Below are 144179 nucleotides of genomic sequence, written 5' to 3'. Positions count from 1 at the left end.
ATTAATATGTAGTGACTTAAATGTAATCAGTCTGTGACTCAAAACTGCCCATAAGTGTTCTGTTGGAAGGAATATATAGGTAAATTGGCAACGGTTTCAGGAGATAGTTTTACATTAGGATTTTACATGTTGAGAATGGAGAGGGCCTGTGCCACTCATAGAGACAATCTAGCACACTTGTTGGTGGGCATATATAGATAAAAGCTTGTTCCAGTATTCAAGGTTTTAGTATCCCCTCTTTTAAGCTGCTTACATATTTATGGTGCCACATTAATAGTAAGAAAGAATAAATATAATCCTCTTTTTTCCCAAGAAAAACAGGGTAGATTTGTCATCTTGAATCTTTAGTTTTTTGCCCACTAAATTGTGCAGAATTTCTTTCTTGATGTGAATCATGATGGCTAGCTTTTATGCAGCGTATAATCTCACATGTTCCAATGTTAATTAAATTCCAAAGAAGTAGTTTTCTGATCTCTCCACGGGGAGCTTGTTTGCCTTAAAATGAAACTACTGGGCTGAGATAGTCTCCACTATACTGGCATTACGTTCACTACATTAACTCAGTAAAGACTTTAGCATAAGACATGTAGCTGAACCTCAGTAATCCCTTTTGCTTATCTGGAAACCCAGGGCTCCTGCACAGTGTCTCATTTGCAGTGAGGTCTTATGCTGGTGACTCATTGCGATATTAACCTTTCCACTTGTTATAGCACCCTGAAGTGTTATCACATCACTCAAACGAGTCACACAAATAAATGAGCAATGGACACATTACTGTGCTATAACGGTGACCAGGCTTTGTTTGCCAAGCCTTCCCTGCACTAGTTAAGAATTGTTGCACTGTATCTGTCAGTATTTGATTTTACTTCCCCATGGCCCTTTAGGAAGGGGTTGAAGTCTCAAAAGGGAAGTCTAAGGTTAAGGGAGTGTTGGTCCATCAAGAAACAACTTCCCTTCTCAGTCACAAACAGAGTGTGCTCTTAGCACATAGCCCCAATAGCAGGAGAGGAAAATGGATAGAGAAAAGCCTGCCACAGTGCTCTAGCTTGTGAGAAACTTGGCCTCTGCCTCCACCAAACCTTCCATCGTGCTTGTGTCGCTGGCTTCTGTGAGCGACAGCAGATGAAGTACTGGGAGAGAGATGACATTACAGCTGCAAGTTCACAAGGAGGCAGCGTAGAAGGAATAATATTTTACCAGTTTTAGGTGCCAGAGGGGATAGCTCTGCTCCTTCTAGACCTTCCCCTCTGTTGCCTTGTGCTAGGGAAAGGCATGGGAGAAGAGGGATAAATGGTGTCTTTCCACTGAACCTATGATTTGAGGGTAGGGGAGAGTGGAAGAAGATTGGTGAGTAGATGGCGGTTTGCCCTGCTCTTCAGTCACCAGGAGAAAAACACTGAAGTATTTCAGGCTATGTGACCTGCTAGAAAAAGAGGAAGAGTAGGGACCAATATCCGAATATGGCTGCTCCCAGGCCATGGAGTTGGTAGGAAGAGCACTTGTTTCTGAGGAATGAAAGGATGGGACCACTTGCTTGCCTTTCCTGTGAATGAAAAATAAAATTTGAAATGCTCTTATTCAGGGTGAGTCCTGGACATCTTTGAATCCACTTAGCACTATATGCAGTGTCCAGATGCTCATCCTGAGTGCTTTCAAATATTCCCAGAGGTTACCAGCTCAAGCACTTTACTCAAGAGAAAGCCAAGACTTTCACAGGTGGATACAAAGCAAGATAAACCCTGGGGTATCCAATAGACTCTACCCAGCCAATTAGTGCATTTGCCTCTCCATTCCCAGCAGTATAAGGTGCAAAGAGAAAGAAGAAATAGGAGAAGGAATAGGAGCTATCAGGGAAAACTGAGGTAAAGATGAAGAGTCATAGTCATATCCAGGAAAACACTGCTGGGGTACAGAGGAGAAAAATAATTGCAGGATGCATGAAGAGGACATGTCACTTTTCCTGGCACATATGCTATGCACAAGTGCCATGTGTCTGTGCAGGGTCTGGGCCTGGCCCAGAATTGTTTTTTTACCCCATGATGGTCTAAAATCATCTAGAGATATGTCTCAAAAACCTAGGGATTCTTGAGGCTGTGAGGGATAGGAGATGCACGGGATGTACAGGGGGTAGGAGTCCTTTGAAAATGCCTGAAACCTCACTGACCCCTCTCCAGCCCTCCTCCACAAATAGGGTGCACCACCATCTTAGGACTATGCCTGGCAACTAAATTCAAGGAAGTTTACACAACTTTGAGCTCCTTTCTTAACACAACTACTGCTGCTACTTGTTTTTGTTCTTGCTGCTTGGGGCTGGTACTACATCTATGCAGAAGCACCCTTGGTTGCATGAGAAGCTATGTACCCCTCAGTGCATTTTGGAAATGATTTCCAGGAACAGATCACATCCTCTGTGATCCTTGTTAGCACCCCATCTTGAACTGAACACTTTGAATTCACATTGTGGTGAGGTACTGCTAAGCTGGGGTCTTAGTCCTTTACCAAATAACCTCATCAGAATCCATGCTGGGTGCAAGTAAAAGCACTAAATTTAGTCTGTTGACATTTTTATAAGGCACTTGTTCTCTTTCAAGTCACCCAAGTTTGTTCAAAAAAGGTAAAGATGTTACAGTGTTGGAATATTTGAAAGCAGCCTAAATTCAACAGTTTGATAGAACACATATAAAGAACAGGTCTTTTGACAGCACGTTAGATGACAAGATGCAGAAAGAGCTTTACTGATGACTGAAGAACTTCTCACTACACAAACAAAGGCCTTCTTGGGTGAACCTTTGTAATCAATCAGGCAAAGTATGAATTCTAATGTGTGTATATTGTACTGGAATAATTAAAACTTACAGCTGTGGCCACAAACTTTCCTTTCAAACACCACCTCCAGAGCACTCACATTTGCCATAATCAGAGAAATGGAAGCAAGGAAAAGTGCAGGTTTGCAGTCCATTAACATGAATAGGAAATGCACGCTGCAAAAAACCTCTCTCAGTACAAGCACCAATAACTCAATTTGGAATAACTTGTGGTTAGTGTGATTTGCTTTTAAGCAACTGTGTTCAAATATGTAATACAGCAATAGTGGGAAATGTTTTAGATTAAGCAAATAAAATAAAAATCATTTCTGAATATATTTTTATTCAATTTTCTCATTGTCACAAGCTCAGAGTCTGAGGTTGCAAATAGCTAAGCAGCTCTTGGGAGCTGCTAAATACTTTCCAGTCCTACCACATATAGGAGGAGGCTGAGAAGTTTTCAGAGCATTTTGGAGGAAAGCAGTTTATATACGAGAAGCAGACAACAAAATTTATGGGACAATTGTGTCAGAATTGCCATACAGGGCAGTGAAAATCATTTTTAGAATATGAATATACTGCAGCAGACCTAAGATCTGCTTGGCCAAGTGCCATATTTCCAATGGGCACCCTACAGAAGGACGTTCAGTGGGACAGAACAAACATATATCAGACCTCCCCCAGCACCTCCTCAGCTGCCAACTATTTTCTCTTCAGGGAACTTAGTCATAAACTGTTTCAATCCGCCTTCACCCCCTCCAGACTTCCCATACCTTAAATCATACTGCCTCGTGTGAATGTGCAGAACAACTGAGCCCAGCCCTGAGAACTCCATCACGGGCTTCCCTCCATGATTTATGCCCCTTTCTGTTCCTCTCTATCAACCATTTATTTTTTTCAGGTAAAGGCCTTTGCTCTTATGCCACTGTTTAATTTCCTGAAAAACAACAACAGCAAAAAAAAAAACATCAAAAAAGAAACCTTTGAAATTAAAAATAGTTGACTTTGTCAAAACTTCTTTAGAAATCCAAGTAAATTCCATCAACTTTTATATCACACTTACTCACTCGCTATAAAACACTTCAAGAGAAGTAAGCATTGTGCTGCTGGCATGGAGTGGCATGCTCCCTACAGTAATTTTATTCTTTTAGCCGCCCTTTTGATTTGTCTCCCTTATTCCCAAAGCAAGGATACTGAGTTTAAGTACATTATCTCTACATTTAATGTCTTAGGAAGTTTTGTTGCTTTTGACTAATTGTGAAAATTAGCTTTTTTCCTCCCTGTGTTTCAGGATACTAAAAAAAAAAAAAAAAAGAGAGAGAGAGAGAGAGACTGACTGCTATAAGAGGGTTTATAAATTTGCTGTTAAAAAGCACTATTAAGTCAAATAGGCAATTAAGCAGAAAAGTAGCAAGCACATAGGCTTATTTTTTTCTTAGGCCATAGAAGTCTCTTTTCTATAGTATACAGGCTGCCATATTAACAAACATAAGATATCTTGAGAGCCAATTTGCTTAGGGTTTGAACCAGAAGATATCAATATGATCTTCGTGGAATGGGTTTTCTTCATGCAATGGACATTTTAGCCGCGTCCAACAGTTGAATGAGGCTGTTTCCATTTTCAATTAAAGACTTCCTGGAGAAGGAATATTTAATAACACCTTCGGTAAAGTCTGACTCCACTTACTACCGCTATTAATACGGTAAAGGGCAGTAATACTGCTCATTGCTGTAAGTGTTTTAGATGGATGAAAGGGAAGTTTTAACGTTTTAAAGCCAGATGTAGTTCTCCAAAGATCACTAACCCTCAAAGGACTCCTTAAGTCCAAGTCAGTTCTTACTTACTAAGGTCAGAAGCAGTTTTGATTAAAGGGAAGACTTTAATCATGTGAGAAATACACTAAACTTTCTTGACTCCTTTTGAAAAAAAATCCTTTAAAATTGAAAAGAAACAAATAATATGTGGCAGAGACAAAGCTCAGGAAGAGAGAAGAATTGTTCTGTGCTATGCTGTGCCCTGAGGGAACAACAACCAGTGCCATACTCTCTTTTCGGCTAGTTTTAATTTTCCCTGTTCATTTCTGGAAGAACGCTGTATAGAAATCCTGTGCATTTTGCCTCCCGAGAGTTAGACATTTGTTTCTACTGTGTCATCAAGAAACTGTAGTTTAGAACAAACATGAATTGGCTCCAGTAGAAACCCACAGAAACTGGTCATCTGTGTGCATTACAGCACTCTCAGATCAATAGTAATTCAGGGACACAGAGTGGCGTATCATCAACTGAGAAATATTTTAAGGCTTGATTAGTTGTGTTCTTTTTTTTTTCTTTTTTCCCACCGGGACTGCAGTGCAATCTACACTTATAAAGATGTGGAATCTGAAAGCCTGAGGCAGAACAATCCTTGTTTGCACGGGAGAAGCTTCTCTAGGATGCGAAAGCTTTTACATCTTTGGCCTTTCTTCTAAAAGCTCTCTCTCTCTCATTAAAAAAAATATTGAATTTAGAATGGCATTAACATCACAGCCTCTGCAAGGTAAAAAGAGATGCAAAAAAATATTTTGGGCAGTCTTTCCTCATGCCTGCTTCATCCTGTCTCTTGTGATCTATGCTTTTCTTGGGGCGCTCATGTTCTCCCATATTGAAGGTAACCGGAAAGTCAATTCAAGTGAAGGATATAGGAATTTTCTGCAGGGTCTGTGGTCCATCTCCAAAAATTTATCAGGTATGTACAGAGAGTTAGTCATTGCTTTTCTTTTTGAATGAGATATTTGTCTTTCAAACACATTCATCAAAATAGTGACAGTTGAGCATGAAAACAAGATTTTCTCTGTGCTTAGTTAATGACTGATATTGTTTGCTTATCTCCCTTCACTGTGATTTTGTCTTTGCAAACTTTGTTGGTCCCCGCCTTCCTGCATAAAGATATTTTTCCTGAGATATCTGTGCTCTTTTTTTTTTTTTTTCCAAGTTAACTAAGATTATGAAGGAGATATTGAGATTTCTGTGGAAATTTCCCTCTGATTTCTGGGGGGCTGCATTTCCCCAAATGCCCCAATGGGGCACTTAGGCTCCACAGTCCTAGTGCCCCATTTGGTCTTTGGGTCAGAGAAAGACTAAAATCCTGGGGAGTGCAAAATGAAACATGAGATGAATATCCAATCTTGCTTCTCTGTCTTCCTTCTTGTCTGGCTTCTTTGTGCTTATTTTTATGTCATATTTTGACTTTATTGCAACACTGCTTGTTTACGCCTTGCTTGTTTATCCACCAAAGCCACCAGACACAGCTGATGTTTTCCAATGGGAGAAGGGGGATGAGGGTAAATATTTATATCTTCCAAAAGAACAGGAATAAATCATTAGCTGGGATAAACTGTCATTCCTGAAATAACAGACTTAGGCTGGCTGCTCCTTGACTGGTGGTCCGCAAGCATCAGCGTATCTCCTGTTGTTATTGTAACAGATAACATGACAGAAAATGAGGAGGTATTTAAGGAAAAGATCTATAATCTACTTGGCACATTTGAACACGAATGGTTCGTTGACCCAAAAAAGATTTGGAATTTCTTCGGCTCTCTCTTCTTTTGCTGCACAGTGTTCACAACTGTGGGTAAGTTTGGAGGTAAAGTGCTCCCTGCAGAATCAAGTGTCAGAACTGTTTGCTCTAACATGTTCCTTCCAGGGAAAATAAAATAAAATAAAATAAAATAAAATAAAATAAAATAAAATAAAATAAAATAAAATAAAATAAAATAAAATAAAATAAAATAAAATAAAATAAAATAAACCCAGCCCTAGCCTCCCTGCCCTTGCATTTTTTTCCTCAGTATCTGCAATGAGTCCACTAGGGGTTCTGTAAACACAGATTTTGCAGCTTGGTCACAGAAACAGGTCCAAATCTAGGTAACAGCAATAGCAAGTGTTAATTAGCTCTGTCATTACATGCATACTATAAACTAGGTCTAAATATGACATACACATATACATACAACTGTTTTATGGAACTCCAGTTTTCAAACAATCCTTATAAGTCCCAGACTTGTGGTTTAGACAGAATAATGTTTTCTTCCTTGAAAGAAGTAATTCATCAGGCATATATTGTTTCCAAATTGCTTCATGGTTGCTTATGTCTAACCTAGCTTTGCAAGTCTATGGCTTTATAATTAACCATGTTCACACTGTGGTTGAACAGTGGTGTTTAAATCTCACCTCTGAAATCTTTCGTTCTGTCTGTATATTTCAAAGAAGGAGCAAGCAAAACCAAGCAAAAACAACTGCTCAGGGTTTGGCTCTCTCCACTTTGCTAAATGCATATCTTTAACCTCATTTCCAATACTGCTTTTATTCTTTGGGCAATCTTCCTCAAATGTTGACAATCACAGGCATTGGCCATTGAAATACTTGATCAGAATTAAGCTGGAAGGGGAAAGAGTCCCACAGCATTGTATCCAACTGCAAAGACATTTCTCCACAGCACTGGGATATATTCAAGATCCTGGCGGAACCTTTCGCAGAACAGAAAGTGCACTTTAGAAAGAGTCCATTCTATGCAAGGGCATTGAACAGTGTGAGCGTTAAGATTTTAACATGAAGCATGTATAGAGCCTTGCTAAGTCAGAGCAGAGACTTAAACCTCAGCCTCTTATAAAATTGACCATCTTTGAACTCATTTTCCTGCAGGCCTCTGAGTACTGCTGGCTGTTGTCCAAGCAGACCTCCCTCAGTACTACACGCCAGAGTACTTCTGCTTTGTACAGATAATGACATACTTTTTACTTTACAGGTGCATTTGAATAGCTTAAGAGTTATGACACATATGGAGAAGCAGACTTGAACTCTCAGTGCAGTGAATATTTATTAGTACAAGCAGAAGTGCACTAGGAACAGGTGAAAGAGCACATTTATCAGAAAGCTTTTACTTTAGCAAACTGATGAAAATTCACATTACAGAAAACTTCTTGCCTAGATACGCTTGTCCTGTCATTGGGACGTGGGGATTTGCCACACAAATAAATAAATAAATAAATAAATAAATGAACCAATAGATAAAACACATTTATTACTAAATTGCCACTATTTTTGGTCTTCGTGATACTGTCTATTATGAAGGCTCCTTAAGAAATGTCTGGAATTGAGCTGAGTTTTGGAAACAGTTGGAAGCCTGGAATATTTGCTAAAAGGTGGATGCTTCCATTTGCTGGGTTTATTATTTGCAATATTAGGATTCTTAAACCACTTTAGGTGAGAGTCAACTTAGCTACGTTTAACTACCTGGAAGGAACAAGGCATCTATTCAGGAGATGCCAGACACCAGTTTCATAGTGTCTGCAGAGGTTGCCACTGGCTAGATTTCTGTATGGCTAAATCTAAGCTCAAGATGTGTTTTAACCTTGGGAACTGCACTAATGTGTGCAAATCAAGAAGAAAAGAAAATCAATCTGCACAATAATTCTAATAATTAATCTTTACTGATTGCTTCATCAGTAAGTATTAACACTCCCAATTGATCAGTAGGGAACAGAATGACAGGGAATAAACAGCCTGTCAGTGCATCACAGCCAGTTCCAGGCTGGGATTGAATACAAAACAAAGGCTACAGCAGCCTGTAGTGAAAATTAAGATGAATAACCCAAAACTGGGAAGCAAGACACACCACAGCATACAAGCTAATAATGTTACAGACTCAGTACATGTCCTGGAAGACCATCTAGAAACAGACAATGCTTTCGAAGGGAGAGAAGACATACTTTATGTCTCCTTGGAGGAGGATAAAAAGAATGGTTACTACATTTCAATGCAATTAATATTTCCATTGTGCTGGAAAAACACGAATTCACAATTTAAGTTTCATATCCAAGATGTTAAAGGAACGAAACATAAATAGTCAAATTGAATTTAGAGGAAGGGCACATTTTTTGCTACCATTTTGTGTTTCATAAAGATCATATAGCTAGTAATTCTTTCCTATTTGTTTCAACTGATATTTTCAACCTTTAGAACTCTAGAATAACCATGTTCCCTCCTTTGATGCTTTGTTTTTCTGTGTGCATATGACCGATTCTGAGGTCAGTACAGTTATAAAGTCAATATATCTGTCATTACAGCTAGAGCTGATGAACTAGAACCGATTTCAAATTGAATGATTAGTTTATCATTCATCACAAGCAGTTTTGGCAAAGAAATGAAGCTTGAGGATACAGATCTCTGTTCCAATTTGATCCACAGCACTGCCACAATTTGAGAATTCACACCATCACCCAGGTCTGAGCTCAGAGCTGCCCCCACAGAAATCCTTTGGTTGTAGTGTAAGATCTTGAACTCAACCTGACTTCTCTGCTGAGGGGTCCTGGGCTCTGTGACCTCTCCTGCTGTCTTACCTTGACCCACAAGACCTGATCAGGAAAACCTTCCTAATAACGACCTCCAGCAGGCCATGGCCACCACACTGGTCTTTGACTAGTCCAAATTTGGCTTCTCATGCAAACAGCCTGGCTACTCTCATCCCTAAATGGCCTCTTGCTGCAAGGCAGCAAAGTAAAACAACCAGTGCAGATACTTCAGGAAGGGTGAATTCAACAGGACCGGCAACCTCCAAGCTCCTAATGCTTAAAGAGGCAGGGTACTCTGAAAGCATCAACATTTTAGACTCAAAAGATTTAACACCTTCAAATCAAAACTAAAAAGAACACTATGCTATGGACTAAAATACCTCTTTAAAACTGACAACTGTAAAAAGCTCAGCTTGGGTCGTTATGTAATAAATCACAATATTATCTCTCTCTCCCTCTTTCCCTTCTCTTCTCTATTTTGTTTCTGTTCAAGGCTATGGTAATACCTATCCCATCACACGGACTGGGAAATACCTCTGTATGTTGTATGCTTTATTTGGAATTCCCCTGATGTTCTTGGTCCTGACAGACATGGGAGACATCCTTGCAACTGTCTTATCCAAGTGTTACAATGAATTCAGAAAACTGCAGTCAAAAATTCTAGCCTCTAAACTCTGTTCTGTATTTATGTGTAAAAAAGAGAGTGAAACTCAATCCAGAAGATCACTTTTGATGAAGTCTAAAGTAATCTTAAATGAACCCTTGAGTATTGTGGAAGTGCTGAAAAGTCAGTCAGCTCTTAAAAGGAAGCCAGTCCAATATCGTAATGCTGAAATTTTTGAAATGTTAATTGCCAGAGAAAAGGAATACACAAAACTATCAAGAACTAAAAGCATTGAGAGATGGAGTTCATGCCCTGAACTAGAGAGGGGAAAGACAATGACGAGTGTAATTGAGAATTTTGACAAAATAGGAAAAGAGTTAGAAAAATTCGATGTGCCCATTTTATTAATGGTGCTAGTTATCTTTGTGTACATCTCCTGCGCAGCTGCTATTCTTCCAAAATGGGAAACCAATCTGGATTTTCAGGAAGCCTTCTACTTCTGCTTTATCACCTTGACAACTATTGGGTTTGGAGATACACAACTGCAACATCCCAGGTTTTTCTTGTTTCTTTCCCTTTATATCATAATTGGCATGGAAATTGTTTTCATTGCTTTTAAGCTTGGCCAAGACCGCTTAATTGTTTTTTATAAAAAGGTGATTTCATTCTGTGGGGAGAAAAAGATTACACCAAAGAAGATATATCCAAAATAAGATGAGTCATTTCTCCCTAAGCGTTGGCGCCACTGCAGACAGATGAAGCTGTTACTGTGCATTTCCTCTCCAAGCCTTGGGCTTGCAAGAGGCATATTTTCCTGTGATTTCCTGTGAGAATCTGCTGTAAACTAGCTGAATACCTCAGCAGACACTGAATGTAGAAATCTCTGTGCAGTACTTTCCAAGAAGAGTCCCATATCATAAATATTAACAAGGATGGGACATGATAAAAGAGGAGCTCCACCTGCCAGTGGTCCCTAACATCTTTTTGCATCTCTGATTTTCCATAACCTTTCTGCATCCTCTCCCCAACACAGCCAGGTTAGGTTTTTCTCTTTCAGCCTTTGCCCAAACAAGACCCATTTCTGTCCTGCCACCAGGGCTGCAGGGACAGCTTCATTGTGACTGTCAGTAGTGAAGTGTGACCTCATTCAATTGTTTTGTGATTCATTGTCCAAGAGACTTAGAGAGAAGCACAGACCCAGCTGGGTTTCATGGAGTCCGGCTATAAATGTGCTCGTGAGGAGTTCTGCTCTTGGGAAGAACATATGGGGCAAGGCACTTGGAAAACCTGGAGCTGCACTACCACCATTGAACAAAGGCAGCATCTTTGTGGTTAAAAAAACATAATGGTTTGGGGATGCTAATCACAGGAATCCCCACTTCTCATCACAGTTTTTCTCTGCTTCACTTCTGTGAGTTCCTTGACCCACTTGGAGAAAGAAGCACACAATCTACCTCTTTCATGAGGAAGTTGTGAAGACCCTAAGGAGCACACTTGCGTGACTAATGCTGTTCTTCAAGATTTTATTCATATTATTCATAAAGTGAATCATGCTAACAATGATAGGTATTTTTTCTGTTAAAAGTGTATAATACTCCATATAAGCAATCACCAATTTTAATTAAGCTTCTACGTTACAGGCGTATACTGAATGTAAATGACAATTCTGGATAATAATGCATGCTTGGTCGTGACAGAATGTACATTATTTTTATTCAGACATTTGCTGTTTTGAACTTGAGATTTTCAAATTATTTACATGGAATCTTATCTCTGTTAAAATTCAGGTACATGGCAATTTATATTCTCTCATTATGGATTAACTGTTGAAAGTAATTGGTGATTAGTGCTGATGATATACAAAATACATAATGTGCAAACTGTATGGAGTGATAATATATAGGAAAGTGTTTTATAGGTTAATAATAAAGAACACAGCAGCTGGAAGGAACTCTGGTGAGCTTTTTAATGTTTTAATGCTTTTAATGCTGTGATTTTGGCTTCACTTCCAAAGTCCTTCCATTCAGACTGCTCTTGTATTACCTCATTTTTCATCTGTGCATCAGAATTTATCAGTATAGAACATTGGACCCGACCCAATATTCTCAGAAATCAATGAAAAGACTCGTATGATTTAGTGGGCTTTGGATCAGAACACTGCACTTTCTCAGGCTTTTCCCTTACGATATGCCTTAATGCTTCCAATGTCCAAAAACTGGTCTTTAAGTCACGGGACAGGCTGCTCAGTGAGATCGCATTTATGCATAAGAAATAATCTGGAATTTGTCTCCCTTATAGATTTCTCACTCAGGTGGTAACTTGATCATTTCACATTTCCTTGTCTGTTCTTGGGGAATTTTGACTGCAGATTGTCTGCACATCGTTTGGTTCTCTGCCAAATCATTCTAATTATGGCCAAGAGAGGGCAGTAAGCAGCTTGTCTTCTTACAGAATACTTCAGGTGGGACCAAATTTATTGTAGCAGAGAGAGCAAATGCCACTCTCTAAAATCATGACGTATCTGCCTCTTGAATACAGCCTGCAACTCTGGTTCCCCATCTCCAAAAGGAGAAAGTGAAACTGTAAAAAAGTTCAGAGGCCAGGGAAAATGACGAACAAAAGCACGGAATGTTTTCCTTTTAAGAAACAAATTCTTAAGAGATTAATTCTCTTTAGTCAGGAAAGAGGGGAGGGAGTTTGTGAGAGAGGTCTCTAACATCACAAGTCGCATGAAGGAAGAAAATGGGATGGTGGAATCACTGTTCAACGTCTTTCACTGTAAGACCTAGGGGAGGCCAAATGAAACTAGCATGTGAGAGGTTTAAGAAAAATAAATGGCTTTTTTCACGCAACATATAAGTAAGTTGTAGATACTCTTTGTCATGGGAGACTGTGGAAATTAAAAGTTTATCCTAGGTCAGTGGGAAACAGGACAAATTCATAAAACAACTCAATATAAAGATAGGACTTCTGGCTCAATAATAACTGTGTTCCGAATTGGCAGAGTCTGAGGAAGCATCCTTACAGCCTTTCCCTATCTTTATGTTTTTCCTTTGGCAACTTGATTTCTTTCTGAGACAGAATACTGGGCTAGATGGTCCTGTAACCAATTTCTGTGATTGCAATGAGTTGAAACAGATTGTTACATTAATAACTAACAAAATTATTCCACTAAATCTAATTTCTGAAGAGATACTTGGTTTCAAATGTATGTGCAAGGTAGATCCACTCCCAAGATTTCCTGAACTAGCGCGCTCCATTTCTGCTAAATATATCACAAAAATAATATGACTTTGTCAACAAAATGCAGTGGAGCTGGAGACAACATGCCATTTGTTTGTGTTGGGGACCTAAAGAAGCATAAAGCGCTCAACACGCACACATGCTAAACACTGGTCTTATGCATTCTGGAATGCCTAGCCCTAATTTTCTCACTTTCAAAGTTGGAAAACATCTCCTAGACAAAAGAGAAGCAATCAGCAACAACGTACTGACATTGATAGAAATGATTTAGTCTGTATAACATGATTTGAATATAGCTAAGTAAACAAAGCAACAGAGCTAATGAAGATGAACCAAAAGGTAGTGAGTAGTGACTCATTTAATGAGATCCAGGCATAAATATTTATGAGTTGATTATTCTTATCATGGTCTAAAGCCTAGAAGAATTCACAGTCTCTGCCTGTAGGAATTTTATTCTAAAAAGAATTGACATGGAAATCAGCTTTGTTTCTATCAAAACAGCACAAAAGAGTACTTATAATAATAACTTGCATTATCTGCTGCAGGAGATGGTGGACTAGCAAGGAAGGCCTTCATAGAAGAACATTTCTATCAGGAAAGATATGACAGATGAGGAAAGAATTGCTTGATGTCTCACCCACAGAGGATATGAGTTACTGGAGACCCAGCTGGAGAGCTTTACAGATCAAATATACTTGGTGCTGAACAGTGGTGGATCATTCACTCCTGACTGGGAAAAGATGGCAGCTGTCATGAGAACTTAGGAGAGGAGCAGAAGGTATTCCTGGTGTGGAGATTATGAAGGGAGAGATGAATGAATGTAAGGAGAGGAAAATACAGTTTGGGCAGAAGAGTTGGAAGAAATGAAAGGAGCAGAAAAGGTAGAGGAAGGAATAATTTGCTATCTAGTCATAAATACATTTTAGAGGTATTGAGCATGCAGTGAGGGCTGATGCGGAAGGCCTGGAGAAGGTGATTGTCACTAGTCTGCAGGTCAGAGAGCTCTTCGATGATCAGTGCAGTGGTCAGAGCCCCTGGGCTCCAGTACATGTCTCAGCACAGCAGCCATGGAGAGGCCGGTGGAGTCTGTGCAGAGAGCTCTCCTGAGAGGAAAAAAGAGACAGAAAGAAGATACAGGGGCTAGACTGAAAAGCCATTAATGAAACCACAGAAAAATAAGCCTCTTCTTATTCTCTGCTTCTTCATTAAACAATGGCAACCCATTCAGAGGCATCTCTTACACAAACAATATGTGTAAGGGCTAAGGAAATTCTGAATGGGATGCAGGACTTGTCATCTGTGTGCCAGTAGTTCAGATGCAGTCCACATTTCAGTGGGCTAAATGTTAATAACATCTAATAGCACTTTGATGGCCTTCATGCTTTTTCAGCTCGTAGTGGGTGTGGGTGCTCCCACATCACAAAAATAATGAATGCTAACAGCATGGACGATGGCAGCCTCAGCAGAGGCAGAGGCTGAGACCCCATCTGAGAGAAGTCCCTGGAGTCCCCTTTGCTTCTAGGGTCCCAGGATACCCTGTGATCCTAATTTCCAGACCACAGGGTATATGAAATGTAGTAATGTGTGGCTGCTGCATGCAGTCTGTGGGTTTTGTGAACCCAAAATTTAGATCTTTTCCTTTCCCGTGGGTTTCACAAACCAAACTCTTCTTTTTTTTTTTCTTTTTCTTTTTAAAATAAAAACTACCATCACACGCTGTGCTCAGCTGTTCTGCCTGGACACATTCATATAGGCTAAAAGCAATTTAAACTGTTTAGTTAGGATAACTTTTAGTTAAGATAACTTTCCCTTTCTTCCTAACCCACTTCCTTCATATACGGTAGGAAGGCAAGGGAGATCAAGTTGCACAGAAAATTTTCAGTCATGTTTTCAAAGTACGTAGGCACAGATGGTGCCAGAAATATTAGGAATTTGCTCTGTCACTCATAGCAAATAATAGCTGCTTGAGGACAACAAATATCTCACATATCAGGCCAATATTTCCAGGTCTGAGGTCTATATGCAAAGCTTCATGGAATGTGAAGTCCATGAATGCATAGGCTGTGCATGTCAATAGCTACTTGTCAACACATGGTGTTCATTACTAAGTTTTAGGAAGTCTAGGACAAATTTTGGTTGGTGTGTGTTTTCCATGTGATTGTAAAATTTTGCTGGGAGTTTTAGTTTAAAATTCAGTATTTCAACTATCTCAGCCATTAGATATCATCTAATTTTCTGAGGTTATTTCAGACTGCTCTAAAATGATGAAATTAAGATTGTCTGAGCAGGGCCAGAGCACTTCTGAAAATGAACTTGTCCATAAAACTGTATTCATATGCATTTTCAGAATGTACCGAAGTCTAGAGGAAGAAAAAAGGCAAGAAAGAAAGGAAAATAAAATGTGAAGGAAAGAGTAGAGAGATTTGACAATGAAAAATGAATTGCTCTGTATTAATGATCTAATGATAAGACATCAGGGTAATGAAGTTGTCTAATAACACTGACTCATTACATTATCTGCTTCCACAAAGTCCTGTGTGAACAGGAAAACTGAGAGAAAAGATACCACAAATCAGCATATAAAATTGCCAATGTACTTAATGTTCTGCTGGAAGACAGATCTACTGTGCATTGCAGACTGTCATCATGCTCTCTCATCAGTGCCCCATAGGGGAAATCTACCCATTAGCTCTCTTTTGTCACATGTGACAAAAAGATTTGAGAAGCAGCACACGGAGATTTGGGGGTTGGTGCTCTGAGCACGGGTGTAGGACACTCATTCTGCAACTTCCCCACTTCACTTTTCTTGTAGCGAGCAATGAAAACGTGTATGCAGGTGGAAAGTTTCTGCCTAGCTAATTATATATATATTTTTAGGCCAACAGATTTTAGTCCCAAGAGAGAATAGTCAACCCCATTAAAGAAAGTATTGCCTGCCTGTATTTCGCTGGTGGTTAATGGGTAGTTTCCAAATACATGTGGTAGAAATAACTGACAACAGAAGTTAGGATCAGTGTTTTCTCAAAAGGGTCTTCTTTTTAGAAAGTAAGTTATCCATGAGAGGTAATGAGCAGTGAAGGGCATTACACAGCAGGCAATGCCTACTAATCTGTGGAGCAGAGCATGGTTGCACATATCCTGTCTTTGGTAGTAGGAGTCAGAGCGTATCTTGGCCACATCTGCTCTGCATTTAAGAGCATGGCTCACATATGCAGCTGTCCATGTTACACAGCTCTATTCCCATCCTGCTCGGGACTAGAGCCCCAAACCAAACCAGGTGGAGCAATGATGGGACACAGGCTGCAGGGACAAGTCCAGAGTGCTCTGAGTTAGTCAAGTCCCCAGATGAAAATCCAGGGCAGGTGTGCTGGGTCACAGAGCTGGCTGATGCCGGGATGAAAGCTTCTGATGACATTGAAATGAAGTTTGAGTCAAACAGATGTTTTGAATTTTGTTGGGAAAAGTATCATAGCAGCATTTGTGCAAATGTTTTCCAAGCAAATCTGAATTTGATGGGGATTTTTGATTGACTTAAGAGGTTGACGGTCAAAAACGGACTTTTAAAAATGTGTTTTAGTAGTTTTGTCTTTAACATCTCCCTGAAATAAATCACTCTGATGAACAGGAAAACCTGAAAGAATAAAGGTCTTGTGCTGTTGCACAGCTCCAACTTCTCACAGAAAGATGGTGAAGTGTCATATGTATTTTGTGAATGAAACAGAATTGGCCTTCTCCAGGTGTGATCCCAAGTTCTTCCATGTACCCCAGAAGTAGAACAAGCTCTGGTACAATTTACTTCAGAAAAAGCAATATATAATGTTATGGTTAATGTTCTGTTTCCAAACAGTTTAAATAGTCATATGTTAATAGAGCTTTATAGTTGCTGGAAAAAAATGAAAGCACATTAATGTTCATGGACTTTCTTTGGAGTCAAGAGCAGGACATGATTTGCTGTACTAAGAAGTTTGATTTACTGTCTGAGTCTATAAATAAAAATTGCATGCTTGTGCTAACATTTGACTGCCAATGGCACTACTTCAATCTGCCACAAAACAAAAGTTATACAGAATGGCAACATTTTTTAGAGAAATTTGTTTTGCCAACGAGTTACATAAACTTTATGCTCAGAAGGGATTAAGGATTGATATGTAGACCAGCTTTTACTTTATAGAAAAGCTACTTCTAAATGCTACCTAAGAAGCAAACATAGGGCAGAATTCCTGAAGACAATGGAAAAGCTTCCAGTGACTTTAGTGAAATCAGAGCTGAAAACAAGTCACGAATAGAATATGCATTGGCAATAAGCCCTTTGATCCTCACTTTATAAAGACAGATTTCATGCCAAAACTGCCCTCTCATACAGAGTTTTTTGTTTTTGTTCTTCCTGCACAAACGCTGTTTGTGGAGAATTCCTGTTAAATTCCCGTTCACTGTTGCTTGTTTTCCTTGTTTCCCTCATTACAGTGATGCCTATTCTTCACAGTCACTAGTGATCCACTCCCAGGGCATGATCACGCACTCTAGAGACAGGCAAACTTCTCACTGAAATAAATTCAAGCTTTTCCTGTTGAAAAATAAACAACCTTAAGATGTGTCATTTACCTACATCACTTATTTTTCCTGTGGCTGTGCTTTGTCATTGTTTTTTATACATCTTTGTTCCCCATCAATTGCTAAATATGCGCTGGGGTCCTTAAAAAGAACTGAAACGTGTAACCTGCATACTGGGACACCAGTGCTTACCCTGGAACAGGTCAGAAACTCACTTCTTCCTTGGAAAAAACACAGACATTCCCTTTCTGTTGGCCTTATGCTCCATTAAAACAGACTCGGGAAAGAGAAGCACAACTATTAATAATATGATAAAAACAGCAACCAAAGAGGACATTTAACTTAATATCTAGGCCATTTTAAAGTGGATTTAAGAGATAGATGTTTGAAAACAAGCTTTGCCTGACACTTGAGCTTAATCTAACCCAATAGCTTTAAGATTTTACAAGACAGTATTGAGGTTACAGGATTGTATTGATGGAAGAAGGAAAACAAATTAGATATGGTTCTCCATATTTCTAGTGTTTGGAAGAATGTGGTATCCAAAACACACTATGAAATTATCAACCTACTGCTTCACACATAAGGATTTGAAGTTAACACAAGTAAATTTTGGAAGCTTCTTTGAGCTGAAAATCTCACCTGCTTTTTAGTCTGTATTGCATCACTGAAGAGCTGTATAACTTTACTTGTAGATAAGGGGGCCAAAAAAATTGGGCCTGGATTCTGATTTCACTTTCAGCAATGTATGTCAGAAGCAGCTCTATTAAGTCACCAAATTCATTAAAGTATAAAGCCAGCATGGACACAGAATTGGCTTCCTTGAATTCTGTTAATAATTATTATTCCTATTTCTTTATTATTTTTACTAAGGTAGTTCCTTGCAGCATCACAGATAAGGCCCTTAAGCAACCATTTCCATTAGCCAAGAGTTTCTAGTGACGTGCCAGCTGCAGCGTGCAGCTCACTGCAACTGCAGCAGAGCCTATTGCTTCCTGTCTGTGTTGGCTAAGCAAGAAAGAAAAATCATCATGGCCAGCTTACAAGCATGTGTCACTGGGTGATGGAGGAGATCTGCGAAGCAGCTGCGGGGCGTTTCAAAAAGGAATAAACCTAGTGAAATAGGAGCCCTGAGTGCAGAAGCCTCATACAACATAGGGACGTTTCATGGCAAGGAAAACCCGTGTGTTGCCCCACTGATGTGCTTCAGCTGTGCCAAGTTACCCTGCAAACTGCAGTCTAGCTCCCAGGCTCTTGACCTCGCCGACTGTTTAGTCAATGCCTGCCTGACACATTAGCTTTCTCTGTTAGTATTTACAAATATCTATTGCGCTCTCTGCGTAAGTCTTTTGGATCACTTCTGTGAGTACTGAGAAAAGCATCAGCTGATGTTGTGGATTTACTGTTCAGTCATGATCTGGGTAACTCTTAATCAAGGTGGTTGCAGTGGAATGGGAAGCTGGAAGAGCCAGGTAATGAAGCAGAGGAAGAATTTGATGAGGACAGGAGAAATAGGGAAGGAGAAATTCAATGCACATGCAAAAATGTAAATTTACAAAAATGAACAAAAGGACATGTATGTATGTAGAAGGGGGTCTATATTTTCTATGCTGGGGCTATTTTTTCTGACTTCACCTTTTCGTTTTCCTTTGGAATCTGAAGTTTCAGGTGGAGGCAATCAGCTAATGTTGCCGGTGGGCTCTCTGGGCTACGGGGGATCCTGCCACACTGAGGATGCTTGTGTTTATGGGCAGCACTTCTAATTTGGTGGTTAGTTCTTTGAAATGGATCCCTATCTGTTCATCGTCAGGATACAAGTCTAATTTGTAATTGGCCTGTGGGGCCTAAAGTGGCTTCCTAATAGGCTAAATCTCCACTTTGCCTGTGTACCATCCTGTCTTGATAATGGAATCATTTACATCTGAGGTGGTCTATAGGCATGCATTAGATACTAGGGAGGGGTTGCAGCAAATGCTTCCATCGATGCTTCCTGTATATTTTATATCCTTTGTCAAGATTCAGTACGGTTTCTCTGGCAAGAAAATAGGTTCTACTTATGCAGCTCAGGTGAACTCCCAAACTTAGAGCGTTGACATGAATTCCAAAATTCTCATTTTGTGTAGATGAAAAACTGAAGACCTTAAATGTGACTTTCTCCCTAGATAATGAAACCAATGTCATTTTACTTGTATTACTGAAGTCCTGGCAGACGCCTCAGTTCACTTCTTCAAAGACCATACTATCAGGAAAATATTGATACAATAAGGTCATTGGAATCAAGGCCTTTAGTAGTCTCCTCTTTAATTGGGTATGCAGAATATTGGTGGTTCCCAGCTATGGACACTCCCTACATCTGGCTCAATGTCTATTGCAACACTAATATGGTAAATTAGCCACTGACAAATAATGCCCATCACTTCATATTTCATGACTCTCTTTCTAGTCTCCCTTCAAGAATGAGTAGTTAGGACTATTTTATGAAGTGAGAAGAAGTGGGATGTGGAGGAGTGAAGAGGCTTCCCACTCTTCGGTAGTGCTATGGTTAGTGCCAGTGCTGAGCAACCGGTCCTTGACCAGAAATGCAAAACCTCATGAAATTTGTGCTTTAATCATGCCTAAGGTTGGGGAAAGAAGGGAGGGGAATGAGAAGCCAACTCACAGCATAACTTGGGAACATGCGCAATCATAGAATCATTATGGTTGGAAAAGATCCTCAAGTCCAACCATAAACCCATCATCATCATGCCGCAGATCTGACCATTCCCTAGGGCTGGGGCACCCATCCAAGCTTTCCTTCCCTGCTTCAAAGGGGAAGGGAGCTTGACACAGCCCATGGAAGAGTTGGGTGTCACCAGTCCTTCCCATTGCCAGCAGAAGGGCTCTGCTGTCTCCTCTGGGACAGCCTTGCCTTGTGTGGGTAACGTGCAGGAACAGCAGGAGGGAGATCAACCCTGGCGATGCTCCTTAAATGAGAGCAGAAACTGGGGAGAAGCCTCCATAGCGAAGTTTGCTGCCTTGTTTTGGATCAGAGCCCCAACTGCTGCTGGAGACTCATCATAAACTCCCTCTCAGGTCTTGTGAGGCCTAATTGAACACACAGCTCCGTTGTTTCTCTTTTCCTTTCACTTTTCGTATTTCCTGCCCTGCTTTATACAATTTACCTGCAATCGAGGATGCCTCGTCTGTATTTTCACTCTTCGGGATTTGACGGACGGCCACTTGGGCTACTCTGAAGCCACTAGGTGGTGCCACCAGACCTCGTTGCTTTGAGGGGACAGCGTCCACCAGGTGGCAGGAAGATCGGGACCTGCTCCTGCGCTGCTACTTCCCGGCTACTCTGCTCCTCCGGGAATCACTTAGCGAATTTAATGCGAGGATATTTGTGTAGCAATAGTGATATTTGTAAGGGAACGGAGACTTTAGGAAAGCAGATGAATAATATTTGGAAGGAAAGAGTAGCAATAATACTTAGGCTTTACATAGAAAATCCATAATTTCAAAGCTAGAAGGGACCACACTGATCATCTAGTCTGATGTCCTACATATATGGATGTGTACGTAATATTTGTGGTTCACTGAAATGTCTCCCAGTTCCTAAACATGTTATCAAAGGCTATGTGAACAGGGAAACTGAGGTGCAGAACTCTAATGCCATGCATCAGATGAGCAGAAACAGAAGGCAGATCTACAAACCCCTGAAGTGGTGCTGTTCCCACTGCCCCCAAACTCTCTCTTTCTTCCTCAGAAGGTAAAATAAAGTGTCCCAAGACAAGGTGTGTGGATGCACACTTGGGAAATTAAGAGTTGCCAGTTTGACAGTGTATATTACTAGGAGGAAACACTGACAAATGGTTAGAGAATATGATTTACAAGTGGACACTCTGTTTTTGCACTTGCATCCCTTGGGCTGAATGGCCTAAACCAATTTTCCTTGACTTCATTTTCCCTCATCCATTGACCTGTGGCAATAATACCTTGAAGGACTGTGACAAGATGTAATATCCTATTTAGTTCTCTGTATGTTAAAAGATTTAATTAAGATTAGAGAAGGCGCAAAATTCTAACTTTTCTGAACTGGTCTCAGAACTGATCTCTGCAGTCCTTTTTGGTACTAAAAAATGAACATATAATGTGTCTCATACAGGAAAGTGGAAGTGAGTGCTCTGGCTGCCCCCATCTGCTGCACTTTGATTTGTATCCTGAAGTGGTTTGGGAGCAGGTGGCTCCCCTGTGGGCAGAGCTAGGGTGCAGTCCAGGAACCTGCCTCAGGCACTTTGTTTGCTAGTGGCTGCTTCATCCATGGGACCAAACCAGAACTAGTCCAAAGCAAAAGCCCTGAGGCACAAGCAGTATGGACAGGAGTCCCCAGCACCAGCTGTTCCTCCCTGCACGTCTGCTCCTACGTGCTGCACTACCACGCTAATGCAGATATGCACAGAGTGATGCTGGGTCCTGTCAGAGACAAGGTCCAGGAAGCTTTTCCCGAAAGGTATTTGCAAATATTGAGATTCATCCTACCAGCTTCATTTACGAGAGACAAAGTCATGCAGCCTAAGCTGTGTCCAGATTTCCTCTGCAGTCAGTGGGGAGAAACAGGTATTTCCATCCCACCCTCAGCATTGAGGAGGAATCCCCTTCTTAGCTGGTGAAACTGGGAGACAATCTGTACACTCTTCTAGTGACCAGTTGCACTGAGACCACGACTGGGTGTTGTGAAGTGCTGAGCATTATTCATACCATCCTAAGGCATGGCTTCTGCCTTGCCTTTTCCTCCCTTGTCCTTCCATCCCATGCCCCTTCCAGCTCCTCCCTGCTCCATACCAGTCCACGCACCACCTGTGGCACTTGTGCTTGTGCAGCTGTGCTGCGATCCGGAACAGGGAACAGATCCAGCTGAAAGATACCCTGAGCACAGAAGTTTTCAGTCAGCTCAGTTCCCTGATCTGGTCTGTGGCATCCCTGCACAAACAGCCAGTGGGGCAGGATGTTATCACAGTGACCCCTTAAGCGGATACTGCCATTCTAAATGGCAAATAACAGCCTGGGTTTGGGGGGGAAATCTATCATTTCCACTCAGATTTTACACTGAAATAGCATCCCTGAGATAGCTACCTCAATGCACATGATACATTTTCCTGCAGTGGAGTCTTGGTCTTTGCTGGAAACCTCCAAAACCTGCTTTTTCTTTAAGAGTTATCTCTGAGGCAAACTCAGCCATTTCCATCTTACTGAAAGCAGTGATTTTCCTGTTCTGTAGCTGGTCAATATTTGAATTGGCAGGAAGTTGGATGTTTCAAAGGACAGATAATCTTTTGTTTATTCTCTTCTAACCTTGTTCAAACTCAGTCCAGACTTCTACTTAAATGTTACCAGTTTCTCTTATTATTGCTATTTTTAGTAGGGTTGAAGCTGCAATGGTAGAGGCCATGAGGCCTGAATCATTCTAGCTTATAGTTTTGGTAAGAAGGCTGCATGAGATGTATCTGATGTAAATTCATGAAATGTTGAAGCCTAATTGCTGAATACCAATGCCTTTCCCACCCCTTTAAATACTGATCTGGCTGCTGAACTTGCCCTGTATGCAAAAACAGGAATGCAGGGCAATAGAGTGGATTGCTTGCAATGGCAATAAACCATCATGCAGGTGATTCCTAGGAAATCTGGGAGGGAAAAGGAAAAGTTCCAAGCACAGACAAGATGCTAAGCTTCATTCTTAGGCCATGGCTTGCAATCTCGTGGTACCCTGCTTTCCAGGAGGAGTGGGGAAGGAATAGGCACAGATCCATGTGGTGTGCCTGGTGCTTCCTCTTCCATCCTTCCCTTTCCCCGACAACGATGCACGTGTGAAACACTTTCTATTTGTCTGCATTTTAAAAAGGGGGATGTGGCAGGTGCTGAGCACACAGAGCAGAAGAGCAAACACAAGAGACATCTTCCCCTGCCCCAAGCTTCCTGCTGTCCTCCTGTCTCTCCCCTGTAATCCTCTTCTGCTGGGAAAATCTCACATATCTCCAGAGAGAAATTCAGGCAGAAATTGATATTGCTTAGAGCAGCAGGAACTTCCTACCGAAGGCTTCAGGGAGGAAAAGAGAATGGCAAAGATCAGGGCCAGCAGGACCCCTAAGCTGCATGAGCTGCTAAAACAGGTCAGCTCACCTGCCCTACACACCACAAGCTTTGCCAATTTAACACTCTCACTTATGGTTGTGCAAGCTGTACTTGTGCTGGCGTGGAGCTGCAACAGGTTAATTTTTCCCAAGCAGGGGTAATTGTCAAACAAAATTAAGGGAAAATGGACATCTGCTTCATGCACAATATGAAATGGTGATTGTGCATGTATGGAGAACGCGGAAGTCTGAATAGAGACTTATTATGAGATGTGCCTAAAGAACTACGCTTCTTTTATTATAAACAAGTAACTGGAAATCACTTACAAAATGCTTAAGATAAGTGCTGGACCACACAAATGATGATTCTGCTGAGCAATCTTGAACATTTCCTAAATAATTTATTTTGGCCACGCTACAAGTTCACAGACTTCAAAAATAGCAAGATCTGTTCACTAGAGGTATAATTTGAACACCTATCATCAAAAGCTTTCTGCTTCAGGTAGTAACATATATCCAAGCAAAATCCCCAGCAAGGCCAGGGGAAAGCACTAGTATTTCCAGAAAGGAAATGATTAAGATTTAAACATTTCTCTGTTTCTGGTTATTGAACTCCTCTATGCACCTCAGGCCCAACTCTGCTCTGCTCCTATGAGCTCTGTATGCAGATCTGTCAAATAGAAACACAAGCATGTTATCTGTGTAATCAAAGAGAACTGGAGCACAGAGATGGGAGTTTGTAATATCAGCTGTTCACACTGCAAGGCTTGTTATTTCATAAAGAAATTCAAATGATTTGATAAGTATAAAGAAAGTGTTCTGCTTATGCAACGTCCATGAGGAGTTCCAACTACAAAAATTACTTGACAGCAAAATATTCCTTCTGCTTTTATAAACATATTAAGTCCAGTGCTGCTAAATGGTTAAAAAAGGTACTGTTTGGACATAGCTTAGTCATCTTCAGTCCACAATAGAATAAACTGCTCAGCTCAGTGCTTTGTAATAGAAGAATGTTGTCAAGAGTAATGATAAATCCCTGTTGACATATTAATATATATAGCAGGCAGAAACTCCAGTCGTGGACTAGGGGCCCTTTATGCTATACACTATAAATAATATTGCATATATATTACATATAATGACTGCTCCAAGGAATAGACTGCTCCAGTGCATCCAGTGGAACAGGGACAGGGAGAGATTCATTTTCAAAACTGAAAAATGGCATTGTCTAATGACTGAATAGGCAGTAGCTTCTATGTGCCTACTCTCTGCTAGCCAAGATTTTTGTACTCATCATGGGCTGAAGGAGGACAACTCCTTTTCTTTAAGGAAGTTTTTGGAATATGCTTTGTGTGTGTTTGTCAAGAATAATATGAGAGAAAGCACAGAATATTTCTTGTAAATGTAATGAAGACTGAGCATCATTAGCAGAGTGAAAGCATCCTGGAAGTGCGGGAGCACTCAAGGATTCACCTTCACTAAGGTGCTGTGTCTGTCTGTGTCTATCTAATACCAATACTTTGGTATTCCTATACCCAACTACAGCACTTTCCAGCAGGTGCAGGAAAGTCAATTTGTTGCTATGGATATTGAACCTCTCTTTAGAGTCTAACTTTGAAGTTGTTTGGAGTTATCTAAAAAACAAAGATGTAGCATGATGCCTTGACTTAACTATGATTGCAAACTATTTCTTTTATCCATGATTTTTCCTTATTTTGCTTTATCTTTTTTATTTATGCTTGTGAAGAGACAGTCTGTGGACATATTGTGGTTTGAAAATATGGGTAATGGAGACAGCCTATTGAAGATTCCTTTCATGTAGATGCAAGCTTGAGCAGAGCTAAATTATAGGTCATTTTTGCAAAAAGTGGAAGTTTGAGTACCTGATATTTTGGTCAGAAAGAGAACACATAGGAATCAAACATATAGTCATTAGCTACAGGTGAAACTAAAGATACGTTCAAGTTACATTTGAATTCTGAGTGAGATTGGGAAAGGTCCAGAATTCAGAAGATGCTTGGCTCATTATAAAAATAGGGGCTACTTACAAATATTGAGATGTGAATTTTGAATTTCCAAAACTCCTAAGGCTTACAGGAGCTTGATTTGCAGATTTTTGGGTTGCCTCTTCTCTCTGAAAATATAAGAGATTTAATAAAGTATACTTACATGATAGACTAAAGAAAATAAAGATCCTAAAATAATGGAACTTTGATTGCCTGGTTACCAAAAGAGAAGATGCAGTTCTCTATAAGATAACTTTGCATCTGAAAAAGCAGTGAACTATTAGGCCTGCTTTTGTATGGCTGCAATCCCAGCAAAACCTTATTTTGCCATGGTTGGCTAGATAATCTAGGGTTGCTAAGTATGTATGACAAAATATTCCAGAAACATGTGAAGTGGTATCAAGCAGATAGAAAAGTGAATATGAAAACAAATGAGATATAAAGAAGATATAGGAGAAGAATGTAGGCTAACTAATGAAACCTTCATTTTCAAAATCAGTATTTAATTTTGCACATTTATCAGCTGAAGATATACAAACTTGAATAACTATGCCTTATTTAATATTTTGGTATCATTGGCTGTTTCTGTATTTTATCAGAAACAGTTTCTTAGGGTGATTGTTCAAAACATGCTATTTCAAACATTCTTCATTTTTTTAAAAAAAGGATTTTTAATGACACTGCCAGGAAAATCTGTTGGGGAAAATATCATTAAACAGAAGCCAATTAGTGCCTTTATCAATTCTTCACCTTCCTTACTGTAGGCAATCTACATAGTAACTGCACTGCTAAAACTGTACTGTTAAAACTAGTTGTAATATGACAGTTTTCAGTGGACATATCCAGGCTGGATTCCTCAGACCAAAAAAGACACAGAAAAAAGAATGAAGTTATCCAGTCATGTCAAAATTCAACCCCTATTTTTCTTCTGTCGAGTCAGGGACTTAAATAATGAACTAGCACAGACTGACAGGGAAAATACTCATCTTCAGAACAAGTCAGTGTGCTGCTCTATGTTGTTCCCTTTAAATCCGGAGTAGGCCCTCGAAGTGGACAAACGGGGATTTACACTTTAAATTTGCATATAATTCTTGTGTGAAGCCACTCTGGTGCCTGGATTTTATCCCACTAAATGTATTTTTTTTTCTGAAAATGCAATACTTAGTACTGTAGTAATTTTCTTTGATAAAAAGTCAACAAATGTAGCCTCTAAACCTGTTAGAAACTGTCTTCACTTGCTGAAGTTACCTTCAAGCAGATAGTAGACTCCCTCAAAGCTAAAAAACAAGCAATTGAATGCAAATATTTGCAGGCATGTAACCATAAAGCTCAGTAAAGGATCTGAATGTTGAATGGAAGAGGTTATGAAAATGGCTCTAGCATAATTTGTTTTAACTGAATGAAGCAAACAAACCTTTGAAAAGTGAAGATGAGGAAATCAGATAATGAATAACTATAAAGCCTCATTAGAACTTAGACGTGCTCCTCTCAAATATAATTATGGTTAATATGATTTCATCAAATGTCACTGAAGAGCTGGAAACTCGTAATGATGGAACACTTTTTGCTCCTCCTGCCCTTCAGTGAGAGGGTCTCATCAGACTTTATAAATATTGACAATGATTGACTCTTCCTGCAGGGAAAATGTGGTGGTTGGAAAATATGGGTTCTTAATCTAATAGAGAGACTTGTCCAGTGTCACATGGCGAGTGTGGAAAGGAGCCTTTTTGTCCTCACATCATAGCACTTGGCCACGGTGCCTGCAGCCCACGCGTCTGCAGGAGGCAGCTGCTGTTTCCCCTTCACACCAGGATCCTGCACACCAGGAATACGGGATCTGAAGATCATCCTGCTACGTCGGCCATGTGGGATGATGGAGAAGAACAGCACGCTGTCCCATGGTAGGTCATGGTAGGAGCATTTGCCGTCAGGACCCAGAGGGAAGAAGATAGGTGACTCATGGCAAATGTCATAAAAGTGAACATTCTTATGTGCACATCTCGTGCATCAGGATGCTAAATACTTATCAAATCTGAATTTATAGCTGCAGAACCTCCTTTCCCCCAAATATTTAAACTTTATAGTGCTTAGCTAAACTGTACTGGATCAAAATCTCAGTTTTGGCAAGCTGGCATGGAAGGCAGAGGAGGTATAGAGGAAGCATTTATGTCCTTTAGGAACTGGCCCCAAATATTTCATGTGGTTGACTTTGCTTACCCAGAAAAACTGAAGGTGAAATTATATAAGACTCTTTGCTCAGGCAGAAGTTATATAAAGCCAAGATTATATGACAAAGAAAATATTTCCTGTTGCAAAATCCTGATTTTACATAACTTCTCTCTTTTCTTTTGAGAAAAGTGGAAATGAGATATAATAAAAGTTTAATACTTTGGATGTTGTGCACAGAAGAATCCTTCTATTCCCTTTATAGAAACAGTGTCCCACTCTCAGCTAGACATTCTATAAAGAATATGGATGATCTGCAGGGTTTTAAATGCAGTTCTCAGCAAATCTCATTTTTCCATTTCACAGATTCTACGGTCTTATCCATCAGGTAGCATTCTCCTATATTAAAGAAAAAAAGTCTCTGGTTTCCAAAGTAAGCTGTTTTAAGGCTGTCAGGGAAAGCTCTTGGCTCAGCTCCATTTTTAGAGTTTGTGGGTCTTCAGCTCAGACAAATGCATCAATGACTATTGGTGCAGCATGGAAGGATGCTCCTGTTGGGATGAAGAGCAGTGTTAGTCAGGTGTATCTTCCAGCACTTGCTGAAAATTGTCCGCAAGTTCTAGTATAAAAACTCAAGAATGATGAGCACTCCAGGCTTCCTCCGCCACTCACATTGGTCTCCAATCCATGCAGATTCAAAGAGATGGACAAGGCCACCTATCTGGAAGGATGCTACAGCCTGAGGGCAAGAAGTAGATGTTATAGGGGATTCTCTGACTGCTCCAAGTTTACAAGGGCTCAAAATACAACTTGCCATATTTATCTACTGATGGCTAATAGAGATAAAGGCATCATTTTTTCTGAGGAAATCTCTAAAAATGAAAATATCTTGCAGGTGAAAGAGTACAGAGGAGGCATCGCTGTATGGTAGCTTTGTTTAATGTTTCTCTTGATGCATCAGTGTTTGGTCACGGCTAAACTACCCCTTGTTTTGGCCATTTCAGTTGTTTTTTTGGTAAGAAAATATGGCTATGTAAACTGAACATGGATTCAAACCCTAAACAGTTGTTTCTATAGTCTCACTACATATTGCTACTAGAAATTGTTACTAGTTTGCCCAAACTCACTCTTTCAATTAAGAGTCAGATAGTTAGCTTGTTTACCACTCTTCCATTGCCAGGCATGAATAGGATCCATAACAGTAGCTTGGTAAAGGTAACTGTGATAAAACCAGGTTACTTCCTGCTCCTGCCAAAGGAAAACAGTTTTGCTCTCAGAGCATCCTAAGCTTTGGAGTGCAGGTTTGCTTCTGCCCTCGCTCATGGCCTTCTGCACACCCTGTCAAGCATATGCATATCATATTAAGCCCACAAGACTTTTAAAAGCTTGAAATACTGTCAGAAAATAGAAGATATTGGGCCTAATATTGATGACTTCTAACATAAAATTGTAACCTTTGTTTTTTCAGTTATATCAACACAAGCCAGACATGGTGTGTGGGGGCAAACACTGCTCTAGATAAATGAAATGTGTCACTTAGCATCACCAAATTTTAGTTCGAGGTTTTCTTTTCTTTCTTTTTTTTTAAATTTATTTTTGGTTCTATAAGGCAAAATAAAAGAAGCAGCAAAGTAAACCTCCTGATTAATGCGAAAAGAAGTTTAATTTTGGATTTGAATGCATGGAGTGTATTTTGAGCACTGATCAGTGTTCAGGGCAAAGGGTTTTTTGGATCGCTAATTTGTAAAACAGTTTAGTGCAATCAAAGCCCTCTGAGTGACTGTTCCTTTAGGGTGCAGAGCTAATTAACCCCTCTAAAAATCGTGTGTGATGCCTTTTGGTTTTCTTTCTGAAAACCTAAGAGAGTCAGTATAAAAAATCCTGCTGATGCTTTAAGTCTGCAGTTTACTTTTTGTCTTTCATTGTGGGGCAAGGAAAAATATTACAGCCTTGAAGATTATTCATAGCTTGTTACACCTCTATTTAAGCACATACACTGTTCTAACCCTTCCTGCTCCTAATAAGAACAAGAATCAAAAGAAAATTCTTTGATTTTTTTATTGCTGTGCCAACTACGAGGAACACAGGATGTGTAAGAACTCCAGCATTTGCTGGAGTCTATGCTGTATATAATCTATATAACTCTATGCTGTAAGCACCATCAAGTACATGATCAATAATGATGAAAATAATGATAAAATCATGGATTTCAGTGGATCTTCAGGGAAATCAATAGTTCTACTTATGAAAGTGTTAATATTTGTATACCGGAGTCCTGTTTTCCACTCTTTCCTTCCCTTATCATCTCCTAGTTTCCCCTGCTCACCTTTTATCCTGCCCTGCAATATCCATCACTCACTCATGCTACATCAAAGGCCTTCTGTGAATAACCATTATAAAGACCTGCTCTGCCAACTGCAACCCATAAGGGCTGCCTCTGAAGCACGTCTTGTGCTTGTGTTATAAACTCAGTCTCTCACATGCTTGTCTTTACAGCCTGACATGTTTCCTCTTCACCTGAGTAGTACCATCACGCAGCTGGAAAAAATTACAGAATGTGAAATCTCACTATGTCATTCCTCATGCGATTGGTAAGGACATATTGAAGCTGAGCTCCCTTCAGAATCTGTGAACAGTGCTCCCCAGAAATTCTAGTTAACTCCAATTAAAACAGCTACTGTTGGGTTATTTCTAGGCATTAAAAAGGCTTTATTCAAACAAACACATTTAGGATTTTCTAATAGCAATTTAAACCTAATCTGAGAATGTCTGGAAGTGGAAAATGACTTCTACATGCTGAGGATAGTGTTCCATTACCAGTAATTTATTGTCTTTAAGAGCATCCCTGGAACATTTATTGACACAACAAAACACAGACATTTCTGGTTTATTGTAAAATCTCATTGCACACAGTCATTTGTGACTAAGCACAGCAGTGCCATTTATATGCCATTTATAGGGAAGAGCTCCTTATTTCTCAAAGTGTGTTTGGACTCATAGGAAGACTTTATAGTCCAAAGGGGAAAAAAATGCTGTTGAAAATGAATGCAAAAATACAAAGAGTCTTGGTGAAAGAAAATTTAATAAGACTTTTAAAAGTTAAGCATCTGGCTAAAGATAATGACAGCATTTCCCATAGTATTTGCAGGTAACTAAGAGATTATTATACATGTGATGAACAAGGTATTTCACAGGCATTCTAGGTTCCAAATCACATTCCTTTGTGCTTAAAATATAATTGAACCAACTCAAATCACATATACATTTGGTTTGTATTTATTTACTTGACTTTAGAACAAACATTCCATTTAATTACTATTAAAAGGATAAATATATAGAACACTGTTCAGAGCAATGATTATTTTAAATACTCAAGACCTTATCATTATTACTAGTATGTTTTTGGCAAACTTATGTATTGAAGTCAAAGGAATCATATATGCGAATAACTGTCTGGGCTGCCAAAGTATTGGAGCAGAAATCTTCCTTGAATTTCATCCATTAGCAAAGCCTGACGGAATGAGTGTATAGATGATGTATAGTCGCTTTGGACACCTCATAACAGCCAAGTTTCTGTTTCAGGCATCTAAGAAGATACTGAGTGAGGCACATGTGTACCTGGGAAGCAGAGGTTATCAGCACAGTTTCCACTGATCATTTGATGCTCTTCATGTCATCATCAACATCTTCATGTCGTCATTAACAGCTTTTTAGATGCCTAGGTGCCTCTTTTGCTCTGAAAGCCCAGGTTCTGCTGTGAGAGCAGCTTGCATCTCTCCAGGTAGCTGGCTGACTTAAAAAGAGAGCTACTCAGCTCTGCTTGTCTATTAATCTTGATTTTGTTTAATCAACGAAGCTAACCTTTGATTCACTGCTTTTCTGTACTCCCCTCTGTTTCTCATTTATTAATACCGTGCTCTTGAAAATTAAACAAAATTGAACAAATTAAACAGAAACCTTTGCATAGGATATAAATGAAATGGTCTGTGCGTAATGAAACTTGCAAAATTCTGTTCTGAATCCTCACATTGGATCCCTCCGAGACAATCCTGTGAAGTTACTTCTTGGAACCTTTTTCTCTTTGATCTATCCTTAAAATTGTTGTCTCTGATCTTGCAACAGGAAAACCCAACAGTTCTGTAGGTTTTCCTGGGAGAGCCACATGATCTAACATTCAGGACTGCAGCTTGTTATTTTTTTTCTGATGCTCATGAAAAACCTTTCTTTGGGCTCAAACCAAAGAGTTTTAAGAAAAACAATACAAGCTGGCTATTCAAAGACATTCTCTCCAGGCACAAATTTCAAACATAAATTATATAATTTAACTGAAAAGCCTTGCAAGGCTACTGGAGGTTAGATAAAGAGTGTTACACACATTTTACAGAGAAACATATTGAGGCAGCAAGTGATTATGTGGTTTGTCCACAGTCACACAAGTCACTGGAGAGAGAGGCAGCTGCAGAGACAGTTCAGCAAGGGCAAACACCCTCTGAAAATGCTTGTTGCTCTTCATGTGAGAAGAATAGGGTGACGTGAACCTCTCCTCTTCTGCTGCCGTTCTACCTTTCATATCTAATCAAGGTATTTTATTTAATCCCCTGGAGGACTGTATCAATGACATCCCCCTGACCTGGCACTTAACATTTCTTATTGCCTGCATTTGTATTTAACATACTGCATACAGGTCTGAAGAGATATTTTTATCCCATAATAAAAATAAGACCACGCAAAGGCTTTCATCTTCCAGCTAATCTAGTGCCTTTGTTCCTGCATTACAGCATTTGTTTTCTCTCAGGCTCCGAATGTTTCTTTGTGCTCTTATCCCATAATTATTTCATTTGGATCCATAAGGCTGTTGGAGAGTCCAGTATATTTGGTCTAGACACTGGTACAATTATAACCTATGGGAAGTAATCACAATGTTCAGCATCCTGTAAACCACACCTGCTTCATGTCGTTTTCTTGTTTTTAATTATGAATTTTATGCAGGCAGTTGGCTCAAGGAGTTTAGCATGGATTCACTTTCCACAATCAATGAGATCTGGGCAAAGATGAGGAATAGCTGCACAAAAAGTCCTGGGTATCACAGTACTTAGTGTGACAGCCCTGATGTGACCACTGCACCCTTGTAATGTTGAGTGCTTTAGATGCCAACAACACCCACATATCCTATGGGATGAGGAGATTCCTCAGCACGATGCATGACTGTAATTTAGGCAGCCAGCAGGACTTGTAACAGCCCGTGTTGGTCACACTGGAGGATGTTACTGCTGTTGGTCTGTCAAGGAAAAGGTGAGCATGTATGTGGAGAGGAAAAGCCCAACAAGCAGCTAACCAGATGTTTTACCAGAGCAGGACGCCGGTATAGCTGTGAGGGTCAAGGGGCTCTACCATGGTGTTCCCACAGCTGAACTGAATTGCAAGCCAGACAGAGATAGAGGTGCTTCTTTGCCATTTTATCCTTTCCACTTTGTTTGTATGCCTGTCCTTGTCCTAAAGGGTATTTATAGATCTCCTAAAGGGTATTTAGAAATCTTCAGAGAAAAAATAAATCAGGAGCTATCTCCTGATTCAAAGACAGGCAGAACGAAGAATACCCTCAAGTATTCATTCTCCCCTGCCAGAGGCAAATATTATATGCAGTTAAATGTCTGTGTCACTAACTCCTTAGTTGTCTTGAAGATTCCCTGAGGTTTGGTCGATGTCCTGTCTGGTTTCCCTGCTGTGCTAGGCCTGGTACTATATCTGATTTTTACAGGCAAACAGAGTTTAATCACCAAATACAACATATGTGGATTACAGACATACCTGCACTGAGTTTATGCACTCAGGACTGTTCCCTGCAATTGCATTCAAGACCTGGCAATGCTGTTTCTTTGCACAGGAGACTCACGAGCTTGACCCTTCCATTTACTCACTTGATCTCGGTCAGTTCTGCAAAATTAATCAATTCTAATACAGGCAATGTTTTTTATGCCAGCAGATAGAAGAGCACCAAATCCGCTTTCAGGGATAGGGTGGGAAATTCATCTATGTTGCGGGAAAAGAGTTGTTTAAGAAGCACCTGAGAGCAGGCTAATCTTGTTGATGAGAAGACAAATGTTAAAGGTGAAAAATTCTGAAACCAAGTTGACCTTAAAACTTTCTGTCCATTTGTAAGTTACTACGAAGGGTTTCACCCGGACTAAAAAAGCAAGAAGGCCTGAAGCCCAACCACTGAAGTCAAAATGATTGTTTCCTTTCCCTACAACCTGCTCACCATCTGTTTTGCTTTCGTGAAGTTTGTACCATAACCTGTGGAACTGATGCAGGGTGGCACCTCACACACATACACATGCACACTAGCACGCATTTGTGTGTGTGTATAAGCATATACACACCCAATATTATCCCTATCCATATTTCTTAACATGTGGAGCTCACAGTCTGTGACTGGAGAAGGCTGATTTTTTTGCAAAGACTTGTGAAAGGCAACAGATTCAACCGATGTGCAAATAGTCAATATAAACACAATTTACATGCAATGACTGGATTCCTCTAAGCTCCAGGGTTTAGAAAGATTATTTGTCAGGTGCCTTTTAGTTTCAGACAGATTTCTGAGGAAAATAATTAGGTTTGTAAAACTGAGGCCAGCATGTCTTCCCATTGATCTTGGAGCTAACAGTGGGTTGCCCTCAGGGTTGTGTCAACTGCAAATAGAATGCCAGCTTGGAGTGAACATATAAAACAAGGTGTTATTTAGACTAGTTATTTTGCAGTTTTTATTGTGCTTGGCAGACCCTCTTTTCCTGTCACAGCAGTAAAACATGTCAGGGCTCGACTTTGCTTTCACTGAGCTGTGGCCAGTAATATTAGAGTGGGAAGACAAAACCTGCCACTAAAAACGGTAAAAATAGCTCCCCTTGCCATCTTGCAATGACAGTGACTCTTCTGACAGACTCTGAAGAGAATCGTGTTAAATGCTCAACATAACGTGATTCTTGTCAGCTCTACTCTTGGAAAGAAAAAATATTCTGGTATTTGCTTTAATTTTGATGAGAGTCAGCAGCACAACACAAGTAAAATGGTGCTTATTCTGTCATTGCTTTAGCTACTGCTCCAACAGGTACGAAGATGTTGTTCCCTTGATATAGTGTGCTGACTTAAGTCACTTTCCTTCAGGAGTCAGTTTAGATAGGGAGCAAGGTAAGTGAGCTACTTTCCACAGCTCCAAAATATCTAAGTGTTTGTTTTTTTTCTAAGATGAACAGCAAAAGAGTTTACTATATCAAACTTAAATGGGTAGCACTATGTAGAACAAAACTTTCTAGCTTTAAAACACCCTAAAAATTTCAGACTCTCACTGGAATTAATACCACACCATGTTACTAACAATGTTAACTTTTGGGGGTATTTTTCCAGTGTGAACGGAATTGAGAAAATCCGAATGGATTATACTCACACTACTACTGCTACTTTGGGTTAAAGTTATGTGTGAGCAAGTGTGGTTTAAGATAAATTCTCTAAGAAGTTCAAATCCATTACTTTTCACCAGGTTAAATTACTTTGGAAGAGGGCATTTGTTCTGAAATAAGAATGTCAACCAGTCTTGAGCAGAAGCAAATGATGCTTTAAATGCTGATCAGTTTAATTATTTTGATTTTTCTTTTATGAACAGAGATAGCCTGTGCCATTATATATTGTGAAATAGGATTTTCTTCATGACACTTCTGTATGTCTCCTAAAATCTCTATTTTCTCATGAGCAAATCACTAAGGTAGTATTGCCTATTTATTACTTTTGCCTCTTTTTCTACTATTCTTCCACTATATTTTTCCAAGTCTCTAAAAGAGGCTGCATCTTCTGCCTTGATTTCTCAGTGCGTGGCAAATTACTGCCCTATAATCCTAAGTCCAGTTAACATTGAAAGGAATTCCTTTTCTTATTGTGGATAATTTGATATCTAATTCCACTTGATTTCTTCTCCCACTGGGAGACTGGGGCTGTTGAGGAGAGTTCCTAGCTTTAGCATCCCTAAATTTTGCTTGTGCACATTTATAGCCCATCTCTTGCCCTCACTGCTCGGGGAATATGGCACTGTATAGGCTTTTCCCAGGCCCTTTGTGTATTCTATGTATTTGGGCAAAAGAGGGTAAGGAATGCACTATTTCCTTTTATAGGAGTCACAAAAAAAATTCTGTTTTTTTTTCCTCTCTTTCCTCCAAACACCACATGCCACAGTGATCGTATATATGAATACATACATATTTAGGCATTCACAGATACACTCACTATGGATTAAATGCAGGAAGTTTATAAAATAATGCCTATCCTAAAGGCTTGGAGAAGATGAGATGCACTATTCAGTGGCTCTAACTACCCTGCAGTCTTACTACACAGTAATTAATAGCATGACTATAAGATACCAAGAAAAAAAAAGTCTTGAGAGAGTTACAAAGATTGAAAAAGATGGCTATGTATATTACTTGTTATTAGTAAAACATAAGCTGTCAGGTGTGTCTTTCAACTTAAATTGTAAGGAATATTTATAGCAAGGAGAATTTTCCCCCATAGCAATGCCTGCTAATGATTAATTCATATAGAAAACTGAGATAATTACAAATTATTGCAAATGAAACAGCAAGCTCTAGGTATAAATGTAAATCTTAAAAGAGAGACAGCTTTAAAAGGGATTAAACTCCCCACAAGAGCTGGCAAGTCAGTACATTCCTTGGCCTGGATGGTGAGAATTATATATATATGTGTGCATACATACTTTTTTGTTTTTCTTTTTTTTTTTAAAGTTCAGCATTTAAGGAACCTGCAGGCAACCCCAGCAAAATGACATTCTTCCCAGTGCTGCCATAACATTGTGTCATTTCCTTAGGCAGCATCCAGGTATGCTCACAAGATATCTTGCCTCAGAGAACATTTCAGCTGAGGTCAAAATCTTAGATACTAAGTGATGGTGTTCTGCAGCATCCTTTCCAGGTTGATGATCATTTACAGTGTCATCTGCAGTGGAATTAACACTGACTGGTTTTGGCATCACTGTTTCATTTGGCTACTCAGGAAAGTCTCCTGTTCTGGTCTGGCAAAGCCAAAGATGCAGGTACAATGTAAAATTATTTTCTTCATTATAGGCTCTATCATCAGCCCATGCCCTGATGAACTACAGGTATTTTATTTGGAGGGGAGCATTGGTATGACTGGATACTAGTTACCTAACTTAATGAAAAAGAGAGGTTCATGCAGGATCATTGAAAAGGGCTCCAATTAATAGACTCTAAATTGCTCTTTGAAGGAACCTTTTTTGTTGCTGGCTACGGGGGAAATCTGGGGAGAACATCGCGCTGCATGAAAGCAGTTTAGGTGAGGAAGATCTGCCCTGCTCTGTGCTGAGGTCTCTCATGGCTATACAGCAATGTCACAGTCTCCACCTTTACCACAGACGTTTTCTTCTGGGTAAAGGAAGACAAAATGATCTAAGCCATTTTGGAATCCAAGCCCCTTCAAATTACAAAGAATTTAATAATGTGTCAACAGTTCCTCAAGCAAGTCAGTGGAACTGAGCTGCTAAGTCTTCAAATCATTTCCGAGAATTTTGATTCCTAAATCAGTGCATGTTTTTAAAAGTTATTTCTCAGGATATAAATATTGACTTTGTCAAGTCAAATTATATAGTCAAATAGTCAAAAGTTCAATAGGAAAACCAGTTCATCACCAACTTCCCAAATGTAACTCTAAATTTGGCTATCATTCTATTCCTTTTTTGCCTGATCTTCCTTGACCAGAAGGATCACTTGGTAAAGATACATAAATGTTTGTGGAGGAGTAGTTATTTGCCTGAATATAACTACATGGCTTACTTTCCAGAAGTAACCACAATTTAATGGGCTAGATTAATAAAGCAATAATATCTGTGCACTATTAGACATCTTCACAGGCTCTTGTGCTCATGCATGCTAAAAATGCAGTCATACATTGACATGGGTATTTAAGCATTATGTGCCTAGCAAGCGACTGCAAGAGAAAGCAGGATAGTAGAAAAGAGGAGTGATTTAAACACTAGCAAATGACAGTGGCCAGATGCTGTCAGTGCGAATTGCAGCATCGCACGGGCAGACAGATGAAGTGGAGACTAGTCCTAGAAGGTCTTTTTTTATTGAGGACATTTTCAACTTGCCATGTAGGTGATCTACAGAGATGGGCAAAGTAGTTCTGCAGTCATCTCTCTCATCAGAGTTGGTTGGGAAAGAGTCTCACTTCTCTCCACATCTTTCTGCAGGTGACAGGAACAGCAGTGCTGCTATCGGTTCCCTTCCTCTGCGAATACGAAATCCCTGAACCTTTGCTTTTCTGACAGAATATTGCAATCACTGCTTTGCTGAAGGAACACAACATAAATGTGCCTGAGTCCTGAAGCTACCAGTTTTGAAAGTTAGGAAAATACAACAATTTCCGGCCCTCATGCCGGAATTCATAGATTATACATCGCCATAAGTAGTACTCATCATGTAACTGTGTAACAGGTTTTTTCTCTAGATGAAAAAAACACGTCGTGACAATGTGAAAGAAAATCCATTCTACTTACACAAGAACACAAAAAAGATATGCTATCAGTAAATCCTCTCTCCCTTGTCATTACTTTTTAGAAAGATCTGTGCAAAGTCAATAATTGCATCGTATTAAAAATGCACTCCCATTCCCAAGGCCTGTCAGATCCCATTCAGAGGTGGGTTAGAGCCTAGGAAATCACCATGAACTATGTGTGTATACATATATATATATATATATATAGGTTTTACTCCCACTGTCACCCACTTGAGCAAAACATGCCCAGAGCAAATGCCACTGATTAATTCTTGAAACTGTGTTTTTACAGCATGAAGTGAGCTGTAAAGAAGCACAGAAGCACAACTTTGAGAATCACTTTGGAAGGAACCTGTGTCTTTAATGAAAACTCGCCAGGCTGAAAGGGTGTACAACTAAAGGAGCTAAACTAATGGAGCTAAACTAAAGGAGGTAAATCAAGCTAGCTAAGCTAAACTAGCTAAGCTAAACTAGCTAAGCTAAACTATATGTTTTATGCACATAAGCAAACAATGGAAAAAAAAAGGCAAATTTAAAAAAAAATAAAAAAGCAAATAAAGATAAATCGCAAGGGCATGAAGTGAAGGAGAGGCGGGTGCTGCGCGGCGGCGGGACGGGCGCCGCTCGCGGCTCCCCGCGCGGGGCTGTCCCCGCGCCCGCTGCGCAGGTGCCGCCTCCGCGGGCCGGGGGCGGCGCCGGGCGGGCGGAGCGGCCGCCCCCGCGGAGCGCAGCGCAGCGCGGGGAGCAGCGCGGAGCGGCCGCTCGGCGAGCGCGGGGGCTGCGCGGGCGCGGCGGGAGCGCGGCCATGGCCCGCGGGGAGCTCGCCCTGCTCCGCTGGCTGCGGGACGGCCGCCAGTCCAGGAGGCTCATCCTGCTCATCGTGTTCATCGCGCTGCTCCTGGACAACATGCTGCTCACCGTGGTCGGTACGTGCCGCGCTTCCCCTCCTGCCGCTTCCCGCCGGGAATAGCCTCTAGCCACGGCCGTGCTCCCCGCATGCCTGATTATAATGCTTCAACTTACACGTTTTCGACTATTCATTTCCAAACGTGTGTCATTCTAGGTCTTGCCAACACTGTCGTGCGTGTCAAAGTTTAGTTTTATGCTCTATTTATTGCAGGATAAGCACTGAACAAAAAGCTCTTCATAATTCTTTTTCTTTCCCTACTGAAAGACACTAATACTTGAGAGAATGACAGATAACAGTATTTTTAGTTCATCACCAAATGGTTTCTCCTGTGGTCATGAAACTGAAAGAACAGGCTAGATAACATTTGGGCTGTGTTTCCTTGTGATAGACCCCCTTTCCTCCATGCTGCTCTTAAAATGAGAGATTAAAAAGAAAGCAATCTCAAGGGGTTTTAAGAAAAGCACTTCTGGGAGTTGCTTTAATAGAAAAACCCTTGTTTTGATCAAAGTTTAAGACACAGGCTTCTACTGCCTTCAGTTGCAGTGTCACGATTTAGGAATCTACTTGTAACTTATGGTTTTAGGGGGTCCTTGGTAATTTAAATTTGTATATTTATGCACATCTTACCTATGCACAGGTTTCTCAGCGAAGCAAATCAGGCTCCACAGAACTGAGGGGTGGTATCTTAATCAGACACAGGATTAAAGGCTGATTCTGCAACATAGACATTAACAAAAACATTTAGATACATATTCAGGCCAGTCATTTTTTGAATTTTTTACATGAGTATACTGTCTTATAAATTTATTAACATCTCATTGCTTAATATTTCTGTAAGAAGTCCTTCTGTTTCAGTTACTTACTGAAAGATTGGCTTCATTTGGAAAGAGAGAAAGTGAGACAACAAGTGTTGATTGAGTCACTAATACTCTCTAGTAGCATGAATCTTCATCTGTTTTTACTAGTTCTGAAATACTAATTTCTGAAATGCATATTAATGTATTTAACTTGCAGCTGTGATCCTAAGTCAGGTAAAAATATTCATGTTCAACAACTTCTTTGTGATCTTTTAAATGCATTTTTTTTTAAAAAAAGAATTAGAAATGTAATTATTAATACATCAGTTCCAATTAATGAATATTGGAGTGTTATAAAAAATTCTTTTTTTTTGGTTGTTATTTATGCAACATTTCTGTGGCATGTTTTATAAATCTGTTTTATTACTCTTAAAATACTTATTTTAAATAATAGTTTTAAGCTTTTCTTAGCCTCTGTGTTTTCACAGCTTGCCAAACGGATTTATGCAGTAACATGCAACAAAAAGACTGTATGAATGTAGTCTTTGGTACTTCTCAAATTTTGCTTAGTGAATGCTGGCTGCATAGAAAACTTTACATTGAAAATGGAAAAAAAAGAAGTTAAGAAAAGGTCTTTGTTCTAGCTGCATTTCCAAGTATTTTTTTTTTTTTTCCTGGGGGAAACTTTTCATTCTTTGTTTCAGGCCTTCAAAACTCTTAATGGGGCTCTTATTTAGGGATAAAGCAAATAAGAATATAATGATTCCATTTACAAATTCCCTGTTAATAAAATGCCGATACGTTCTATTTGCTTTTCCAGTGCCGATAATTCCCAGTTACCTTTACAGCCTCAAACATGAGAAAAATGCAACTGAAATCCAGACTGCTAAGCCTAACGTAGTTCCAACAACAGTGGACAATTTTCGGAGTATCTTTTCCTATTACGACAACTCATCGATGTTTACTGGAAATGAATCTGATAAGATCAGGCCAGCAGAGCATACCCAGACAGAGCAAATGATAGTGAACGTGACAACTTCACCGTCCGATTGTCCGAAGGAAGATAAGGACCTGCTGAATGAAAATGTGCAAGTTGGGCTGCTGTTTGCCTCAAAAGCAACAGTTCAGCTCATCACTAACCCTTTCATAGGGCCACTGACAAACAGGTATGTCATTTCTGTTATGTTATTCACTTAGCATTTTATACTGATGCATATTCCTTCTTTATTCTGAATTAGTATTTCAAATGGTGTAATTGATATTTCCATTGCAGAAATTTAAAATTTGTGAAAGCACTTAGTATCCTTCTCGCTTTATCCAGAGGAATATTTTGGTGAAATATATTTCAAGGGCACATCTTCCAAATGCTTCCTCTTTCCCAAATTAAAATGCCAGGTTACACACGAGCCATTTGATACCTTAAGTATCATACACTTTAACTCCTGAGGCCTAGGGTCCTTACAGGAACTTTTACTGCAAATATATTAAAATTTTTTTGACAGGCATAATGTAACTCCTCAAGTGTGGGAGGCCAAAAGACACTATAGCTCAGTGTTTGTGAGAGTGGAACTGTGAATTGATGGTAGCTCTGTTATACTTAAAGGACACAAATTTGATGCTGAACGTGTGGGCAGTGTCCAGACTTGCCCTCCATGCATGGTTTGGTAGCCCACGCTCCTGAATCAGGCACTGGGACACTGTGATAAGAACCACGTGGGAAATCTCATGGACTTTAATGAAAAATCTCTCGGATAGATTGCTGATGCCATACTCAGTTCAATGGATTGCGTGGGTTTACGTCAGCACCTGATCTAATCTTCAAATTGGTCTCTCCATATATTTGCATATATATGATGCCTTGTACATAGTAAGTCTGAATGCTGCGTCTTAGAAGATTGATTTAAACATTATCAGGGGTATAATCACCAATATGGATGACAGCAAAAGAGAAATAAACCTAGTGATATTGGCATGGAGATTAAAAAATATTCATAATGTCATTTTAAATTTTGGTGTTTGTAGAATTAATTTTATTGTTAGTATTTTGTACATCTATTCCCCACATAAGTTGCATTCTTTCTAAGCAGCAAAATACATGAGAATATGAGGTCAATCTCTGAACAAACTAAACTCCAAGTTGTATTTAGTCAGATCACTAATGTTTGTATTTCATATTTGAGCTATTTTTATGAAGTAGAAATTTGTTCTTGGAAAATAGCATAGAGTGGAAATCTGTCCACCTTCTGCCCTTGTGAAACGTGTTTTTTTGTTTGAGCAGTCAGTGCTGTGGCAATAACCAAAGCAAAAAACACACCTAAATATTAGATATTTCTGCTTTCGAAGTGAAAACTGCTCTCCTTAGATTTTACAGATTATGCTCTGCGATGGTTAAACTGAGTGTTTAATTTTAATCTGATGCAAGAATATCTTGAAGGATAAGCACTTGTTTGACTCAAAATGTTATAAATTCAAAAACTGTATTAAATCCATGGAACTGGTATAAACACAAAAGCTTTAAATTACTCTAGTTTCTCTCTCTTTCCATTGTGTCTCCTACTACATAACGCCTACACACATATATGTATGCCATTATCTGCAAGTTAAAGAGAGAACCAATTTTTTCTTACCCAGACTTCCTTTTTTTTTTTTCTTTTTTTCTTTTTTTGAGGACAGGATAGTTCACCCACAGGCAAGGTAACAGAAAGGGGTATCATCTCTTCATATTTCTTTAGGTATCCTTCTTGTTTTTATTAACAGCCTAAAAAAATTGCCATATGTATATATACACATTATAATAAATATATTATGATTATGTTTTTATATTATTAGAATTTCCAGCAACTGCCAAAGTAGGAAAAAAGCAAGAACGTGCTCCACATTTTCAGTGCTGTCTCAATGCTGTGGTTATGTCATATCCTAGATACCATCTCAGCTCCTTCCTTTTGAGGCATCCGCAGAGGTCTGGGGGTGCCTGTATCCCTGTCCGTGCCTATCCCTTTGCTGGGAGGAATTAGGCCTGGAGCCCAGGCTGAGGATGAGCAGCCGGACACTTGTTGTTGGTTTGGGATCAGGGATGTGCCTGACTCCTGAGAGAGAAGCACCTGAGACGCGTCCCGTGAGGTTTCAGTGGGGCATCTGTGATGGCCACATGCCCAAAGGCAGGGAAGAGAATAATCAAGGACAAGATGCTCCCTGGCTTCTCGTGCAACAAGCATATTCTTTCATGCTGAAGGAAAAGAGCCGTCTAATGGCACAGTGGCCCTAAATTAGATTTAAGGATTACTGTGCTTCTTTCATGCATTATTTATATCTTGGGACAAGTAGCTGCCTTTCTTCTGAGAAATACTTAGTGGGAATTATCAGTGATCAAGGTTATCAATTAACTACAAAAGTCGTTGGGGAAAAAAAACTAAAAATTCACATTTCTTAAGAACAAAATGTATGTTCTGTTAAAAAGAAGTGAAGAATGAAAACTGGAGATACTTGAGCTATCATTACAAAGACTCTATCACTGATAAACTGCTTAATGATAATTATCATTTTTATCTGTTTTGCAGAATTTCATCAGAATATCACAGCTTAGGGAAAACGGGTTGCTCTGTTAAAGTGCACAGCCTGTTTGTTAAGATGCCCAGCAATTTTCCTTACAATGTAGACATGGTATTAGTTTTTCAACAAAAGAATGGTGTTACTTAAGACTGACTTAGAGTTTTGAAGGATTATGGAGTTACTTGCTTAAGGTACAACACAGCTTTAATTAGTGGAGTCCGTGCAGGATGCAACAGGGTATTGTACATAATTACTTTTCTGAAAGTTTCCTGGGCTATTTTTTCACTTTTTCTAAAACTTTTGAAGGTGTGGTGGTTCTTTAATTTTGAAATTTATTTTTTTTTAAAAAAGTAAGCTGTGCTAAACAATAGTTCTTATTTAAACCTCGACCATATATTTTTTCACAGACCACAAGATGAAGGCACCTGCCTTGGTGAGCTGGTTTGTAATTCATGAAACCTGCTCTACCTTGCCTCTGAGTGCTGCTGAAAGTCATGGCAAATGAAAAGCTAAGGTCTTGACTTTGCCATAGGATATGAGCAACGTATTTCTCATAGTGGCTGTACTTCAGGGCAGACCTGATAAGATTTAATGTCTCAGATTCACAGTATACTTGCGACCGTGGTGAGATTGATAAGAAACTATACAAAATAGCACAACATTTAATCTGGGGCCCTTGCCCTTTGTGAGGAGGAGGTATTGGCAACAGCAGATTCAAGTCTCTGACTAATACTTGACTGTATAGAAAGTGGTTAATAAGCTGCTGTGCTTCTTGTGACTGACTGATTTGCTCCATTATTTTCATCAAGTTGTCACTGAGCTCTATGACTTAGACTTGATGCCCAGGTGCCTGGCCCGACCATCCACTAATATCACTAAGGGTCTTATCTGTCACGTATATCCCTCCCCCAGTCTGAAAAATAATATGGCTTTAGCCTTACCTTTATTCAAATATAACCTCTACGTTCATTTAAAAATAAATATCTTCATTATCATTTTTATAGCCAACCTGAGTAGAGATCTGAGTTGATCTTGCAAGTGAGATTGAGGGCTGAACCGTCGTGGATTTGTGACCAAGATATATACAAAGAGTGAAGGAGAGGAAGGCATACAATAGCATTTCTAACTGCCCGGTTACAGTTCAGCTTGGATGGAAACGTTCCGTAGGAGAGTGTTTGAAATGATTGATTACCATTAACACGTAGTGTGCTTAGGGCGTGCTCCTACCTGGCACTGCTGCCCCTGCGTGTTCTTCCTTAGCCTCACACACAATCAGCAGTTCATGGCTTTATTACCTTGATCAAAATATTCTTCTTGCCAGTCTTCCTCCACAGTTTTACTGGCAGTGAAGAAGGAAGGCAAGCAGAGACAGATGTAGCAAGCGCTGTTTGCACTGGTGCTTGAAAGCAATACAGAGACAACACCGAGAGTGGTGGATTCGCAGAACTGTAATGAACAGACTACTAGGCTCTGATCGACCATGGCTCTTAACCTGGTGGTCAGTGTAAGCTTTACTGCAGCACAGCACCCATCAACGGCTTATCTTATCCCAGGGTAATGTCATTAATGAACATCATCCACTACCATTTGGTAGTCTTGTGTCTGGCTCCAACTTGGCACTGCAACAAAGAGATTTAGTAATTTGGGCATTTCCACAGTGCAGACTTTCCTCTTCCTCCTGAACGATGGACCCTGATGTTTCTCTAAGTCAGGAATGATTCGTTTTGAGCTGCAGTAGCATTTCTGAAGTGTGCTGGATTCTGCAGCTGTTTTGGATTTACCAATGAACAAGCAAGTCTCTTGAAGTTGAGAGTGCTCAAAAAAATGAGTAGTTTGGCCATAAAAGAAAGAAAAGAGCATATACATACAGTATATAGGATAATGTTCTTATGTATTATATGCACAGAGAGGAACAAGTATGTAGAGATACCTGTGATGGAGCATTCCATTTCATGGGAGTGAAACAGAAATTGCATGCTCATGACATGTAGCAAGAAGAATGGTCCAGGAACAAGGACAAAATCATTGAAAAATTGACTGTTATAAGGAATATCTCCTTTTTTGTGTGTGTGATTATTTATGCTTTATAGGAGTGTAATTGTTCTAATCAAGAAAAACCTCGAGCTCTTTAGTGTCTATTGGACAGATCAAGGAATGCAGCTGTGGATTAGACATTTGTGCTGGAACAACTGCCATCTAATTAGTGTTGCTATTCTGGGAGGAAGCAGGGGTTGCTAAGATCATGCAGAAAAAGGTAATCTGCATATCTAACCATATGTCAGCTGTATGGGGGCAAGAATTTCCCTTACACAAGAACAACCATGACTTCTGGAGAATCAGTAATCTTACGTGTACAAAACTTATATGAAGAAAAATTAAAACTCAACAGCTGGTTACATATCTCAGGACTGTGGCATTTCTAAAAATAAGGAGTAATTATAAGACATTCCATTATTTGATTAACCTACATAGATTATAAATGAACTCTGCCAGTATAAACGCTTAATACTGCCAGATCACTGGAAGATGAAGTCAGTTGGTGTTTCTTTGTAAAGAATTGGCCATTGCTGAAAAATTAAGTCATTAAATAATCTCTTTGCAAATACATTTGAGATGTAGCATCTTTTCTAAAAAAAAAAAAAAAAAAGCCATTAATATATTTGCTGAATAGAATATAAAAATGTCTTTAAAACTAACTGGGGAGCATTTTTGATTCTAGGGTAGATTTGTAATGGGATGAAAAGTACCATATTGTACTTTTTTTCTCTTTTTGTTGTTGTTAAAATTTCAATTTTTAGCTTCCTAGAAATGTAGGTTTGCTTTTCCAACAGAAATGCTTTCTTTCATGGAAAATTGAAAATATTAATAACAACTGGGCATTTCTACAGGCTATTTTGAGTTCTGATGAAGAAGTGAGCTGATGAAGAAAGCTGTGATCAGCTCCACTGCTACCCCTCAAATGATGGAAAAGCAAAAATGACATTTTCAGACACTTTGGGACTCTTCCAGTGCTCCTAACAGGCAGAATGCCCAGCAAAGCCGATGACAAATTTTCCTAGAAAAAAGCCAGTGGTTTGACAGTGTCTCATTATAGCCATTGTCTCAGGAGGATGGAAACAGATGACTACTAGAATTTTTCAAAGTTCAACATGCTCAGATAAATATTCTGTTCACATATCCTTGGCAACGCTGTGGATGCCCAGAGGGGCTGCACTGGAAAAATCACAAGGAAAGAACCAGAGTCTAAAGTGAGAAGGGTTTCTTCCAGTGTTTTCTGATAAAAAAACATCTGCCTTACCAGGGGAGAAGGGCACTGATAACATAGGCAATATTGATCATATGGTCCAATATCAACAGTTCGACACTTACAAAGGACCTAGAGGTTGGGTTTTTTTTTTTTTTTTGTGTGTGTGTGTGTGTGCAATTCTAAAGAACTCCTCTGAGTAAATCTAGCTCCAAATGTCAGTGGGATGATCCTGAAATGGGGGTGTTCATTTTGTTTTCCAGAATAGGCTACCAGATTCCACTGTTTGCTGGCTTCTGCATCATGTTTGTGTCGACAATCAGTAAGTGTCCACATCATTGATTCAATTCAGATGCACTTTTAGAATAAATGACCTATGATAATTATCACTGAGCATTGTTGATTTAGAGGGAATTTATTTATTTCAAAGGAAAATATGTGACTGCTGAGTGGGTGGCGGTATGATTTGAGAAACATATCCTTACAGACAAGAGATTCTCCTCCACTTTCTAGCCCATGTGGGTTGGTCTCTTCCATACCTGATCCTCCTCTCAGGATCTTATCGTCTGAAGCTAGTGGTGTTCAGTTTTAAGCTGATAAAATGTTCGACCATGGGAGGGCTATTTTAAAACTAGTTATGGTACAAACAAGAAAAATATTGTAAGATTTTAGTGGATCACAAGCAGGATAAGAATCAATGGTGTCATAGCGTTGCTAAACATCACGTCTCAGTGTGCAAACAGGAGCATAGCCTGCAAGTCAGCAGAGATAATTTGTCCACTCTAGTGGCATTAAACACTAGGCATCAGCTGGTGTTTAATATTCAGTTTGGCATGGCACTTAAAGAGGTAGCACACATGGAAAGAGTAGAAAGGAGAACATCAGTGATCATCGGACACCTGTGAGGAAAGATTAAAAGAAGTGGATTCGGAAAGCAGATGTAGGACATACTAAAGTCTATGACAAAAAGGAAGGAAATAAACACTTTTCTTTGTCCACTGCATGCAAGAAATGATGAGCTTTAAAACTACATCAAAGAAAATTTAGGTGAAATATTAAAAAAAATATTTCTCACAGCAGGGGGAGTGTAGTGCTGGAAAAGATTACCTGGTTGTAGAGTCTCCAGCACTGCAGGGTTTTTTATTTCCTAAATAAGAGATAAGGCAGGGAGGGGAGTCCTGGGTAAAGTCTCTGTCGCGAGACTCCTCCTCAGATGCATTTCTGTGGTGCTCTGCTGCTGTACTTACTGCAGCAGTAAGTTGATGCAGCCCTTGTATGGGTGCCATTGGTTTCCATGCATGTTCAGCCAGCTGTGCTGCACGACCCGGAGCGTGGAGTTGGCAACACCATTCTAAGACCTCTTTTCATTGAGATGCTTCTTGGAGGAAGGGAAGGTTTTGGAAGGGGAGGGAATCTATGAATTGCCATGAGCTTCAAAGTGAGCACCCTTAAATGAAGCAGCATGGGGAGGTGGGCATGAAAGGAGAGGTCTTGTTACTCCATCTGTGTGCAGCAGAAGCAGAGCAGGACATAATCTAATCCTGAATAATTAGTTAAGCCCACTTGTGTGCTTGCATCCTGTTACCAGGAGGCTTTGATGCCTAACAACAATTCACCACTGACAATTCAAAATGCAATAAGAGAAAATAATGCAGTTAGCATTGAAGGTGGCACTAGTCGCTGTAAATGTTTGACTAAATTGCATGGGGGCTTTGTGATAGTTTAAAGAAATCTAACTTTTTAACCTAGTTAGAGTTAACCTGATTTTTAAAATCTATCTTTTCTGTAGTGTTTGCTTTCTCAGGCAGCTACACATTACTGTTTATTGCAAGGTCCCTTCAAGGAGTGGGTTCCTCTTGTTCTTCAGTGGCAGGTAAGAGAATAAATATGCCAAGTAAATATACAATAGAGTAAAATGCAAATCACTGCTTCTGCCATTGTTAGTGACAGTCATTTTCTTATTTGTATATAGTCTGCAGTTTCAATAATACTGAATTACTCAATTAAATCAATTTCACCTTTTTTTTTTCCTGCTTCTTTCATATAAAGAAGCCCAAAAGCAAATGTCATTTCAGAATTCCTTGGTATTTGGGTTGTTGCAGGGTAGAAGTGCACTTTCCCTGGGGTTCCTGCATGTGCGTCTTCAACATTCAAAATTCACTTTTAGCAGTTTTAAAGGTCAGCAGGAACTTAGGTCTGCACTTATTACAGTCGGGATAGTAGCTCTGCCTGTTACTGAAATTCCCCTTTTAAAATGTAGTTTTAATTAGCTTATAATTTTATCTGCCAGGTTGGACTCATGTTTCTTATACTAGGCATTTGCTACAAGATTCTTGCTGTTTTAAAGTAGATGAAGTGGAATATGTGATTTCACCCCAGATAGTTCAACCATTGTAAAGATTGAAGCTAGAGAAAATATGTTTTGTTTGCATCAGAACATTTCACAATCTTTTCTTGGAAAAAAATCCTACAACAGTAGAAGGAATATGAATTTGGCTTAGGAGGGAAGATCAGTAGACCTTTTTGTCAAGAGTGTCCTTTGACTTTCTCAGGAAAATTCCTTTTTCCAAATTAATCTGGTCTATAAACAGAGGTCAGCTGAATTTCATCCACATTCCCTCTGCTCCAACCCATTTCTGGGCAATGCTGCATGGGGAAGTTGAGAATATTCAACACATTTTCAACTGGGAGTGAGAAACACTTTCTGGTGAGGACGAATGTGAAGCTGTGCAGCAAACACTAGTTAAGCAGAGAGATTGAATGAGCGAATGAGTAGTTGGAGGAGTGGATAAGTGAGCTAGCGGTGATGGGATGAAGAATCAGGGATGGAGAAGACAAGCAGGACAGGTCAGGACAAGAAAATCCTGTTACAAGCAAGAGATTTCCCAGTCTCTCCACCTCTCTGCTGTCAGCAGTTGTCTGAGGAATCATTGCACAGGTGCTCTCTGTAGGACTGATCTGCATAAGATCAGTTAGAGTGTGTGTCCCCATCCCAGAGTTGTTTTGTTAAACGGCATGTGATGGATGTAAAGGAACCTGCTAGTGCAGAGTCCTGTGCAGGAGGCCTTTGTATGCTGTGTGATAGCATATGTTTGTTTTGTTTTCTTTTTCCAGTTTGCTCCTATAGAAAGGAACAAGAAAATTATATAATAGATTTAGACTGGAGAAGATTGAGAGGGGATCTTATCAATATGTACAAATACCTGAGGGGGGGAATGTAAAGACAATAGGTCTGAACCCTTCTCAGTGAACAAGGGATCAAACTGAAACACACGGGGATTCATCTCAATATGAAGAACAACTTATTTACTGTGAGGGTGACAGAGCCCTGGAACAGGCTGCCCAGAGAGGTTGTGGAGTCTCCTTCTCTGGAGATCTTCAAAACCCGCTTGGACGCAGTCCTGTGCCACGTGCTCTAGGTGACCCTGCGTGTGCAGGGGGGTTGGACTAGATGACATCTAGAGGTCCCTTCCAACCTTCAGCATTCTGTGTTTCTATGATTTTAGTGCACGTGATGGGCACTATTCACTTAATGATCCATCACACAATATTTTGTTTTCTCCTTCTGGTTCACAATTCAGCTGTGGATCTTATTTACTAAATTCTACTCAAGCCTTGATTTGAAAACAGAATTATTAATTTCTGTGAGGAGTCTTCTGTAGCTTTTACCACTAATGTTTCACAGAAATACACTATAGCTTTTACCACTACAGCGTTTGGGTATTTCACCATGTAAATTTAGTTCCTTATTTCCCTTTGTAAAATGAAGGCTTATCATCATCAGATCCAAAAGGGAGGTACAATGTCAAAACCATCTTTTAATTTTGCTTGCTGAACTTGAAATACTGATTTTTCAGAGTAATGAGCACTGCATAATACGTTATATTCAAAGCATAGCTTCCCTTGACCATGGTTATATTTGTGAATGTCAAGCACTGGAGTATAAGTAGCAGACAGTGAATACTTGTCAAAAGCTTTGTTTCACCTAGCTGAAAATTACCATCTAAAAATCTGTGTGAGAAAGACAGAATCTAGAAAATTGTGTTGTCATTAAATTACCTGAGTGATACAACATGATGGAACATGATCTTAGAGATCAATTGCACTTGCCAAGATCATTTTTGCTTTAAGGTGAATTCCTTTTATATCTGCTGTCTTCTCTGTCAAATATTCAGTAGAGGTGGCAAATGATGACAAAACACCCTAATAATCAGCTGCCTGCTTTTATTTATTCATTTTTATGTTAGGGATGGGAATGCTTGCCAGTGTTTATACCGACGATGAAGAGAGAGGCAACGCAATGGGAATTGCACTAGGAGGTCTCGCTATGGGAGTATTAGGTGAGTGAGATGGACACTCTGCCAGCAAAACAAACCTCTCAACATTCCCCAAAGCATGTATTGGAGACCTGTGAAAGCAGCTGAAGATCCTGATCAAGTGCAGTGTCATCATGCTGTCTCCAAATTATGCTAAGGATATATATATATATATATGTATTTACATAGAAATAGATTTCTTAGGTAGATGCATTTTCTTAAACTCTCAGATCAGACTCTTCTATGTATCAGACTCTTCTGATACACAGAAGGTTTTCAAATCTTGGTTACCAGTTACATCCTCATTCAGACTATCTCCTCCAGTGATTAGCAACTAATCAGAGCTATTGTGCTCGCTCAGTTCTATCACTGGGTTTTAGTGGTGTATATTCAGTGTTCATAGCTTCAACAGGCTTTACAGGGACTGTGGTCTGTGTTCCTACGCACGTAAGTCTCTAAATGGAGGAGATGAATACAGAACTTCTTATGGTTTAGGCCCCATTCTGATGTGTTTTCCGCTTGTTGGGGCTTCCAGGACCAGATTCTCACCCCCTCCCTATTTTGTCTCACAGAATTAATGTAATTGAAATTAATGGAGTGAAGCAAGTAAAGAAAATGAAGCAAGTTAGACTTGGCTGGTGCTTGGTGTTTTGTATTTGAACCATGTCAGACAAGAGTCTCTGAGATGTTTGGATTTTGTTTTCATAGAACGGGATTTTGTGGGTTAAAAATGTAGCTATTTATTGAGATCACAGAGCTGAAGGAGCTTTGGGGTTTTTTTTTCTTAAACCTGGGAGTTTGGTCACTAAGTGTTGACAGCAGCATGGCCAACCCCTTGAAAAGACTTTGTGTTTGGAAGACTGCTAGAAAAAGGCTGCAAAACTGCTTTTTTATTTCTCTCTCTCAGTGGGCCCACCTTTTGGGAGCATCATGTATGAGTTTGTGGGGAAGAGTTCTCCTTTCCTTGTGCTGGCTGCACTCGCGCTGTTAGATGGAGGTCAGTACCTGCGAATATTCAATTTTTCCATCTAGCACCTTCCTTCCATGCCTTGCCTACTGCCTAACCCCCTTCCTGAACAGAAGTTACAGCCCTGCTTTCTTCTTGCAGCTATTCAATTGCTTGTGCTGCAGCCAGCCCGAGCCCAAGCAGAAGTAAGTATAAACATAAAACACTTTGGGTGATGGATAATGCTTTGCCTTTCATAAACCCAGGATTTTATGTATTTCACAGAGCCAGAAAGGGACACCGTTACTGACGCTCTTGAAGGACCCGTACATTCTGATTGCAGCAGGTACTTGATTCTTTTTCTTTACCAACTGTTGGTGCTAAAACCAGCATCCGACAACACCTCAGGCTAACCACGTTTAACTGTAATGTCATTTGCAGTTTTCATTTACATAAAGCTCAAGGAACAAAAGCATTTGTTGGCAATGCAGGATTGCCACTGGAAACGCAGTAGGACGGAAGTTAGAAATCTTCGTGTCTGCTAACTTGGAGGAAGCTAATGAATTTTGGTGACTTACTAAGATAACGAGCTGTTGCTCATACTGAGACGTGACCCTAGAATTTCTATAAGGCAGATGGGTTAAGGCATTTGGATAGAGGAATTGCAGGCACATCCCAGGCAGGCATAAGGAATTGTTTTGATCTTTGTTTCCCTTTGAAGAGGGTGTGAGTTTAGTCTCTAGGGCATGGAATATATTTGACAGAAAGTCTGGGTCATATAGCAGAATGCACTTGGTATTGCCTTTATCATTTGTTTGATGATTCTGTCTGGAGAGAATTTGCCTTTTTGCATCACATTTCACTGAGCATTTGTTCTGAAGAAGTGTGTATTTAAGCCTGGCCTTTTTTATGTTCATCATATACCTGAAAACACATCATAATTTTATAATTGTGTTCCTCTACTGCAATTTAATTGTCCTACAAAGTAATCTTACAGACATTAATTTGGTTCTTTTGTTTTAGTGATCTTAGGGAATTATCATGATTTTAATTCTGTAGATAGACACTTGGTCAAGCTGTGACCAAAGTTTTACAAACAATTTGGCTTAAGAGATTCTTGGAGCATTAAAACAGCCTGTTGCAGAACTGAGTATTTCAGAGAAGAAAGCAAAGACAGCAGCTGTCATAAGAGATCAAATCTATCATTCATCTAGTTCAGGATCTAGTCTCTTACAGTGGTTAGCAGCAGGTACTGCAAAGTAAGATTCATCATATAAGGTTCACATTAAGTAGATGTCTGGAGTAGATATCTAGAGTAACATGATCCCTGTAGGGTCTATTCAGTAAAGTTCTGTTACTGATTTGACCTGTCAAGGTTTTAAACCCCCAAAACATGACAAGGGGATAAATTATAAGGGCTCCTTTGACTAACTAAGATTTGGCTAAAACTTACCTTCACATGAGCAGTTAAGTGCAGAGTTGTTTTAACCATCCTACATGCCTGTTAGGAACAGAAATGGAATTTGTTGCTATTTTCTAACACACTACCATGGGATTCAATTTGTGCAGCTCCTCTATAAGAAGCTGCTGCAGCTGATGTTCTGGGGGTGCAGTAAAGCAACCAGTGTGAGAGCTGCCCTGGTGAAAAGGACTCAGGACACTAGCCTGGAATCAGGCCTGCATGTGTCAAGGATGTGTTTGCTCTTCTGCCCTGCCTCCTTTTCACTCTTGCTTCCCTGCATTTGTCTCTAAGCTCTGCTGGAACTTCTCAATTCCCCTTCCCATCTTTGATCCAGCGCAGATGTGAATCTTTCTCCCTCCTATCCTTTCTCCCTACCTCTTTCTCTCTCTGTAATTCTCTCTAAGAGACTAGGAAATGCCTGGTCTGCACTGTGCCTATGGAATGTGGCATAGGAGAGACACCACATTGGAAATCGCTGCCTTCTCCTCCTGTAGTTTCAACATGCAGATGTTACAAGTTCATGTTAAACCTCTGCAGGAGATGGAATATGTGAGCAAATATAGATCTTGCCTCCTTATACGTTGTTTGTGCCAGATACGACACCTCTCTGTTGAGCCTTGCACTTAATTTTCAGAGTAGCATGTTGGGCTCTCATTGAGGTACGTCTTAAAGATCGGACATACATTTGGTATTGCTGTACTTGCCAAGTTTGGTGATGTCCTCTCCTAATGACCAAGGAACACAAGCCATATCCTCATGCACATCCACTTCTGGACTTTTGTAAAGTCTGTTAAGAGCAGAATAAGATGTTTGCTGTTTAACCATCTCTGTTAGAACCACACTGCTTTCTCTGGCTGCATTTTGTGTGTCCTAAAGTGGTTTTCTGGCATCAGAGATGTTACTTGGCTGATTGCCAAGAAGAAGATCAGAGAAGCTTGGCTGATTTTGGTTTGGAACAGGGAAACCCCTAGGTGGATAACTAGGATTGCCTCTAGACACTCTGCTAGCGGAGGCTTGCAACAAAATGGAAAGGTTAGCTCTAGACATAACATTACATCCTTAGCGTAAAGCAGTGCTGAACTGTTGCTGCTTGCCCCAGGAAGGCAGTGAGTGAGCCAGCCTGTATGTTTACTTTAAGAATCTTAGCTATACAGTCTGATGTATTCTGGCAGGTTTGAACAAAGAATGACATCAGTGCTCATTTTGTTTTGAACTGTGTGAGGAGGAACTTATTCCAAGAGAAATAATATTTCACTGACCTCAGACAAATTAAGCTTTTGTAAGAAAGTGATGTTTGGACAGCAAACTACTGTAAGAGTCTTGAATATGTTCCTAAATTTCAGAGATTGTAAATATTAAAAAGAAAAGTGGGAAAATATGCCTGAGGCTGTCAGTTCTAGAAGTGATCCCCAACCCCCCTTGAAAGGGTTTTTGTAAAGGATTATCAGAGGGAATGTGTCCTGTTGCCCTGCATTAGGCTTTAGCTGCTTCAGGTTCTTTTGAGGAAGTGGGAAAGCCATCCTGAATCAGAAGAAACACCACGAGATTCTGCACCGCAGCAGAAGTGCACCACTGTGGAGAGACCAGCTTGTCATTAAAGCGCTGGAATCTCGATCTGCAGGAGAAAAACTTTCTGCATTGACAAAACTGAGCCAGCAGGCAAGACTGAATCGCCAATTTCACTGATTTGCATTTGAACAACTAAATGTCCCAAAATTCAAAAGGGTTTGGGAAGCCTGTGAAGTTCACAGGGGTAGGCAAATTCCAGGCTTGTTGGCTGCTCAGTTGCACAAACTCACTGGCTGTTGCTTCTGGGAGCTCTTTACCATATTCCCTACTGTAGGGGATAGACATCCTTGTGGCTGTCTCATGGGTTTCAGATCAAGACTTCCATGTATCTTAGTCATTTTCAAATGACGAAAGAATGGGGTCGGAGCTGGTGCCTCTTGCACAACAGGGCTCAGTTTTTGCCCTGGGAGGCAAGAGGTAAAGACCGTAGGATTGTAGTTTTAGTTTATCATTTGTACAACAGTGAGACCTTGTGAACTTTCTAAATGTCATCGTGCTCACTGCAGATTCTGCTCCTCTCCCTTCCACATTATGAAAATAGCTTAACCTTTAATGCAGAATTTCTAGGAGAATTGAAACATGTAGGAGGTTAGTCCTAAGTTGTTTTGCACTCTCTGCTGTTTAACATTAATCATTTGACACATAACAAATAGGACTGTGGAGACCTCAGCGTTTTTGTAAACACATCCATTCTTTGTATAGCTTTTTGTTAATAGTCAAAAGAAATATTTTTTACTTTTTTTTTCTTTCTATTCTTTCTCTAAGGGTCAATCTGTTTTGCAAATATGGCTATTGCTATGCTTGAACCAGCATTACCCATCTGGATGATGGAGACCATGTGCTCAAGAAAGTGGCAACTTGGTACAGTACCCTATTTGCTTCTAGTATATTTTGTCCAATGTCTGTCTCTGATCTGGTCGCATTAGTAATTGTCTCCTTCTGTGCTTTAGGATGGTCATTTTTTGTGACAGTCTTTAAATTGTCAATATTATAGTGGCACAATGGCATATGTGCTTTTGTAAAAGAAATAGACGCAGTGCTGCTGTTACTGTAATATAGATTTAAATAAGGGGCATCACTTACATTGCAAGGAGAAGCAGATGCTGGTGGTGATGGTACATGCCTGCATGCCAGGAATTCATACGGTACAGCAGCATTGCCAGACTGGAGCCCTGTGGTCAAGTGGGACACAGTTAAATTTGATTTCTAGCCCCACATTTTATACATTAGAAAATATACACAAATTTCAGGTTGCATTTTTAAAAATACATTTTGTTTATAATCATTTGTGGCAACCAAGAAAATGACCAAGATTTGATTAAAGGACATTGTCAATTCTCAAAAACCCAGAAAACAATTTGTGTTGGAGGTTTGAGTTTTTTCCAGTGGGAATCATTTATCAATTCCTAGTACGAGTTGCCTGGAGCAGGCAATCCCAGAAGTCTGCATTGGATTCAGTAGGTTTGGCACCGAGCGTGCACAAACTAACCCATACTCATCCAGGACTGTTCACAGCAACACTACGTAGCTACCAGAGAGAAAAGGAGCCTTAGGAGGATTTTCTCATGAATCTGGAAGATTTTACACTCTTTTCAGTGGTTACTTAGTCATCCCATTCATAAGGGACTTCTCCACAGAGCTCATGATGCTTATAAGGAGTAAACCAGTTTTTATTGAAGGGAATGACATTTTCTAATTGAAACCAGCAAGCTGATGTTCTGACCACAAATTCTTTGCTTTTGGAATGGAGAACTGTGCCAGAAGGCAATTGCTTACGCATAAGAACTTTTTCCAGTTTAAACTTAAACTTACTAGTAAAATTCAATAAACGTGCATTTCTGTGGTTTGCTGTAATTCTTCTCTCTTACCTAGACCTCAAGAGGAGTCATACGCAATTAACTCTTGCAGAATCTATTTCAGGAGTTATAGATGTTCCATTCAAAATTAACAAAATTGTCTATTCATTGGGGGAGAGAAAGAGGCAGAGACTTATTCTTTCAAACTGTTGTTAATTTGCATCCATGGGAGGCCTGTGTTCCATTCATTGCCATATATGATATTTGAGTATTCTATATGAAATAAAGCAGTTTCTACACAAAGCAATGGGAGTGCTTTAACTTGAAGCAAGTTATAACAGGGCACCCTTCTGGAAAACTGTTGTCCACAGGCAACAGTTTAACAGTTCAGTGAGAATTTGTCCCTTTTATCAGATTAGGCTAGAGAGCAAAACTGGGGTAACACCATCTCTTTGAAGTGAATGGGGAAAAAGAAGAAATCCTAGATGGAAACAATGTTCAACTAGCATCAAACGAATATCCCTGCACTACCCTGAGTAGTTGATGTGAAATTTTGTGATTAGCCCCAACACCAGCAGGGTTAAAACCCAGCAGCACTGCAGAGCAAATGTAACCTCGGTTCTCTTAAATGCAGCCTCAGATCCAGGCTGGGCACAGATAGCAGTCCTTTTTGTCCCTTTGTAAGTGCAATGGTTGCTAGCCTGTAATATAGCAAAATTAATGCACAAGCCTAGAGATTTTAAACCTCCCTATGAAGAAGCCTGATTGCTTATCTTACTTCGCACACCAGAGTTTAATATTACTGGTGTAATGGAAATGAGATTCGTGAATCTCTTATTTGAATAGAGATTCCTAGAAGGAAAATATCCGTTTTAAATTAAGACTAATTTTACCCCATAATGACATAAGTAATTGATTCCATTATGCTTTGTCTGATTTGACAGCATTAATTAACGTTTTTAAGCCTCTTAAAGTATATCTTGAAATGCAAGATTTTAGGTAAATTTTTATCTTATACAATTTAGAAGTCCAGTTGTTTGAAACACGAAGGCACAAGGAATTCTGATTTCAATCAGTTAGTGATACAGTGCATAAAGCTTATTTAGCAAATTACAGTTCTGCTTCAGTATACTGCAGCTTATCTCTCCTAACACCTAATTATAAATCTTAGTTAGCAAGCTTTTGCAGTATTTTCTGCAGTTTTCAAGGTCTTCTATGTAACGAATTGGTATAAGCTGGCTCCAAGCAGTACCCAAAGCAGCTGTAGTTGCACAGGTGAAAATGTAAGCACAGGATATTGCAGTGCTAAAAATTACCTCTAGATTTTTCTTATGAATATCACAGAGATAGGAAGGAAGATGGATAGACAGGAAATGAGAAAATCTATGTTGCCTTGGTGAAAGATGAGGAGCATATACACTTGAAGGAAATTGTTTGATTGTGTACCATAATGTCATAGCAGCTTTCTCAACATCAATTATCCAATTCCCAATTTCAAAAATGAGCAAACAGAAAGCCTATCATGGCAAGCATTAAGTTATCAGACTTTCCTTTGGCAAATTTCCCTGTTTTGTTTTTCTTAGGAAGATGCAAAATTTATGAGGAACAGCATAAAAATACTGTGCGTCATTTCTTCCAAGTCCTCTGTTTCGTGTTTGATGCAATCTCACTCCATGTAGACAGCCCATGGTCCTGTATGTGCCTATGTAGCCATCCCTGCTGCACTCCAGGCAATGACTCTCTGCTCCAACTATTAGTATTTCTTCTACAAAGCAATTCCTCCTCTTATGTCTCCCTCCAGGCTTGGTTCTGCCCTATGATTTATGTGTAGGGATAGGAAGAGGACGAGCTCTCAAGCACAGGTTATAATTGGCTTTTAAACCAGAGAAATTTCTGGCCACTGTGGAGCCAGTTGCAGATGCTTCAGATAAAGCCCTTGCTCTGGAAACCTTAGGACTACAAAAATAGTTGTTCCAGGCAAACTTTCTTTTAGAAGGGATGTGAGGTCTGGTAGACCCCATGTAGTGGGGTCGGGTTGCCCCAGTATCAGGGTGCCCTCATCTGGTCGTTATCATAGACTATTTTTTTTTTTATTTGAAACTAATTGCCATTTCTTTGAAAAATAACTTTTACTGTGAGTATATCAGTGAAGTCATTTAAAAAATATGTTTTTAAGACTTGGTGACTGTAACTTGCAAAGCAGCGGTAGCATCCCACTGTTTCCTTTCTCCAGGGATCAGAGAAAGGATGTTCTCCTGTGCCTGTTGCATATGCTGAGCATATGCTTGATAAGCTCAGTGAAACAGAGAAGTATTTGTGAAGGGAAAAGTGAACTCTCTTGAACTATCCTAAAGTTTATTGTAATTAGAAATACTTTTTGGTCTTTTTTTTTTTTTGTCTCCTCTCCCATACCTTTTCAGCTGATGCTGAAAAACTCTTTTCAAAGGCATCACTTTGCTCCAGCGTTTCATAGATAATGTCATTAGATTTCTTGAAAGGGCTGCAACGTACCGGATATTTGATTCTTTGTGCCATGCACCAAGGCTCCATTAGATGGGTTCAAATCAAAATTGCAGTGTCTGGAATTTATTAGTTTCTTCTAACACTTCAATCACTGCTGATAAAATATCTCATTCATGTTTTTCAGGTGTGGCTTTTCTTCCAGCCAGTATCTCTTATCTTATTGGGACTAATATTTTTGGGATCCTTGCACACAAAATGGGAAGGTATGCTTGATTTAAGAATACTAATAACGTCCCAGTCTATTCCTGTCTTGTTTCAATGTTTGTCAGGGTAATTAACTGATAGTGGAATTTGTTAAAATTTGTTGTATAGCAGTAATGATCAACCTGGAAAAATGATTTTTGAACCTTTTTGTTGTGTAACTCTGCATTCAGACGTGAGACTGAAACATTCAAACTCGCTCTAACATCTTAATATCAGTAATGTAATGTCTAACTGATGTTTCTTCTTTGATAGATGGCTTTGTGCTTTACTTGGGATGATAATCGTGGGAATAAGTATTTTATGTGTAAGTAAAACAAACCATCTAAATGTTCATATGTTCCTCCTTGAGTATGTGTTTTACTCATGAGATTTTTACTGAAATTTCTGCCTTCCGATACATTATTAAACAATGTATAGTTAATATGTTCCAGAATGCAATTTTGAGTGCTTTCAGATTTCATTGCTTCAGAACTTTAGAAGGCGATACAGCTCTTGAAGGAGAAGGAAGGCCATTTTTTGGAGCTGTTGTTCAATTAGCAGTTTGTTCTTGTTCATAACTGTGTGCAACTAAACTGCAGCCACAACAGGAACCAAATTCTGATTTGCCCATCTGTACAATGTGCCAAAAATACCCAGGATTTATCCGAGAAGAGAGAACTATCCTTATTAGCATGTGCAGTAGGACAAAAATAATTTCCTGAAATTTCATTTTTAGGTACCATTTGCTAGAAATATTTATGGACTCATAGCACCCAATTTTGGAGTTGGATTCGCCATTGGTAAGAAAAATTGGCTTTTTACAGTCTATTCCTTTTGTAAAAGTGGTGCTATACATGGTTACATAGAAAACTGGTTTTGAGGCAATTCTGATTTTACAGTAGTGACGTCTGAGCTGTGATCCAAATTGGTAAGTAAGGCAAGAAGACTTAAAGGATAGTGCTCAAGGTAATTTGATCTAGGTTGTTATTAGACAAGCCAAGTTCTGAAGTCTGTCCAGAATTGCTCCATCTACCTAAATGGGTCTTTCAAATGGCTCACAAAATTATACCTTATTTACAGACTTAAAGCAATGAAATAAAACCCAGACTAGTCCCTTCTATAGAAGAGATTTATATAGACATTGTCATAGAGAGAAAATACACTCTTGAATTTTTGTTCATCTAAAAGGACTGCCTAAGTACACATGCACATACCTTTTTTTTTTTTAAGTAATATATGTAAAATTTGTTTATGTTGGACCCTACAGTTAGATCTGAGTGGGGGCCATGGCTTGGTCTTTGGCACTTGGCTTGTGAGCAGTGTTCTTGGGTATCTTCACACACAGGGGACTTCAGCTAGAAATGAAGTTGGAGGAACAATTATGAATCCCCAGCATGGCAGTGGGTTTCTCAGAGCTCTCTTGTATTGTTGCTGGCAGTGAGAGACTGACGGCTCAGAAAACACAAGTTAAAACTGCTCTGAGAATTCTGCTTCACTGGGAGCTAAAGAAATCTTTTGGGCTTACAGTAAATGTGAATTTGTACAAAGTAACTGTCCTCTCAGTGAAAGAGTTTTTGCATGGACAGTGTCTAAGTTAAGTTATGCAGTTAAGCATGTGGTTGGACTTTTCCTTTGTTTATTTAAGATTAGGTGTCTTTTTAGTTGTTCTTGCATTCCTTCTCAGCAGAGAGTTGGCAGACATATTAAAAGAAATAGCGAGTGTTTTCCTGAAATATATTTCCCTGACTTTCCATCAGGAATGGTGGACTCTTCCATGATGCCAATCATGGGCTACCTTGTAGATCTGCGACATGTGTCCGTCTACGGGAGCGTGTACGCGATAGCGGATGTTGCCTTTTGCATGGGGTTTGCGCTTGGTAAGTCCTGCCTTTTCCACTTCTAATTCAGAAAATGAAAAGGGGAACGAGGAGGCTGCTAGGGGTGAATCCCAGGGGCATTCGTGGGCTCTGTGAGCTAGAGTAGTTATTTTCTGCAAGAAGTATACAGGGAATTATGTGTGGTTATTCCTTACAAAGAGACCTTGCAACATTGGAAACCAACCCATGGCTCTTCTCCTAATTCTCTGCAAAGGAAATAGCTCCATCCTGACCCACCATACCCTTCAGTTTATGATACCCAGCCTTGTAGCAAGATGATGTGCTTAGGTGGTGATCTGCCAAACTGGAGACATCCACCAGGACACACTGGGGCTCCTAGAGAGGAGGGTCTTCAATTTCTGCAGTGATTGTGGAGCATGAAGAAAGGAAAGGTTTATGTTTGAATTACAAAGGTATATCTGCATTCCTCAACAATTTGCAAAGTGGAAATTTTGCACATAAAACTACTGCTGTCTAACGTGAGTGTTGCAAATTTTATGTCTGAGCGGTATTCAGAAAAAGATTCTTATTTTAAAAAGGTCCCTCTGCTGGTGGTGCCATTGCAAAAGCAATTGGATTTCCGTGGCTCATGACAATTATAGGAATCGTGGATATTCTTTTCGCTCCTCTGTGCTTTTTCCTTCGAAGCCCATCTGCCAAAGAAGAGAAAATGGTAAGCAGAAAAAGGGTGTTTTTTTTTTTTTGCATTTTTTTTTCAGTGACAATGAATGATAATTTATTTCTATACTTTGGCCTCTAACTTCTCCCAGACTGGACTGTTTCACCTTCAAGCATTACCTTTGGAATGAAAAACCTCTCTTTATATGTCCAAGATGTAAAAAGAAAAGCTTTTTTGCTATCTATGTAGTACATGCATGTACTCTCACTGTTGTACTGTTTTCAAAGAAGTCGGTTCTTTTTGGGCTTTTACAGTAAAATGAGTAACGATTATTATCGAACAAAAAGGGGTCAAGCAAACATCTATCTGCAACAGTATATGATGTGGTGGAACAGCAGGTGCTGTTGCTTCCCCCAAGAGCTAGAATTGTGTTAGCCAAGTACTAACTTAACATGATTTATTCCTTCCTGGCCCTCATCCTGTTTTCGTTATGGTCATGATGTATTTTGCTCCATTCCTTCCTCTTCCTTATTCCTTCATACAAATCAACTTTCCTTACAAATTAAAGACTTCTCTTACCCTAGCTATAGCATAGGTCTTTTTTCCCGATTTTTTTAAAATACAACGTTGCCTATGTCAGTGCTCTTTCCTCCCTGCCCACTGAATGGTGCATGGCCAAATCAGCAGTATTGCCAGTAACGCCTTGTCAACAGTGGCCAACAGTGAGTGCCAAAGGATGAGCATAAGACCAGACCCGTTGTGATCCATCTCCACAGTTGTCTCAACCTCCAACAACTGGGGGGAAGAAGGAGCTAAGAGATCTCCAAAGTCACTCGTAACACCATGATTAATAGACCTAAAAGGACTTTGTACTCCATTAAATTATCTGGTTGCTCTCTGGAGCAATGTGGAAGTCCAAGGTCTACAACAGCCTGGAGAGAGGAGCTTCCTTAGTCCACAAGTTCCGCCCCGGGATGTTGCACATGTGCTTGTGTATGCACAGTCCACTCTTTCTCCTGCTTTTGCACTGCTCGCCTAGCATGCACAGTTCCATTTGCCCTTTTAAAAAATGTCCTTTATCCAGGCCCCTCCATTCCGATTGTAAAACCTGCTGTTCCTTTAGATTTATATTGGATCAGGTTCAAAAGCCATCTTATGCTGGAGAAGATCCCTTGCTTTGTTTGGCAAGAAGACAGGAAGCTCCAGAAAGAATCATCATGCAGCTCTATTAATAGGTAGAATAATCTGTGCTCTGATTCCAGAGCTGGGAAACCCTGAAAAATGAGTACAAATCTTTGTTGCAACATCTGTCACCATTTGTAGGGTTAGTCCAGATGGTGCTCAGTCCTCGTTCAGGCTGAAGAAGGTGGCTTGGGGCCAGAATGTAGTGGTTGTTTATTGGTAGGAAAATAAAATGTAATTTTGCGCCACTGTTGTCTTACTATGTAATGCTACATCTCTGAAAGGTAAGGGCAGAAACTGCTTGGTAAGTTGCTCAGATTTTGGATTGGCATAAATAGCAAAATTAAAAAATGGAAAAAATGAATTTTGCTGAAGCTGTATGAGGATGGAGGCCTTCAGCTCTGCAAATGTTTGGATTGCAGAATCCCAAGTACAGCTAATCCTTTGCAGACTAGCTAAACCTTTGCAGACTGTGTCACTCCTTTTACACAGTGACTAAGGCTAAGAAACATAAAGGAAAAAAGAATAATGAGAAGATGCTCAATCCACTCTAAAGGACGTTTTGAAAGTGGGAAAGTAAAGTGAGTAGTAAGGGGTGTGGAGCCTGAGGTAGTGGGATTCTTTGGCCATTTATTCGGCTTTTACAGGTGGTGACCAACACACGGCAGGTAAGTGCTGTAACTGGAGAACGCCTGTAGGTACCTCAGCTTCCCTCCCTGGCCTGGAATACTGGTTCTACTGGAGTAATAGAAAGTTGCTGCTGATGCCTGTAGGGTAAAGATCCCACCTCATATAGGCCTAGGAGCTTGTTTTACGCTAATTGAAAATAGTAATTTGGTTTCTACTTTCTTGAAAGAGAGGTGAATCCTTAAATCTGGGACTGCAGCGGGATGGCTGGGAGCTCATGGGAACTCAGCGAAACCTTCTCCAGAAAAGCTAATGTCCGTGCTCTGCTTTCTGTTTATTTTTTTAGGCAATACTCATGGATCACAACTGTCCCGTTAAAACAAAAATGTATACTCAGAACAACACCCAGTCCTATCCCATAGGTGATGATGAAGAATACGAAAGTGATGAATACCATTAAGAGCCATATCAAGTATCTTGGTGTACAAAATGCAGTGTTTCATGTGAAACATCTCATCCAGAAACGTTTTGGTTGTACTGTACTTTTAATAGTGAAATAGTTTAAAAAAAAAAAAAAAAAAGAGAGAGAGAAAGAAAAAAACCAAAGGTAAATCATTTATTTCCCATGGTTATGAAGCAGACTACTAACCGCCTTATAAAGAGGGGAAAGAAAGGTTTTGTAGCAGATTTCTATAGTGTTAACCTTTATTTTGTGTATTTAATTTTATTAAATATTACACAGTATATTTTTGATTAAATGTGTAGTATAAATCTGTATAAATGTGAATTTAAACTTTTTTTTTTTAAACTCATACACAATATTTTGTATTTTAGACTCACAGGAAAGAACTGAGCTGTTGATAGTAAATTATGATCTAATTTAGTTATCCAATTAAAAAAAAATCAAAGCTCAAAGAAAACACACCTATCCCATTTCTACTCTTCTCAACTGTATCTTTGTAAGTACATTCACAGGAGGTAGAGACTGAAATTAAAAGTATAGACATCACTGAATTTTGTGATCCATTTTGGATCATAAAATACTAAAATAAAAGGCCTTAATTTCTTTGCTGATTTAAAAATGAGCTCCACATGACCAGTCATGAAACATCAAGGACAAGATATGGCAGATGGATGTATAACTCTTATTGTGTACTTTGATGAAGTCTTAAGTAACTGGATAGCTTGGTCTCTCTCACACACAGGGTAAAGGCATGTATGAATGTAAACGGTTCCTTTCCTTTAAAGGGAATTAAGAACTGCATAAAAGATATGGCAAGTATTTATATTCTTATGTCCTGGTTCTTATTTTTAACACGTGAATTTTATTTTAGACACATTTTAAATGACTAGTTATAAAAGCTGCAGTATGGCAGCTCTTAGATCTACGGAGTATTGCAACTAAGGTGATGTCTGTAGTAAGTTGAACAGGAAAATATTTTACACGCATTTGTATGCGGCCCTAGAAACTGCAGATTTATATATATTTATTTTTCAAAAATGAAGTAAAAAATATCATTTTGCTAAAAAAATAGTAAGAATCAGTAGCTTGTGCCAATATCAATCTTTGGGGACAAATGCAGATAATCTGCTGCATTAGGCTGTATCTGCACTGAGGAAAACAATTATTCTGAAAGAAAGCATTTTAAAAAATCACAATGTCCTTATCTATTGTGGTGTATGGTTTTTATTTATAAATTAAAATCTTTATGTGCCTTCTTTCATGTAACTGTGGTGTTTTATGTATTACAGCATAGATACTATGTTTACATATAGTTTTGTAAAGTGTATATAGTATGGTCAGAAAAAAATGGAAAAAAATATAGTGGATCAAACTTAAGTATAGCTTTGTCAATAATTATGCATTCAGAGTGCGGTAAAATAAAGTAATCTAAAATAAGTTCATGACCTATTGTAATGAAATATAGTAAAAAAACCCTCCTGTCATGGTGTACATTAAATATTGTGGCTTACTGTATACTGGGAAGGGGGAGCAGCAGCTGATAAACACTTGTGGGGAGCCCTCCTCGTGCTCATCCAGCCACTCTGTCCTTGGGGCCAAGCATTTTCTCTCCAGGTGACAGATGTGTAACGTGTTGAAGCAACTGGACGGCAAACAAGCTGCCCTGTGACTGCTGAGATGGAGCTGTTGCAGAACAGAGTGTTTAAGCAGAATATTCAGAGACCATCACAGGAGGCTGAAATGGTATAAATAATCAAGCAAGAAGTCCTACGGGAAATTTGAAAATTCACTTACCCTAGCAGCAGATTTTAAATTAGTTTATCTTCTATTGCATTCTTTTGAACACAAACCAATGAAAATTCTTCCTTCAAGTGTTTGAGACCAGTCTATCACGAAAACAGTACGCACCAGGATGTTGCAGTATGTTGAATACTTCACTGCCACTCAACAGGTAACAACTCTGCGATTGAAATAAATAGGCTTGCTGGAATCGGATGGTGAATGATTTGCATCATTTGGACACTTGCAATTCCCCCCAAAAGAAACCAAATTTAGTACAGAAGTTTTAGTCAGTAGCAAATTCAGTATCCTGACAAATTTGAGCCTAAAATGCTAATATTAGAATTTTAAGTTGCCATATAGTATGTCAAATTATTACTGTATTGCTTAAACTTATATATATATGCAGATATATTCAAAGTAATGAAAAACATAATTTATAACAAAAAGGTGTGGGCATAGAACAACATAATAAATTGTTTCTACAGTTTGAAGGGAAAAACAAAACACAGAACGAAGCCCAAAAAGCAAAGCAGAGGAGCCAGGCCGGGCCGAGGGACCCCGCTGCTCTTCGCACACGCAGGCGGTGCCAGCACCTTGGGGAGCCGCTGAGGGGACACGGGCCGTGCTCTGCCTAACCCGCTCTAGTCTAAAACTGATCCGAGGAAAATAAGCTGGTAACGGGGAAGGATGTGTTTGTTTAGATCCCTTCTTAACATTTTCTGAAGCAGCGAGTCCGAAGAATTTCTTCTGACAATTTATTCCCCCTCATGAGTCTACCTGTAGTCACTATCATTATTAACACGAGGGCAGTATTGCTTGTACAGTGCTTAGAGCTCTTAAAAGCAAATAAACCCTCGGCATTTTTAAACACATATCTAGCTCCACTGAGAATGAACTGGGGTGACCATTTTGAAATGAGCCTGCGTCTATTGAACTATGTAGAATAAAAATAAATGCATGTCTGTTACAAAAAAAAATGCATAAAACCCAATTATTTCAGCAGCCAGTAATTTTATTTAATGCAAAATGTGTTATTTTTCTCCCAAAGATACTTTTCTTTTAGTGACTTCAGATGATAAACTACCGCGATAAAAAAAAATTAAAAAATATTAACACAGTGCAAGAAGTTTATAATTTAGCAAAACTATTTTATTAAAGCTTATTCTCATGATAAAATAATAGCTAACAAAATCATATTAGGCAGAGTTTCTGTAAATGTGTGTAGCTGCCACCTATTCAGATATCACTAAGTCAAGATAGTTGGTTTCTGTGGTATTCTTTATTTTCAGCTATTTACAGTCAAGCATGAGCAAAGATTACATCAGAAATGTAATATTACAATTTTCCCCTCAAGATCCACCATTTATTGTAATTAATGCCAAATAGGAATTTTGTGTTTTCCTTATCACTAAAATACAACTATTTTGCACCCTTTCCCCATTCAGTATATTTAAAAATATTGCACTACATTTATCTCTTACAATCATCATTAGCAGTACTATATGAGGAAAACTATATCCAGCTTTTCATACCCGCTGTATTACACAAGTAAATTTAAAACATTGAATGCATTTTTTTTTGTGAAATCATTGTTTGCATTGTTTTCACAGCTCCTTCATGTGTACCAGGGCTTAAATGAAGTACTTGGATATATTTGAAAACTTCTATAGTAGTCCGTTAAGAGCAAACACTGATGGAGATTTAATGCAGATCACCACCAATGGTAAGCCACCGAGAAAATGAAGTGGGAAAGTCTTAATATGCACCTCAAGCAATTACAGGTTAAATATCATTTAGCCAATCAGGGAAGCGAGTTTCGTGTGGTTATTTGCTGAAGCAGAATTTCAGAAGTGTGACACGGCTATTTTAGCACGGGCAGTGTTTTCCATACATCAGCTAAGTAATTATCAACTGCCCTGAACTCACAAAAAAGTGCAAGTAGTTGCGTGAGTGGAAGTAATGTTTTCCTTAGAAGCATCTTTCTCCTTTTCAGAAAGGAATTGCTTTTTTTTTTTTTTTGCCTATCACAAAATAAATTGAGAAGCAAATTCCGTGGAAAAGCACATTACAGGCTGCCTCACAATTTAAAGAAACTAATTTACCATCTTAGCTTCATCTCCTCTCCCACAAAGGCATTTTTTTCTACAATCAGTGATACCAGTGATAATGATAACAGTATCTAACAGTACCTAAAAAGAAAGATGATATTGTATACCTCATTTCTATACACAGAAGATGAAAAAAGACATGGTTACAAGGAAATAAATAAGAATAAGGGCCGTAGCCACGTGATGCCAAGATCCACAATTCACACATAGCACAAGACCAGATGATTCTTTTCAGAAGCTGCTGGCTGAAATTCTTCTTTGTCTCTACTGGACTCCCTTTGACCCCCCAACATGTTATATACACTATAGGACACTGCTCTGGAAGGGCTGGTCTTGCTCTGACCATCTCTTCCATTCGAGAAGCTGAATGCAGTTTACTGGTATATGATCACCCCCAAACGCTGAGAAACACAATGTTCAGCTATTTTGTTAAGTGTTACGTAAGCATTCTGAAATGATAAAACTTGTGGTGAAACATTAAAATGTTGGAAATCTTAAGTCGTCATCACATGCTGTTTCATTGAGTGCAATAAAATCTCCAAATCCTGTGAAGTAAAGTTATCTTTTATCAGGTTATCAGATACTATAACAAGATTAAAAGACACAATTATGTTCTGGAAGGCAATCAGCCTCTTTTTTTCAAAAATATTCCAATTAAATTAAGAGATATTGGTACGTAATTTAATATTTTGTATTATTCAAGCATGATGTGATATCTCAGATTTCTAAGGTTTTTTTTTAAGCCACAGCATTACTATATTTCATGTTAATCACAAACTATGAAAAGTTTCTGTATTTAACAAAAATATGGAAAGAAAATGATATGCAATGATACCTTTACTAAATATTAATAATAGTAAAAATAATTACTTTATTTGCTTTCATGATATGTTTGGCAAGGGATAGAGAACTATCTAATGACCTACAATAACTGCGATCAAGGTTTTAAAGCCTGGTCCCTCAGTGATTTCTGTGTCTGTCACCAGCTTAGGCATGCAACAAGCTTGTAACTTTTTCCTCATATGATGGAAATTAAACATTTCAAAAATCCTGACCGTTTCCTTTGAAAGCGAAATTCAAAAGAGGGGGTAAGCATTACACTAAAGACACCACATATTAATATGAAATGGTAAGGTTACATACTTAAAAAATTAAAAATAAATTATTAAAAATAAACTTCCAATATAAATCCAAAAATGTTGTTTTAACACATTTTTAACCAGACAGTTTTAACAGAACGATGGTGCCATAGCCAGAGGAAAATCGTTATTATCTGTACTTTTACACAGGCAAATAACTGTGGAGAAGCAGGTCATGTACATTATACCAGTGTTTTAATTTAATTTTTGAGTGTTTATGATTAAGTGCAAAGTATTCTGTTTAGCCTGCCTTTTCAGAGGCGAAATATGCAGGTATCAGTCTAATGATTGAGGTGGATCGATAGGTTCTTCTGATATGTTAATTGTTGGGGCCTCTGTCAGACTGATGTCTTCGTTATCCATTTCTTCTGCTATATTGGCTTCCTCTGCATCCTTAGCGACCCTTCGTGCCTGCCGGTCTAGTGATGTATTTTCCAAAGATTCTATATCCTCAATGCCAGCTCTGTAGTGGATCATGAGCAGGGTGAGGGCCTGCAGTCTTTCACCTGATTTAGCCAGCGCAGTAGAAATTAATGCTTTTTTCCTTGCATCATTTGTCTCTTTTTCTTCCTTAATGAGTGAATTATTACTTTCCAGCTCCTGGTCTATTTCATTCTGCAACTTATCCAACATGAACTCCAATTTCTGAAATCGCTCCTCGGTGGGTAAACTTCTGTAGAGATCACGTCCAATTTCTTTAACGGCAATGAAGACGCTGTCATCTAGACCGCCTTCCTTCCTCACCAGCTTCACCCCTGTGCCCCCCGCGCGCTTCGACGGGCTATTTGGGCCGCTGATTTCAGTGTCGCTGCTTTCATTATCGGACGTGTTTGGCGTGTGCTTTGGCGATGGCTCTGCAACGTCCGTGCCTTGCTCAGAGAGGCGAGTTTTGGGGACTTGGCGAAGGTTTAACAGACGGGTGCTTGTATTGATGATATGCCTGGTCAGGCCTGTAGTTTTATTAACAGCCTTAGATTCGGAATCTATACGCGGGGGTGCAGCTTGTGCAGCTTCCTGTCCTTCTGCTCTACAGCTTCCCACAGTCCGATCGAGCCTCTTTTCGGCTCCTACACAAAAGGGTGTCTCGGTTAGACATTTTTCTTGACATTTTTTATGGCAAACATAAGCACAAAGCATGCACTGTGAAGCTGCTTTAGTCCAAACTTTCTTTTTACAATAATCACACCAAGTTGGATTCTGAAACTGAGTATCTTGAAAGTTATGCTTGTTCTCGGTAAAAATAATATTTCCCAAATAAGGATCCTCTTTCAGAACTGCACGAGCTTCTTCTTCCACCTGACATTCTTTTTCTTTTTCTAGCAGAAAGTTGGGATCTTCTAATTCTCCTTCTTTTAGATATTTAAAGTGTAAAGTTATATCACCGTAGCAAAATTTTTCATTGAATCCCTTATGTGTCGTTAAATTCCGCAACGCTGTTCTGGTGACTGCTGCTTTAGGTGTCGGCGCATCCAATTTAAATGTTCTAATATATTCCATAGACGATGTAGCTATACAATCTAAAGCAACTTCTTCAAGTTTTATACTTGCATATCCTAAGCAGATAAACCCACCTGCTTTGAAAGGGTCTCTGCACCACAGTGCTACATTAAGGTACTTATGGCATCCTTCTACTTCAAATATACAGGAGGATGCTCTTGTCCTTGGCCACCGACCTAGCCGGATTCTATAAGGAATTTCTGGCGATTCCCATGGTTGCTGATCATCTGCACAGTCTTTAGCACTACGTGCATTTTCTGAAATTCCATCTTTTAATGCATCTTGCTTTGGTACTGTTATTACTTTTGATACCAGGGGGTCTTCTATTTGATCATTATTCTTTACTGCCTTCTCTGTGCATTTATCGACGTTATTGGAAGGCGGAGGCGGCCGCTCTGGTTTCTCAGAGGATACACCCCCAGGTTCTAACAGATTTTGGGTTTCACTTGCAGGCAACGTAGGCTTAGTTTGTGGTCTAGGTGGTACTGGAGGCTTATTACTAGATCCTTGAGACTGTTTAGCTGATTGCTGCGATGCATCTGAACTCTCAGAAGTTTTGGGTGTTGCCACTTTAGCTCCATCTTTTGGTTGTGTTTTTGATGTTGTTTGATAGTTTCCCAAAAGTAATTTTCGATTCAGAATTGGCGATATAGTTCCAAGCGGTTTAGCAGAAAATATTGCTGCTGAACGTTTGGGACTCTGCGTCGTTGTCATATCTTCTTTTTGATCGGGTGACTCACATGCTAAATCTTCAAATTCTGAATCAAAATCTTTATTTTCAACATCAGTTGATATACCAGCTTGGTCGTCTTCTGGTTGCGTCAAAAAAGCAGAGTCTTCCAATTGCCCAAATCCATCCTGCAGTGCTGACCCATGCTGATTATACCCAACAGGCCTTTCATAAAATACTAGAACTCTGTCCCCAGCCTGTCTAATGAGCTTCAATACTTGCACAGTTGACGTGATTTTAACACCTGTGGGGGGGCAATGACAAGAAATGGTAAATTTGAAAATACGATAGCTATGAAAATGGCCAAATACACTCAACGAAACCTCAGAACTGGAATAGTGAACAACTGTATTACTAATAGCAACAGGAGAAATCAAATAATTATGATGGAAGATATGAACTGACAAGTAACAACTAGATTATTTCCACTTTATTCCTATAACACACTTCAGGAGCTGGAAGAGAAACCAATACACAGTCTGGATTGCAACTGGCTGCAGCCTTTAAGACGTTGTTTAACATGATATGAGGTTACCATGGGAAATTAGACAGTGCCTTATCACAATGACTCATTATGTTCGTTAACTTAAGTTCTGCTCTGTAAATCTTCTCTGGCCAGAAAAGATATACAACCCCTAAGAGATATATTAAATAACCCACGTTAAAAATGTATGGAGTTTTATTTTACTGTAAATTATGACACAAATTCTTCCTATAGTATCATAAAGATTCATAGAAACAAAACTAAAATAACTTGACCTCTTAACTTGTACAGTTAATGTTTGGTGAAGAAACGCCCAGGCTATTGTGTACAGAGATATCTGGGATACTGTAGCTCATAATTATGCATTTCCTGCTGCATTTCTTTCTCTGGCAAGAGAATAATGGAGATAATCCCTCTAGATCCAAATTCAAAATGCAACCTTTAAATTTTCTTTACCATTTTGAAATCAGTTTCATTTATATTGTTTTGTCAATGCTATCAACATTAATTTCTAAAGCATTATTAACATACATTATTATTCCCATGGCTTTTTCTTCATTCTATGATCCCTTGATGGAGTACAAGCCTCAATAACTTTAAGCTAAGCTGCTTACAATTCCTACTCTATAATGTTTTATGTATTCCCATAATATCCAGTAGAATAAAAACATTGCATTATTTCTTAATGACCACTATCAGATTCCTATCTAGCCCTTTATTAGCTGTTATTCCTATTAATAGTTTATCGGTCCTTTTGCCCATACTAATAATCAGCAGACTCTTTTCAAATGTCAAGCTTGAAATAGTAAGATTTCCAGTTTCAGTGACTGATTATAATTTATGATTATGACCTAATTCTTTGTTGGTCATATGGTCCATATAAAACATAAGTATTCAAGTTACATCTGGAGTTGGTCTAATTTTAAACTGTATAATACAAAACTGTATCAATCCACTTCATAATTCCCAGCGATTTTGACAGAAATAATAAAAAAAATCCACTCCCCCCAAAGTCATAGATTCATTTCTCGCTTCAATGCGGCATCTACCTTCCAGTTAAAATACGACCAAAATCTTTAAATATAAGAAGCTAAGATTAGATTTCTAAATATTACTAAATTTCTACTATAATAGATAAGTTATAATTAATTATGATTTCCAAATAAGACTAAAAGTTTCAGAAGGTTGCTCATTTTGTCAAAAATGTATTTATACTGCTTGTTCCATATTCAACTATTATTTCAACGTCAGTGCTGAGCATGCAAATCTAGGATGTGGATTCCTGTGTTTTGCCTTGTAAACTAAGTAGATTTTAGTGGAAAAATAAAATTGGAAAACATTGGAAGAAACCAAGAAGGGAACCTCACGGCATAAGTGTTAGAACAATGAAAATATACTTACATTAAAATATTTCTTTAGCTTTGTTTTTATTCTTTGCCTAGCAAAGAGTAAATAAAGATGCAAGAAAACTGATCAAACAAATGATAACCACAATACACAAAGGTGTGTGGTTCACTTAAAAATAAAAATATCTCTAAAAATATTTCTAATTGTTGAGAAAAGTAGTCAAGTCAAACCAGGTACAAAAATGTCCTTCCACTTTGCAAGATCCCCCTGTTATTTTAAAAGCTGACACATTACTCACTGCCAATTGCTAGAAGTCTGTCTCCCCGCTGTAGATCAGCGGCTGCCGCAGGAGAGTTTGGAGTAACTGTTTCAATTACAACGTGTCCTGCATCATCCTCCTTGGACTGCACGAGGCGCAGAGTTAGCCCAACGCTGTGCAGATTTCCTTTCACCAGTTCTGCCTAAAGAGAAGGAAGGTGTGAGTTAGGACATGTTGATTAACTTGCTATAAAGACTCATAGTTACTTACCATTTTGCTCAACTCAAAATACACAATTGCAAAGAACTACTTTAGGGCATATCCCCTGAATTCCATGAATACCTTATCAAATAATCACTATCTGCCAATGCAGTTAACAAATAAACGGATGCGAATGTCACAGGTTCTGAAGACACATATATGCTGAAGCTAGAAAGCAGTGCAATAATTTACCAGCAAAATATATAATTTCTTGTACATATATACAATCTATATACAAATGACAACAACACAAAGCTCCACTGTGCAAAACCAAATCTGCTGAAATAGCAACAAATGGTTCAGTTCTGCAAAAAGCCCCTGTCCTAACAAGCACCTGCCGTGCTATCAGGAAGAAGTTTTATTAAGGTTTAGGTTTATTACTGAACCACTAGAGCTTTAATGTGTACACTAAAGCTCTAGCTTTAATGTGTACACTAGCTATAAAGCCTGTTATTACTAATAGCTCTGCAGTAGTCTATACAAAAACTCATTTGGGGTGAGAAAACAATTGGGAATGTACATGTTTAATTAAGTATATTCAGAACAAAACTATGTAGTATTTATGCATATTTATTACAACAAAATACAACAGTCAAGATTTTAAGTAGTTTCTCCAAAGAATAAGAACCATTTTTATATTTATCTTGTCAAGCAGCCATATAAAAAAAAAATTAAGTGAGCAACTTCAAATATTCTATTCCTTAAAAATGATGCAATCTCTGTAGTAGAACTTCATCCACATACAAGCACAGACCTCCAAGATGCAAGAAAAGATCTCTCTTCAAGAAAATATCAAGAATATATTAACTGTTCATCATACATCAATGTCTGCTAATAAAGATGTCAGGGAAGATCTCAATGAATGCCTTATGAAATAAAAAAGGTGCATTTTTTTTCCCTAAGGAACATTCCCTTTGAACTGCTTCAAAAGACTGCCTGCTATCACTGCACCAAAGTATACTCTGCCCATTTGAAAGGCAACTGTCTCCGCTCCAAGAGGAGAAAATTAATTTGCTGCTTTGTTTCCCAGGAACTGAGTCACAGACATCGTTTGTAGAAATCCTCCATAGGAAACTTTCTCTTTATTTTCGGTTTACTGCAGACAATCAGACAGACAATCCTCTTCCCTCATCCTTTTGCATTCCCTGTGCTACTACTCAGTTGTCTACGTTTGACCTGGTGAGTTGATCCTCCTCTTTTTACGGCACATTGGTCTGCTTAGTTTTGCACAGGGGCTTTTCATGGAGGAAGCGGATCATTTAACTTCAGTATGTGACTCTCCTTAGCTGCAGAGTCTCAGGATTGCTTTGCTATACTGCAAACAATGGCATAGTCTCGGTTTTTTGTTAATTTTAGTTTTGTTCTTCCTAGCAGTTAAAATACTAATTGTTTTCTTAACACTACTGAGTATAAAGAAGCAGACTTGAATTAACTTTCTAAGCTTGGCTGTTAACTTTCTGCATTTCACACAGTCACTTAAGCAAGGATATTTGCTCTCAAGCTTTGTTAACCTGCCTATTGAGAAAGGCACGTTAAAATATTCAGGAAACTATCTATGCTCAGCAGCTCATGCAAAACAAGACATAGCAAGTTGAACTGCTGTTTTAGGATTTAAGGTTCTTCTGTAATGCAAATAAAACAAGTTGAATTGCCTGCAAAAACAGTGGTGCCTTTCTTTTTTCCTTTCCTTTTTTTTTTTTTTTTTAAAATAAACCTCATCCCTACTTACACTAGAGACACCCCTATAACACTGTTAAACAGTGTATTGCTACAAAGCTTTGAAGTGTTAAAAACTCAAATAAATTATTCTATAAATATTCACAGGAAAGAGAAACCTCCTTAAAAATAGTCTTTTGCTTTACTCTCTTTAAATTATATATAATAGGGCTTTATGCTAGCAATTCTCATGTAAGAACTACATGAACTGTATGGAGACAGCACGAACAACTACTATTATTTCAAACAATATTGGTTTAATATTTTACCTGTCAAAAACACAAGTGCCATCAAGTTGGTGTGGCAGTATATGAACCGGTAACAAGAATTTCCTTTAAGAAAACTCAGTTCTCTGTTATGCAGCTCTGTGGATTATCAGACAACGGGGAAATTTCTTTTTCTGGAATTTGCCACAGATTAAGTACTCAAATCTTACTTTCACTAAAAAGTCTTTGAAAATTTTGCCTTGAATTAAGGTTGGAAAAAAAAAAATCCTTGTCTGAATAGATAATTAAACTAACAAAGAAGAGAAGAGATTTCCACATAAGAAGTGCTGAGTTAAACATGAAGAATATTATACAGAGTGGAAAGCAAACTATAAGCATTTTTGTCCTACTTTTCATAAGCCTACAAGTATAAAGACTTTTAGTGAGGGACTTTTAGGAAAGAAACCGATCTTTAGTCCAAATGGTGAAAGGAAAAAAAAATCCCCAAAGGGGATAATAATCCCAGGATTATTTTCTCTTAGTGCTAAAATATTTTGGCAATTTAATTATGCTCCTTGAGGGAGACATCTACTTTCAAAATCTATGGCTTGTCTGAAAACCAATACAAGTCTTTGTATGTTTGATCTTAATCCCCATAATTGGAGCTTATTAAAATAACATGACATTTTAAAGTGATGGTTCATACAGGATGTATAGTCTGTTAATTTTGCACAACTGCATTAAGAATCCTGCTGTAAATTTATTAGCAATATGCAGTAACTATGTAACCGTTTTTTAAATGGAGCAGTTTATTTTCTGATAAGTGGATCATCATAACCTTTTTACAAGGGGTACCTGATGAAAACCAAACTTTGCTTCACAGTTGGATGGATATTTGCTCCTCTATCCAAACAGCAGTGCCCAAAAGGCATGACATTTGCAAAGACCCCTTCTTGAGGGAGAAAGAAGCCTTACTTCAAAATTAGAAGCTCGCACAAAAAACAAGGGTTAGTAATGTAACACCTAGCAATTTGGACAGAAGGCTGCCATGACCTCAGAACAGTTATTACTTACGAACCATGGCAGCTGTGATGAGCAAAATATGAGAACAGGGCATAATTAGATACTTTAAAAGTAAAAGTGTTACCAGAAGTTCTTACAGAATTTGTCCTCATCCTCTTGAGTTTCCTTCTAATCCAAGGACTTCTTTGAGCAGATCTCAATAGCAGTGTGACTTAACAAGGAAAATATTCTGTACTGTAAAAGCCTAGAAACCTCTGAGGTGATTTCCAGCGTTTCAGGCCTTCCGTCCTCCCCCAGGGCTAGACCACATAAAAGAAACTAGGGACAGCTGGGACCAAAGACACTTAGGTATCTCTGCACATTTGGCTTCCATGCAAGGACACTGACTGCTTTTGAGCCTGGATATGAATCACTGACGGCAGCGAGACTTGCAATATTCTAACAATATCTGATGGAAAGCTGTTTCTGAAAGGACAGATCCTTTGAACATAACAAGCAAAGTTCATCTCGGCATTTTATTAACTTTGGCACAGTCACAAGCTTTCTCACAAAGTAAACCGGTTTTATTTATCAACCCAAACCAGATGAATAGTTTTCTTTATTTTTCTGTCTGGGAACCCTGAGTTTCACCAAATGAAACTTCCACCAATATATCTCAGGCAATCCACTGGGCAGTTAAGCTGTTTCAAGCCTTCTGGAATACCCACCGCTCTACCAAATGAAAGCATCAGAAGGGCAAAATCTCCTAAATCACAGAGTAGAACAGAGTTGCTGATAATGAAAGGACATTTATTATCAAGGAAGCATAATGAGGGGTAGAAAAACTAGAAATAGTGCTCTGGAGAACAGGGAGTCATAGCCACGTAGCTACACAGCATTAAAGCAAGTTTATTTCAATCCATTTAATAGTTCTGCTCTATGACCACCTGCAATCCTCCCACTGGAGTTATTTGGGTAAGGTGCAAGCTAAAGCAGGTAATAGGAAATGCTTCTTAGTAAAAGGCATACATTCAGGGAACCATATTCAAGGAATCAGAGCTAAACAATTTCATAATATTTGGAAAACGAACCTTCTTTAAAAAATGAAGCCTATGCTGTGAATCATCTTCCAGACTATTTATAAAATACTTTGTGAAATTAAGGCATAATGGAACAGAAATGCATTTTTAACGGTGGGGGAAAAAAAAAGTAATTTCCGTAGTATTTTATTATTCAAGAAAAAAAAAGATACAAGATTTCCTTTCATTTTAAAATTAATAAGACATTTTGATGTGGTGCTGTGAACGCCTGGGTTTTAGAGAAACTAAGTATATAAGCATTGATTTCATGATAAAGGTTTTAGTTCATTTACATGCACTAGTGTAAGCGCCACTGCCAAGCACAAGCCCAGCACTGCTCTCAATCCAGAATGAGAAGCGTTTTCTGGAAATACGATGCACAAAGAAATTATGTTGTGTTCCCTGCCTCAGTCTTGCCATTTTGAAAGCCTGACAGATGTTGACTGCCAGGAAATCAGCTTCTTTAGCCTTTTTAAATTTGAATAAAGAGATACTGAATCTCACAGCTCATATTGATAATTCAGAAATGTGCAGTTTGCTAATACCATTAAAATGGCTAAATATTTTAATGAATGTCAACAGAAGATGCAGTTCTCATTCTGCAAGTGTTTCATAAAATAATCAGCCTGAAAACTTGCAGATACACCAGGATTTGCAAGCATAAAGGACGCTTAATCTGATTTCATATCTCATGCTCACACCTCATACTTGCTAAATTGTAAGCTTCAATATAATAAAGCTTTAATAAAAACAAGTTAAAAAAGTATTTCACATTATTTTAAGTAATCATCCAAGCACATGCAAGAGATCTTACTTCACTGACCTTAACATCAACTGAAGAATAGCATTTCAAAGGTTGCCTATTGACTATCAGTGACATTGTCATTGCCAACCATTGATACAGAACCAGCTGTGCATGCAGCCGTGCGTCTGCACATTTACTGCACTGTAGATAGGTCTTATTTTGTCCCCCAAACTCATAAGATCTACAGTAGATCTTCTGTATTCTTGGAAGACACTGCCTGCTGTAAGCTTGGAGGAAAAGAGCTAACACGTCTATGAATAGACTATGTCTATCATGTGCCTGTAAATTATTATATTCTCCTAGACAGCCTGCATGTTAAGAGAGGAAAGGAAGGAATATTTCATGTCAGGAAAACAGCATTTAAGTACAGAACTTGGAACTAGTTGCTTCTATTCTGAAGACTCAGAAATTTACTTTTGTAGAAAAAAGGTTTTGGCATATCTCATTAAAACACGGATTTTAACAGTATTCCTTTGACGCTGTTATTAAAGCAGTCGCCACGTATGACGTGCAGTGAATTGGTCACTAGTTTATTTTGCTAGGCTAGACGAGACAGCAAAAGGAAACAGCGATCACTAATCTCATGATGCAATCCTTAGTAATGTTAGACCCCCCCAAAAAAAAAAAAATACAAAAAGCAACATTTTTTGAATGTGCTGAGGATTTCAATGCTTTAGAAAGAGCAGCTGTTTTCTTTCCCTTGTGGCATGGTCCCAAAGTGCAAAACTATGAGGCTAGAGTAGCACGAGCCACTTCCATTGAATTCTGAAGCCATCCTGTCTGCACGCAGGAGGGACAACGGGAGGGACAGACGGCAGAATCGCTTTGACTTCCCATGAAAACTCCCAATAGCAGGGAAAGGAGAAAGTTTTGTGAGTGTCTGACTCGACCCTCACAGCCAACCTTTCACACTCAATACAGCATGCATTACTTATTCCAAAATTATAATAAATTGTATTCACTATTTTGTCTTATGTTGGTGTAGAAATAAATATGTACATATACATATATATATATATGCACATACACACAGAGTTCCATTCCAAGTGAGCTTCTGAGTAATATGCACTCTATGTTGGAAAAACAAATACAAAAATAACATCAAAAAAACAAAGCCAGGAACCGGCTACTTAAATCTTAATATATGTGGCTCAATATTTGCTTTAGGCCTAACATCTATCTGTGAAAACTTATAGAGAAATAATTATAAAATGAAATATTGTGAAATGCAACATTTTTATAATTTAGTTATTTTAAAGGAAGAAAATAGCCTTTGCATTAAAATTAAGTGTGTGTGTGCATATATATATATATCTATATATATCTATATATATATATCTATATATATATCTATCTCAGCTCTAGAAGCCATTTGCATTCTAAAAGAGCAGCACATACTGGAAACGCAAACTAACTTGAAAAGCAATTTACTGATTTGCAGATTTTTATAAATAAATTCATAAAGTATGTTTCCTAAGATGGTTTGAATAAAAATCAGAATTTTATTCTTTCCATGATTGAGCCTAAGTTCTTCAGTATGAAACTGATGCAGATTTAAAAACAGTAACCAGACTTGAGAGTAATTCACATGTTTTTTCTTGCAATGTGCTGCTTCCCCCACACCATAGGAACACATACATTTAATACTAGAAGTGGCTGAACATTTGCATTATGTTGAGCAGATAAATATATATTGTTCTAAACATACTGAAATTGTGTTATTCTTCCAAAATAGTTTAAAATATATTTAAACACTGAAAATTAAAATATATCTGAGAAAAAAAATCTAAGAAATAAAGAACTGAAAAGTCTGCTCCTCATGATAAAGTCGTTTGTCTGTTGAATGGCAATTTTGAGGATCCAATTACACAACTGAACAACTGTCTGAAATACGCATTCTACTCTGCTGTAAAAACAATCTTCTGCCCATTTCGCTTAGAAGTTAACAGAACCATTAAAAAAATAAACAAAGCATAATATGGAAGAGAGAAATATTTTGGAAAGGCTAATTGCTGCAGAGTAAGCTTTCATCACAAGTACATGCCCACAAAAATAAAAGCACATGTTTAAAAAAGAGCAGGTCTGAGCTGCAAAGAATATGAGGAAATATTAAAGTCTTACCAGAACAGAGTCTCCTGCACTCACATTATAAATAACCAAGCAGAACACAAACTGCTGACCAATTTGGTACTGATGGCAAAGTTATTTACCAGCTACACCGTTTGGGGTGTCGCTAAATGGACACTAAAACCACCAGCTTGTGGCTTCTTCATGTTTCCTTGAAGGAAATCTCTAATATCACCCAATTCCAACGGAGCAGACAGGCTGAGCTGCGACCAGGAGTCCCTCAGGCAGCTCCCTGTGACCGCGACCGATTTTCCAAAGGGAGCAGGTACCTAATATCATTTTAGCCCCTCACCCTATTTTTATTTCTTCCTGCCCATTTCAAATATCCTTAACCACATGGAATTTTCTCTAAACTTTCACACCATGCAGAGCACCAGTCCCAAAAGAGCTATCAGTTACCTTTCAGAATTACAACCGCTAACTTCCACTAAAAAGTCTGACTGACAACACAAATCACCTAAAACACAAAAAGGTCAAAAGTGATAGAAAATTCTATGAAATTAAAGCATTTTGTCTAACGTGAAACACTATCTGAAAAACTAAAAGTTCAAAGGGAAAAGTCATTCATGCTGGGAAGCATTTTTTTTAAGGGATAAAATTTCCTGTGGAATATATATGTCATATTTTAACCACCTCAATCAAATATGAGTATTATTTTCTTAGTGGGCACACACTTTCTGTTTAAACAATCAAATGGCATTAATAATGTGAAAGTTCATAGCGCAAGGGTGTCAGAAAGAAAACAGAGTTATAAGTACTGCAAAAACCGCTCTGCTTTCCTGGTGAAATCTAAAATAGCAGCCAGTTTATTTCTTGTGAAAAATTAGGGACAATTGAGAGATTTAGTAAGACAATAAAACTCAGGGAAAAAAAAAAAAGGCAAATGAGATGTTAGACCTTTTTTTCTGATAATTTTTCTGGCTGTGTGAAGACACCGTTATCTCAAATGAAGGTTGCAGTCTTTCTTCTTTGCTTTTAGGTAGTCACTACTTTATGGGTAAGTTATTTGAGAGATTTTTACTAGATCTGCTTTATAGCCAGCTAATGGGTCTCATTATTTTTTGTTCTATATAATATCTTATAAAACCCATAAAAATATACATTACAAAATATGATGGTAATTTCTCTCTGAAATGAGTTACATATTGGACCAAGATTATATTTAAAACAATAATTTATTAAAACCACCATTCTGCAAATGTTATGCACATGTCTAACTTCTACCATCACGAGCTATTGGTCTGAAACCAATGTGACAATTCATGGTAGGAGAGTTAAACATCTGCACGTCTACTCCCTGAGCACTAAAAACATTTGACATCAGCAAAATACAGAACAAGACAGTTACTGAGCAAAATAAGGAGCTACACATCATTTTTGCTTGGTATTTCTGACACAATGCTGGCACTGTTTTAGTAAATTAAGTACTAAAAAAAGTACTTTTTTGCAATTGTACAGGAAAACAGGTTATGTGGCATGCAAAAAGTAAGCTGCTCAGCAATTACCATGAATTGCTGAGGCATTCTCACTGAACAGTAATTACAGGAGCTGAACAGAGGCGTTGAAGACAAACAAGGCAGCAGAAAACCTGCATTTAACTTCAAAATGTCAGCAGCAGGTAAAAGGCAGACCTTCAGATTTATGTGTAGCTCTTCTTTGGAGAGCAATTTAGCACAAACACCGATGTGGCTCTTCCTTAAGTGCTCTTACTCAGTCACATCCTTTTAGTCTTTATTAAACCCAACTGTGATGATTTCCTTTGGCCCTGAAAAAACGGAAAAGATTGATTTTTTTTTTCCAATTCTTCTATCACCATTTATGTCTTTGATAGAAAAAAGGTTTCCTCTAATATTACTTGAGCATAACTCAGTTATAAAAATATTTTGCAAAAACCTCAAGTAGCCTATAAAAAAATACTGCAATTGGCTTACTGAAACCGGATCTAAAAAACAGAGGCTGATGGGACCATCCAGGATTAAAAATACTACATAGGAGACAAAACTCCTGGAAATTTTACCTAGCTGATGGTTGTCTTTGTATGAATTTGTTATTAATTGCTGCAATACAAATTAAAGATATTGGAGATAAGTAGAAATATAAGAGTGTAGATGTGTAAATATGAGTGAAATATCTAGGATTTTGATTGTTTCTTCAAAGTGGAAGAAAAAAATATATCCAAGTGCATACATTAAAAGCAAGCCTATTAAACAACCAAGAATTATGTTTGTATCATAAATATTACATCTAATATTAAACTACTAACTTATTAAACAATTAGTTATTTCTCATAGAAAACAGTTACTGTTAATCTTTACACAAGAAATTCAAAAGTTTGAGAACATCCATAATCCAAAGGAAACACAGAGTTTCCACAGTATTGGAAATAGTGACTGTAGAGAAAATGCTTCTCTACAAAGAGAAACTGCTTGACACTGCTTGACCACTGGCATCTATCAGCATTAACACTCTGCTTACTGACGTGCATTTTCTCATTAAACTGAATATATTAGAAGTTATTTCCAACTGTGGCTACAGTAACATGCATTGCAGATGCTGATTTCCAAAGAAAGAAAACATACGTCATTTTCAGAAGTACATGCAAATCACATCCCTAAGATCTCACTAAAAATTAAGTTTCTGGAAAAGAATGCAGATGGAAGTTATTTTAGAGGCTTATTTTATTCTGGAACACAAATATTTTCATTAAAAGAACAGTAATGCTAATTAAAAAAAAAACTTAAGAGGTAGAAATGAGCAGGAGCTTCACAAATGGGTCCGGAATGGAGCTTTTCACGAAAACAGCCTAATTTTGAAAAAGCAGCAACAAGAAAGAGCTGCTGAAACGCTGCTCTGAGCAAGAGCTCAGTGCTGCTGGAGGCAGGGACAAGGACCAAGAAGGAGACAGTCCCAGGACAGGCCAAAGCAGCAGGATCATTAGATTAAGCATCACACTGGAGCAGAAGAGCTTAAGCAATATCATTTGACTCAATCAAAAGGTGATGTTTTTAACAGTTACTTACACAACACTGCAAAAAGCATGCAAGAAAAAAGCATACTTCTCCAAATAAACCATTACAATTTCTGGTAATATAAATTACATCCTTAGTAATTACAATCTAGGCAAGAATGATCTCATCTGTACCAAAATCAACATAATTATGCAATTTATAATATTATAGGACATGAGTTAACATAGTTTGTAGTTAAGCTACATAAGCATATTATCTTCCTGACAACTCTTACATCTGCCATGAACATTAATGAATGATTAGATGGCTATTAAATAAAAACAGCAGGCCCTAATAGTACACCCCAGAGCACCACATCATTTTTGACTGTTGCATTCCAATTTACCAAATGCAAAGGAATTAGAGAACGTGTAATAAAATGCTTCAGCACTACATATACATAACATATATAATAACCTTCCTCTACAAAGGAAAGGAACCCAAACTACACTGCTTATGTTTAATTAAGCCAAACACTTCAGTTTAACCACATAACTATACAGCCAATAAAGATTTCCTCAATCACACGCCTACTTTGGGTTATTTTGTTGGGTACATCATGTCAAATCAATTTGCTGATGGTTATAGGGCACAAGGTGCTGCCAAGCAGGGAAACAGCAGCTCGTTGTCACAGCTTATTAGTGGCACCACGACAACAGCACACCTAAAAGCCAGATTTTCATACTGTTAGTGCTCATCACTTACGAAAATTGCCACAACTATAAACAGAAAAGGCCTCTATGTCAGTTAAGTCAAACCCTGACAATTCATTTTGCACAGGAAATCAATATGTAGCTATATTCACTTTGTGTGCAAGTATGTCAGAAATTTCTTTCCAGACACACACACAAAAATCACTTTCCAATAGAGCAGAAGAATGATTTAGAAAAGTGAACCAAACTGCACATGCTGTAAATCAGCACCAAAATGGGATCTATTTTCATCCCAACTCCTACAAATACATTCCTCATGAAGGTCTGAATATTCTGCTGTTGTTTGCAAATATGTGATAAAATAAATTATAGAGAAAGATGCAAAAGGCTTCATTTTAATAGATGTCCAAAAAAGTCAACTTGACTTTTTGACTGACAAAATGATTTCTTGTTAAACATCTGAGATTAGGATTGTACATTATGATGAGGCTCAATTAGGATTCTGGCAAAAATTCTTTCCACAATTTATCCCCCCAAAATATTTCTTGAAGCAGTAGCACATGTGAAATCTCTGGAGACTCCACCAGACCCTAAGCTGCTAACACTGAGGCACAGAAAAGCAGTAAGAGAAAAGAGAAACCAAAACAGAAACAATCTCAGAAATAACTTTGAGTCAGGGAAAAAGTTGCAGAAAAGGCACGACATCAACTACACATTCATTCATTTTTATCTGTTTCAAGGTGTTTTCTGGCTCAGATGAAATTATATACACCAATTCTATGTATATTTATAGTAAGGCAAATGAAATAATAAATAGGAAAGGTCAAGCTTGAAAGTGCCTTCTTTGACTTCAGCACTTCACTATAACTTCAGATGCTCTGGCTTTATAGCTATTATTTTTAAATTAGTACCAGATCTTACTGATAGCTAGTGAAATATATATGAAAAATACTCTGCAGACTTCACAATACAACATGTTTCTATTCGCAATCCCCACTTCTTTGCCACCAGAAACAGTGACAGGTTGAGAGTGACAAATTAACCACAAAAAAATCTACAACTCAGCCCTTATTTTAATGTGGATCAAGAATTATTATTCAATATCATGAAATGCCTGAGAAATTAATATATTTTAAAAATCATAATGGACTATTAAAAGAACCGCCAAATGCACATGCATTACAAAAGCTGTTTTTACATAGCTCTAACCCGTTACTTTAGGGTAAACATTTATTGTTCTACTTATTACAGGGTAGCCCTTGCAAGACAAATGTTGTAATTCTTCCAAATGATTCTGCTATGAGTTGACAAATTTTAAGTTGTTGATCATGAATAAAAATAGACAATGCATAGAAAATATGGCAACTCCTAAAAAAGCTTAGTTTGAACATGAAATTAAAAATATATACTTTATATTGAAACTTCTTTTGGGGAAAAGTGTGCATTTTTTAAGTCACCAAAATAGTCTAGAGTTAAAATTCTTGGTAATAACAACAACAACTAGGATTTTAAAACCCTCATGTTTATGAAACTAGATCCTTGCAGAAATATAAATGTGCAATGTGATAAATGCTTGAAATATCTTACAATATAATTTAAGCATACAAAATTAGAACTTCTGTCATTAACTTGTTCCCAATTAGTTATACGATCACTGAACTCCTACCAGAGATCAGGAGACAGGCTAATGAATTCAAGAAAATTTCTTTTTTGCCTTTGCCTCATTGAGCAACTTTTCTTCTCAGTGTAAGGTCTGAAACACCCTAGAAAGCCTAGAAAGGAAATAAGTATCTGAAAAGTTACATTCAGTAATAGGTAGGAGGGCAGTAAAAACAGTGATTATGTGGGGATAGGAAAGAGATAGAAGAATGGGGAGACAAACTAATTATCCTGGATTACGGAACAATTAATCACAAATAAAGTTAAAAAAAATAGTTGCCAAGTTTCAATATCATAATTTTATTTTCTTATTTGACACAGACAGAAGAACAGGAATAGGCCAGAACACGCTCTTCTATTCCTATTGACTTGCTGTAAGGGAGATGCAGGATACAATCAGTCCAGATCATTCTAACATCTTTTCCTATGCTGCCTCCCCCATAGCCACATTTCTTGTTGCTCCCCTACTGTAGCTCTATAATATTCACTTCAGCGTTTGCAGAGAGTTGTAAAGTGGGCTGGGGGCTTGACAATATCAAGAGACCTCTTTGTTCCACTAAATTATTTTTTGAATTTGGAGAGAGGTGCATTCTGCCCAGGACACATTTCTGCTTTTACAGAATAGCACTTCCAGCTGTCAAAACCAATCCAAAAAAGAAACGGATCTCTAACAGTGAATTGTATGATCTTAGCTGGAAACCAAAGGTTTACTTTCTGGTAAATCTGGTTGACTTTCATTCCAATGATGGGACATGGGCGAATAAGGCTTTAGTGACTCATTACAAAATTATTTCCTCCTAGCAGTTATTTTTAAAGCTCAAGAATTAATAGTCATTCTTAATTAGCCCAATCATATAACCAAGATTGCTATTCCTTAGGCATTTCTACACATCAGTTGGCAAGAATCTTAATATCTTTGCTCACAACAGCAGCCAACAGTCTGGTCCTAGTTACTACAGCCATATTTTAAGAAAATATGTATTTTCACATTCTCTTCCATTAGCTGAAGCTCCAAGAAAAAACAGAAATAGAAACACTTATCAACTCTGGCAAGACACTTTAAGGAAGTATTCTTCGTTTCTTAATTTGAAGACAATATTTGAATAAAGCATGACACAGGTTCCCATGCTTTGACTAGCATCCACTATAGCCAGCCTGCAGAAAAGCAACAAGTTATTACCATTATTTAAAATATATTTTCCCTCTCCAGTAGGACTGTAACCTGAGGCACAGCCTCGCGCCAGCTTTGTAACAGAGTCAGGGGATAACACGGCCTGCACCTGCACACGGTCCTGCACCTGGGGAGGAATAACCCCAGACACCAGTACAGGCTGGGAACCGACCTTCTGGAGAGCAGCTCTGCGGAGAAAGACCTGGGTGTCATGGTGGACAACAAGTTGACCATGAGGCAGCAGTGTGCCCTCGTGGCCAAGAAGGCCAATGGGATCCTGGGCTGCATTAAGAAGAGCGTCTCTAGCAGGTCGAGGGAGGTGATCCTGCCCCTCTACTCAGCCCTGGTGAGGCCGCATCTGGAGTATTGTGTCCAGTTCTGGGCTCCACAGTACAAGAGGGATGTGGAGCTGCTGGAGAGAGTCCAGCGGAGGGCTACAAGGATGATCAGGGGCCTGGAACATCTGCCCTATGAGGAGAGGCTGAGGGAGCTGGGCCTGTTCAGCCTGGAGAAGAGAAGGCTGAGAGGGGATCTAATCAGTGTATATAAATACCTCAAGGGAGGGAGTGCAGAGGACGGGGATGGTCTCTTTTCAGTGGTGGCCACTGATAGGACTAGAGGAAATGGCCGGAAACTGAAACATCAAAAATTCCATAGGAACTTAAGGAAAAATTTCTTAACAGTGAGGGTGACAGAGCACTGGAACAGGCTGCCCAGAGAGGTTGTGGAGTCTCCTTCTCTGGAGATCTTCCAAACCCGCTTGGATGCAGTCCTGTGCCACGTGCTCTAGGTGTCCCTGCGTATGCAGGGGGGTTGGACTAGATGATCTCTAGAGGTCCCTTCCAACCCTAAGCATTCTATGATTCTATGATTCTATGATTCTAACAGCCTGGAAAACAAAGTAATTTGGCCTGTCTGAATTCATTCATATAGAAAACCTCCGACGAGGGTCTCTGGACTCTTATGAAGGATTTTTTTTACTTAGTCTAAATGGGTTCAGATAGTTCTCTTGCCTCTCCTCCATCTATAACACAGCCTTTGCCAAGTACTATTTAACTACCAATAACAAAAATTTGAAGCCAAAGCTTGCTTGACCAATTGGCAGTGCTGCCTTCTGAATGAGACCATGAGGGATCATCCAATTTTAGCTCTAATCTGGGTGGGATTTGGACCACAGTGCTTCAGAAGTCTGTTCCACTATAAATTATTCTCACTCTAACCTAATAAACAAGCAGATACCTTGTTCAATTATCATTTACATCTTGTTTATAATTGTTTCTACTAATGATTGTCTGAAGTCACTTGCAGCCAGAATATCTGCTTTTGTTTGTTTGTTTTGATAATCACAGGTTTATTGGGAGTTTCTACAACCTATAAATAACATAACATAATCAGGTGCTTTAGGATTCTACACTACCTGAACGCTTACAGCTCCTCTCCTCTCGTGACCTTATTGCTTAGGACCATTTACAGTATTATCCTTGTTAGATGTCCCTTTCTCCCTGTTTATGCAGTTGAGCTGATGCAGTTATTCATTATCACACCTGGTCTCTAGCATTGAGTTAACAGCCATTATTTGCTTTTACTCACCACTGTTCCTGCTTTCCCCTTTAATAATTAACAGATATTAAACCCAAATGCTGCTTAGAGAATTCATCTGGGTAAGTAATACACTTTGAGCATCTAGAGCATTTTTCTTACTGGAAGCTTTCAAAGAAACTCTAACAAAAGTCTCATTCCTGGACTCTTACCTTCCTCTCATCAACAAGATTGCTTAACATAGCTCTTACCACAGCAGCTTTCCAAATTTTACTCCTATCACATATAGACTAAGAGCCCTCTTCGGGTCAAAACCATGTGTCTGAAATCTTGTCTTCCCTCCCAACACCCCACCCCATTTTTATCACTCCTAATGCAACAACAGCAAATTCTTAACTCTCCCTCATGTTCCTGTATACCTAACACCAAAGCACCAGAAATTCAAGAATTCAACTCTCATAATCAGAATTCTGCTCTCATAAATACATGGCACTAAACTTCACCCTGAAGTAAAGCAACAGATAAAAGATGCAAAAGATGCAACTTCCAAAATCAAAGCAAATATATTTATGTCACTCTAGATACCCCAAGAAATTAAAATGACCTAGAAGGAAGAATGCACACCTGTACAGCATTGCTACCTGTCTTCTTCCCTGTTGAGCTATTTCACAGGATTAGGGTTGCATATGTCCTCTCTTGCCCATGTTTTTGGTCTTCCAACACTTAACACATACATTAGACTGCTCCAGTGTTTTTTCTCCTCTGCTGATTTGTGAAATACTTTATTTCCCCATAATCTGTAGCCCCTTCATGAAATAACTCCTGTGTCAAACTCGCTGCATGATTTAAGTCCACCCAAGGGCAACTTACTTCATTGCCAACCCAGGGTGTTAAACACACACACGAGGGAATTTAGAAGTTAAGTTATCCCAAGCATATGCCTATAATTGCATTTTAGTTCAGAGCAGGTATGTGCTTTTGAAGCTGCTCTTTCTGCTGTTTCCACTTACTGTGCTGTGGTTTGCATTCTGCAGGGGGGCCAGGAAGGCACAAATTGCACCCTTTTCAGGCTAAGCCCAACCGGACGATCTCCTGCTCCACTAACAGGCAATGAGTCCATGGGAAGGGACTGGGGCCAGACCTGAGCGAAGCCTCCAGGCCGTGCACACTTGGAAGCTGTGCCCTCAGCACCGAGGCTTGCACTGGTAGATCTGCTGCTGTGCTATTCCACTTACTGATGTGCACAGAGCCCAAGCAGCCCTGTATCAATTTGGAGTTTGAGATACGCACATCAGTTTTCCAGCTTGGCTGATTTAATGTATACACTTCCTTAGAAAGGATAACTTCATCTGCAGTTAATACATAGGTCTCAAATCCAGAAATGATAGGGAAATACTTGCTGTACATAAATGCATGCAAAATTAACAGCTTTGTCATGTTTTATTTCTCATATTCCCAAAGAACAAGCTGTACAGCTCAAATGGATTTTGGCTCCATATTTCACATAAGGATCACCTGAAGAACAGTTTGTAATGTAAACAAGCAACTTCACACACAGTTAAATAGGTCACTGATATCATATGGAGTATGTACATATTTACTTGTACTTTTCACAAAGTGTAGCAGATTTGAGATTAGTTAAAATCACTTGGGGAAGGGGGAAGATATTTTTAATTTAGAGGCTGCTGTATAGTCTATGATATGTTCCTAAAAGAGATGCATTTTAAAAGCCTAGGATCTGGAAACAGAAGATTTCTGCAATTCTTGTGACAGTTATCATCTTTGTAATTCCTGGTGTTTTTGTACAGTATTAATACAATCACTGATGAACTCCAGATAAGCAAAAGCAACTTGCTCAAGCATAAGGAGTCATTTATCATATTTCTTAGGTTCTATGTCTTTAAATGCATGAACAATCTATTAGCCACAAGATTTTTGTTTAAATTTCACTGAAGAATTGAAGTTTTATATAGATAGAGTATTTTTGATGATGGGGAAGGGGAAAAAGTTTACAGGTTTCCAAAATAAGCTATTTAGATATGAGCAACTTCACAACTGTTTTTATACTGTAAAATCTAAGATATTCACTCTCAGATTTCTAGAGGGGTTTTAAGGTTTTGTTTTCTTCCTTCAAAAAAAAAAATATATATATATAGCTTCAATTAACAGCAAATGAATCTGATACTGGTTTGAAACTGAGCACCTAAAAATGGAAACAGATGACATTAGCAGAGATCTGAAGATACTTACTTTTGGTTAAAAGATTTCTAAAGACATTCGAAACTCAGAAGCTATTTATCTTTTCTGAATTGTAATGAAGGTAGACTTTTAGCAAGCTGCATTCAGGAAAATGCCCCATTTTTCAAATGGTGATTCACTACTGATTACTTACTACACACAGGTGTCCTTTGCAGAGTACCAGTCTGCTGTATCTAATCTTAATACTCTGGACTGACCTTTCAGTCACTTCATTTGTATGACAAATCAGCAATTTCACTTTTGATCCCCAAGGCTTTTCCACAGCAATTGCTATCCTGCCTGCCTATATTACGTGCTCTAACTGCCATCATCAAAGGTATATGGAGAGCACGCATCACTTGCGGCATAAACTGGTTGCTTCTACGTGCTGAAGCTTCTTTTATTATTGCTGCAGGTATTTTTGGAATGCTTGGTAGTCCTTTTAAGAGAACAGAAAAACCACTTATCTTGCAGCAATATTATGTGTTTGGTGGGCACTGTTGCTGAATATGACAAGATTTCTCTCCTGGTGTTCTAGCCACAGTATTCTAGACAGTGAAACTGAAAATGACCACAGAAATATTCCAAACTCGATTCTCATTCACTCGGTCTCCTCCAGATGTTCAGTTCCACCCTGCAAGACCAATGTTACCACAGAGTAACATTTAATTGTGTTTAAAGAGGGAGAAAGGGAGAGAGAGAAAGGAAGAAAAAAGTTATTTTGAGGTAACGTTCCATTGAATAAATACGACAAACGTAAGGCACAACTCATGTACCAACACTATTATCTTGATTCCAAGAATGCAAACTAGTTAACTCGCTTGAGTTCATAAAAACAACAACCTAAAAGACACCTGGAGGAGGTGGGGGTGAAGGTAGGCATAAAAAGGAACTGTTACACCCCTTCTTACAATAACCTCTTGTTAGGTGCTTATATTCATCCTCTTCTTAAGAGGAGATCTTTGTGGATCTTAAGACAAAAGTCTTGATTTTTGAAAGAAAAAAAAATCCACATCAGACTTCTGAAAACGTGAAGTTAGATTTCTAAAGAGTTTTGCACCTGCATATGCAAAACTCTACCACCACCACATCCCAAACCCAAATATATGCTTTCAGAAAGCATGTTTTCCAGAAAGCAAACTTCCATAATTCATTTTTGTATCAACATTTTTAAAAAGAGGAAAGGCCTGAACTTGCCACCCTTCCCATCATCTTCCCTCTACCCTCACCACATGCAATCATCCCCAGTCTGAGCTGCTGGCTGGCTTTGCTGGAGGACTTTGGAGAAGAGGACACAACAGGAGAGTTTAGAAAGTCATTCCAGAAATACACTGAATTACCCAGAGTCCGGTTTGTTGACTCTGGTCAATAAAACCCTGTTATCTCTCATACAATAGGCCATACTGTTTATGCAAACAAAGTTAGCTTGCAGGCATCGCCCATCTATTTATTTAGCTAGATCAGCTATCACTGTAAATCAAGTTCTTTACAAATGAGACACACAGCTGCTGCAAAATCTACTTAAAACTCTTTCCTGCATTCAATATTTGGTCATGCAATAGAACAGATAACAAGAATACAAAAAGAAAAAAAAAAGTGTATCTAATGATACTAAAACAGTGTCGCTCATCTTCGCTCTTCCTTAGAAATGGTTGCAAATTCCCTGTACTGTCTACTTAAAAATTTTATTTTTAATGTGAACTTGTATTTAAACTAAGACAAGAAATATGGTATACCCACTGGGTACTGTCAGTACTGTCTTCAAAGGTGAATTCACCCAACATCTTCCAAAGGGCTTACACTTTTTCATTATTTTTTTTTTAATAATCACAGAGAGGCAGTGTTATGATTAGAGTGCAATATCCTGCAAAATATGAAGTTGGGAGCCCCTTTGAACAGAGATCACTGATAGTAGCTGCGGCTACAGCTCAGTTACGAGCTCCTGTTTAAATCGCCATTACACACCTTAAAAACAACAGATTTATTTTACTATATAAGAAAAATACGTATCTGAAGAACTTTTTTCCCCCCCTCAGAACCTGTCTAACACAGATGAGTTTTGTTTATAAACTCAGATTTAGTGCAGCCTGCTGGTAAATGCAGTAAGGTGTGGGGGGGCTCTGCTTTCCACCACTGCAGAAAAATCACAGGAAAAGCTTTCTGAAGCCTGCTGTCCAAATGTTCAAATGTTTAGCAGGAGATAAAAAAAAATCCTGATGGCCTTCAAGTTTATTTGAAAGACGGATTACAGAATATTACGTAAGACACAAATCTCAGAACTATTCCCCATTGTATTTACAAATATTATCAAATTTTACAAGACCATGAATTTTCATAAAAAGTGACATTTTCAAAAAGCTTCTCCTGCTTTAATCCTCCTCCTTTCTTTTGATAGGATTAAGTTCTGAAATCGCAGACTGTTAAATAAGCAGACTGAAATGCCAGCTGTGAGGCGTTTAACTACTTGTATTTACAAATTAATGTTTTACAGTTGCTTCAATTTTGACATTACAGTTCAATATCTTCAGGCCATTCATTTCAGGAGGTGCTGAATTTGACTTACATTTCTCATTTTACATTTGTATATTATTGCATTAGAATACCTTTAAGTTTCCCTTAAACTGTAATAAAGGAGATTTACTTTTATGAAAGACTGAGAAATATCCTTTTGCTTTTAAAGTGTCCCACCTAGTTTATCTACAGCAATATCAACATTACTGATAAATTTTCCTGCAAAAATACATGTGGTAGTGCAATCTCCCAGAAAGAATGAAGATCATGACCTATAAACGTATGTGCACACGTACATGAGCCCACACATTCAGAATGCAGTATTTAGAGATGGACGTCACTGGTCTTCCCTGTCAATTACTCCAGTGTTCAGCACTCAATGTGCAGAATAAAGAGGGAAATTTGCAAGTTGAGTTCTTGAAGTGATGGGAACTTATCTTAATTGGGAAATTATTTCTGTTACATTATTTCATAATATACCTGTGGGCTTCCAAGACAACTAAAGCAAACAGAAATCTGTATGTGCTACTGCATGTAGTGTTTTAGAGGAAAATACTTACTCTGGAAAACATGAAATGCAAACTCTGTATTTAAGTTTATATTTATAGAAGACAGAACTGCATACATAAAAACTATGAACACAAAACTGTAGCTGTTCCTACAGCACCAGCTCAAATACAGTATTAGTTAAAATGAATATAAAGATGTACCATAACTCCAGTTCAATCCAGATTATTTAAAGTTCACTACTTCAAGATTAATAGCAACTTTCTCTTGTGGTTTTCAACTTCTATATAGAAGACAGACCAAAGAAAATTTGGCATAGATATGTTTTATTTTCCACCACTAAGCAATCTGTGTAAAAGTTAGAAATAAGGACTGCTTTGAGTTATCGGCATTTTGTATTTGTTGACATGTCTAATTTCTACAACTAGCAATATCTAGATATCTGATGAGGCACATCATTTGATGTTCTACAAAGCAGAGGAGTGAAAAACAAATAGTTTGAAAGTTTGGAAGAAACTGGAACCCAGGAGACTGCCTCACGATTATTTTCCATAACTGTAGCATTACTTAAGAATTGTGATCCCATTCAGCAGTCCAAGACAACAACGGGAAGAGACACAGATGCCCACAGAGAATGTTCAAGAGTGTGCACATGCATAGGTGATCTCCTAATACTCTGCATTCACACCACCAACAAAAAGCACAGACTATCTGCAGTATATACACACCTCCTGGCTATAAGAGCAAGCAGAACACAGCAGTCTACTGACAACAGCTTCTATGGGTCACGGAAGACTAATTTACCCATCAGAAGAATCGGTACCTACAGAAAGTGAGCAGGTTCTGCTTAACCTGCTGGTCATGTTCAGGAGTTGGTAGGAAACAAGATTTCTTATTTCTGGACAACTACATTCTTCATGCACTGCTTTCAGCACTGCTGCAGTCACAGACAAAAGTGTCACCCCTCTCCATACTGTGAAAAGCAGCATATCTGGAGAGCAGTCAAGGCCCTGCAAGTTTAACACAGCCAAGAGTCCCCTCTAAAAAATGCAACCCAAGGAAAACCCAACAATTCTTTCATGTTGTGGAGATCAAACCAGGGTTTATAACTTTCGTCTCAATGGACACAATCATGAAAAGTCATGATGCCACTTACTTAGATTTAACACCTATACATCTAACTACCTGCAGTGTACCAAAATTCCTGCCCAGCAATCTGGTGCTGTCTAGCAGTCTAATTACTACATCTTATTCACACATAATTTAAGTTTTGCATAGCGCTGTAGTGATTAATGTTAATTCCAGCAGCATGTACTACTAATTAAGTTATTTAACAATGTTTACATATTTCACACAGGAATGTGCCAAATCATCTCTCTGAAGTCTTACTGCTGTTTCGAATTGATTTGATAAACACTTACAGGCATAAAACACCTTTGTATTATAACAGACACTTCAATAATGCTTTGGATATGTTCAAATACACAATCTGTTTTTCAAACTCAATTGTATCATCTACAAATATTCCATAAATAATAGAATCAGATCAAAGTCTCACCAACATTCATTACAAAGTATTAAACCTGTCTAATCTCTTATCACTGCTGCTAACATAATAGAAGAATGAAAATGCCACAGTATTAAGCACAGAAAGTTCTCAGAATTTTCCTCAGGGACACTGTGGAACGTAGGCCAAATCAGATTATGTATTTTAATGCTAATATGACGCTTTTACAAATTAGATAGTTTTAAGCCAAAACATATTTACTGTCCACTTCCATTGTCTATCATTCCCCTTTAGAATAAAAAACAAATTTGGAAACTAACAACTTAATCTCAATCATTGCACACAACAGCATTAAGTGAAGGATTTAATATTATGAAGATATTAAGTAATGTGATCAGCTGCCTTATGATTAATATTGCATTATAGCTATAAGTCACAGAAAACATTAATAAGTACATTTTTGTTTGGAAGACACTATTTTTTCTTTATAGTAATAGTGACCTATTTAACATTCATGCAGTTACAGTTTCTCAGAAAAATAAGTTCCATCATTAAGTGTGCTATCAACACTTCCTATTTTGCTGAGGGAGTTTGTAAGGCTCTTGCCACCCAGCAAGATCTCCTGATGTTTTATGAATTAACTTGCATATTTAACCTTTTTTTCCTGGGGAGAGAAACTTCCGTCATTTCGCTATGTCTGTTGAATATAAATGGAGAAGCAAGGTAGTTCTGCAAATTGCTGGTTCTCCCATTTCCTTATTCTACTGTGTTAGGATTCTGAGATGCAGATTCTTAAGGCGCAGATGCTCAGGCCACCTGTTTAGTCACCCGGAAGCCAAGGTTGAGCACAACAAAATCGTGACACTGATAGCAGGTCCCTGGTCTACAGATTCAGCAATTCAGATCAAGGAGTGATCTGAAGAATGCTCTCTGGCAGTGTTTGGACAATTCTTAGTGAGGGACTAGACGTAAGATAGATAAAACTTCTGTGCATTGAGGCCTGGATTTACAAAAGCTTCAGACATTTTAAAAACTTGTCATTAGGGTTTAGGAATTCAAAGAGAAGATGGATTATTGAGAGTCTCACCCTAAGTGCTTTGGTATAGTTTTACACAGGAGTAATTCCTTTCCAATCGTCATTAGTCTAGTCCTGCTGCCATCTGCTGTCACAATCACAGTGTCACCACACACTACGGAATGCTCACAACCACATGAGCATCAGCAGTAGCGTCAGGAATGGGTAAACAGGAGGTTGAGACAGACCCAACTGACTGGTCCTGAACTGTCATAGGCTTCTGAGATGAAGTTTTGCTGCGGAAGCAAGTTTTAAGCAAGCTCTTCTCAGAAGCTTCTCACTGCACAGAGATTCCTTGCTGATTCCCTTCCTGCCTCTCCCATACTTCTCTCAAAAACCTAATTGCAACCAAGTATTTGTTCTTGCTAAGAGAGGAAGGATGAATCTATACTGCCCCTTCAAGTATTTCAACTGACTAAGAGCACAGCACCTAGGACAACAAGAATAGGCCACTGTTTTTGTTGCTCATTCACAAAGTCTTTTAGGCAAAGGTAAGTTGAAAACAAGCATCACAGCATCCGTCAAAGTTTTCAAAACAATGCAAAATGCATTCTTTTTAATTTCATAAACTGGATAGGATGCTGAAATTCTACATTGTTGTCACTCCACTGGGAAAATGACCCTCATTTCCCAACAGAGCTTCAGTCTGTGTTCCACGGCGCAGTAAAGACAACAGAAGGTACGGGGCTTAAAGCTAGGGGCCCTCAAAGCAGACAGTAAAATTTAGAATGTACAATAATTTTATTCCACTAATTTCTTTGCATACAAGGGCTTTTTAAAAAGGTTTATAAGACTTCACTGTTCTGTTACAATGGGCTTATTACTTTTTGCTCAGGGTAAGCTCAGTGCAGTCTGATGACTAGCACAGTATTGCTACTGTGAAATTTAAAGGCTGCTCTAGTAGGGAGAAGAAAAAAGTCTCTCATTTCCACACAAAAGGCAGAAATGCAATTTGTAGGCTGTATGCTGCTAAATTGCATGTTGTCAAGTAGGATAATTAGTAACAGATTAACTTACAATACCACTAACACTCCTACTTTCTATATTTGCAGACACGTATAAAAGTATTTTTTCTTCAGCAGACAGGGTAAGTTTTATATGCTCCAAAAATTGAGCGGTCTATGGAAATTCCCTCTGCATTTCCTCAGAATACAGAGGAGGGAGATAAATAAATGGGTTACTCTGATCACACATGTCTTCAACACTCATATCAGCCTGGAATGCATTGCCCAGTGAGAGAATCCTATTCCCTATATCTAAACATTCCTTTTTCTCCTCCAATAACTGGGCTATTAAATGTATATTTCACACTATTAATTTTAATGCAGACAGACAGTTGATAATTTAAATATTCAGGCTAGGTATATTTTCAAGCACGGTTGTGATAATTGAACATGCAGCTATATACACATCCAGGTCAATTTGACAGTTAAACTTTGTATTAAAGAGTAAACAAAAAAGCATAAGGGACTTTTGCTAAACTATCCACTGACAGTCCAAAAAATACCTAGAAAATTGCTTTCTAGGCAATGTATTAAGAACAACAGATGTACTGCAAAACGCCAAGACTTTACCGTTTTAATAGAACTCCTTGATTTTTCTTCCCAAACATTGCTGCTCAGCTCCATTGTGCAGTGAACATTTGTTTCTCTTTCATAGGATCCAAATATAAGTAACCTGAAATAGGAAAAAAAAGATATCTACTATCCATCTAATATATTCCACATATCCTAAATATTTTAAACTCATCCTTCTCCATACCTAGTCTCTATTGCTATATTCAAGGTATACAAACACATAAGGAAGTGCATGTGAGAACAGACAAAAAAGGAAAGGCACTGCCACCCTCTAGTGGGAGAACTCTATAATGGCCATTCCAAATTTTTAGCTGGTTAAAGCATTTAACAGGCAGTTCAGTGTTTTCCCACCAAAGAAAGAACTTGCCTTTTCCTTTTTTTTTTTTTAAAGCAGAAAAACCTTACGCAGTTCCACTCTCAGAAGACTCGACAGAGATCAGAGTCAAAATTCTACAGGTGTTTAAGAGTCCATTTCACTGAGATCCTCCTAAATATGATTTTTTTTTCATTATATTCAGAGAAAACAAAAGTGTGTCTTCGTGAATGTCTCCGTACTGCAAAAAGCTCTTCAGGTAAATATCAGTACTACGAAAGCAAAAAAACTAGCAACTCTAGGATATAGCACTAAAGTTATACACAGCAGATCTTATAGTAGCTAAACTCTCAGACAACCCTCTTACCCTTTCTAGAAGGGTCATCAAGGGGCTTTTTTGTCTCTTAAAAGTTTTTTTCTATATACTTCTGACATAGATCCCTTCTAAGCTTTCATCCAAAGGATCTTATTTTGAAAGTTACACAATCCTTGAATTGATACAGGAACAAAAGTTGGTAAAGAAAAAACACATCAACTTTCTCTGTTCATCCTGATGCTCTTAAATATTTAACTAAGAAACATTATTGATGACCAAAAAGTGCCCAGCTTTCCAGACATGGAGATATGCACTGAAAATATACTTAAAAAAACAAGTTCTATATACTTCCACTATGACAATGCTATCTTCAGCTTGGAACCTGAACACAGAAGAAACAGCATGCTGTTACAAGGCTGTTACAAGAGGAGATGGAATACAAAGTCAGCATCAAAATTCCTGCTCTGAATTGTACATAGAAATCACATAATCGGATCCCATATTGAGATGGGATATAAAAACCTCCCAGGATCCTGAGCAAAGATGAAAAAACTCAAAGTGATCTTTTATTTTATGAAATTGGAAAGATATCCAAAAGAAAAACCACTTTCAGGTAATCCGTATAGTTTAGTGGTGTACATTAGGAAGTTACAAACATGCCACTATGAATTCTCTCAAATGTAAATGTAAACTACACTATATGCTCCTTCTGGTGTATGCCCAAAGACAGGTGAGCTCCTGAGGATTTTGTGACCTTGCAGCATCATTAGATAAAGAATTATCTTGAAAGGAAAAAAAAAAAAAAAAAAAAAAAGAAAAAAAGAGCTCCCAGCCATACAGAACTATTCTCATTTTTAAGATTCAAGGATGAGTCTGAGGAACAGAGAGTTCTGGATGGAGAAAGCACGGTGATAGAGCAGAGGTCTCTATGCAAGAGATGGGAGGGAGGAAAAAAAGCTCTGTTTCAGCACACAGTGCTTTGTTGCAAATGAACACCTGAGGATGACCCCAATAACCTTCACACCAGCTCACACATGACAGGGATGAAAATGGAAGAAGTTCTGAAATTGTAACCTTCGTGTACACTGCGTATTTTGTCTACTCTTATGAAATTCTCTGTGTGTCTTTCAGCTTTGAGGTCACAAACACCCTCAGGTGCAACCCCAGGAAAAATATTCACCTATATGAGGATTCTACAGACAGCAATTGCTTAAGTCCCAAAAAAGTGTCCCAACATGTGCAGGATCTTAGGAATTACTATAGTACTAAGGGACAAACCTTAAACGTGCATGAATGCCCATATCCAATTTTAATGCACACATCCAGAGACTGCAACATGTATAAAATGGCTGGATGAAGTCACACATGAAGTTTAAAGGTCCGAGAAACCAGTAACTGCATCCTCTGAGCCACCTGACAAGCACCTGCGTTTGCTCTAGTACGTGCACACAAGGCTAAAGCAAACATCACACAAGTGGCTCCTCCAGCAACATGAGCAGGCAGGATAACTCGTTCAAAACTCACTGCAAACTCGAGCTTGCTTGATAAAGATCAGGATGATCTGAGAGGATCAAAGACTGCAGGCACAGCTGGGATAAACCAAAATAAACCAAGGATTCAAAGAGCCCTGACAAAGAACATGCCAAAACCCCACACGCCTTTTCTTCAGCTTTAAAGAGGATCACTAGCTTTCAAACGCACTCTTAAAGTCTCTTATTTTGTTAATTAACTAAATACTTTCCCTGGCTTACAGCATGTCACAATTGCATCACTAGGTACCGTGTCATGGGCAGATTTTCATAATTTGATGTGCTGAAAAAAAATATAGATTAGACTGAATCCCTCCCAGAAAACAAAAGAATGGCAAAACATGCCAACAGAGAGTCTCAGAAACTTACTGCAACTTTTGTTTGTTCAACTGAGCAGAGCATTTTTACTTAAAACTATACATTTCTTGATTACAGCTTACTCACAACACCAAAGTCACTGTTATCTTCTTGTATGACAACAGGCTTACAACTATAATTATTAATTTAAGAAAATATATGTGACTAAATGAGGAGAAGACCACAAAACATACCTTGTACATTCAATTAATGTGACTTTTAGTCGACCTTCTGCCAATGGAAAATCCTGTATACAGAGGTCTCGATCTTCATAGTCATCAGGTGATAGTACTTGAAATGGAAAAAATGGCTTAAACCTGAAAAAAATAGAATAGACTTACAATAATGCAAATATATAAACAGAATAGATGCACAGAATTTCAAAAACATTAATAAGATCAACTATTACTTAAAAAATAAAGACAAAAAAAGTGCTATTTCTGAACACTTACTTGTCAAAGGACACAGCCAGAAGCTAAATCTGCTCCTTGAAGACAGGAGACTGGGGAATATGTAAACACAATGACTATTTCATTGGTATGAATTATCCAAGTATTGTATTTACTAGTGAAGATAATTTTAGGGAGAGAAAACAAAAACAAAAAAAAAAAAAAGGAAAGCTGAAGTCCTTTCACAGCCAACATCTTAACAAGTCTTAACATACTAACATTACTGGCTTATTTGATTTAGAATATGCCAACTTAAAAAAACACAGTTTTCATTTTTAAGACATTATTTCAGCATTGAACACAGCTATGATCTAAAGGAAGGAAGGAGCAGGGGAGGCTGCACAGCTGCAACCACATGACATGATAAAGACACACACAGTGCTAATAGTGAGGGGTACAGCTAATTAGAATTAGCTGTAATTAGAAAAATATTATAGAATCTGCATTAATATTTATATGAAGAAATTGGAAAAACACTTCTGGACTACATCATCTTCCCATTTTTATTTAGTGTTCATTTCCATCACTTGTCTGTGCCTTGTTTTCCATTCTCTGGCACTAATAGTCTTCCAGTGATTATTTCTGCTTAGGAGACCTACTAAGCACAGCAAATGAACAGCACTGCCTGCAGGATGTACTTGCCATTTCATAAGAAAGAAGTCTTTCACAAACCCTGCTTGCTTAACCATCATAAGCATCTGCTTGTCGCATTCAGAGATCACAGTGTGTTCAGGAAAGTCACATGGATCTGAACCGAAGGTTTCAGAGATTCAAATGAATAATCACCAAATAAATAATCAAAGGCCCTTTAACTGTCGACACAGAGCCTTTCGGGAGGGTGCCTGGTGCTCTGCTTCGAGGCACCTGGTTTTTGCACCAGCACAGGACACCAGCCCTCTCAACTTGGCACAAAGCCATGAGAAAGACACTTCTTTCTGTTCTGCTTCTCAATAGATACATCTTAGTCTTCTTTTTTTACTGAAATACAACTCAATTTCTAACTTCAATTTTGTTCTAAGTTTCTCATTAACTCTTCAAGGAGAAAATTGTTGGGAAATTGGTCAAATGAAAATATTCACTTTTATATATTTTACTCAATATTAGATTTTAAAGTCTGTACATGAAATGATTAAATGACACAATATTTTACTTTTAGGAAGATTTTTCCCCCCTCTTTGAAACATTAATTTTAGCCTACCAAACCCTGAGCTGAATCAATCATGTATTCCATAATCACATAACTATTACAACATGATTTTAGGCATGGAGAGAGGAAGGGAGGGAGAGAGAAAGAGAAGAAAGAGGATGTAATAGGTTATTATTACCTATATGAATTGCTATAAATACAGGGCTTAAAGATTTTGGTACTCATATGGTGGCTGCCTACCATAAACTGACTGCAAGGAATTTAACAAAACAAACAAACAAAAAAAGCACACACACACACACACCCCACCAGGACAACTTTTTTCACTATTAAAAACAAGACAAAAAAAAAAAAAAACAGTTGCTAAAATATTCCACTAAAAATGAAGATATGCAAAAACTATGTATGCAAACCACGGAGGTTTTATAAGCAATTCAAGAATGCTTTAAGTATAGCACACACTGCAATCTTTTGCTACAGAAATGACTGATAAAATAATGCTCAAGCACAAGCAACTTTATGTATAACTACTGCTTTGTGGCATTTTAGTTTTTTTTGTTTGTTTTTTAAATTTAAGGCAATTTACTGAGTTTGTACATTTCCAAAATTAGACATCAAGCAAGCTCTGAGAGATCTTAATTACATATTAGCACAGTGAAGTGTTGAGACTGCTTAAATACAAGATAACCCAAATTTATGATGAGAAAGAGACTGAAAAGCCTATTTCCCGCTAGGAACTAATGAATGAATACAGAGAAAGATTGTTATGCTTTGTAATATAGTAATGTTTAGTTACCTGGGGGGTGCATTGCAAAAATGCAGCAGGAGTCAGGAGTCAGTTTTCCTGTCAGTCTTCATGGGAGAGAAAACCTAAGAGCTACTTCACCTTCCCCAAACTGTCACCCCTAACTAACAGCACTCACTCTGGAGAGCACTTTCTTGCAGAGCTTTGGGTCTTTTCAGCCTAAGAACTATCCTATCAGAAGACAAAGTTTATTATTAAGTTGGTATTATATAAAGTACTACAAATTATAAAGTTAGATTCAGAAAACATTTCAGCAAGAATATCAAGGCATATTTGATATAAAAGGGGAACTAATTTTTTCCACATTTTTAATATTAAAAGTAGACTTTTGGCTAAGATTCCCAGTGACATAATTTAATGAAATAGAGATGAATTCTACTTCCATACCCTACATGTGACCTTTAGTGATTCACTCTTCGTGTCCCAAGTCTTCCTATATAAAGGGATAATACTTTCCTATCTCAAGTTCATTATTATAAGGTAAAACTTATTTTATTAATTACCTTCTGTAACTAACCCTGAACTTAGGCAATCACTTTCAGAGAGTAACAAGGTATACCACTGCATTTAGACCATCTTTACTGAACAAAAATCTATGGAGAAATGCCTAGAATTCACCTCATTGACAAAAAGAGAGAGAAAAAGAAAAAAAGAAAGCGTACCCTGCAAGTGAGCTGCTACTCAGGAAATTCTAAAAGAAACCTTGATAGGAGACTAAATAACTCCATTAATCTCAAATAGTATCTATCCTCACATCAACTGGGTCCTCATCACAGTAGCTGGCCAAGGAGATCTCGGATAGTTTTGGTAAATTACTCTCAGGAATTCAAGACTCTCAGTTGCAAACTCCAAACAAGAAAACGCGTAGTCTCTATTTGGCTGTCCGTACCTTTAAGTACTGATCCAGTATTTTTTGCTTCCTTCTTAACTTTAACCAGCAACCAAAGTTGCATGAGTTGGTGGACCTTAATCAGCAGAACAGAGCATAATAAATGCTCTGCAGTTGGTCCATTAGCTACATAAAACGCTTTTTATTTCTCAGGTTGTTCTTAAGAAATAATCATTTGGAGAAATTCTGGAATAACTGTTGACAATGTAACAGTCGAGAAATATTACCAAAATCTGCTTACAAGAAATATACCCTCTTACAAAGCATTCCCCAGTTGTTACCCTTGTCTCCAAGGCAAGTTTCCACTGCATTTTGATTAAACCACTTTTAAAGCAGAGCCTAATGCTGATAAAACCTTACTCAGCAAGGTCAAAAGGCAACATTCACATGCAGGTCCCAGATACTTGAGGAACCAAGTAGGATTATGCTAACTCAATCCGTATAACCAAAACGTCTCCTCCTTGCTTACAAACCTGTTATGCGATACTAAGCAAATAGCAGAAGATAAATTTTGCAAAGATAGATTTTTTTAGAAGGACTACACCATTTTTAAACCTCATTTGCCAAACGTTTGTAAACTCTTTTCCAAAGAGGCAAACCAGACATGTCATAGTTACTGGAAAACAAACACTGCACCTGTCCACCCCAAAAATCCTGTTGGGATATCACATGCTATCCAAAAAACAAAATAAAACAAAAATAACAGCCTTAAAAAGCACCTTGTACTAGAAGCATATAGTGTCTTTCTGGTTTGCTTTGAGGTTACTACTGTCATTTTACAGCAGGAAATATGTCAGATTATGTCAGATTACTAAAAAGTAATTAAGAAAATTATTCAATTATTATACAAGATTAAAAATGTTATGTTAAAATAAAGTAATACTTAGATCTTTAACTACAAAGCACAACAAAAATCTCGTCAGACACCGCCTACAGTCAGTAAGTTGTTTTCATGCTAAAGATTTCTACACATCCTTGATGCCCTATTTCCCAGGGTTACTACAGTGGCAGTAGCACCAAACTCAGAGTATCTGAGTTTATTATCAGCATTTCGCTCAAAGCTGCATTTGAAGAGAAGAAAAATACCCTCATTCAGGTGTTTTCGGATCCCGGAATAACCATATTCCTTACTGTTCACGTTCTATGAAAAGACACTCACCCTGCTCTCTTCCAAACTCCTTCCACCAAAATAAATAAAAAACCCACAAACTTTCCAGCTGCTTGCACCAAGACTATAATTCAATGTTCTACCCTAAAAAATATCTGGCCTACATTAATACCAATTGGTATTCACAACTGCAGGATTACTGTTTTGTGGGCTACTTTTTGACTCATCTCCATCAGAGCAGAAGAGACTTTTATACCTTGGGTTAGCTTAAGCCACTTGGCTAAATTAACTGTTCCCACCAGCACCTTTTTAACTGCAATGCTTTTGGTTGCTTGAGAAAATCCACCAAGAAGAAAAACATCAAGCTATCTGGACAAAGATATCCAAGAGCATACATGTCTCTGTTCAATTCATCCATTGAGAATTATCCAAAAAATCACAGTGCATAACGGGTAAATAAAGAATAAACTTAAAAATAGGAAATGGCCTACTGAAAGTTTTGATCACCATAAACAGAAAAAAAATCATACTTTTTTAATGAAGGAGGCTAGAATTTTGCATACAGCATTAGTTAAAAAGTGAAAACATGTTCCTATTAGAACTTCTGGAAAATTTTTAAAGTTATTCTCCATTTTTGCAAAGAAAGTTTGATGTAAATGTGGCATGTACAGAAAAAAGAAAGAAAAAACCTGATAATCTGTTTCAGATCACATTAATCACTTGTATTATAAAATTTCCAGAGCAATTCTTCTGCCATAAAGATAAAATAGTCACATATATGAATGTTCGATCAAATTATAGATTTGTATTATGTAACACTAGCTGAACAGTTATAATAAATAAGGTAAAAAAGACCCTAAATCTCAGAAAAGCTCACTAGTTGAAAACATCAATATCTTTAGCATGAAGTTATTCTGTGTGCTAAAGTCCTCAAACATCATTTACCAGAGCAAAGATGAATGAATCAACTAGTCCTAGCTTTACCCACACCAGTAAAAGTAATTCAGTTTACAAATAGCCTAACCACATTACAATGAGAGAGTGGGTGTATTTTCTAGGAAGTTTAATGGTAACATCCTAATCAATTTTAGCACTCCCTGTGTTATGCGATTTTCTCCTACAGACATGCGGCATGCTCATACGCTTAAGGTCTCAGTCTACTATCAGTTCCTTTTTAATCAAGACAGCTAAAAAAAAAAAAAGGCAGAGATTCTTTTTTTAGGCATTCAAAAACATTATGTGGAAAAAATCATCTATCTTCAGACAGTTAGATAAGTTTTATACACGTTGCTAGCAAAATGCAGCAGTATATTTAAAACAATTTATTCATACAGTAAACATACGTAAAAAAAGGTATCCTTCCATACTGGCAGCAGGATACATTCAGTGTATTACTCTTCAGAAAAATAGCAAAACCACAAACAGCTGTCTGTTCCTGTGAAAGAGCTGCATTTGTCTACTTCAATAATATTTTCCTCCATAAGAAGGTTTCAATCTCTGTGAGAATTGTATCACAAAGTAATCCTGGTGAGAGAGATGTACTAAGTTTAGTTCATGACTCCTCCACAGAGGTGGAAAGGTTTTATCCTCTGCTCTAAACACTGGACTACATCTACGGGGAAATTAATAGTAACTTCTCATGCAGCTTTTGCAGAATCTAGAAAAACAATATCTGTCACTCCTGCACAAAGTCTCTCAGGCAGTGCTAAACCAAAAGGGAAAAACATTTTTTAATCTGATCTGAACTCCAGATGTTATAGATTTCACAGGTTTACACCTCACACCACCTAGTTTTAAAAAAATGTACACACTACAGAAGTCTCTCTCCAATTTATATTTATCTGGTCACTTTTGCAGACACAGAAGAAGATGCAATTCACACTCCTGAAGCTTTCCAAAATGTTTGAGCCTACCCTCCAGACTGGGTCTAGCATTTTTCAAAGCTATGTGATGGATCACCTTAAAATATCACATTGCAAATAGCAGCAATGGAAGATCTGCCTCACAGGTACCCCAGCCACCCAGGCTGCAATGGTGGGGAGAGTTAAGAAGGGGGAACACACAAAGCTTTCCTGCCAACTGTCCCCAAGCAAAGCTGTCACCATTTGTGAAGCAAGGCATTTTAAGGAGCCTGTGCTGTAAGTATACAGGACTAAATAATGCAGAAACTCAGTGTGAGCTGGGTGCAGGGCACCCCTGCTGACAACCAAACACAGGGAAGGAGTGAAAAATTCATTAACAGGAAGAACTTCCTGCACTTCCCAAGTGCTGCAAGGTCACTGGGGGCAAGTTGCACAGTTGTGACTTGTGATTACATTTAAAAGCAGCAGCTGCTCAAGTTACCATGATAATCAACCATAATCTTAATGATAAACACAACGAATTTAGGTATTTTTTCTAATTTTTGTTCCTTTCAGAAAGACAGGGAAGTATGAGTTTCTATAGCATTGTTTTAAAATCAATACTGCTGACTAACAGTGCTGTTCTCATGCCACCTCCGCTTGTACTCTGCCAGGCTGCACTTGGCAGCATTATATGCTTTCATTTTTTGTTTATTCTATAATATTGCCATAACATTTATTTTTAAGCAAGTATGCAGATTTACTCTGAAAAACACACTCTTATGACGTTTCCAGAGCTATACTCCACTTCCACTGTTCAGCTACTTCAGAATCATTAGCCAAGCCAGATCAATTATTGCAGTGATTTCTGCAATTCTCTGAAGTCTTCCGCAATGTTGCCACAAGATCATGGTCTTCAGTTCCTACTTTTCCTATTTTAGGACAGGCAAACAGGAATAATGCTTTAAGCCATTTACTATCCAAGTGACACTTACGTTAAAAGCTCTTTTAGTTCTTCCTACACAATGCCTTGCATGCCTTGCATTTAAAATACCTCAGTATTTTTGACAATATAACTGAAGTTTTATCATCTTTTAAAACATGTTATATATGTGATATTAGATACTTATAGTATCTAATTAGTTTCCTCATTTCAGTGACACTGGTAAACAAAACATAATCCTGTGACATTATAAAAGCAGATCCCAGTATTAGTATAAAAGCTGATAATATTTCTATATATTTCCTCCAAAATTGGTGTTTTCATGAGAATGCTCATAACAAAAACATGAAGGAATGCTGTGTTAACAGTGTTCTCTCTGTATAATTTTTTTATATTTGTATGAAGCTTGCACAATAAGGTAATTGCTCCCATCTATCAATTATAGTACCGGATCATTGTTTTCTTCTTGACAAAGGCACAGTTGGAAGTCATCTTGCAAAGGTTTTTGTACCATACAGGTAGCTAATATTTTCTCTCCATAGTTTTAAATCAAGCAAGTGTGAATGTCAGCTGTAAACACAGACTTATATCAGGCAAATTCATAAGATTTCTGCAGGAACGTAGAATAAGTAGCTCACCACAGTAACCCAGCAGCAAGGAAGGACTAACTACAAGACTCAAACTGGCAGTCTGAGACCAAGATTCCCATTGATTTGATCTCCACACTGGTGTCTCACCAACTACTCAAACCCTTCTCCTCACCCAGGCTGCTTCAACACCAGAAGTCATTACCAAAGGAGCTGAAATATGTATTTTATATATACACATATAAAAACATAAGATTATCTTATGTGTTACTACGTGTTAAAAAAAAAAAAAAAACCTGCAGTATAAGAGCTACCCACTAAAAACAAACAAACAAAACTGTGCCTCTACTCTGAAACTCTCAAGGCTTTCATCAGAAAACTAATGTTCAGTTTTATGCGACAGGCAGGGAATATTAGAGTCCCACCACCTTCTCACAGAGACTAAAGATCATTAAGCAGCTTAGACAGGCAATTCAGAACAGTCAAACTTCAGTGCTTGAAAGTATCTATTTATCTCCAGCTGTAAAGGTGGGCTCGGATCCCAACCCAGATATTTGTTAGATACCTGCAGTTACGCAAAGAAAGTAAATCCCGAGTCCTGTATTTACTTTGAATTAAGTCACCTTTCCAAAACATAGAAATGCAAAATAGTAGTAATTTTTATTAAACAGTAGCGAAAGACATGCAAATTATACAGAGAAGCCATTTTTCTGACCTCTGCAAAGTATTTGCTCTCACCAAACTGTAAGCATTTGAGATCAGAGCTAAGGAAAACAAAAAACCAAGGTCTCTGCCAGCACATGCAGAACGTTAGGAAGCAGGAAATAAATTTTATGATATTTTTTCAGAGCCCTCACTCACAGCCCACATTGTCACCGTAGGACTAAAAGTAAGTATTTTTAAATCAAAAATGGGAAAGGATTTAAACTAAAGAGGTAATTTTCTTCTCATTGTAACTGCACAAAGAATCCTTTATACCCGGTTTCAAGTAAAAGATGTTTGAGGTTTTATTTTCCCGTCAGGCCAATTAACATTAAACCTTATTGGATCACCAGCTGCATCAAACAGAATAATCACCAAAATTAGGCTTTTATTTTAAGATGTTTTGTTCTCAATTATACCTCTGGTCACCTAGCTTTGTCACTATCTTTACTTAAATGAGTCCTATATTACTTCCTCAACCTTGAAAGTAAAATAAAATAAAATAAATAAATAAAAACACATTTTTTTGACCTAGTCATAGGAAAAGACTTTCTCTTTTACCCTAAAGAGCACAAGTGTCTACTAGGAAGTGTCCAACAAGTAGTCAGTATTTAAGAAATGCGACTTAATAGTAAAAAAATGTTTCAACTCGGCTTCCTTATGGAAACAGACCCTTCCAGCACAAAAGACCATAATATTTTGGAGGTGGGGAAAAAAGGGATACAAGGTTTCAAAACCTTCCAGAACCAATAGTTTTAGGAACTAATATCTACATAAAACAGACCTGCATTTAATCTGAAGACGTCTATATTTAGTGACCCCCTAGACACAATGAAGAGCAGTATCTGAGGCAGAAAGATCCCAAAATAGAGTAAAAATGTTCCCTTCTGTGCAAGCAGAATCCTCAAAAAAAGTTTCTGGGTTTGGTTTTATTTTCTGTATGTCAAGTTTTTTACAGATCCATTTAGCAAAATCCTTTATGAATATAATGCACAGACAAGTTAGTTATGAAGATAATCTTCCAACAGACAGATCTAGTGATTCTAGTTATCACTGCTTTGCCAGTAACAGAAATCTCTGTACCAATACCACTCAGGACATTAACTCTGGAACAATTTGAAGTACCATGCAAGTATCAATGTTTCTTTACCATCGGTTTTCTCAGAGCAGAAAAAGACTCAAATTCCATTTCTCTTTCCACATACCACAAGTTTTACACCTACAGTAGGTAAAGACATGAGAAAATGTGGCCTTTTTAAAATTTTAATACCTTCTAACAGCAACAAGTAAATATTCAAATAGGTATGTCTTACAGATTAACTAGCAAGAAGCTGATGTTGAATCCAGAAACAATCCAATCTATATATATATATATATATATATATATATATATATATATATATATAATCTCCATACCCACTTCCTTTGCAGAAGCTGTAGCAACATTAGGTTTCCCAGACCTGATTTTTGAAGTCACAAACGCCCATAATCTTAGCTTCTTATGAATAATATATATTTTTACAAAATTGATACTCTTTACAAGACCTTCTACCTTATGAAGTCATTATTATTATAGGAAACACTTCAAATCAATAGCTACTTATGTTATTTCTTGGCTTAGGTTCTGCCATAAGGAAGAAATTGCTATGCAACTCTCAGAATGCATTCTATAGCAGTAATTTAAAATAGGCTTGCCTAATAGCTTTGCTCACATCGTCATTTTCCCAGTAAACTTCATTACAGCCTTAGCTTCAAAATTAAGCATTAAGCTGGTTAACATAACTAACAACACTGCAAATGATCCGTTCGTGTGATGATGCATGTCAGAAAGGGCCTCAAGAGGTCATCCAGTAATCCCTAGTGAGATGGGGTCTATAGAAAATTAAGAAAAGTATTCCTGTCTGTAATAAAATGCATTAAAGTAAAAATATGCTCTCTCAAAGATGCTAATACACATCCAGATCTATTGCTTATTTATTGTAACATACTGAGAAACTAAGTACCCCTAAAAAGCGGAAGTCACTGCTTAGGCAATACCTAATCTGCTTAGAATCTAAATGGATGAACTTGTGAGATAGCAAAATCAAAAAAAAAAAAAAAAAAAAAAAAAACCACCCCACAGCTGCCTTCAGATTTTTAACATAATTGCTGGAGAAATAACAGAGTAATGACATTTTGGAGGAAGATCAGCCTGCAAATACTCCTCCCACCTCCATTTACATGCACAGGAAGGGCTTTGTGTCTTCATTATGGCAAAGCATATTCTGATTGTTTAGAAAGCACAAGAAAACAAAGCTGACTCTCTGAAACCTACACAAAGAAAAATGAGAACCAACTCAAAACAACAGAACTGCAGCTGTTAGGAATATACACCACATCAGTACTAGAAAACCTCGCTTAATCATTATATTCACATACTTGAAGTGATAGGAAAAAAAAAAGACAGAAAAAAAAAAAAGGTTGTCACCAGTAAGTTGCTAAGTATTAGGTCAGTGAACAAGGTTCGTTCACTAGAGAGCACGGGTGAATCTTGACACCTGTGACAACACAGACAAGTAGGGTACACACCTAAAATAGTCCTTGTTTGGTTCCCTTAAACACCAAGCACCTGACAATGCCAGTAACTGTTAACTATTTTATCCTGCCATTACAAGGCCAAGATACAGAAAGTTATAGCCAATATGAAAAAGTCTGTGATAGTAATTTTGAAAAACTGTTTTGAGATCATACAAGGAAAAAAAACTTAGGTTGGATTCAAACAACTAAACAAACTCTGCTGCCTGCTGCTAAGTAGTATCTACCACCACGATCTAGTAAAAGAAACCTACGTGAAAAATCCAGGATCAGACCAGTTTGCATGAATGCGCAAGGCTCATCCAGGCTGGTTCCAAAGAGCGCCAGTTCCCGGGACACACAGACACAGTAGCAGAAGTAACGAGAAGCATTAACTAGTTACTAAAAAGTGATGACACAGCCAATTTTAAAACACAGGTGAAGACAAATTAATCCTGAATCAATAATAACTAATATTTAACTTAGATTCATTCTATTTCAGCAACAACTTCTCTTCCATGTACTTAGCAATTCCTACTATAAAAAATAGTTGCTCTTCCACTGACTGGCAATTGCATCTAAATAGATGTTTTGTCAGATATAAGTGCTTTTCTTCAAGAGCTTTAAAAAGTTATTACTTTTAATTAAAAGTTTTAAAATTAAATTTACTTTTAAAAGTTATTACATAATAAATATGTTGTTATACTAAAACACAAACTACTAATTTATTTAGACAGTAACAAAGCACACCCTTTCTTTCCATTATTAGATGACTGTTTGCATGGAGAAACCTGGGCATAATACACTAGACTAATTTTAAAATGCACTTTTCTACATTGCCTCCCCTCAGACACTTGCAGTACATCAAGAATACAGGGTGTCTTCTTCCACTTTCAAGCTACAGTTCTGCAAGTTGCACAAAGTCACTCTTAGCAATGAATTACAAAAAGATGATGATATATGGTCTTGCTAATTACAGCTTTGTTGCATATAATTTTGTTCATGTCTGGGAAAAACGCAAGAGCATGTGTGTAATTACTTGTTTGCAGAGACAGACAGTACCTGCATGAAGACACAACACATGGCTGATTTTTTATGCAGTATTTTACAAATAAAAAAGGGGGAGAGAAATGTCCTGTTTTACAAAAACTTAGTTATAGAATGATGAGGATTACTCACTACTACTAACTGTTCTCTTTTGCCATTCATTATCAAGCAGTAACCCTCTAAGTTACCTAAATACAAAAGAAAGAAAATTGCATATTTTTAATTATACTTGGCAACTTGAAACAAGATAAAACTTTTTTTGTGGACTTCAATCTGGAAACTAGCAGGATAAAAAAGACCTCTTTTGAGCAAGGTCAAAGGGGAACTCTTTGTATTGCAAATGCTTTTGTTTCCAAGATAGTAATTACTGCTATTCAGAGGGTTATTTACAAAGTTACTTGAACAAGTGCAGGGAGACCTCAGAAGAGTCTTGAACTACACAAGGAAGCAAACACTTATATACTTAAACAAACACAGGACATAATAAAATGGGGAGAAGATAAGCTCATTCACTGTGCATAGGAAACTTAAATTTCATGTAAGGTACAAAGGTTACCAGGAGATTGTGAAACTTGCCCAACTTCTTCCTGTACGTTCCTTGCTAAAGAATGTACAAGTATGGCCTTAGAATATCAAAATCCCAAGCCAATGCACTCTTAAAATAAGTTGTGCTCCTTAAGCGGGAGTTGAATTTTCCAAATCAGTTCTCCACACTGTGTAAATCACTCTGCCTCAATTCCCAACTCTGCTCTAACACATGTGTGTGTTATTATTACCTGTCTGTAATGATGCTTCACTGTGCAATAATTTATAAAAATTCATTTGAGGCAGACCGGTCTAGAACATTTATTTTCAGTCTGTGCTCCACAAATTCTTGGGCAGCTCTGGAGAGCTAGAAGATTCAGGGGTGATAAAAATTTAGACTTATGTTTCTCATTTATGTAAGGCTCTATTTCCTATACTATATATATATATATACGAAGTGTTAAAGGCAGAGTTCGGAACAGTTAGGCCACTCATGACCCAACCCTCCTTCCTCAGAATAATTTCACTAATGTGTATTAAGCTTAGCCTCCTGCCTCCTCTGTACCAATACAGTGAGGTCAAAATTACATTCTCAGAAAGTAGTATAAAACTTAAGGTTTAAAAAGTAACATATACAAGGTTGGACAACTTCAGACACCTGCCATGCTGAACAATAAGCCTACTATCTAGCATAAAAAACAGCTAAGATGCTACAATTTCTTCCAAGCATTCCCAAATTCTCAACTCCTCAAAGCTTAGAGAACTTACTAAAAATAAAGTTAACTCCAGTTTATACTTCTTATGCTGTTCTTAATATCTCCTACTCATTTCTGCCCCAAACACTTCTTGCATTTTTAACTTCCTTCTGGCTTCTTGTCTCTAAATCTCTTTAATATGCTCATGGCTCACACCTGCCTAACTTGTTCTTTTTGGTGAAAAAGGTGGAGAAATATATGGAACATCCATTGTCTCTGTCCTACTGCCCAGGACCATCTCCCCAAGGAAAACTGATGACATCTTCCTCCTCTGCCTTAAGGGGAAGAGGATGTCAGCACTGCTAACACTGGCACGCTGAACTTGGGAGTGTAAACAATATTTGCCCTACTCGCTCCTTTTAGATGTACTAAAGACATTCATTCTGACATTATTATGGTGCTACACCAGCCCATCCTTTATGCTCTTTTACTCAGCTTCTAGTTTCATACTTTTTGGGAAAGAGTGAAAGAACAGAAGCAAATTCCCTTCTGACAGCGTCCCTGCCGTCCAGAGCCTTCTGGAGGGCAATTCAGAACCTCAAAATCTGCAGCAACCACCGCACTGCTACTAACTGCCCATTTCAGCCTTTCCAAATCTTGGATACTTTTCACATCCACTTTCAGGCAATCTCATACAAATTAGATTGCTGAAGAACAGGCTGAAAAGGCTTTAATAATCATGTTATTGCAAAGCAAATTACACTTCACAATCCAAATCAGCATCTTCAGTTACTCATCTCTGGGGAAGCTTAGGGAGAAGACTTATTGCAAAAAAATGTGGTAAACAAAAAAGAAATCCTTACTGAACTAATACAAACTACAAACAATGAACAAGAAAGAAAAGGAACAAGGTACCTTAAGAGTAGCAAAACACAAGAAAGAAAAACAAGGAAATACAGTGAGAGGAAATCAGGATAGAATCACATAAAGATGATACCATTTGCTACTTCAGATAGAGATTTATCACCGAGTTCTGCATTGAATGCAATACATACAGTGCAATTTATACTGAAGTCCATATGATTATAAAAGTTGTTTACTGAAGAGAAAAAAAAAAAAAAAAAAAAAAAGAGGGAGAGAGAGAGAGAGAGAGAGAGAAAAGAAGCTCCAGAAATTTACGACAATGGCAATACAGTTCTTGTCAACTTTTAGATTTTCCTGAAGTTATTGAAAAAAACTTATCAGACAGGAAAGGCAGAAGACAACATCTATCATGAGATTCAAAAATTCTTTCTAGAAAGAGTGTTCATTCCTTCCTCACACTAACTAACAGAAGCAAAGCTTTTGTAGATGAGCTACCTTAGACAAAACTTGTGGCTTATTCTTATCAGTGGCTGTGTTTCAGAGAATGATACCCCACACCCACGTGCTGCCCCACAGCACCACACTCCTTCCTTTTCTATGCTCCTACTGCTAGACACCTGACAGGCTCCTGAAATTTTTAATATCTACTATTTCCACCAGGTATACGGTATATGTAACTTAAGGCACTCAACTCCTCTGTGCATCAGTTTCTTCACCTAACATAAATGGAAAGCCACACTTACTTTCAGGGAAGTAATACCTGATATGAGAAGCAGATAGCAGATAAGTAATACACAAATACTTCCATTACATGCCTGTAAATATACCAGTAGAAATCTCTTTTTATCTACTAGGTACATGCCTTTTGTCTCTTAAGAATATGACAGAAAATTTCCTACATTCCTCCCAAAACAACACTGAGAGGGCAACGCCTCTTACCTGATTTTATAATTGGGTAAGGTGTGTTTGCGCTTAATGACTTTCTTGAACTGGTTCACAATGATGGAAGTGAGCTGGGGCATGGGCCTCCCTTCAAACTGGGACTTCACCTCAAAGACTATCACCGGGTCATCCATAAAAGAGAAGGACCAGTGCGTGAAGGGCAGGCGTGTGAAGACCAGCTTCAGCTTGCCCATCACCCGTGAGATCTTGACGAAGAGGTAGGCTGACTTGCCGAAGACCAGGTCAGCATCGATGGCCAAGTGGAAGCCCCCGTTGTACTCCAGGTCAACCTCGAAGCCCAGCTCCTCGGGGCAGCCTTCTTCATTGCAGACCACAGGCCGAATGAGCTTGACTGTTTTGAAGACGGGCAGGACATTGCCCAGAGAGACGTCCCGGAGGCTGAGCCCCTCCAGCATCTTCCCTGTCATCTTGGTCTGCAGCAGCTCCTCGAACTCCACCTTGATCTTCTTGGTGACCCAGTTCCTGACCAGGGCCGTGTCCCTGAGCTCCCTGAAGAGGAAGAGAAAGATGGCATTGAGGAAGTGGCAGGTCTCCTCCTGGGACGACGGAGCCGCAGGGGGCTCCTGCGGTTTGGCGCCGGGCTCCGCCGGGGTGGCCGCAGCCGGGGCCGGCTCCGAGGGCGCCGGGCCGCCCGCCGCCTCGGGCCCCTGCAAGTAGTTCCGGAGGCTGCAGTCGGAGGCGACGCGTGAGTAGACGAGGCCGCCGGCAGCTCGGGCCGCGCCGGGCGGCTCCGGCTTCTTCCTGTAGAGCAGCAGGAGCTGGAGCAGGAGCGTGAGGAAGGAGCCGGCGAGCGCCGAAAGCAGGATCACATAGACCAGCAGCATCCTTGCCACGCCGCCTCGCCGGGGGCCGCAGCTGAGGGCGAGCGCTGCCCCGCGGCGGCGGCGGTTTAACGGCTGCGCCCCCAACCGTTAACGGCCGCGGCCCCCCGCGCCGCTCCCAGCGCGCGCCGCCGCCGCCGCCTCATCCGGGTCCCCGCCCGCCCTCTCCGCGGCGGCGGCGGGGGCGGGGCGGTGGCGCGGCCCAACCAACCGCCGCGCTGCCTTCGCCTCCGCCCGCTCTCCATTGGCCGAGACGTGGAACCTCCGCCGCGAGCGTCACGGCGCCCAGCGTGAGCGTCATAGCGGGGCGGGGCGGCGCGGCGCCTGCGCGGAGGGGCGGGGCGGGCGCCCGGGCTCGTGGTTGGGGTCCCGCCGCGGTCCCGGTTACCGTCCCGGTCCCGGTTCTGTTTCCGGTCCTGCTCCCGGTCCCTGTCCCTGTCGGTGCCCGCGGGCGCCTCCCGCCGTGCCCGCTCCATGGCCCGTACGCACCTGTTCGGCCACTGCCAAATATAGATCTACATTTAATAAAAATACATGGACCTTAAGAGCGAGCTCAAGAGTGTCTTCTGTCGCAGTCGTGCAGGAGGTGGCCTGTGTCTCCACAGGGACTGCAACCCCGTGGAGGTTGATTTAGTTTCTTGGAAACTAAATTAGGTAGATTCTTTTTTTTTTTTCACTAAAATTGTCATGGAGCAGGTTCAAGGCAAGACTTGACAACTGTTGGAAGCTCCATGGTTTCATCAAAGCCTCTTTTCTGTTTCCTGTTGACTAGAGATGTTTTTAGCAGATTTTGAACATATTACATAGGTTAACATTTTAAGAAGCTGTGCTGTTACTCAAATACCTGCTACTGTTTAAAATACATCTTTTGAGTAAGTGAAGTATTAAAAAAAGTAAGGGAATATGAGCAAAAGAAACAAAAATGACTTCATTGGCTTCGTGATGGTGGGAGGGAGCTCACGGGCTCCTTCCAAGGAGGGCAGCAGATATATCCTGCACAGGAGACAGGCCAGCAGCATCCACTGAAGACTTGCTTTTACAGAAAGAATGGACATTTATAAAAATTGCTTTAAAAATCATTGAGCAAGAGGGACAGAAAGAAAAAAACATACATAGCATTTAGGGTAAGGCTCTTGGGAGTGGGAAAAACATGTGTTTGGGACTCTTCAGACTATTAGTTTTAAGCATTTTGAGAGACAGACGACCCAGTATATTCTATTTTGTTTTACAGAGGTGGCATATGAAATAATCATATTTTAACTTGAAAGGATAAACATACTTCAAGAAAGTGCGTTGGCCTGCTCCAGCAAACTCATTTAAAGGTCAAATCAAAGCTATAACTTGCTAGAGTTTCTGACACTACTGACATTTGCATGTTGTTTTTCCAGGTGCTTCCATGTGTGAAAGAAAGTGTTTTCTTTCAGTGTTGAAGCAGAAGTTCTATAATTTCTTTTAAGATAAAAGTAACTTAATGCTGTTTTTTAAACCTATTTTTTAGTTAATCATCTAGCTTAAACATGATACTACTATATAATATTATATTTTAACAGAATATTCAAGCTGCTCCCTACTTTTTTTTTTAAAAAAAAGCCAAAACTACTTAAAAAAAAAAAAAAAAAGAAGAAGAGAAGAAGAAAATCAAATGCCAGGAAAATAAACCCCATCTTCCCTATTCTCCTTCATTAAGTGTGTGGGACAGGACAATTGGAAGGTGTTAATGATGCAGAGCCACAGTTTGAAATTCGAGATTCAGAGTATGAATTTTTTATAGGTCTTGTGATCGAAAGTTGAAATGCCTGAGTGTTTAACAGAGCGTTTCTATAGAAATACCAGAGAGGCCATTAGCACAAAATTTGAAGTGCTCTGTTACGGGTCTTTACCATGTCTAGGACAGGCATAAGTGGTAAAAATGGAAAGGTTGTGGATTTGTATCTAAATAGCTTTTCATATATGGAATAATATATTCTGAAAGCCAATAACAGCCTTGGTGTTGGGTCAGGAAGAACTCCAGTTTAAAAAAAGAAAAAAAAAAAAAAGAAGTCATGTTGCAGATGTCAGAACATATTCTTCCGTTAAACCAGCAGAACAGGAAATGTAGAACATTTTGTGGACCTCATGACAGTTTAAAAGCCTCTGCAGTGTTCAGCTGAGTAATCATCTTTCCCCTGTCAGAGGAATGTTTTCATTATTCTTAATGGCAAATTATAAAGCAGAGGCAGGTGTGCTTGTGTATTTTCAGTGAGAATGAAAACAAAAAGGGAAATAGCAGCAAATATATTAACGTGGATACCGTGAGGATCCATGTCAAACATTTAAAACAGAATAAGGCTAAAATAGGTAAGGATGGAAAAGAATTATTAATTTGTCAGGTAGAGGAGAAAAAATGTGATTCTTCATGCCATTCAAAAAAAGGTCCTCTAAGAGCTAATTATGTTTCAACTTCAGTTTGCTAGGTGCTGTTTACAATTTATGAAAGTCTAAATAAATAGAAAATAATGTTCAGTCTGACAAATTTACACCTTGGTTACTTAAGCTTTGTAAAAATAATGTTAAATACATTCACCCATGTACTCGTTGCATAACTGTGAACTATTAAAAAGGATGCAGGATAGACAAAACTTAGGCCCAATGTGTAATTTGATTTTTCCAAACAATTTTACTAGGTAAGGATTTATTAAACAGACTATTTCAGCCATTTTTAAATAAGAAAGAACAGAAAGGATGAGGTGTGTGTATTTTTTTTTTCTATATCAGTTTTGGGAGATGACAGCAGCAGACCTGTGTGTATAGAACTTTAAAATACTTCTCATTTTTTTGCAAGAGATTGGAATAGTGATAATGTACAAAAGTTGCAATGTATGTGTGTGTGTGTGTGTGTATATCGAAAAAGATAGTAGATAATAACCAGTATAATAGGATAACCAGTAAACAGCATAAGCAGTTGAAAAGGCTGCATTTAAAGTCCGCATGCCATGGCACTGATGAGAGAACTATCCATATTGCAAGCCTAGAAAAACTATTATCGTGTTTTTTTTTTTTTTTTTTTTTTCAAAACTGTGAAGTAGTCTAAATGATAGATTTTGTTTCAAAGCAGGAAATACTGGGTTATTTTGTAATAAGTGGTTTTAGCAATTTTCTTCATCGTTGTACTCCAGTCATTGCCTGCCTTTTTAATATCTGTTGACAAAATGATTTCATTCTTTCCTGGGCCTCCTATTGTTTTCATATTACATGTCTTAGTGACCAAAATTAGATTATAGTTCTCATGGTACTGCATGAAACGGGATTTAAGAAGTGATTAGGTAAATTCATGAGGGAAAAATCCACTGAGGGCTGTTAAGTACCAGGCTTGCTGGAAGCCAAACTCTTGACATTCTGCTTGGGATGTCTTGTTCCTATGACTGTCCTCAGGCATCCACTGTTTTAGGCAGGATACTGAGCACCTGACCTGCTCCAGCTCTTACAACACATAAAAGAAGAAAAGCACAGCGCTAATTTGGAACTCTCTCAGGCACAATGTCATCTTATTCTCAGATGATTGTACATTTTACTGGAATGAACCTGGTAAAAAAGAACAAGGCTTCAATGCATATGCAGTTTCCTTTGAGGCCGTCTAAACCCTCCCCTTCCCCTGTCCCCCTTTATTTTTAATTCTGCATTCTGAAGAGCCAGGTTGTGGGATGAGTCTGCCCATGATGCAGACAGAGAGGCATGGCCCCGGTCCAAGTGGTCCCCTGGGAAGACCTCTGTTCAGCTCACCTGGAAAAACTCATCCGTCTCGTCCTTTCGGAGCCCAGCCGTGGCACAGATGACAGCCCATCTCCTCTGGCTCAGTAATGGGCTCCAAATCACTTGAGTGAGTTTCTCTGTCATGAGCTAAATCCTTCCACTCCTAAGTACACGAATATACGGTCTGGGTAGCTCAGTCATATTCAGACTGTAAATCTATAGCTAACCACCAGTGGATTGTCAGCTGAAATCAGTTGTTAGATCTATGGACATTGAGTTGAGTGCATCTACATACTCTACTGAAAAATATTAACATCCAAATTAATGTTCGCTTTTGAAAAAAAAGTGACTTTTAAACTCATCTCTTTGTTTATCTCTCTAATGTGATACATCTCACAGCATGGGTATTTTGACTGATTGCTTGTGGACAATTTTGCAATGCTACCTACAACAACTAAAGCATTGAGCTGGTTATTATTACTGACTTTAAGCCCAAACAGTTTGGATCAGGACATGTCAAAACAGAAAGATAGGGTTTTGATCTAAGGTTTAGTTTGACCCAAATAAAACAATTATTTTAGATGAAGTTCATCTTTAATTGTCATCAGAAGTATTTTAAAATCATTTAATCAAGAACTTAACATTTTAGATGAACAGGTACATTGGATATTTACTTCAAAAGGCTCACGTTAAAGCTGAAAGTATCCTGTCTTTCAATGAGAGATTCTGTTACTATCTCACTTGACCTTGGCTTTTGTTATAACATGAAACAAGATTCCCCACACTTAGCAACTTTAGCTCTGAGATATTTTTTCAAAGATTAAAAAAAAGACCTTTTTTAAATTTAAATCTAACAAATTCAGTCTTTCTATATTACCAGTATCCACTCAGAACTAAAGATGGGTTATTTCTTGTCTGTCTTTAATATCTTAAGTCCAGGATCAGTTCTTTAATTCAAAGACACAGCTGAGAATTGTCACTAATATTTTGCTTCTTACTGCACTCACTTCACTGACATCTAGTATTTATGTAAATGCTACCTTACTTAATCTTTAGAAAGTGTTATATTTGGGGTAGTTATTATCACATTTGTCATTCGTGTTCATTAAGTACCTTTTCTTCAAGTATTCTGAAGCAGATTCACCATAAGAATTATTCATCATAAGAATTCCAGTCAGCCTCTGTGGGGCTGGCCATCCTGCATGCTCCCAAATCATCCTTGCCAGAGCTGAAATTATTTTAGCTACTTCCCTAATACGTTTCAAGTGTAATTACACTATGATCAATATATTTGTGATGCTGCACAACCCCAGATCTTTTTAATACTTGGCTCACTTCCTTGATTAGTCCACAGCAGCCTCTGGCTGGCGTAGGGTCTTCAAGAAACTGCATCCAAAAGCAATTTTTAATTCGTGTCAAGACTTGGTGGGTAAAGATTTGACAATTCCGAGATGAATTTTTGCGATGAGGGGCCCTGCGAGGCTGCGTGCATCACTAGCCCTTCGTGGACGTGTGGTTGCGCACGCAGGTTGGCAGGTCCTTGGCGGGTTCGCAGCTCGAGACGCGGCCGCGTTGCCGTTTCTGCGGTCAGGGAGCGCAGTTGCAGTTCGTTGCCTCTGCCTCGTTAGCGTCCGCAGCAGCTCTGCCAAATCTGGCCCGGCGAGAAGCGCTCTCGCTTCTGCTGGAGGTTATTGCTCCTGCAGCAAGGTCAGACCCAAGCACTTGTCCCTCCTTCAGCCGTGTCTAGGCTGCTAATTAGCCTTAATAGCCATTAAGGGGTGGCGAGGTCAGGACTGCCTGGCACTTTAACAGTCCAAGAACAAGCTCCTTTGGTCTCCACAGAGTGCTGACTTGTGCAGATACTAATCCAATTGCCCAGGCTGAAGGTCTGAGATCAGGGATGTGCTGTGGCAGCTCTTGCATTTCTCCTGCTGCTCACTAACACCCACGTGTGCCGACGCTGGCACGCCTGCAAAGAAATGGAAAACAAGGGAACAGTACACAACTGCAACAGGACAGGAATCTGTACCTGTCCTTCAAACCAGAGGGAGTATTTCGTAAATTTTAGCCCAGATCCAGAAAATTCTTGGAAAATGAGGATTCTGGGATTTGTTTTTTATTTACTCTTGCCTCTCTTTTCACCTCAAGGTTTCACATGTGATATCAAGGCACTACAGAGTGTTTGACCACCATGTAAGAACATGTGGGCTTGTACCTGCAGTACACAGGTATGCCTTTTCCTTGCCACTCCACAGGCTTCTCAGTGCCTAACGGCATCCCTGTGCCTAGTGACCCTAGCTACACATAAGAGCTGTCCATCTAGACACGTGTACACTTTTGAGCTGAAACTTTTGCATATATCTGGAGAGATCAATTCGTTTTCTCTTTGTACAGGCCCTCCTCCAACTTGATAGTTTAAACTGACATAAGAAGAACTTGTTACAGGAATCAAAGCTTTTGAATAGGCATTTTTAAATAGAAATAAATATGGAAAAGCAAAAGTATACTTTAGAGATGAGTCTGACGAGTACTAAAGTAAATAAATATTTTCCTTAGTTCTCTTTGAAAGGCTGAAAGATGGTTATTTCATCTCAGTTCCTTATATGAACTTAAGTCCACTTGAGCAAAGTAGTTTGGCCTCTTGCTTGATTCTTCTATTAGTGTTTAGCTACAGAAAAGTAAACAAAAGGACTAATTTACCTTTTATTGTTGCTGTACTTTCCTGTTTTCATAACAACCTTCCTTTGGCTGTATTGATTCTTTTCTATTCAAGGTCTGAAAAGATAGAACATGAGTACTCACATGACTAATCTTTAACTAGATAGTTTTATTGCCTTCACAAAGTATTTTTGCACAAAGGTAGTTTGTCTGAAGGATATGGCCTGAAGAGCAGATTTAATGAAAAATACCAGTAGTTACAAAGCCCACTGCAATCTGAGCAGTGCCACCTAGATAACTGTAAGCTATATAAGACAAATAGCTATATTACTGAAATTATATAAATCCCATTAGCAGAAAAAGTGTAATGTTACAATTTCTTTATTTTGTTAGAGTTTAATTGTCTGATTTTGTACTACAGGCTGTGCTGCTTCTGTTCAGAACTTGTTTGAAGCAAGGAAACCCAAGCCAAGTTTAAATTCACCTGTAAACTCATCTCTTCAGTTTCCACTCATGTATCACCTTGTGTTTCACACATGAAAAGTATCACTTAAAAGGACAGAAGCATTTTTTGGTATGATTTCACAAACATTTTGTAACTTTGATAGCTGTTTTATTTATGTAATACCAGAGAGACTTAGCCTTATGTAAGTTCAGTATCAATATTGCAGCATACTATTTTTTGAGCGCTTTCTAGCTGTTTGTGCATAAGACACAAGACACCTCAGGGGTATGAACTAAAGGAATCACCTAGGCCAGATGCTCTCTAGGACATACAGGAAGTTATCAAAATACAAGAAGAAAAATTAGTATTTTTTTCTGTAATCTTTAGATTATCAGTAAAAACGTAGACAAAAACCTCTCACAGAAGTATGTGTTAAATCAGCGTTCGTCATTTCCAACCTCAAAGTACAGACAAAGGCATAAAAAATCATGTCATTTCATTTCAACTTAGGAATAATTTTCACGTTTGAAGCAGGTGGTATTCACATAACTTCATTAAAACAGAGGGCAAAACTCACATATATCCCCGTAGTTTTCATTCTGTTCAATTCCCATTATTTTTCTGGTCACTCAGTGTTATTTAGAAGAATACTGAATCAATTAGGAAGATAGAGTTCTAGTCTGCATGTTAAAAACAGCGAGGAACTTCTCTGCTCTCCTCAGTATCTCAGCAAATTATTTATGAATTCCTCCAATTACCAACCTACAACTTTAGTTATTCCAATAATTTTAGAAGCATGTCTCAAATCACAGCTGCCTGAAATGCAGCATATACACTTCTATTTGAATTTGCTTATTGAGCTCTCACTCTAACAAATGGAAAAACTGAAGTAAATATTTTCAGTATGAAATTCAAAACTTCTATGAAATAAGCCCTAAAGAAGCTTGGCTTCCTGAATAATTTCTGCAAAAATTTGTCATCCATACAAGGTTATTTAATCCAAGTCAATATTAAAAAGAACCAAGAAAATGAAAACTGTCATATAAAAAGTGAAACTGAAGTTCTGTGAGGGCTGCAATTCCATTTACAGTTATTTTTATTGGCATAGGTGCAGCTTAGAATATGGTAATGAAAACTTTTTTTTCCCCAAGATTTTCATTTAACAGCTTTCTTTTTCTACAGCATTTTCTCAAAAAATATTTTTAAAGAAGCAGCCCATGTTACTTTATGGGCACTAGCAATAGATTTTCTGCCTTCAGAACTGTGGCCTAATCAACTAGACTTAAAGACAAACAAAATCCTCAATGAAGTCCATACAGGATATTTCCCTTTTATTTAAATATTCCAAAGCTGTGCACTGAAACTACTGATTCATAAATTCTTTATAAATTATGTCACTTATTTTTATAGTAGGATTTCCACATCTATCAATCCAGTTGCACTCCTCATCAGCACTTCTTATGGATGAGGCGAAATGTATTAAATAAGGAATATACCGCAAAAAAGCTGCTAGTGGAGTACGAAACTACACATTTTTGCTTTTTTTTTAAGAGACAGAAAACAGAGTAAACCTCATCTCTGTTGTTCCATGACCTCTGTGATCCCACGTACCATCTCAGTCAGGTGGGAGCACTGCCAGCTGCTACTAGTCTGAAATAAAAATGTTGCCTATGTGCAATATAATCGATGCACATAAAATACAATAGCTATAATAGAGGTCTCCGTAGCAACATTAAGAACAGTTATTTTTAGATGTTCTACCTAAATCTCATGTTCATTTTTTTTAAATACAAATCTTAACTATTTCCATTCCAGCTGCTGCAATGACCTAGTCATCAAACAAAACCCCATTGACACAAACTGAAAAGATGATCCCTGCCTTGTTCTTCCACAGATTACTGTATGTTTTCTTTCCTTTACAGTACATTTCAATTGAACATTGCACAAGTATATATCAAAATGTAGCTGTTCTGGAAAAATAACCTGCAAGAGCTTCCTCTTCCCTTGGGAGGAAGAAGTGATAAGGGACATTGCAGCAGACGGGCAGCTGCAGGAGCAGAACTTTCTTAAGGGAGAAAGAGCAGCAAAAAGCAGTCTCTCCGTCTTGTCTCTGGGATCAGAAATTGCTGCATCTGTAGGGGAAACAGGAAGGATGATAATATTTTTCTGAAAAAATGAGGCATCGGTTTTTTTTGCTTCTTACCCACTCACCCTCAAGACTGTTTCCTGAGAGTCTCACCCCCAACACACTGGTTCCCATGTAAAGACTGAGTTAATGATCATATAGGTTTCGAGGCTCCCTAGTACCTAACAGTTTTTTTAATTAGGGTCATCTTATTGCTTTTCTCTGCTTTATAACCCTTCACAGAAGTCAAAGCAGTTTAAAGGGAAGGCAGATTTCAGGCAGATAAAACAGGTAGAGAGTGAGCTAAGCTCAGACCCATGTTTAGCATGGTAGCAGTGGTTTTATTTCTAGAAGGAACAGAAGGATCCTTGCTAGTTTCCTAGAAGACAGCAGCCAAAAATTTATACACATTAACATAGGAATAACACAGGCACATACCATACAAGCTTGGGATTTCATTAACAATGTATAGATACAAATACTGATCTATACAACCCGCCCAGGTTTGTTAATAGACATCAAAGATGCTATTCCCTTGTTCATTAGCTTAAAACATCATCTGGCAATATGGTTTGTACCATGCAGAAATTACCTACTTTGGAGGGAAAGCATTGCAGGGAGCGTGAGAGTGTATTCCTTCGTTATCTACTCCATTACCTCCGCTCGTTCTCTGGTGAAACTCAGGTGCTTAGATAGTCATACTTAGTTAGCTAGTTAGAAAATTAGGATACCAAAGGCATCAGAAGAAACAAGCCCAGATTAATAATAATAATAATAAATTAAATGCTGAGAATGAAAGAATAATAGCTGGAATCATAGAATCATAGAATGCTTAGGGTTGGAAGGGACCTCTAGAGATCATCTAGTCCAACCCCCCTGCATACGTAGGGACACCTAGAGCACGTGGCACAGGACTGCATCCAAGCGGGTTTTGAAGATCTCCAGAGAAGGAGACTCCACAACCTCTCTGGGCAGCCTGTTCCAGTGCTCTGTCACCCTCACTGTTAAGAAATTTTTCCTTAAGTTCCTATGGAATTTTTGATGTTTCAGTTTCCGGCCATTTCCTCTAGTCCTATCAGTGGCCACCACTGAAAAGATACCATGACCGTCCTCTGCACTCCCTCCCTTGAGGTATTTATATACACTGATTAGATCCCCTCTCAGCCTTCTCTTCTCCAGGCTGAACAGGCCCAGCTCCCTCAGCCTCTCCTCATAGGGCAGATGTTCCAGGCCCCTGATCATCCTTGTGGCCCTGCGCTGGACTCTCTCCAGCAGCTCCACATCCCTCTTGTACTGTGGAGCCCAGAACTGGACACAGTACTCCAGATGCGGCCTCACCAGGGCTGAGTAGAGGGGCAGGATCACCTCCCTCGACCTGCTAGAGATGCTCTTCTTAATGCAGCCCAGGATCCCATTGGCCTTTTTGGCCACGAGGGCACACTGCTGCCTCATGGTCAACTTGTCGTCCACCATGACACCCAGGTCTTTCTCCGCAGAGCTGCTCTCCACAAGCTCAGTCCCCAGCCTGTACTGGTGTCTGGGGTTATTCCTCCCCAGGTGCAGGACCTTGCACTTGGCCTTGTTGAACTGCATGAGGTTTTTCACCGCCCAGTTGTCCAGTCTGTCCAGGTCCCTCTGGATGGCAGCACAGCCCTCTGGGGTATCGGCTACTCCTCCCAGTTTGGTATCATCAGCAAACTTGCTGAGGGAGCACTCTGTGCCTTCATCCAGGTCATTGATGAATAAATTGAACAGGACTGGACCAAGGACTGACCCCTGGGGGACCCCACTAGCCACAGGCCTCCAACTAGACTCTGCACCGCTGATCACCACTCTCTGGGCCCTGCCATCCAGCCAGTTCCTAATCCATCTCACTGTCCACTCATCTATCCCACACTTCCGGAGCTTGCCCAGGAGGATGTTGTGAGGGACGGTGTCAAAAGCCTTGGTGAAGTCGAGATAGACGACATCCACCGCTCTCCCCTCGTCTATCCAGCCGGTCATTTCATCATAGAAGGCTATCAGGTTAGTCAGGCAAGATTTTCCCTTGGTGAATCCATGCTGACTACTCTTGAGCACCTTCTTGTCCTCCATGTGCCTGGAGACAACGGCCAGTATGAGCCGTTCCATCACTTTTCCGGGGACGGAGGTGAGGCTGACTGGCCTGTAGTTGCCTGGGTCCTCCTTCTTGCCTTTTTTGAAGACTGGCGTGACATTGGCCTTCTTCCAGTCTTCCGGCACCTCCCCCGTTCTCCAGGATCTTTCAAAGATGATGGAGAGCGGCTTAGCTATGGCATCTGCCAGCTCCCGCAGCACTCTGGGGTGCATCCCATCAGGGCCCATGGATTTGTGGGTATCGAGGTTCCTTAGGTGCTCTCTGACCCAATCTTCCTCTACCCAGGGCAAGTCTTCCTCTCCACCCGCTTCTTCTCTTGCCTCTAGGGCCTGGGGCTCTAAAGGGCTGCCCTTGGTAAACACCGAAGCAAAGAAGGCATTGAGCAACTCTGCTTTTTCTGTGTTATTTGTAACCAAGGTGCCCATCCCGTCCTCCAGCGGACCCACGTTCTCCCTGATCTTCCTTTTGCTGTTAATGTATTTGAAGAATTTTTTTTTGTTATTTTTAACGTCCCTTGCCAGCTTGCCTTCCAGACGTGCCTTAGCTTTCCTTGTCGCATCTCTGCACTCCCTGACTACGTTCCTGTATTTCTCCCAGGGGGCCTGTCCTTTTTTCCACATTCTGTATACCGCTGCCTTCTGCTTGAGCATTGCCACAAGCTCCCGGCTCATCCACGCAGGTCGCCTGCCCCCTCTGCCTCCCTTCCTACACACAGGGATGCACTGCTGCTGGGCGTGGAGGAAGTGCCGCTTGAAAACTAACCAGCTCTCTTGGGCCCCCCTGCCTTCTAGAGCACTAGCCCATGGGATTCTACCGAGGAGGTCTCTGAAGAGGCTAAAGTTGGCCCTCCTGAAGTCCATCGTCGCAAGGCTACTTACAGCCCTGCCTCCTCCTCGTTGAATCCTGAACTCCACCAACTCATGGTCACTGCAGCCGAGGCTACCCCCCACCTTCACATCTCCTACTAGGCCCTCCCTATTTGATAGCACGAGGTCCAGTAGCCCACCTCTCCTCGTCGGCTCCTCCACAACCTGCGTCAAAAAGTTATCGTCGACGCTCTGCAGGAACCTCCAGGACTGCTTATGCCTGGCTGTGTTGTCCTCCCAGTTGATGTCGGGGTAGTTGAAGTCCCCCATGAGAACCAGGGCCTGTGACCGTGAGGCAACATCCAGCTGCCTATAGAAGGCCTCATCAACCTCCTCGTCCTGGTCAGGTGGCCGGTAGCAGACACCCACCACAGTGTCTCCCACATTAGCCTGCCCTCTAATCCTTACCCACAAGCTCTCAACTCGCTCATCCTCGACTCCCAGGTTGAGCTCCATGCATTCCAGTTGCTCTCTCACATAAAGAGCAACTCCACCACCTCGCCTTCCCAGCCTGTCCTTCCTAAAGAGCACATAGCCTTCCATGGCAGCGCTCCAGTCGTGCGAGCTATCCCACCACGTCTCTGTGATTCCGATGAGATCATGACGCTGGGACCGCACACAGATCTCCAGTTCATCCTGCTTATTCCCCATGCTTCGTGCATTGGTATACAGGCATTTCAGGGAAGCAACAGAGGCCACAGGTTTCCCAGGAGGGGGGAATGAGTACGGTTTTGCCAAAGGCATTGCCCGGAACAAGATATCCAGGCCAGGATAGGCAAAAGGAGTGAGCTCTGTCACATATGAAATCTTTTCAAGGAAAAACAGGAGATTTAAACAGAGAAAAATCATGATGAAAAAGAGTTACCAGTAAGAAGCTGCTTGCCAGTGTCGTGGCCACCCGTGAAACATTGTATTTGGGGAGGTTCTGTCTTTTTGTCTTTTTTTTTTTTTTTTTTTCAGGAAAGGAGCACAGATTCCTCAGCTGATTACAATCCTGTTCTGGACGGCAGTCGACCAGGAAGCTCTTCTGCTTCAGAACCAAATTCGCTTTCCCTTGCGCTCTTGGCTGTCCATGGCAATTAGGTTGAGCAATACAGATTTCTAGGAAAAGCGGCTATGTGAATGATTAATACATTAGGTACAAATAGCAGCAAAGCATGTGTGAGAGGAGGGAAGTATTTCAAGATTTAGGACCAAATGCAAGGTCTGTTGAGGATCCACGCATGACAGCAGCTGGACAGGCTGCTAGTGAGAGCTGGCTGCAGCTTGGGTTCATAACGGAGGTAATTGTCTGTGATTTTACACAGGAGACTTGTGGGCATTAATACTTCCTCTACACCATTTGCTCAGCATATCTGACACTGTAATTTGAGCTCACATGCTTTCTCCGTGGTAAAAAAGGGCACTGTTAAGGACATTTTTCAAAGTCAAGCCATTTGTAAATTGTACACCCTGTTATTTGTAAAATCCTTGTGAAAAAAAAGGGAAATTGTTCCCTTTCACAAGGCCAAAATCTTCAGATTTGGGGTTTTGTTGTTGTTGTTGTTTGTTTTTCTTTCTTTTTTTTTTCCCTATAGTTATTTTTGTCATCATTCTGTAACAACTGGCTTTTTAGCATCTTTTGTTGGAAAGAGGAGAGGAGGAGGAGACAGAGTTCATATGACACAAAGGAGGCACTCTTAGGAGTGCAGAAAGATTCAGCTTTTGGTGCAGAAGGAATCCACAGAGACAACAAAGAGAGATTTTTAGAAGCAAGTTACTGCTTCTCTGCCACATGCCATCTACTCTTCCTTTCTCTTTCATCCCAACCTTTATCTTCTGGTACTGTCACTGGTAGTATCACAGACTAGTTGGTTTGCATTTGGGGCATGAGGTGGGGAGTTTCGGCCACGAGCATCATCTATAGAAAGCGCTGGGTTTTGCTGTTGTTTTGTTTGTTATTTTGTCAGACATAAAGAAGATGCCCTTTATCTCCACTCGGTCTGGCAGCACCTTTTGTACTTGCTTTATTCTGCATCTGGATTCAACTGACATACCTTGCAGGGTGATTTTGCCTTAGATCTGACCCACCCCTACGTTTGACAGTGTTGTAGCAATTTAGGTTCTAAACTTGGAGACAAAGGACTATTAGACTGCTGAGCCAAAATTCATGTTGTGATATGAATTCTTACTTTCATTGTGCAGCTCAGCTTCATATCTTCAGAAGGCATTTTGTTATCTGCATCCTTGGAAAAATAAAGCTTATTTTTTTAAGGCTCAAAGTCACACCTTTAGGATTGAGATAGATTGGGATAAACATATTCACTAAAATTACAAGCTCTTTAGATAGCTTTTTAATAAAGGTTGTGTAGACCTGTCCAGGGCAGCTGGAATAAATATCCTTAACCGTCACCTACATGATCTAGCTGAATATTTTTTTGTTTTGCAGACCACTGCTACAGGAAACTGCATTAAATTCTGTCAAAATAAAGACCACAGGACCAAGTGAGGGTGCTGCGGTTGCTAACACTGCATTTCCTTTCTCTGTGGTTCAGTGACTCATCTTTCGCACTTCTTTATTATCCCATTTACTGGCAATATCAAGTGCCCTTTTCTGATAGAGAAACATTTAGAAACACTGGGTTTTGGTAAACAATATAGAAGTGTCATTTTCTAGCCATTAAAAATGTCATATTCACAGATTTTTTTTGAGAAATGCCTGTCTTCACACAAGCACATCTCCCTTCCATATTCTATTGATTACAAGTGGGACCCAACCGAAAGTAGTTTCAGCAATACTACTGAAATACTTTAGTGCTTCACTTGTCAAGAATCTCTGATGGATGAGAAGAATTTCCAGGATCTGACCCTTAGCATTTGAAGCTTTCATGCTCAATGAATCTCATGAAATTCTTTGCACTTAGTTTTGTCTGAAAAAATGCCACCACAAATCTTTCTAATATTGTCTTGATTTATCCTTCTTTAGCTGGCACCTATTTGCATATTAGCTCATCTAAGGAAATTAATCAACTCCACATTTAGTCTGATGGACAGTGTGTATTTTCTTGCATACTTGGGTGAAGGAACTTGATAACCATAGTCTATTATTTTGTAAATGCAATGAAAATATGAGCGAGTAACTTACCAAGACTGGCTGGACACATAGATCTCATCAGGCTAATGAGCTAATGCACACTAACAATACCGAGTGGATGAAAAAGCACACAGAGGATGGTCATAATCAAAGAAAAAAATTATCTAATATATATGTATATATTTTAAAATTAAGCCTTGGGTCCATTCCAAGACATTGCTTACATGCCTGTATAGTTAACTACATAGAGTAATTCCCTGTACCTTTACACATGAAAAGCCTCACTGACTGATCAACAAAAAATGTTTTTTTCTTTGTTCAGCTTCTTCTAGAGATATAGAAGTAGTCACGGCCTGAAGAGAAAAATAGAAGGTAGAACTTCATTCTCACAGTACTTCTAGTGCTCTGGACTAAGAAACTTAGTTTTCCTTGAGTAACAAAAGGTACAAAACCATCCCATAATTTCTCCAGAGCAGACCAGTATCTGCAAGTCAGAAAGTAGAACAGAACAGCAAAGCACATTAGACCATAACATATTGCCAAGGTTTGTCTTGCCAGACTTCTTGTAATGTGATATCAAAGCTAGTAGCACAGGAATATTTCATAGGCCAGAATATTCCATTATATCTTGTCTATATGTTTGGTTCCAATACTAATTATTGATGGTGGTAGAAAGCTTCAGAGTTGTGTAGGCAAACCCAAGCAATTATTACATCAGATAAGACTTTCTCCCTTTTTACCCCTATATTAAACACTGAGCTAGAAAAATAGCCCTAGGAACCTTGCCCTCACCCATTAAAAAACAGGCATCGCCAGATTCCTTCTTTGCAGCAGCCACCATCTTCACCAGGGAGCCCAACTCTGACTTCTTGCCATTTATTTGAAATCATGAGTATGTTTCCCACTACTCAGTTTAGTTCCTTCATCTGTAGATAATGAGGAGAGCTACAATGAACCATTTTCTATGGGAGAAGAACATCCTAAGAGGACAGTTGGTTAGAAATACACAGGAGAGGTTACATTTGTTTGCTGCTTTCAGAAGAGCCAGTGAGAGGCTCTTAAAATCACCCCACGCTGCCTTCGGGATATTCCCTTGCTCTATTGACAAAGCAAGCAACCTATTTCCCAGTTTTCTCTACAGCTGAGACTTTTTTGGCCAGATTGCACAAATTCCCTTAGCAAAAATTAGTATATATTTTTGTCCCACATCAACCCTTTTATACTTCTCTTATTGCTTTACTGAAAGCAATTTTTTTGTTGGTTCCTTCTGCAGGCTGCAAGATAGAGCTAGTTTCCATGCTGCATTAGCTCCCTGAGTGTACCAATGTGCACTGTTTGCATTTGCCATGTATAAAGAAAGATAACTTTCTAGCAGAGGGAAGAAATAAAACATATAGGGAAAAGGTAACAATTCAGTTATTGTGTCCCCCTCCATGAACACTTTTGTTTTCTTCTCATGGGATTAGGGACATGAGGCAAAGGGTGAATTCCAGCACTGTTGGAGTCATGCTGCCCCTGCATTGCTCCAGTACTTGCGCTCCAAGCACCTGCATGAAACTAGACAGCTAGAAACTTTTATTATTTCAGCCCTACCCAGCTCAGCATAAGCTGGCCTTGTCTGCCAGTCCTGTAACATTAATTTACCTTTGTTGTTCTTATTTAGCAGGGGTAAAAAAATCCCATCATTTTCTTTCAAAAGATCTACGTTTTGAGGAAGCTCAAAGGATTCTGTCCTTAAATGTCTGTTTCTTGCTACATGCTAGAAATGCCAGTCATGATACTGTCCTTAAGCAGGCACATTAGGCAGACTAGTAGGATGTTTAACTAAGCAACCATGTCAGATAAGGTAGCAGCAGGTTGCAAATGGCTAGCTTAAATGCCTCTGCTTTTTAGTTTCAGTGCATATGTATTTAGGCTCCCTACATATTGTCACTCTCCAAAGCACCCATATCCTAAATGTAAACATCAAGTAATGAAAGGAGTTTTTACCCCAACTCTTCCCATAACTGTGAATTAAAGACTTGAACTCTGGGCAAAATGTGCTGCTTGGGTGGCTGAATGCAATACGCTGGCTCAAGTGCAAACAAGTGCCATAAAGTAAGCAAGAACTTTGCTGAAGCTCAAGGCTTGGCAGTGAGCAAGTTGCTGTAGTGCAATGAGTTACTGACAAAGCAGCAATGGAGCCATGTGCTCCTGGCCTGCCCTTTTTGAGGGAAAATGTGTTCATTTAAGTGTCAATTGAAAAGATTTAAGATAATGCATCTTTGCCTTGTTTTCGTGAGGGCCTGGAAGTAGGCATGTGGTTGAGCCCCCAGCCTCTACTAACACACAGTAACTCCTTAAGCAACAGTAACTTGATTATCACTCAGAACCCTGAACTGAACCGCAGCAGTCAGCTCAGATTAGAATTCAGCAGAAGGCGAGAGGCTGTCAGAGAGTTTGTAAATCTAACTTCTTAAATTGCAAGGGAGATCAAGTGAGAAACAATATTTTATTGTGGATTTACTTTATAGAGCCACAGTGTTAGCATTTTAGTAAAGAAAGGCCTATTGTCTCAGAGAGGGAGTAAGGCATTTCCCATTTCACATACAGTAAGTAAAAAGTACCCTGTGCATGGCTCACGAGGTGCTATTTTTCTGACTACAAACTAGACTGGCTCAGTATTTTTCTAAGGTATGGAAAGAAGCAAGTGCTTTTGCAAGTTCCCTGACCTGTATGAAAGAGCTGGCCAGTCTGTGATGCATGTTCTAGTTCAGGAGCTAAGGAACTGTCTAATCCTGGATCAGGCAAGAAGAAAAGCAGGGTGGCTGTGATCCAAGAAAGGGCTTCTATTTGTGCTCAAGGTCAGTGAACTATCTGAAAGCTTAAAATACATCCTTTGCTGAATTTAGCACGTTGTAGCACAGAATACTGTCTTTGTATAATAAAAGACAGAATTGCTTGTGATGTAGGATTGCCAAATTGAACTTGGATTGCCTGGATCTAGGGCTAACCAGAATAGTTCAGTCTGAGTTTGCAGGGTTCAGCTAGACCCGTTGCTAAAACACAGGAAATATGCCATGGGAGTTGTCATCTGTATCTGCACTGGGAAACTGCGTGTTTCATACTTGCTTCCCTCAAAAAAAGGAAAAAAAAAAAAAAAAAAAAAAAAAAGCTTTAGCTCCTTTACCCCCTTGTATATGAACTGTGACACCTGTACAACTCTATACAGCACAAATAGTCCCTACACTCAGGCAGCGTGGTCAGATGAAATGTAAGAGGCCAAACAGATAGAACAGAATCCATCTGGGATTCGCAAAGTCCTTTGACAGTGCTGATAAAAACAAGCAGCACACCTGCATAAGCAATAAATGCCTGTCCTTACTATCTTTAGTCACTTTATTTGTCTTAAAATACCTGATAAAGTGGATAAAGCTTCTTTCAAAGTCTAGCCCAAATAGGAGTGGACATCCTTCATTATGTGGTTTGGAGCAAAGCATCTATTCCAAAGAAAAACACCTATTCCAAAGAAAATAAGTTGCACTAGCCCTTGAAAAGCTGATTTGGGTGGGTTTGTTGTTTTTCTTCACTCCTTTGACAGTGTTTCTTATAAAAGTAGTATAAAGATTTTTGCGCACACGATGCTTTTAGCAGGTTTTATAAATAGATAGTAAATCCAGATTATTCTATTTCAATCCCAAAAGAACTACAGGCACCTCATAAATGTTTGTGGCCACTGGATGTCACTACTGATCCATTTCAGAGCACCAAGTAGACTGTTATGAGAGCAACCCAAAAAGTCCTCATAATAAAACATTATTTTTTCCCTAATAAGATTATTAATGACAGAATGTTAGCTCATTTTCCTAAGTCAGCATAGCACGCCTGTCACCTTGTCTATAGAAGCACAACAACACCTGCTCACGGTGCTTTCTTGCAGTATCAGACAACGGGGGAAGGATCAGGGAAGGACAATGAGACTTTTCAAGTGCTGCTACCACGGCATGGAGCAGGAGCTCCTTCAAGCAGATGAGCTTGGGGACACCAACATGAGCTGGGGGACGTGAGCTCGGGGACACCAACAGGCAGCTCTGTGTCTCTCTGCAGCTAATGCTAAATGGCCAAGTAATTACCACCCTCTTCCACAAAAACAGTGCAGATTAGCCCATTTTCTGGGGGACAAAAATCTGATCCCATGTATTACATATATTTTTTAAATTGGTTAAGACTGGGGTTTTATGGAAAGGTGAGAACAAGAAAAGGAAGATAAAGGAGATACTTGTGAGGTCTCACAGAAAATACCACAAAACCAGGAATCCACATCACTTCACATACACATCTATACGTTGAGGACAGTGCTCTGAAGGGGCTGACACCTCTCAACAGCCCTGACCAGGAGAGTCTTCTGAATGAGGCCGGGCTCGGGTCTGTCCCGCACTGCGAGCGTCCCACTTCATGCATGTGTTGTACAGTACTTCCCAGGAGAAGGCCCTATTTCCCATCCTGAATAACTTTACTAAACTTCCATCATCCAACCTGAAAATTTACATGTTTGATTTCTGCCTCGAGCTTAAAAGGGGATAAAACTAATAATCTATTTTTCAAGACAGAAATCTGAAAGAAAAATCATATATACTCAGTGGAGACTTCTGGAGACTAATGATTGGACTCAGAATTCTAAGACGTGTTCCTTTTAGGCAAGCCAAACATCCCAGTGGTTCCCAAGCAATTTATAAACGAGTCCTGGGGAACTGAGGCTCGGATTTGTGTTTTATTTGCCATTTCCAGTTGCTATGGGCTTAGATCAGACCACTTCCCAAAACTAAAAGGAAAAAGCCTGCTGTTCTTGGGCTTTCATTCACTCTGCCATGGTGGCATCCAGCTAGGCAACTGAAGAGAGATGACCAGATATGGGGGCAAAGAGGACAGAAACTGGAACAAGAAAGGAATAGCTGACATGAGGATTTGGATAAGGAAGGAGTTTTATGGAGGGGGAAGAGTCTGGGAACAGATGGACTTAAGAGATATGGTAGAGAGTCTAGACTAAGGAATCATCCAGCTATGATGGAGACCCTGAAGCTGGATGGCAGCCTGGGAGGAGAAAGGAGAATAGGACGAGACATGTAAATGTATGAATCCACAAGATGTAATTAAACGGTGACAGGCAAATTTAAAAAATTATTGCCTTTAAACTCTGCCTTACTACTTTAGAGTGTTTAAAACTATTTTTAACTGTATATTTTTGATGGGATTTCTTCCTCTTGTGAGCCAGTTTGGGAGGCAGGGGTGTTCAGGGTGGTTCAGGTATTTTCAACAGCAGAGGACTGATGAGTTCTGGAGTTATGGTGCTTCATTACAAACTCAGAGTATGGCCTTAGAGCATCCTCACCCAACCCAGGAGATTGGTCTGGTGTGGATTACATCAGTTTGATGAATTATTTGCAGAGACCTAGCCAGATAAAGCCAGTGGTGACTAACACTCAGTTATCTAACTGTGCGTTACTCTCTGTGGATATAACTCTGTGGATATAACTCTGTGGATATAATGGGATTGAGCTAAGGCTCTCCCAGTCACCAGGCTCAGCAGCAGCCTACCAACCCACTGAGCTCATCGGAAACCTGAGAAACTCATCTGATTTCTGCTGGGAAGGTTCATTCTGATTTAATCAACCTGGAATTTTGCCAGTGTATTTTTTTCTCTCTGAAATTTCCAACCAGTTCTAGTGAAGGCTGAAGGCACAAGCAACTCTTTTGTACAGTTCCTTTTTGCCTCCTATTTACTTACTTGCAGCTCCATATTCATGTCGCAGGGAAATGGTGTTGCATCCTTACACATAGAGCTGTGTTAATGCCATTGGAAAGAAAGTGTTCACATACCAACATGTACCAGCAAAAAGGATATGCAGAGCAGGTGCATTAGTTAATCAGCTGACTGCTCAGGAAGAGCAGCAGCAAGACCATGTACACGGAATCTGTCTTTTCCACTCTACTGGTAGAAAAGCTACTTTTTAATAAAGGACAACCAAGTGAAGCATATGTCACTTTTTCATGGCACCATCATTGCAGACCCTGAGTTTCTTTACACATCCTGGGAGAACCAAGCAGACAGCAGAACTCAGCCGTTGCACCCCAGTCCTAATGTACTGCAGCAACTGTGGGTGCTAGAGGCTTTTATCACTGAAATAAACAGTGTTTGGAACCAAAGTCAGGGCCAATACATCTTTTCACTCCTCAGATAGTCTGCATTGATTTCAGCAGAATTACTTACAGAATTAGAAGTCAGCCTGAGGGAGGGAATCTGATTCCTTGTTTTCATTTGAAGGCATAAACTAGGGACAAGAAACATTTGGATTCAGGCACTCAGTTTGGCTCTTGCTCAAGCTAGGGGAAAAGGTGACCATTCTGCAAAGTGGCATATTGTAGGAAAGCCAGCCCAAAACAAGAGATTGAATATCAAGTTTAAATTATATTTTCATCAGCTTGATGTCATAGTCACACCATATATTACACCAGTAAAGCTCAATTTTCCTAACAAGAAAGCAAAGATGGCAAGAAGCGTCCAGATTTTTCCAAGACATATATTGGCAGGTTCCTTCTTTCCCTACTCGTTCACCTGCTGCCTGGCAGATGAATCCCAGGAAACCTTAGCATCAACTACACACTCTCCTCTCCTGGACGTCTCGTGGAAACTTAGGTATATATGATGATATGCAAGGAGTTCTTACCAGCTTTTTTATGAGTGTAAGAAGAGATGCCAGATGATTATCTGAAGCCTTCCCACCAAACCCACTGCTTCAGGGGGATGCATGCAGACTGGCAAGATAGGGAAATCTTGCGGCCAAAAGCTCTCAGAGAGAACAGTTTCTCCTCCCACTTGCAGAGACCACACTTAAATATTTGTGGTATCATAAATATGCTCTTTAGTGTGCGCACTAATAGATCTCTGGAGCACATCTGGTTCTGGTGGCTCTGGACCCTGAGGCTCGTGCATGAAGAGAAGGTAAGAGAAGTCCACTGTGTGTGAGCAGGAGGTTCAATTTGGTTCGGTTTGATCCTGTCCACTGTTATTGGAACGTAATATCATTACGGCTGTGTCTGCAGGGGTTAGAAAATAGAATTTTCTATCACTAGCCTTGTTTGTTATAGCTTAAATATTGCTTATAAGAAGGAAAAGCTACTACTGAGAGAAAAATTAATGAGGACCTCCAGAGCTGTGTACATTATATACGTACTGACACATGTATGAATTGGGTATTATATATTCTCCACTTTATGTATTTATATAAACATACCTGATAATATGCTGCTTTACACTATACAGTGTTTTCATGTTGAAGGGTCCCACTGATATAACATGATGCATAGGTCTTGATCTAAAGCCTAAACTCCCTTCTGCGGGCACATTACAACCCTCTCAGTGGAAAGAGGAACTTCTGTTTCTCTTTGTGCTCTCATGCTGCTCACAGCTTTAATGAAGTCCTTTCAATCCCAAAGCTGAGGTGCTTCATGAGTAAGGAAAGCAAAGTTAAAGACATGCTATTGCCTTTACTTGTAAAGGTTCAGTGTAACAAGGCAGCACTCCCTCATAGGCGAGAAGAGGTTGGTTCATTTTAATGGTTTCCTGCGTGTTGAAAGGAAAGTTTAAATAGATTGCCATGCCCTGAATACAGGAGCAGAAGAGGTGATTTCTTTTTAAGTAGGTGTTAGGAGATAGGAAAGAAAGTTGTAATAACAACCTGTCTCATAAGCCAAGGAGGTGAAATGTTGAATCTGTAACCAAACAAAGAGTGAGCTTGAGTCACAGGAACACTTGGTTTTTCTAGGACAGCTTTCATAGGAGATGTTCCCAGTGTGTTACCAACTTTAAGACTCAGGGGTAAACATATAAACTTACATAAAATTATGCTTTTCTCAGTGAAGTTGTGGAGCCAGATCATAAAGAACACAGTTAAGGAATACAGAATAAGGAATTATTTCAATCTTAGTAAGAAGACAATATTTGGCCCCATGAGGATCTCCTTTCCCTCATAAAGTAGAGCTTTAGTCACATTTTATAAGTATGTGACTGATGCACAGAGATGTTAAAGAGTTTGTTCAAAGTCACCAAATGAGCAGGTTAATGAAAAATAACCCAGGAGTTTTGACTTTGTACTCTGACCTGAAGGAAAACTCAGTTTGGCACTAGCAGCTGCTTGATCTTTAGGGCTTCTGCATGAACAGGGAGTAGTTTGCTTAATGAAATAATATCCCAAGCATATACGAAGAGCAATTACTTGCTCTCATATAAAATCTCGTGTATTCATCTAGAAAAAATGTTCATGACTCAGTCATCTGGGATGGTTCAGGCTACTCACCCTCCAGCATGAGGCGTAGGCATTACAGTGGTGAGGTTAAAAAGGAAGACACATGACCTCAATTACTCACAAAGAGTCAAATTATGATCTCAGATACAGTGGTATAAATCCAGAGTCATTCCCCCTGAAGTAATTGGCATCATACTGTATTTCTTTAACATATGGGAAATCAGAATGCAGTCTATAATTTCAGTATGTCTGTGAGAGCTTTATTCAGACAGAGGCTATGCTCTCCAGCAATGGATATTAGTTATGGAGCAAAAATAAAACTGGAAAATGTACTAGGCAGAAATTGTCCTGAGTTTCCTGAGTTTCAATTAGATAACAACAACTTGTTATCTAATTGTAAGAGTGTACTTAATAAAGAATTCACTTCTTTTTTTTTTTGTCAGATTTTCTTTATTTCTTGTAAACAATGTAAGTTAATTGGTATATAAAAGGATTTAAGGACGTACCCAGCTGAATTGTCTCTGTCTTCAACTCCTCACTTGTTTTTTGGACAGGATAAGTGATGAGGAAGGGAGGGTTCTGATTTTTAAGAAGGGTAATTCTGAGATTACAAGTTTACAGATAGAGGATGACTATGAACACAAATACAATATTGAGGATATGGTAAGTCTAGAAGAAAGGATGATTAATAAAACAATTACAATGAGCTGTCCTGGTGGGACATCTGAAATTGTATGAAACTGTTTCCATCAGTGCAGAACAAAGGACCTAGGGCTTTAAGAGCAGGGACACTGAATTCAGCACAGCAGGAGACCAAACAGCAAAACTTTATAAATAGATGCTCCATTTATAGTTTCTGAGTTTTCAATAACTATGATATTCTCAGTCTTGCAGTTCTAGTAATTTGGAACTGATAGATGACTTTTCCCCTTTGGGAGTATGGAAAACCTGGCAGAAATTATCAGGGAAAAAGGTTCTGTTTGACTGGAGGAAACTCATTATGGGTTCCTAAGGATATTCTGACACATCAGGTGACCCAGAGTTTTACCAAATAGGTATGCTTTTAACATTTTTCAAGTCTCCAGAGGCAGTCCAAACACATGCTAAATTATATCATGGGCAAATTACACCAGCAGTGTATAGAGGAATGCCCAGGAGACCTTCCACACAAGCTCTGTCTATGCAGATCTGCAGGACTGTCACAGAGCAGTCTGCCTATTGCAGCCATCATCACTGGAAGGAAACACAACACGCAAGTCAAATGTGTGTTGTGGTACTTTCTGGACACGTCAGAGTTTCTGGCTTGTCTTAGCGTTATTACCCAGTTCAGACTCCTTCTTGAAAAATATTGGCACATGCACCTTTCTGATGTAATTTATAAGTATGCAGAAGACCTGGACATGCAGCAGTAAAGTTAAAATCTTGTAGACTTGTGAAAGTGATGCTTTAGTCACATACATGAATGCAACAGAAACATCTAAATATGCATATAATGTAGACCTTTTTTGAAATACATGATAACTGTGTCCATGAGTATCTTTAGGAGACAGTTCAGGCTAAATGACCGAGAAACCTTTTGCACTGGCACTGCTTAAATGCTGGAGCCTTCTGCCTCTGAAGCCCTGGAACATCATGAAATACTGTGGAGCAAGATCCAAGCACAGTAGGCCTTGTCCAACACTAAGTGCAGCTGAGACGACTTCTTGCCGTAACTTGGTGTTTGGGAGCTGTGTAATGTAAAACCTGTCCATATCTGCATCAGCCAAGAGTTCTGCTGTAGAGCCTCCACATTTCTGGTAACCCTGATTAGTACAAATAAATTAGCACTCAGCCCAGATCATCTGAGTGTGGCTGGGTGCTTAGTGATGTTTTAGAGTCATAGCTGTATCCTGGCCTGGTTTGGTCTGGCACTACGCATACTCAAAAGTACAAATGGAAAAGCTATAGACTTTAGAGATTTCCTGTGTTCTGACAGTTCAGAATTCAATTTCAGTTCAGGGGTGAATTTTTATGGCAATAGGTGCATCAATCCATCCTTGTACATCTGCAATGTATGTGCTGTGTTACCAGCAGAGAAGATGTTGGGCAACAGGATATACTCCAGCCTCCAGGATAAGCTAATCCTCCTACTAGAGAGGCAGTTCTGCTTTCCTTGGACTCAGAGGTAAAACAATACAACCTGGTGGTGTAAACAAATCAGTAATCAGGAAGTGTCATTAGCAGTTCTCTTTAAGTCTGAGGATATTGTTAGTAATTCATTACAGTGTTGATTATGCAGCTGAGAAAGCAACATAAAGCACCTACACCATTGTATGAATATAGCCTGAAAAATTCCGTGGTTCTTCAGTTCAATGTCAAGTAGGCGGGAGGTTGTCATCAAGATCTTGGTCTGGATCTGGTTTGAATGAGTTGGGAAGGAATTCAAACATCACACCAAACATTTCTGCTTTAAAATTCATGCATGGAGTGAGGGGATTGTTAAAATGTAAGTTGTGACTGAGGAATAGTTCTGTTCGCTGATTCTGTGGTTAAAAAATTGCTCCATGAGATTTGCATATTGTGGAACTTAATGGGGATGGGCATGGAGGGGCATGGTTGATAGAGTGGTGCCCAGGGTGGGCTTGAGCCTGAGCATATGGGATGAGATAAAAGGAGTGGGTGGTTAGGTGGTTATTATTAACCTGCTGCTTTGGTAGATGACATCCACACTTCCTGGTTATGACATGAATTATTTATTTATTTATTATGGTCTGGGACCCCAGGGTGAAGTTCTCACTGGTCTTCTGGCTGACCAACTGCAGGACACCCAGCAGATACATGAGGTGAGGTAGGAACATTTAAAGGATCTTGAGAAATGAAAATGTACCCAATGAACACTGAAATCTCTGCCTAAGGCGGCTGATAATCGTGAATTCACTGTTGGAAGAAAGGCAATATAGAATTGTCTACATAAATGGGTGAGATCCTAGTCTTTAAGAACCTTTGAGAAGAGAGTTTTTAGCTAGATTTGAAGAAAAAGATAATATCAACACTGCAAAACTGTCAAACCTCTCTTGCATTTTCTTAAGAGGCCTTCATTGCAGGGACCATCCCTCATAACCTGTGATGGGATGCATTTTCCTTGGTACCCTATAAACAGAGGGGTGGTTGATTGGGTATTTATACAATATGCTGGAGCCAGCAGGTGTAGATCATTTGTAACTGCTGGGGCTGAATCAACATGTGCAACATTATGACAATTGCTCCAAAGATGAGACAGGGAGGAGGGAAATAGTGTATATTAGCATAATTATTTCCTCACATGTCTTCTGGTCTTTGCATAATATCATTGTCCTGTGGGTGAATGCCAACAAAATCTAACAATGATCCTAGCTCGGTGGGCCTATTATTATTGATTTATAAAACACTTACAGCTAGTTGTGTTAAATGTGTCTTTGCACTGTGAGAAAGAATTCTCACATGTCGAGTGTGCAGTGGTGTGAGATTGTGGTGTCATTACTATGCTATATGAATTACACATAAAGGCATCTCCAAAATGTCTAAAAAAAGTCCTTTCAACCACGTTATGGAAACCCATCTGGAAATAAATGTAGCTGGTCTAATGAATGTAATGAATTTAATGTGCTATTCTTCCACATTAAGGAAAAATCTAATAGGATGATTGAGTGAGGCCAAGCTTCTCCAGGAAATTCCTTTTTAATACATATTTGAATTATTGTTTTTCTATTAGGGCAGCCAAAACATTCAGTGTCCTTGACAATATAGGATGTGTGCCGTAACTTTTTTGCCACTAAGCTAGGCAAACTATATCTGGATATGTGCCCAGCTATTTGAGTATTTCCATTTGAATGATTTATTTATTTTCCAAAGAAAGACTGCATAAGTTACACAGAACTCTGCAAATATCTTTCGGATCATACGACAGAACTTGGTGCCTGGCTGCCAAATGAATGAAATCTAAGGAATCCAGAGGCATTTACAGCAAAGCTGAGATTTTCC

At 39.0% G+C, this 144179-nt stretch overlaps 3 protein-coding genes across 3 annotated transcripts; 2 read left to right on the top strand and 1 right to left on the bottom strand.

Moving 5' to 3' along the window:
- The first annotated feature begins 4858 nt into the window (after positions 1 to 4858).
- On the top strand, positions 4859 to 10450 carry KCNK18 (potassium two pore domain channel subfamily K member 18). The gene is made up of 3 exons (XM_010216599.2): positions 4859 to 5529; positions 6268 to 6414; positions 9627 to 10450. The coding sequence occupies exons 1-3, from the start codon at positions 5313 to 5315 to the stop codon at positions 10448 to 10450; spliced, it is 1188 nt and encodes a 395-aa protein (XP_010214901.2). The 5' UTR covers positions 4859 to 5312.
- Positions 10451 to 39187: 28737 nt separating this feature from the next.
- SLC18A2 (solute carrier family 18 member A2) lies at positions 39188 to 64509 on the top strand. Its single transcript, XM_088520102.1, has 15 exons — positions 39188 to 39308; positions 40910 to 41255; positions 47146 to 47204; positions 48672 to 48755; positions 51130 to 51222; positions 52106 to 52195; positions 52307 to 52350; positions 52430 to 52490; positions 55941 to 56036; positions 59619 to 59697; positions 59951 to 60002; positions 60414 to 60477; positions 61435 to 61554; positions 62094 to 62227; positions 64329 to 64509. The coding sequence occupies exons 1-15, from the start codon at positions 39188 to 39190 to the stop codon at positions 64440 to 64442; spliced, it is 1557 nt and encodes a 518-aa protein (XP_088376228.1). The 3' UTR covers positions 64443 to 64509.
- Positions 64510 to 67354: 2845 nt separating this feature from the next.
- Positions 67355 to 116915, bottom strand: PDZD8 (PDZ domain containing 8). The gene is made up of 5 exons (XM_010226032.2): positions 116042 to 116915; positions 101142 to 101264; positions 98430 to 98532; positions 73831 to 73993; positions 67355 to 71945 (listed from the first exon to the last, which is right to left on the bottom strand). The coding sequence occupies exons 1-5, from the start codon at positions 116887 to 116889 to the stop codon at positions 69751 to 69753; spliced, it is 3432 nt and encodes a 1143-aa protein (XP_010224334.2). The 5' UTR covers positions 116890 to 116915; the 3' UTR covers positions 67355 to 69750.
- Between the last annotated feature and the right edge of the window lie 27264 nt (positions 116916 to 144179).

Source organism: Tinamus guttatus, unplaced genomic scaffold (assembly GCF_059628265.1).
Source record: "Tinamus guttatus ecotype Peru unplaced genomic scaffold, ASM5962826v1 Tinamus_guttatus_pri_ptg000079l, whole genome shotgun sequence".
Lineage (NCBI taxonomy): Eukaryota > Metazoa > Chordata > Aves > Tinamiformes > Tinamidae > Tinamus > Tinamus guttatus.
Note: the sequence above shows the minus strand (reverse complement) of the source record. Positions and strands in the feature narration are given on the sequence as shown.

What these genes read in the sequence shown, in the direction of transcription:
- KCNK18 (XM_010216599.2), top strand. Translation starts at nt 5,313, where the DNA reads ATGGCATTAACATCACAGCCTCTGCAAGGTAAAAAGAGATGCAAAAAA. An exon ending in CATCTCCAAAAATTTATCAG is followed by an intron (nt 5,530 to 6,267) that starts GTATGTACAGAG and finishes TTATTGTAACAG; the next exon opens with ATAACATGACAGAAAATGAG. An exon ending in CACAGTGTTCACAACTGTGG is followed by an intron (nt 6,415 to 9,626) that starts GTAAGTTTGGAG and finishes TTTCTGTTCAAG; the next exon opens with GCTATGGTAATACCTATCCC.
- SLC18A2 (XM_088520102.1), top strand. Translation starts at nt 39,188, where the DNA reads ATGGCCCGCGGGGAGCTCGCCCTGCTCCGCTGGCTGCGGGACGGCCGC. An exon ending in ATAGGGCCACTGACAAACAG is followed by an intron (nt 41,256 to 47,145) that starts GTATGTCATTTC and finishes TTTGTTTTCCAG; the next exon opens with AATAGGCTACCAGATTCCAC. An exon ending in CAGCCCGAGCCCAAGCAGAA is followed by an intron (nt 52,351 to 52,429) that starts GTAAGTATAAAC and finishes TGTATTTCACAG; the next exon opens with AGCCAGAAAGGGACACCGTT.
- PDZD8 (XM_010226032.2), bottom strand. Translation starts at nt 116,889, where the DNA reads ATGCTGCTGGTCTATGTGATCCTGCTTTCGGCGCTCGCCGGCTCCTTC. An exon ending in TTACCCAATTATAAAATCAG is followed by an intron (nt 101,265 to 116,041) that starts GTAAGAGGCGTT and finishes TATTTTTTTCAG; the next exon opens with GTTTAAGCCATTTTTTCCAT. An exon ending in CAAGGAGTTCTATTAAAACG is followed by an intron (nt 73,994 to 98,429) that starts GTAAAGTCTTGG and finishes CCTTCTCTTTAG; the next exon opens with GCAGAACTGGTGAAAGGAAA.